The sequence below is a fragment of the Dermacentor variabilis genome, chromosome 6 (genome assembly GCF_050947875.1).
Source record: "Dermacentor variabilis isolate Ectoservices chromosome 6, ASM5094787v1, whole genome shotgun sequence".
Classification (NCBI taxonomy): domain Eukaryota; kingdom Metazoa; phylum Arthropoda; class Arachnida; order Ixodida; family Ixodidae; genus Dermacentor; species Dermacentor variabilis.
The window spans coordinates 84,348,725-84,492,903 of record NC_134573.1 but is presented as its reverse complement, the minus strand read 5'-3'; the positions used below and the strand labels follow the sequence as shown (position 1 = coordinate 84,492,903).

The following is a 144,179-nucleotide window of genomic DNA, read 5'->3' as shown; positions in this document are numbered from 1 at the left end:
AATTCTATTCTGCTTGGTGCACGGCTGGAAGCTCCAACACGAGACCCAGATATTCAACATCGTGATCATCAGCCTCCTTCACTTCGCTGCAAGACCTTTCTCACCTATCACCTGTCACGCCGTGATGGAAGAAGCACTCCGCGATTGTTGAGTGCCCGTTCTGCGCGCTATTTAAATAGTGCGCAGAATATAATCTTTTGTCGTGCTCGACTCCGGTTCTCTTGCCTTGTTACCGCCTCCATTCACGTAATAGACTGATGGTAGACTATATGACCCACATGACATGACTTACACAATTGCATTTATTTTTCTCTAAATGTTACCTATGGCACAGCCGCATGCATTTGCACTCGAATCCATACTAGCGACATGCCGTCTTGCAACCATACGCGTCTTCTTTCTTTTTCGCGGGTTAATTTTAAAGTGACACTTTCTTTGCGTCCAACATCAAACATGAAAATAAATTCGTCTCTTGTAAAGAGGGTGTTGTCTACGCCATTCCCTTGTCATGTGGTAGGCTTTATGTCGGTCAGACAATGAGATGCCTTAAAGGGACACTAAAGCGAAACAATAAATCAGTTTACACTAATGAAGCATTCTTTGAGAACCCTGCAGGCAGTCATTTCAAAAAAATAGTTTGATTATTAGACGAGAGAATGACGGCCAAAGTATCAGTATTTGAATTTCGCGCCGGAACACCAGCGCCGGTACGTCAGCGTGACGTCACAGATTCCAAAGTATGTTTTCGCATTTGGGCCGCGTTGGCTGAATAAAAGTTCCCGAAACTGGCCATGTTTAACACTTGGTTCCTTTAGAGCACAACGTAGTCAATCTGTTCCGGTATATATAATTAGTAGGCCCTAGAAAATGCCATCAAAATTCAAGACGTCACAGCCCCCAGGTGCGGGAACTTAAGTTAGCGTCGCCACCCGTATTTCGTTTTTGCGCTTTTTCTGGCTTACCAAAGTCTTATCGCTGTAAGAGTGGTGTTTTTGGTGTTGTAGAACGGTAATTTACTGATGCACAAGAGATCATTTTTTCACTTTAGTGTCCCTTTAATGAAAGCCTGAAGCAGCACAACAATGTGCATAATGCTGTAAAACGGCATCTAGGCATCCACTGTAGAGACTGCGACAGCAAAGCTTGCAACCCTGACTTCGCTCGAACACAGATTTTAAGTAAACACAGTAACCAACTGACGCGGGAAATCATCGAAGCAGCGCACATCGCCTGGTCAAAAGACGCATGCGTCAGTAGCTCCTCCTTATCGATTTCTTCCAAAGAACTGTAATTTTTAGAGGGGGGGATAGGATGATTATTGTTATCTCCTGTGTTCAGTGGGACATGTATGAGTGACTGTGAATCTATGTGCGTTTTTTTCTCGTTCTCCTGTTGTTTGGAGCTGTTACGTATTCCTCGTTCCAAGCAATAAACTTTGGTTGCAAGTCGGCGCATGTCAGTGTCGTGTCTCCTTCCTAGTCCATGTAAAAATACGCGCTGTTCTGTTAAAAAAAAAGTAATGAGAAGCAAACCTAGCACGAAATGCGGTATCGTAACATCAGTTACAAGTTTATTATGTCTACTACTAGGACATGTATGAAGGTCGATCATATAGAGTGTGCATTTTCACAGAAAGGAAACAGTTTTACTCGTAATACGGTTTCCAAGGGCCGAGTTGACCCGTAAAGCATTCAACAAATGGCACAGTATATTCTTACACCTCACATATGAAAACCACCACTCTCGGACAAGGAAACCAGATTTGCGCGTGCACCTTGGTACACAAGGTATTTTATATAAAAAATGAGACACAGTTGTTACACGCGCCACAATACGAAATCGATAGTAACTAGTGGAATTGAAGAGAGCATGAAGTATCTGTAGTTTCTATAGGTAATGAGGAATATATAGGTTCTTCTCTACTCAGAATACAGCAGCAAGCTGTTAGACGGAGCCATAAGATAACGGAACTTGTGTGTTTGCGGTAAAGATAGTTTACCTGATACAGCTTCGTAATCAGATATGAGAGATATTTTTTTTTCATGCACTGAGCGTAATGATACTAATGACGACTATTCCTTCCCAATGTTTGTTAATAAAACGGAGGCAGCCTCACCCTTTCCATTTTGCAATAATACCCCTCCCTTTCCACCGCAGCGTCTTCGGCGCGTTTTAATGTGGAATAAACGTGGTTTCATTCATTCACAACATTGAGCAGACGTATTGCTTGTCGACTCAGTATCTTTTCAAAGCAAACTAGCTAAATTTGTTGACCTGGCACACGTACTATTCGTCCTAAACATTTAAGCCCCTCTTGCTGCACAGAAAGGCTATCGCAGCGCTCGCGTATCAGGCACCATTTGCGTAACAATTCTCCTAGTAATTTCGACATTGTTTCGGGTTAATGGCAACAAGTGTAAGAACGGTGAAAGTCAAGCGCGTCGCTCACTCAGAAAGGGTCGTTCCCATGAGGCGCACTTTCTGCATTCATCCAAGACGAAACTTGAATGCACGTGACGGCACGCGATCACAGCGCAGGAATCGGCGGAAAATTAAAAATGTAAAAAAAACGAAGCCACTCTGGAGTTACAGCAAGCGGATACCCGAACTTAGGGCGATAAAACATTCATTGAGTTGGCCCGTAACCTTCAAAGTAAAGTTTAAAAATAAAGTATCCTTCATGCAGCGCTTTCCATACGTAGAACGCGCAGGGCATGTTCACGTTGAGAATGAGAGCAAAGGTCCAAAGAAATTTATTGCGATCGAAGCCCGCTTCCCCAGAACTCGCGATAGACGTATAAAGAAATCAGCAAAACGCTGGTTTACGACGGGCCATAAATGACTACGGCACAGAAGTAGAAAACACAACGCCGTGGATTTATGCTACTGTTTTACCCTTTTGACTGGGCGTGTCAAGACGGCAGCCCAGTTTCATTTTGCTGACACTGCTGCTTGAAGTACAGTATTGCCATGTACTTTCATACACATTGGCTAGGCCAATGCATGCTTCTATCCGTAATTTCTTTTTCTTTTCTTCTTTCTATGGAAGGGGCGGTGGACATGAAGGACTGCATAGCTGCTTCATTAATGTTTTTTTTTAATTTTTAGTACACTGTTCTTTGTATACAATTCGCGTTAAATATAAATACCGGGTGTTTCAACGAACACTTTCAATTTTTTTTTTAATGCCTGTGGCAGATATCACAACTGTAGTCCACGAGCTGGTCTACTCGGAGAGGCGGCCAACACTTGCAAAAAAAATTAAATGCATAATCAGCCAATTAAACAATCACTAATTAGGTTTCTAACTAAATAAGTTATGGCACATATTGCAATTGACAAATTCTAGCTGAGGAGTTTGCAAGACGGATCCATTTGGAACGAATTCTCAGGATGACACCAGTTTGGAGATGCTAATTCCCGAACTTTGTGGAGAAATGCATCGGCGCTGCAGTTATTTCTCTGCTTCAATGTAGAAGACGACATTTTCTTAAGAAAGCAAATCAAACGGCAGTGCATTTCTCACGGAAAGTTTGACGACGCATATCTCATAAATGTTATTATTCACACAATTATGTTCAAGTGGATATATATATATATATATATATATATATATATATATATATTCTCACGTGGTAGTGACGGTGAAGAAGGCAGCAAAAATTTGATTAACGAAACTTTTATTGGGCGAACTTGTGCCCTGAAAAGCAGGCTATACTCGAAGAACGGTAGCGGCGAATACACTCGGCGTTCATCGAAAATCTGACGAGCGTGTCAAGAGCGTCGGCTTTTATACAGCAGTCGTCGAATGCTCCAGAGTAATCGCTGGGACCGGCGTGCCTTCCACAAAGTTCTGCATTATTTGCGTCGCGCACACATGCAATCAGATTACACAAGGTTCGGTCACAGACAGCGGATGGAACCATCGATAACATTCCAGAAACGACTTATACATGCAGGCGCGTCCTGCGCTGTGCGAAATTTGCGAGGCGGTGAAACGTGTCGCCCGATAATGACAAGTACACGTGTCAATACCCCCCTCTTAAAAAGCATCGACCCGATGCTGCAAACAAACGAAAGCAATAAAGAAAAGCACTCGTAGCAAAGAAAGCAACAAAATAAGCAAGTTCGTCAGCGTCCGTCAAAGGGTTAAAGGTTGTGCACGGCGCCGCTGTGAATGCGAAATGCCGTCTGGCCCGACCTCATAGTCCGGTGAGCCAATACGTCGGATGACCTTGTAGGGTCCGAAATAGCGTCGCAATAGTTTCTCACTCAGTCCTCGTCGGCAGTTGTCCTCCTGTGCCTTTTCTGACTGTACTGCAGAATGGCTTGGGTGAGCTCCGCTGTAAAGTCCGTTCCTTTGTCGGTGTTGAGAACTTCTGGGGCGCCATGTCGCAGCAGGATGCTTTCGACGAAATACTTTGCCACTTCGGCTGCGCTACCTTTTGGCAGAGATTTAGTTTCAGCGAAGCGGGTTAGGTAGTCCGCCACCACGATGATCCCCTTATTCCCGGACGTTGACCTAGGAAACGGTCCCAATCCGATCCATCCCGATCTGGAAAAAGGTCGGCAAGGAGGCCTGATCGGCTGTAGTAATCCCGCTAGCCTTGTGGGTGGTGTCTTGCTCCGCTGACAGCCTCGACATGTCTTGACGTAATGGGCGACGTCGGCGGTTAGGCGCGGCCACTAATACCTTTCTTGTATCCTCGATAGCGTCCGGGAGAAACCTAGGTGCCCGGCGGTCGGACCGTCATGTAGGGCGCGCAGTACTTCAGGACGCAGCGCCGACGGAAAAGCAAGAAGGTAGTTGGCGCGGACTGGTGAGAAGTTCTTCACGAGTCGATTGTTTTGAAGCGTGAACGAAGATAACCCGCGCTTAAATACCCTATAGGGACAACGTCGGTGTGCCCTTCCAAATACTCGACGAGGCCTTTTAGCTCAGGGTCAGCCCGTTGCTGTTCAGCGAACTCGTCCGCGCTTATTATTCCAATGAAGGCGTCGTCGTCTTTGTCATCTTGTGGCGGTGGTTCAATGGGGGCGCGTGATAGGCAATCGGCATCAGTCTTTTCCTCCGGACTTGTATGTTACAGTGATGTCGTATTCTTGTAGTCTGAGGCTCCACCGCGCTAGTCGTCCTGAAGGATCCTTTAAATTCGCTAGCCAACACAACGCGTGATGGTCGCTGACGACTTTGAATGGCCTGCCATATAGATAAGGGCAAAATTTAGCTGTAGCCCAAACGATGGCTAGGCATTCCTTTTCGGTCGTAGAATAGTTGCCTTCCGCTTTTGACAGCGACCGGCTAGCGTAAGCTATCGCCTGTTCCGACTCCGTTTCTCCTCTGGACTAGAACGGCACCGAGGCCTAGGCTATACTGGCGTCAGTATGGATTTCTGTATCGGCGTACTCGTCGAAGTGCGCAAGTACCGGCGGCGACTGCATGCGTCGTTTGAGTTCTTCAAATGCGTCGGCCTGCGGCGTTTCCCACTTGAACTCGACGTCACATTTAGTTTGCTGTGTCAGCGGCTCAGCGATGCGTGAAAAGTCCTTGACAAAGCGCCTGTAGTAGGCACACATGCCAAGCAATCTGCGCACTGCCTTCTTGTTGATGGGTTGCGGGAACTGTGCGATAGCAGCTGTTTTTTGCGGGCCCCCCGCAAAAAAATGCTAGTTCTTTGGACGTAATGGATAAGAATGGGCTACTGACGCATGCGTCTTTTGACCAGGCGATGTGCGCTGCTTCGATGATTTCACGGAATAGTTGGCTACTATGAGTACTTAAAATTTGTGTTCTAGCGAAGTCAGGGTGGCAGGCCCTGGTGTCGCAGTCTCTAAGCGAGTTTTGCCCTCAAAAGCAGGCTACGCTCAAAAAACGATAGCGGCGAATACGCTCGGCGATCGTCGAAAATCTGACGAGCGGGTCAAGCGCGTCGGTTTTTATACATCAGTCGTCGAATCTTCCAGAGTAATCGCTGGGACCCGCGTGCTTTCCACAAAGTTCTACATTATTCGCGTCGCGCACACATGCAATCAGATTACGCTGTGCGACAACATTTGCCAGGCGGTGAAACGCGTCGCCAGAGAAAGACAAATACACGTGCGCGCGTGCGTGCGTGCGTGCGCGTGCGTTCATTAAGAGCAAGGAATAGAGGAATCTGACGAGCTGCTCTTTTTTTTTTCTATGCCACCATGCGAACATTCCCTGGTTTAATCTGACGCGTATACAAGTACCCAGGAAAATATAATAGGACAATGGCCGCCGCTGCAGCATAAGTACGCGTAATTAATGCGGATTGTGTGGATTCAGCTTGTAAATGTGGCAAGTTTTCTTACCGCGAGTTCTGCCGGATATTTCAGTTCTCAGGGCGTCAGTTTAGGCGCACAACTCCTTGGCTTCACGGCTTCACGAGAATAGCTCTCCTATCAGGGCTCCCACCGGCGTAGTGGCAGAAGGTGGCGTCGCCAATACTGAGATAGCGTATATAGAAACAGTAACTGAACAGTTATCGCAACAGACGGAAAATTGCATAGCGGACGAGTGTGCAGCAACCGTAAGGCTCTTCTAAGTGCAACAATTGAGGCACGCCAGGCATGTACACTTACTGTCACCTCTGCCAAAAATTTGCCAGTACCTACAGTGCTATCAAGAGATTATCCAAGAAGAGAAAGAGCGAGGCTCTTTAATGAATCCTGGGCAGGTATGCCTGGAGACGCGCCTGACGTTCCACTCCCCATGAGCATGACGAAAAATCAAATCACAAGACGAAGTACAATGCTAAGATGAACACAATACAGCACGTACCTTCTATGGGAAGCCAGCGCTGAAACTTCGCAGGCCAACAGCCTGCGAAGTAGAGAGCGGTGGAGACAGTTTTCAGTAGCACATGCCGTGATTTCGGGTCATGAATTTCACCGTTCGGCTTACGGCGCTACATGTATCCAGATTCTGGCTTACAATACAGAAACTGGCGTGCTACTAGATTGTATGAGCACGCGCGCATTTCCAACAATCATGGACATGGCCAGACCTTGGCTGGACACCCAAAGCTAAATCGAACGTTGATGGATGCGCTCGTCTGTTATCATCCAAAATGTCGTATCATTTTCGCAGACTCCCTATCGGATGGTGTCAGCGTATTTCAGCTGCTCACTCAAACTGCCATAGCATTCCTCCTGGCCAATGATGGTTCCCCTTAGCGAACATGAAGATAAGAAACTGAAAGGCGACAAAAAAAACAGTGACAGTCACATGTATCTTGTTTGAATTTCGTTTATCTTTTTGAGAAATGACAGACAACAACGGCGATACATAACATTGTACAACAGGACAAGTGCCACTGACTTCTTGTCCAGTCTCATGCGCGTTCTTTATCTGCCACTCACACACAAGATGAAACCTCACCGACTATAAGCAAACAAGAAGTCCTTTTCGAATGCCGTGGTTACAACCACAGTTCGTTTAATATTGTTTCGTAAGAAACGCGACGACCTGCGCGACGCCAGGCCATCACCATAAACGGCGCAAGTTGTCCTTTCTTTTTTTCACTGCAGCGATAAGAAAAAAAATGTCTGCAACAGCTTGCGCTGCAATTGGCGTTCCAAGTTTGTGCACACTCTTATATGTCGCCACGAAGCGCCGTAAAGTACAGCTGCCGCCGTGAGCGTTCAGAATATTAAGCCCAATTTCATTCGTCCTTATACGTGCCGTATGATGGCGTATGTGCAACTTGCCAAGGCAGGATGCATTTGTTGCGCCAGAATGGCCCAACGCAAAATGTGGCCTAAGGAGCAAATGGACGCACGCCGCGATCGATGTGTATAAAGAGGTATTTTGCAATACCTTTGCTTATATGGAGGGGGTGAATTTTTAAGCACACAGAGCTGTGTGCGTGATGCCATCAAAAAAAAAAAGACACGATCTGTCACCACGTCACGTAACTTTACAAGATTCTGCTCATGTTCACAGCACTTTGTTGTTGTTGTTTTTAACAAAAAGAAACAGCTTCCTTTATATGGAGCTGCTCAAATACTACTAATAAAACAGCAACCATTGCAATATCAAACTTGAACTCTTTGTTATTAAATGCAGTCAGACTCCTCGAAGTTCTCTGTGACCGCAATATGGCGCAAGGAACGCAAGATGCCTCAATTCGCTATTTTCTTTCCTTGGCATGCTTTCAACTCCAAGTTGCGAAATCTGTACATATTGCTCGCAACACAGACGGATGCAGTTTCACTCAGGGGAATAAATCTACTGATGGTGTGCACCGTATCCAGTTTCGTTCTTTGAAAGGAAACAGATAAGTTTTCTTGCCTCACTGCCAATGCTTATGCATTTTCGTTGGAGTGCTTGGTTTGCTAGCACTCAAATAGCACTGTAGACACGTCTCTCTCTGCAACCGAAGGTCTGTGCAATTAGGAAAATAGCTTTTTCGCGTTGTTATTTTCTTCACGATAAAACGTCAACAAAAGTTAAAACCACGAAAAGATCCAGTTCAAGCTCATTAGAAACTTGAGTGGAAATCAATCTTCGTGTTTACGCCCGGCAACGGGTGAATAATTAGTCTGACGTACTCTTCTTAACTGGCAAAGTAATATTGGCTCCCCGTCTAGCAACGGTCATCGCAAGAGTTAAAAACAGAGAAAGACTGCACACATCATATGACGCCAATATATTGCGAATTTCCTCTGCGAAAGCTTTATGCCGTGGTCTTGCGCTTGGAACCTTTTTAGCATTGCGCTGCAGGATTGTACATATGTATCAGGCATTGCAACGCAGAAAATGGTGCACTTATCGAACATTATAATCGTGAAATGTTGTGAAGATTCGTAAGCTCGCCTCATGATACATATAGTTCTAGGAAACACCTCACTCGAGGTAAGGACACAAACAGCCTCTTTAGCGGATGTTGACATTTCGCTGGGTTGACTTCCACTACACTGGCCGTGAACATGCGCATCCTTCGAATTAAGGCGAACCCTGTTTTTCTCCCGTTTTGTGGCTTTTCCCATGCGTGGCGGGCCACACGGCACCACAATCGTGGTGTTTACCGTGAACAGTTCCAACCATTAAGGCACGGGTTCTTTAGCGTCCACAGTCCATTGTCTTCTAAATTTCACTTTGCTTTCTTTTTTTTTTACTTTTCAATATACACTGCAGTAAGGACCCCCCCAATGCGAGGAGCGCCGACGATACGGCGCCCCGCATGCCCTTGGGCACAAATTTTATCGCACTTTGTAGTCAGGAACTACGCTAACTATATACAGACAAGGAGTCTACGACATATTTGCGGTTTACATGGACGAAGCGGCAAACATACACCATGCAACTAGGCGACAGCGTTTTTCATTAAACGCAGTGGATCAAAATATCTAACGGGTAGGTTGCCAGGACGAGGTGTCTCTTCCATTCACCCCAGCATATTATATAGATCCTGTACACAAGCGCAAAGTATTGAATATGGCAGAACATGACCGCGCTTTGTGCTAATAATCAGTGCTATTAATAGACAGCCCTAGTTTCATGTGTGTATATCATCTTCGGTCCCATAGCTCCCAATTGGGCACATTGTTTTATTCTTTTTCAGTATTATTAGTTCAGCTAAATTTACGTAAAATATCCAATCCCTATTTAAAGCGTGAAGGATGTGGAACTTTGTTAACGTTGTTTAGGCGCATTACTGCCTTAAGCTTTTGTGAAAATTCCCACAGATTCGGTCAAGGCCGCCCTGTCGTCAAAGACGACAAACGGCAACCATGAAGTACCTCTCGATTTCTAAGAGTTTACAAAAAATAATAGAGGGTGCAGCGTCAACCAGCCAACGTGCCACGTCATGTTAGACCCTTATCTGTGTTTTTTGGCCAATAAAAACGTTTTTTATGATAAGAACTATCAGGACACGGTTACTTTTTCCATTTACATAGAGGTGCTGCTTCCAACATCTAACCAGGTTACGAACAGTAAAACAGCGCTCAACAACAGGACGAGGAGAGGGACACAGACGCCAGCCCTGACTAACAACCAAGTGTCTTTATTCTCTCAGTCAGCATATATATACTCCGCCGCTATCCCAAAGCACAGAATCAACAGAATGGCTGAATTCTGTTGATTCTGTGCTTTGGGATAGCGGCGGAGTATATATATGCTGACTGAGAGAATAAAGATGCTTGGTTGTTAGTCAGCGCTGGTGTCTGTGTCCCTCTCCTCGTCCTGTTGTTGAGCGCTGTTTTACTGTTCGTAATCATGAACCAACCAATCCAAATGCGTAATCTAACCAGGTTATTTGCACAAAACAGAGTGTTTTCTCATGCATAATATAGCAGTCGGTAATAGCAACTGCAGGCTTGAAAAGTTATGCCCTCAGCGGGCTTCGGGTCTGAGGAGAATAAAGACTTTGCACACGCAAACGTGGGAATAGACGAAAACTCCTTTATCGCGTTTTGGCGAACCAAAAGTCCCAAGAGAAAACTCTGCAGCTTTTGGCTAGGACTCTTCTTAAATCTGCCTTTGTCTAGGTGCAATGGAGAACGACGCGCTTTGCTCCCTTTATCTGCCACTTAAACTTCCGCCCAGTCGGTACCATAGTGGCCAAAACAAAGCCCGTAATGGCGAAGCGGAAGATTTTCGTCGTAAGTGGATGGCTAGTGTGTCACTATGGCGCACGGGGGCGGCGGGAGATGGAAATTCAATACGATGAGCAAAACGAGAACAAGGTAAAAGCGGGAGCCAACGTTTCGACAAGTGGACTTGTCTTTTTCAAGGCGCCTTGACAAAGACAAGTCCACTTGTCCAAACGTTGGCTCCCGCTTTTACCTTGTTCTAGTTTTGTTAACTATGGCGCACGTAACAAAAGGTACCCTGCCTTGCGTAGCGCCCTCGGCGCTCTCACTATTTTGCCAGCGTCACTACGTCCAGTGCCAGGGTCATCGGCGACGGCCCAGCAATGAGCACGAAATTCGGCATAACCTCCAAATGGATATTGCAGAATGAAACGAATTCGCAGAAACGACGTGGCACTATACATTTGTCTGCGGCTGCTAAAGAGGCATCTACGTAAGCCCCCTTCCCCGCTTAGCGCTGTGTCGCGCGGCTCCTCTTGGCAGGAACCCTCCGTGCCAGGCCTGAAGGTAAAGCACAAGAAAAAATAACATGTAATGCAGGTGCCAAACAGGGAAAATAATATAATAATGCAGGTACCTTTTAAAAAGTTGCAGTTTCGCCCGAAAGGCGAAGCATCAATTGCGATTTCAAATTAGTACACATCTATACGAAGTAAGGATGGTAGCTTTATCGGCCGTGTAAATTTGGAAACATTCGCTTGCTAACTGAATTAACAAGCATGGTGTTACCGCGCACAAGCAAACCCGAACACAACACATTCGATCAGCACGTACACGCTGTCAAAACGCTAGTGCGAGTAAGCGCGGTAGCAACAGCGAGCGAAGTCACCTTCGTGCGGTCCATCGCTTCAAGAGTGGTGAGAACACAGCGCGCACAAAGGTATGAGCTGTCTGCAGATCTCTTTCTAGATACGGCGCGCGCGAACGCGAGCGGCCATGCAGAACATGCACATGTTGGCCGAGTTCAAGCCGCCGCCCCCCTCTCCCTCCCTCCCGCGCTGCCTCGCCCGCTTTCCTCCAAATGTGGCGCGCGAGATTGAGCCACGACTCTCAATTCCCCTAGCACCCGGTCGCGAAATGCGCAGTTGCTGCCGGAGCACAACAGCCCCTCTCCCTCCCTCCGTCCCTCTCATCCCCCCATGGGTCTTCGCGCGACTGAAGATGGCGCGTTTGCTCTTCGCTTTCTTCGTTGGCGCGCCAGATTGAGCCGCCATCGTTGGTTTCCCTCGCGTGTCTTCACTTGAACATACAGCATACGACGCGCGGCGGTGTTATTGCCGTTGGACTTTATACGGAGCATCACGGCGACAGTGACGGCGATGGCAGGAAGGCCCCCGGAGTGTCCATATAATTGCTAACGCATGAATACATAATAAGAAATTTCAGAGAACACATGTCACGATGACAGTCGACGGCAGAGACGAGTTATATATGAGGCATGTACTGCAGCGACACTCCTCTTTCGCGCCTTTCTAGGAACACTCTGCGCCATATAGCACCCCCCCCCCCCGCCCCGCTCCGAAGCCTGCACAAGGCCACCGAAATTCATGATGCGCCGGTGTATATGAAAGCACAGAAGCCCGTCATGCAGCAACCGGACTCCTCCCTCGCGCTTCTTTCTGGACACGCTGCTCCATCTAGTGGTGCTGCCGAGAAGTCCGTAGGTGGCATCCGAGACGAAAATCGAGGTGCGCTGACGTCTGCGAACGCTGAGAATTGTTGCCTCGCTTGTTGCACATGCAGTGGGACATATTGACTGAACCAAGAGGGATAAATAAAGTTTTTCATTCCTCGCTTGTTGCACATACAGTGGGACATACTCACTGAACCAAGTTGGCGAGAATTTCATGGCGTGGGTCGGTAAATCGTTGGCGTGAAAGGCGTTCATTGAAAATCGGCGCGTATGTTCACATTGCCACACACTGAGCAACTCAAGTTGGCCCGTCGGTTGGTTTCGAACCCTGCTTCCTCGCCACAGCACCCGCATGCGCTATCCATTTGACCATGGGCTATCCATCGATCAATGTAAGGGGGTAAACGGCTACATACATACATACATACATACATACATACATACATACATACATACATACATACATACATACATACATACATACATACATACATACATACATACATACATACATACATACATAGCCACCGGAAAGTGGCGCCTCATAACTCATTTCGACGGTGGCAATACATTGCGTCGCTACATAGACTCAATACTAAACGTATTACCGTCGATACTCACTGTACGATGGGCTCCGCCCACTTTTTATCCTCGGGCGCTTAGTGCAGCTCGTCTGTAGAAAAAAACGAAGAAAAGCGAGCTCTCCGTAGCACCTAGGGAAAGGCACTTAGGAAAGGCAGATGACCCCAGATGTCTGTCTCGCGACTCAGGCATGCACAGGACGGTCGGGAAAACGCGACAAAGAAGCTCTGGTTAGGAATACCACGTGAATTTACGAGCCGCGGATGTTCAAGAATTAAGCGGTAATTGTTTTCGCATACCCATTTGCGCCCTCTGTGGGCAAACGTAAATACTGCTGCAGCCAAGTTAATCCAAGACGAGAGGGAGTCAAAGCCTTACATTTCTTTAGTGCACGAACTATGCTCTTCTAATATATCTTATGGTGCAGTCACTGCATGCTTTGTAGTTGCGAAGTGCCTCGCAGCGCTCTTTGTGGGCGTGGTTGCCTATCAGTGCGCTTATCGGACGAAATTGAAGCCCTTGTGATGACGTAAGGTTGAGAGGCGGTTGCTCGCAAGAACCAAAGGTAGAACTCTTCATGTAACGTAGGATGCGCAATGCAAATGTATAGATTTGACTTACGTACGAGAGACGCAAGAAAGTTCTCTACGTTGTGTGTATGTCCACTTCGGTCACGCAAGATCTTTATGTATGCAGAGCTCACACGCGGCTGAAAAAGTGTCTAATAATGGTCTTGAAGCCGGTTGCCCATCGTATTTAGAAGTCTGCTACAGGTTCAATTAAGCCCAAGGTAATGTTTCAAATATTACTGCCAAGACGTCGTTCCGGTTCCTGTAATCACTTTCAGCACATGTAACCAGCAAGCTCGAAGTGAAATCTAAAAACCCTGGACATACGCATGCGCTCCCTCAACGCATGCGCTCCCTCCATCTGTCCAGGTTTGTGGCGCTTTAGTCGCAGTATAGCATAGCATAGCCTTCGAGAGAAGTTTTCGTTTTTGATAAGGAACCATCACTGAGCTGTGCATTTGCACACCACCTATTTCCCACTGCTTTTCCATCGTCCTCCCTTGTTTCATACGGCTGCAGCGCTCGGGGAATGGGGCGAGAACATGAACGTTGTAACAACTTGAACTGACACAGTTCATAGATAACCGCATTCACCAACGCCTACACTGTCTACTGAGCACAATATAGCATCGAAGTTAACATTCATCCAAATTGGGCAGCCATCCTCATAAATGAGACATGAGCATTCAATATAACTGCCGTTAGGGGTGATGGGAGCGATGCGGGGTGATGCGTACAATTTTCTTTACTTCCATCCTGTGCAATGTGTAATCTCCGGCAATTCTTTTTTTTGTACAGCACAACGCTCGCAGCTTTATTGTCACCCAATTTTTTACGCTTATGCACTGCATCGCTTCCGCACTGTCCCGCAAGTCCAACTCCAAATCAGATGGATGCTATAGTGTCAGAAGTATACGCAGTGGTGTCACAAGAACGAAGGCGATGCATGATGCGTGTAGAGGGAAGAATGTTCATGGCAGGTGCATCAACAGCAGAGCGCGACACGTATCAAGCAACATTTAGGCACTGTATACTTTTTTTATGTCACAGTGGGACACACGCAACCTGGAGAACTGGCCAAGTGTGGGCACACTCACAGTGCCACATACTTCCAAGCGTCTGGAACTCCTGCAGTGGCCGAGCTCCAGGCATGCAACGCCGTTTCTTTAGTTCAAATGGCCTCGGCAGGTGGTGCCCCTGTTGCATCAAGCATGTTGCAGTTAAATGTGGACACATATAGCCCAATAGGACAAAGCTGTCGCATTCATAATTACTACCACGTAATACCCACTGCCGAATGCCATGCATAAGCAACTTTCCATAGCGAGATATCGTGTTAGACCGGAAAAGCCTGGCTGTCTCAATGACGCGCCACGCCGCAGTACGTTGCATCCAATGTAGACGGGATGGAAGGTAATCGCGTTTTTGCTTTAATTTCATTTCTGACCCCGTGCAGTCAACGACTTGAAGTATTCGAAAACTATTCATGCTATATTCCAAAGTTTCAATAGGGACATTTCGATGGGAGGACCGAATCGAATAGGGCAATGTTCGTTATTCGAATGTTCAGAATATTCGCTCACCCCGGAGCGCAGACTGGTCTTCAGACCGCTCACGACCGAACACTGTGTGTCTCAGTATTCTGTCGTACAAAAAGGTTTTAAATGTCTGTTTTCTTTTCATACAGCTTGGCTAATGTATAACTGGAACATACGTTAGAAGGAATGGTGACTGACTTACCAGCGTTGTCCTGCCACAAGATATGGAAAATGTCAACATTCGCTATTATTATCATTAAATCATTTCAGTTGTACAGCCAAAACCACAACCTTTAATTCATGCTAAAGAGAGGCTGTCAGACTGAGTCACATTTGCGACTACCGAGAGCGCACGCACGCACAAACCTCGTGATATTTCTGTAATGGCTCTGAGCACTTTTCAGGGTCTTGGTTGCACGAACATCCAAGAAATGAGGATAACAGGCAGTTTTACTTTATAATTTCTGGCGTAACAACAGGCTTAGCAAAATAGTGGGATTGAAATGCGCATGCGCCAAGCGCTAAGCCACCCGCTGCGTTTAGCGTGCGCACGATATTTCTCAGATTTATCCTTACCGTTTTGCGTTTATGTATTTTACGTAAGATATAGCGGCGGACCCAGCCGCCCGCTTGCAACGTCGTCTTTATGGAAATAACTTCGTTCGTAGGAAGTAGCTGTATAAAATGTTCGCTTAGTCACAGGCCGGTTCTACGACAGAGTAATATGAGTAACCTTCTGGCACTTGCGAGTCCGCTTCTCATTTCGTACCCGTCGACACTATATAAGCAGAGAAATTTGCGGGACTACAGCGTCACCTATGGACCATGTCGAGAGCTGGGCGCGACGGTATATTGCCTCTGAGATCTGGCAATATCGGAGGCAACTGGAGTGGCAGTCCCTGCAGTCGCCCAAGGGAGCGAGTGAAGCCGCAGCGGCCATATTGCTAGAGGCAAAAGAGGGCTCGTCCCCACCATAGGCGGCCGCAGAATACGCGTCGCATTCAGTTGCATTTGTTGTTCCTCGATAAAAACGCCAGAAGAAACAACTTTAGAAAATATGTCAGTTCACCACTGTGTGTCGTAGAAAAAAAAATTCGGCGCCCAGCTTTTGCTGCAAGCTTCGACAAAAGCAGCCGGCGGGACGCTTCGCCAATCGAACTTCTTCGCTGTGTTAAATTACGAACCGTCTCTAGTGCAATGTGTCTGCGTAATATTAGCCACTGATTACCTGCTGGTTGGCGAGAAACATTTTCAGCAACCTTTTGTAGAGGTTCCACCAACAACTTCTGGTGATACTATGTGGACACCGTCTTCATTTATTTGTTTGTTGTATTTCTTATGAGTTCTATTACACGGTTGCGGACATGTAAAGAAACTGCATTTCGCATGTTTTGTCTGCTCCCGCTAATTAGAAAAAAGGCCTCACACTACTGGATATCTCATTTCATTCGCAATACTCTGCAAACTGCTTTTTAATTCTCGTACAGAACTGCCAAGCTAGTTTTCTCGAGAAAAATACCGCAAAGAAACACTCGATATATATTATTATGATATTATCGAGAGATGTCCAAAAGACGAGCCGCCACGAGAATGACGATGAAGTTGGTCTGTGCCCTGGCGCGAGCGAGTGTCGGCCTGGCGGCCTGGCTCCAGTGTAAGTAGCCTGTATATAGCCTCTTTCCCTTTTTCATCTGTGTCTTTCCACAGGTACCATTCTGGTGGAGGTGGAGAGGTGGAGGTGGATGTGGAGGTATTACGATATTAACGAGAGATGCTCAAGAGACCAGCCGTTCTTTAGCCCTATCGGAGCGCAACTATTCCATTACGGAACGAGAATGCCTTGCTGTTGTCTGGGCGATTGCAAAGTTCCGTCCTGACCTTTACGGTCGTCCTTTTTTCCGTAGTCACTGACCATCATGTTTTCTGCTGCCTCTCATCGCTAAAAGATCCTACAGGTCGGCTTAGTCGATGGGCTATGAGGCTACAAGAATTCTCATATTCGGTGGTGTACAAGTCTCGCCACCTGCACCAAGACGCTGACATCATGTCGCGTTACCCTGTTGACGATTTTGACTCCTCCAATATTGTCAATGCTGATTGCGTATTCTCTGTATCACAGCTGCTTCATTTCGCCAACGAGCCTACATCAGAGCACTCATCGACCGTTTTGAACACTCTCCGGCCGATACTACACTACGCCTCTTCTTCCTCCGCGACGGTACTCTGTACCGTCGTAACCTTCATCCGGATGGCTCTGAGTTCCTACTTATTCCTACTACCTAAACACCTCCGCTCAACCGTTCTAGAAAAGCTTCACGACGCACCAACGGCAGGACACCTCGGTGTAGCTAGAACCTATGACCTTGTACGTCGCCATTTTTTCTGGCCGGGCCTTGCCCGTTTCGTACGACGTTACGTTGCCGCTTGTGAACTTTGCCAACGACTCAAGAAGCCTTCCCAGCACTCCGCTGGTTACCTGCAGCCGCTCGACATCCCGGCCGAGCACTTCCATCGTGTCAGCTTAGACTTTCTCGGCCAATTTCCGGAATCTACATCAGCAAACAAGTGGGTTGCGGTCGTGGCGAACTACGCGACCCGCTACGACGTAACCCGCGCTCTTCCGACCAGTTGCGCTACTGATGTTGCGGACTTCCTCCTACATGATATCATTTTGATGCATGGTGCTCCGCGTCAATTTCTAACAGACCGTGGCCGTACGTTCTTAGCCAAAGCCATTGCCGATATCATGCGTGCCTGCTGAATACAGCACAAATTTACCACCTCCTACCATCCTCAAGCTAACGGCCTCACTGAGCGTTTGAACCGCACCCAGGCTTACAGACATGCTATCCAAATACGTTTCAGACGACCACCGTGACTGGGATCTGGCTCTACCTTACATCACCTTTGCGTACAACTCTTCCCGTCTCGAAACTGCTGGCTTGACCCCGTTCTACCTCTTGTATGGCCCAGAACCGACGATACCACTAGACACTGTGCTTCTGTCCGCCATAGCTTCACCTAGCGATTAGACCCGTGATGTAATCGCCCGTGCTTACCATGCGCGCCATCTTGCGCGCGCTCGTCTACAAACAGAAGCAACGCTACGACCTCCGTCACCGTGATGTCCATTTTGTGCCCGGCACCCCTGTGTTGCTTTGGTCACCATCCCGTAATGTTGGCCTTTGGGAAAAAACTGCTTTCCTGTTACACAGGCCCACATCGTGTGCTCCGCCAAGTAACCGATGTCACTTATGAAATCGTTCTAGCCACGCCCACTACGTGCTCCGCTGTGACAACACAATGACATTGGCCACCGTCCCCCGACTCAAGCCCTACAACTCTCCCCGCGCCTTGGATATTTACCAGCACCGTGATGGCGCTTTTGCCGCCGGAGGGGGGGGGGAGGAGGAAGGGGGAGTAGTATTACGATGTTATCGAGAGATGCTCACGAGACGAGCCGCCGCGAGAACTACAATCAAGTTGGCCTGTGCCTTGGCGCGAGTGAGTGTCGGCCTGGCTGTCTGGCTCCAGAGTAAATAGCCTGTAAATAGTTTATTTCGTGTGTGGCTTTATTATATATATATATATATATATATATATATATATATATATATATTGAATTTAGAGGTTGCGTGGTCGAACTTCACTGCAGACTCTCTCTCATAATTTATACGCACCTAAAGAAATCGATGCCACTCGTACATCTCATCGAAAAAGATATTAATCTGGCATACGGCTTGCACTGCCTCCGCGAAGTCTATAAATTATGGCTGACTGATTGCAGACGGCCTTTCTGTAGCTTAAGGAGGCACAACATTCCTGACTTGCTAGCCTCCGGGTTTGAAGCGTTCCCGGTAAGCTAAGGGGCCCGTTCCGCCCTTTCTTTCTTCTCATTAGCTCTGGTGTAAGCGCTATCCAAACCTGCAGAAAGGTCGAAGACACCTAGCCGCTGTCAAGGTCGCCTGTTTCACAAGCGGCTCAGAAACATATTGTTCTGGCGGCCAGTTTCGCCATTCTTAGTGTTTGCCCAGAAGTGAAAGTTTCGGTATATATGCAAACGGCGAAAAGAAAACGCCGAAAAAAGACGGCCAGATGCAGGCAGACGCGGCAATGAGCGGACGGGTATATCTCCGCGCATACGTGACTCGGGGCTTCCCGGTAAGCGCTGAAACCTTTCTCCTTTTTATTCGTTTTGTTTCACACACATGTTTCAAGTGCTGTTCAAATTCGCCGAAAATATATCGGGCACCTAGCCGCGTTCACGGCCGCGTGCGTACGTGAGACTCCAGAACCACGATGTTAGGACCATTGAGAAATGACGCTATATAGTGCTACCTATCACGATTAGCAAAACCCGCCAATGGAAGATAAATCAAGGGATCTTCTAGGCATGTAAGATTTACGCTAAGGGCTTAGACATACAACACTGACATACTTTGCCCATACTTTCTAATGACAACACTAGAAAATTAAACGTGGACAAATCCCTAACATCTATACATGCCGCCATGACACCTTAAAAAATTACGCAGTTTCCATTCTGTAAACCTGCATAAACAGAAGTTTGCTTATACATATCTCTCAAACGCATTCGGGGAACCTAATACATCAATAGAAGTTAGGATTGTACAATGGCGGTTAAAGCAAGGGAGCTTTTAATGCCGGGCTACATGGAGCGTTTTTCTCGACGAACTTCGCACAGCAGAAAACGTCACGGCGGCGTGACGCCCAACTTCCGCTGGCCGGGGATACATGGAGCGAAAAATGGCCAGGCTTAGCTTGGTAAAGCCAAGAATGCGTTGCATATTGCGCGAGTTGGGGCCCAGCTTTTCCTCCGGCTGTCGTGACGTCACGTCACGTGGTTGCGCTAAAGGTCAATGGTGGCTGCCCGGCCGCGCCCAAGGGCGGAACTCAGTGATTGCAATATGCAACGCATAAAAATAGAAGCAACTTAATAACAAACATAGCAAACTTAAACGAGAATAGACCCACATATGAGACGCGCAGCAATGAACAATGGCTCATACCCTCAATGCTGGCTGCCCTGCCGCGCCCAAGGGCTGAACTGAGTGATTGCAATATGCAACGCATAAAAGCGGCGAGTGCCGCCTCAGTGTGGCCAGACAAGGCAAAACTGCTTTAGTCAACGTGAAATGCAGAAATTAAGCTTATAGACCTTTGCTCTTTCCTTACAGCAACAAAATACAAAAGAAAAACCCTAAAGCTTTGTCTAAAGCTCCTTCAGTTGCTTTTAATAATGTATCAGTATATTTTGGGCCTAGTTACCGGAGAGATTGCGTTGGAAATAAGCGGTATGGCTGCGCTGTGCGTAATCGGAAAAGATTGACGTACAGACGTGTCTCCGTCTTTGTAATATTTATAGTCTTCATAATCGACCCTTCCACTATGCCACAATATAAGACGCTTCTGCACCGCGCAGATAACCTATCGTCAAATTACACGCGAGCTGCCTTTAAGTGATGACCATGTCGCTAACAAAGTGCCAAGACCGCGAACAGAGAAGCGCACGCGCGAGAAGCATGTGCCGACGAGGAAGGCGGAAGTGACGAAATGTCGGCCAGTGAGCCATGATTGGCTGCCCTTGCTGGCCCCTTTCGGCAGCGTCCGACGACGCGCGTCAAATATCTGGCGGGTCCTGATCTGCGGCGACGGGCGTTTTTCGCGACGCCGGGCGTCGAATGTGCGCGCCGTCGGGCGAAGATCGCAGACTTGCCGCCGTAAAAACGCTGCATGTATCCCGGCCTTTGGGCATGCAAGCCCCTCTTGGCAAGACTTCTCCGAGATAACGTAGCCTCACCTCCTACAGTATTATGTGACTTAGCTATGTTGGTTGCTCGGTTGCCACAGTCAGCAGTTTAATCCTCGTATGACATTTTCTTTTTTTAATCTCAGGATGGTAAGCTCGAATTTCGCCTCCTCTATTGCACTACATCTCGAGGCTTGGAGTGGCACCTGACACCAGCAAAAGATGATGAGAGCGAGTGGGGCTTACAAATACAGGTAAAACCTAATAAGGAAAGCCCACTAAGCTTCAACAAAGACACTCCCTCATCAGAACAGGAATCGGCCTCCCTGGTGAATTATTCGGCCACTGCTTCCCTGATGGTTCCTACAATTAACCCATCGCTCTCAGTCCCCGGCAGCTGCGCGGCACCAGATCAAGGCGGCGGTCAGACCTGTAACGCAGCATAGGGTGCTATGAATCTCTGAATCCGGACCGGCCACCGCTGGAAACTGAACCTGGCAACCTTTAAAATCCGAACTCTCTCGAGCGAGGCTAGCTTAGCAAGACTCTTTGAGGAACATTCACGCATTGTGTGGGATATTATCGGCCTTAGTGAGGTTGTAAATGGTGAGAGTTATACAGTGTTGACTGAAGGCCATCTCGTCTGCTACAGAGGTCTCCCAGATAAAAAGCAATATATGGTAGGATTGCTAACCCATAAAGACATAGCGGACAACATTGACAAATTCTACAGCATTAACGAGAACAGCAGTAGTCGTAATCAAACTTAATAAGAGGTACAGATTAAAGGTAGTACAAGCCTACGCTCCAACATCCGTTCATGATGATGATGAAGTAGATCAGTTTTATGAAGATGATGAATTAGCGATGAGAAAAGTGAAAATTCAGTATGCTGTAGTAATGGGCGATTTTAATGCAAAAGTGGGGAAGCAGCAGGCTAGTGAACAAGCAATTGGCAACTACGGCATCGATTCTAGGAACGCTAGAGGAGAGATCTTGGTAGATTTCGCGGAAAGGAACAAGCTACGAATAATGAACACCCTCTTCAGTAAGCGTAGCAACAGAAACTGGGCCTGTAAAAGTCCTAATGGCGAAACGAGAAATGAAATAGATTTCATACTTTCTGCCTATCCCAGCATAGTGAAGATGTTGAAATGTTAGAGTAAAGTGTAGTCATCATAGGTTGTTGAGGTCTAGGATTCACCTCAATTTGAGGAGAAAAAGAGTAAAATTGGCCAAGAAGAAACGGGCCAACCTCGACGCATTAAGCGCAAAAGCATACCAATTCAGGCTGCTACTTGCAAACAAATATGCAGCCTTAGAACAGAGAGATCAAGATGACATTGAGGTAATGAATGAAACCATAACTAGGCTGGCTTCAGAGGCAGCAATTGAAGTGGGAGTTAGGCACCAAAGCAACCAGTAGGCAAGATCTCCCACGTAACAAAAAGCCTAATAAAGAAACGACAAAGAATGAAAGCGTCCAGATCAACAGATAAGATAGCACTCGCGGAACTGTCAAAACTGATCAACAAGGAGAAAATAAGTAATATTCGCAATCTTAACGCGTGAAAGGCTAAGAAAGCTGTAAACATTGACCCAGCATGAAATCAGTTAGAATGAAACTTGGCATGCGACAAACCAATATGTATGCACTGAAAATTAAGCAGGGTAATATCATCGGTAATCTCGAGGGTACAGTAAAAGCAGCGGAAGAATTCTATACTGACCTGTACAGTACCCAGAGGAGCGACGATACCTCCATTCTGAGCAGTAATTAACAGGTTGCAGAGACTCCTTCTATAACTAACGATGAGGCTAGAAGGGCCTTCGAAGACCTGAAACAGGAAAAATGCGGCAGGAGAAGATGGAATAACAATCGGTTTAATAAAAGATGGAGGAGACATACTACTTGAAAAACTTGCGGCTCTCTACACGAAGTGTCTATAGACTTCAAGGGTTCCAGAGAACTGGAAGACTGCAAACATGACACTCATCCACAAAAAGAGAGACGTTAAAGAATTGAAAAATTATGTACCCATTAGCTTACTCCCAGTATTATATAAAATATTCACCAAGATAATTTCCAGTAGAACAAGGGCCACACTGGACTTTAGTCAACCAAGGTAACAGGCTGGCTTCAGCAAGAATACTCTACAATGTATCGTATCCATGTCATCAATCAGATAATCGAGAAATCCGCAGAGCAGAATCAGCCTCTCTATATGACTTTCATAGATTACGAAAAGGCATTTGATTAAGTAGAGATACGAGCAGTCATCAAGGCATTATGTAATAAAGGAGCACAGGCCGCTTACTTAAATATCTTGGAAAATATCTGCAGAGATTCCACAGCTGCCTTAATTCTCCACAAGCAAAGTAGGACGATACCTATAAAGAAAGGGGTCAGATAAGGAGACACAATCTCTCCAATGGTATTCACTGCATGCTTGGAAGAAGTATTCAAGCTATTAAACTGGGAAGGCTTAGGAGCAACGGTCAACGGAGAATATGCCAGCAACCTTCGGTTTGCAGATGACACTTCTGCTCAGTAATACTGGAGACGAGTTACAACAAATGATTGAGCACCTTAACAGAGACAGTGTAAGAGTGGGGTTGAAGATTAATATGCAGAAGACAAAGATAATGATGAATAGCCAGGTAAGAGAACGAGAGCTCAGGATCGCCAGTCAGCTTCTACAGTCTGTGAAGGAGTACGTTTACCTAGGTCAATTACTCACAGGGATGACTGATCAAGAGAAAGGAATTTACAGACGATTCATAATGGGTTAGAGTGCATACGGCAGGCATTGCCAGATCCTGACTAGGAGCTTACCACTGTCACTGAAACGAAAGGTGTACACTTACTGCATTCTACCGGTGCTAACATATGGGGCATAAACTTGCAAACTGACAAAGAAGCTCAAGAACAAGTTAACAACCGCGCAAAGGGCGGTGGAACGAAGAATGCTGCGCAAACCGTTAAGAGATAGAAAGAGAGCGGTTTGGATCAGAGAGCAAACGGGTATTGCCGACATTCTAATTTACCCTAAGAGAAAAAAATGGAGCTGGGTAGGTCATGTAATGCGTAGGTTAGATAACCGGTGGAGTATTAGAGTTACATAATGGGTGCCAAGAGAAGGAAAAGGCACTCTAGGATGGCAGAAGTCTAGGTGGAGCGATGAAATAATGAAATTCACGGGCGCTAGTTGGAATCGGTTAGCTCAGGACAGGGTGAATAGGAGATCGCAGGGAGATGCCTGCATCCTGCAGTGGACTTAAGATAGGCTGATGGTGATGATTATGGTGATACTTATCAGTCACTAATGCTACACAAACGTACGGGCAGCAGAAAACACTCTTCAGTGACACTTGGGTATTCCATACGTATTTTGGTTCACTACAGGCTGGAGCGGGAAATTAAATTTTGTATCTACTCATTTTTAAGTAATGCAGGTCTCGAAAGAAGTGCTACCGCTCTTCACAATGAGCTCCGTTAGATTTCTGGGTGGTGTGGTGCATCCGAAACATCATGTAGTAATGCGCAATGCTGTATAGGTAGTTGAGCATAACCGTTCTTGTGTTCGAGGGATAATACAACACAATGTTTTGCTGTGCGAGTTGGGACGTATTTGTGAATGAGCCAGTGAGACATGCACACGCGTATACAAGGGAAGAACTGCACTAAATTTCACTTTGAATTCACTAATTTACCAGACAGTTCTGGCTGGACGAGTGCTGCATCAGCAACCCTTTCATTGTTTGTGTGTTTGTTTGTTTGTTTGTTTGTTTGTTTGTTTGTTTGTTTGTTTGTTTGTTTGTTTGTTTGTTTGTTTGTTTGTTTGTTTGTTCCATAAATCGAGCGCTCGTCTTTTTCGGGCCAGCGCCTCACTGGTCTCTCTATTACAAACATAGGCATCTCAAAATATGTTCAAAACGAATTGGAAAAGGCCGTGGAAAATGCGCACCGCACGTCGCAACCAGAGCCAGCTGCGCAAGATAATATCACACGCAGTGACACGCCAGCCACTACTTTATCCGTAGATAGCATACATGCACGTACGAGCTCCTTCGTTACCGTTCCCAACTGACGCAAACGACCTCACAACATCCGGTCGTGAGGTAACGAGAGCTGATGTTAAAGCTGGAAATTTATGCCAGGGGTATCTACTTTACGTGATTGGTGCGGCGATGAGCTGCTGGCCTGCTGTAATACCCTCGGAGGGCATGCCACAACGAGTTAAACATTGTTCCTACTGCGTACAGTCGATAAGCACGACGAACGCAGTCCACACTCTTCTACGGCGGCTACACCAACTGTGGCTTTTTGCCTCTACCAAGATGGCGGTGATCGGCTTTACTTTCGGAGAGCCGCCTTCCGCCCTGAAGTCTACTTATATAACTCATTTGCTCGGAGGCCATGGACATTCTAGTACTGATCTTGTAGGAAAGTACACATACAATGCGCTCCCGGCTGTCATTGTGCTGCCTCTCCAACTTTTCCTGTCGCCCACGCAAAGGTTGGCGAATGGATAGGATCGCTTATGTGCACTATACATGTGAAATACAAAGCATAATTCAAAAGCGTCCTGCACGTAAACTACGCTTTCATGCCATACACTGTAAAAAAGTTTACACCGTTAACGGTGTTTTCTTGTCGCACTGGTAACACCCTTACTGTTAGGGCCTTACAAATATTTATGGAGGACGACAGCGGAGCGCTAACTGGACGTACGATGACCAAAGACGTGTTTGAAAACTATTTAATCATTCCTATAGCCTCGGGCGCACAAAAATATCCGACAGGAGACATATATCTCCCTGTGAAATTCTCTTGTCGAATATTTCTGTGCGCCCAAGGCTGTCCGAATGATTACATAGCTTTCAACTACGTCTTTGGTCATCGCACGTCGACTTAGAGTTCCGTTGTCGGCCTCTATAAATTTTTGTTACGCACTGACGTGACGAGTGCTACCAGTGCGACAAGAAAACACCCTTAAAGGTGTAAACATTTTTGCAGTGTACTAAAGCTCGCTTTCACAAGTTCGTTGGCCGAACGGCAACGTTATTTCCTTTAATCCCGCCATTACGTTAACTTTAAAATAAAACTGTCTTATGTTTCTTCGCGGAATTTGATGCGCATTTTATAGGTCCTACGCCATCTTCCTCCTTAACGCTGTGAAACTATACAAGGGTGCCGAAAGAAAAAAGGAAAACCAATGCTCAGCCAAACAAACGAACAAGCATTACACACTCATTCGCACCTCCACGCGCTCACACCGCGTGCATTAGTCGCATCGCGTGCACACTCTGAACCTCGACATCACACATCAGAAGGATGATGTGGTCAAGAAGCAATATATAAAGGAAAGCGCTAACGGGCACCATCCACATCGATCCTACGCTCGTGCACCCTCTCCTTGGGGTCCTAACCCCGCTTCGGGGATCCGGTCACGGCAAAAGAGAATGGATCATGCCGGAAAATATGGCTCGTCTCGTTGCGCGCATGCGCCTGATAAATGGTCCCGAACAGAACGTGAGGCAATAATGCCCGGAGGGTACTTTAACGGGCTCTCGAAGTTCCCATGAAGTCATTCCGTTGGTTTAGTTTGTGCTTTCTTCGGTTCTGGCATTCGTAACCTTCGATTTAGGGCACGACTAGTTTCGATGAGGAAGAACAAGGAAGCGTAAGCGAGAGAAACACCAATAGTTTTTGTGGTGATAGTAATTCTGATGTTATCGCTTGAATGGCATGTGCGTACATCCGGCTATGTGTAGGAAAGCATATGCGGCAACGAAGAAGACAAGTCCACTTGTCGAAACGTTGGCTCCTGCTGTGACCTCATTCTCTTTTTGCTCATCGTCTTCAATTTCCATCTGCCACCTTCCCTGTGTTTTCTCTGTATGTCTGACAAAAAAATTTGTGACTTGACAAGCATTCAAAATACATATAGTCACACTTGCGAAATGGCAGGCAATGTCTTGCTGAACATTAAGAAACGTCTTACGTTAATGGCCGTCGACATTCGTCCTGATATTGAAATTGCCTGGTTAATCACCAAAAAACATGGAATGTCATAGCACTTGTACATCAGGCTATATGGGTTAGCGAATAACAGCGATAATTAAGGAACGCTTTCACTGTTGTTGCTGTTGATTGCTCGCTTGCGTTTCAAGGCATAGCTATATTTTATCGCGATGACTCCGTTAATGACGCTATCACAGACGCAATTTTCTGAGTCGATACGAACTCAGTCCAACGAAAGCGTAAAGGCTTTATTCTTAGTTTGATTAAATATGGTCAACTTCTGTGCCGCGAAGTTGCGAGCGAAATATGTTTTTAGATAGAAAATGCTGTTCCCTCACTTTCTAGCCCACGAAACAAAATGTGTTCTTTATCTTTAAAGAAAGGCAGCTACGCAATTCTAGGCCTCTGTATTTCTGAAAGAAATTTATCAGCCCGGCGCAAGGCCACTCAAATTGTTGATCTGTGTTTGTATGAGGAAAATTTGATTATTTGCGGCTCGAATGCTGCCCAATCCTCGTAAAGGTCCCCAACCAGGCATAAAAAAGCTAGGTTGGAACACTGTAATCTATTTTCAACGTCACAACATCTATATTTAATAGCCGCCACTTGGTTGAACACAACAAGGACAGCATCAACATTTCTTCCGACTAAGGAAGCTGTCTAAGTTTGTAATGTGAAACTCTAGCATTTATTTGGTTGATTTGGTTATAAGCTCCCCTGCTTGCTTCTATATACTCACTTTATTTCACGTTTCTGTATGTTGTTCAGAGCCTGAAAATACGCATCGGCGTCGGCCTTCGCCATGGGATCAAGGTTAGATTCCACGTCGCCCAAGATCATAAGTACAACATCAAATAAAAAGCACCACAAAACAGTCGACAGAATCGGTAAGAGCACCTGCATAGATATGACGCTGGTTTGCGATTCTAGCTTTCACATCAGCTGCGGAGAGGCCAGGAAACCTAAATTTATCGATTACGGCTGATTGTGGTGTACACTCGCCGATACCTTCACAATATAGGACGGGAACAAGACTCTAGCGTCTGTTACACTAGGAAGGCAATATATACTTCGTGTGTGCCCTCAATATGCGGCCGAGCCAAGTACACCGAAATTTAGTGTTGACCGTGTCGTTTCCAATCCCTTTTCGAAAGAAACATCTTTATATCTTTGTAGACGAGTTGACTATGCCAAAAGTGCCGTAAAATCCCCCCGGTACTTTCTCTTTCGAGACTGGCTTGTACGCTCATCTCTAAGATCTCTGTGACGTGAAGACTGAGCGAAATGTGACTGCGCGAAGACGTTTTCTGTGGACACAATTACTCCTGCGTGTAGCGCCTCTAGCGTGAACATACGCATATGGGGAAACGTGCACATGTCGCTCACTGCAATATACCATAGTCACCTGCCATCACCCTCTACGTTTGTCTGTATCTCCCACTTTGTAACAGGCTAGAGACATGCTCTGCGCGCTGCTATCTCGTTTCTCTTCATGGAAATTTCCTTCTCCTTCTTTGTCCTTTAGAGTACATCAGTTCAGTCAACTCTGGTGGGCCCCCCGACAACGCTAGCAGACAATAACTGATTCTCTTGTCATGGCTTTAATACATTGCTATACCAGCATTCCATTCTTTTTTTTTTCTTTTATTAGTTGGTTTCCAGTGGGCATTTATCCCGCAATGAGAAATGCTTAGTGACAGCGGTACCAGTTCTATCTTCTCGTTTTCTACCTTTTCATTCTTTTTTTCTTTCCTTCTTATTTTCCTGAATGACTTAGAGTAACCTAACGATGCTCTTTTCAATGCGTGCCTCTGCGGACATTTCTTTTAAATGATGTCGTTTTTCTCTATTGGCGCTGCTCACAATGTTTCCTTCGCTCACGCGATGCACGTCATATTAGAAGTATGCGCCCTCTAGAGTGACGCTATGATCAACTTTATAATCGCTATTAAGCCTGCGCTCTGCATTCACCTTATAACAGTAATTTTCCTTTTTCATTCGTGCTTTAATGACAAGAACATTTGCTGAACTTTAACCTACTCATCAGACACAAGCTATTCACTTGAACTAACCTTCCAGTAAGATTTCTTGTACCAGGTATTATTGAAATATTCATTAGACGTACTCTCTTTCTTTCATTATTGTTCCCCCGGAAGCGTGATAGTCTGCTTCCTCGTCCACAAGCCAAATGAAGCATTCCCTGCAATCTACTATGGCGGCTCCGCAGCTTTACGTCTATGTCCATACAGACACATGTAAATCGTTTGTCTTGCCGGAGGCCGCATTCCGCTGGGTCATCGCGGTTACAAAGTAATCTCTAGACACAAGACGCACCTTTCTGTATCGAATCTCTCACGAAAGTTATCGCCAATTCTACTGCAAAATAATCTTTGCCTAATGAGATTTCACTTGCGATGCGAATAGCGTTGCACATTCTGCAACCAACGCGACCACCAACGATTGCGCTTGATTCTAGGACGAGTTATATATAAATGCCCACAGGCTTAACACGTAAATAAGTTTTCCGATGATCGATGACTGTGCTCGTCGCCATCGTTGTGCTTCAGTGCTACTTGGTCCTCTTGGGAGAAGTTCGCAGAATAAAGAGTTAGTACCTTGAGTCACATTTAAGGCCCTGCCTTGTTCTTCACCGTCACTACAACGTACCATATAGTCGAGATGCATTATTATGTACCTAGCGCCCCTTGCAAGCTGTGAAAACAACGTCAATGCCGCCACGAACCAGCGATCTGGCCGGTGGCTGCAAGGAGAGCGGCCAGAGCACGGTTTTCAACCTAAGATTACCAGAAAGATCAAGCCCAGCCAAGCCCTATAACTGCACCAGTGTCGCCTATCCTACTGCAGCAACCAAGCGAGCCACGGATTTCCCGCAGATAATTGGCTGAAGACCCGGAAACCTCACTTCTGACATGCGAAAGTGAAATGGAAGTGCGACGACAAGTTGCGCCATGCTATTTATGTTTGGATCACGCTGTTCAGACATAGTTTGAGGATGAAGAGTCAAGCCTGGCGACATGGGATCTGTTTCGCAGCTGCTTCCAACAGGCCTTTACAAGAGTCCTACGAGCGAAAAGCGTGGAGTAATGCCAGAAAGCCGAATGCACGTATTTAATTAGAACATCGGCATCATTACCAAAAAGATGGCCCTCCTTTTCTGCCACGCAGGCCCTGACATGTCTGAAAAGACAGTTGTTTTCATGATGCGCGACGTCAAGCAAAAACTCTTCGCCAGAATGATTCGGTAGACGCCGAAGACAGTATCGGAAATTCTGACAGTGTCGACGACGATTGAGAGGAAGATAGAAATGCGCGCCCGACTATACGGTCAGGCTCGATGCCAAACTGTGCACTAGACCATGCATTTGGCTCCGAGGAACTTTGAGAGACCGTCAGGGCCGTGGTACGGGAAGAACTACGAAAGGTGTTTTCAACGTTGCCGCTCCAGGTTGCTTATCTTTTTGACGTCGTCTAAGACCTTGAGCAGTCCCTAGGAGTACCAGAATTGCAGCCTAAACCACTACAACCTCAGCAAGAAATTATAAGCTACGCCACTGCCCCCGCAGTCACGTTTCACCTCCACGTCCGCCTGTCAGCCAGAGCAGTGCACCAAAGAACATCAAGAAATATAGACCTATGGCCATGCGCCCGACCAGCGCCCGCTTTCCTATCACTCGGAAGAGGGACCACGCTTACCGCTAATGCTCATGCCGCGAGATGGGACTGCGAGGGTTCGCCGTCAACGCGCCGCGTCCACAGCAAGGCGAACACCCTCGTGGCATCGTCGACTACCTTGCTGCAACACAGGACGAAGACCGTCCCATTTGCCGTCGTTTAGCCACTACTTGTCGCTGCAGGGCCGATCGTAGTTGAATGCCAGAGTTTACTACAAGCTCCCTTCTGTACGCGTTGAGCGCGCACCTAGTGACAGTGACGAGCACAGATTTCCACTACACTATGGCGCGATGTTACCAAATGGTAACAACTGGTTTAGTAAGAGCAATAAGCTAGCAATAATTTTTTTTTCAGTTATATTCTCAATATACGGCACCATGAGGGCTAAAACAAACATCAGAATTATTCACAATTTCTGTCTATCATGAACAGAAGAGACTAAGTGATCTACTGATAATAAAATTATCATAACAATCGAGTCATTCAAACAATATCCCGACAGAAATGAAAGGTACAAAACGTAAGCCCCAACACGTGCGTCAAAAAATAATTGCACTCAAATCGAAGAAAGCTTGTCTCGTCATGAACTGGCGCTAAAAGCGTAACTGATCAACTCATCAACTTTCGTAAAAGCATATTAACCTCCTAGACTATATGCAACAATGACACGGTATGCCTTCCAAGGCTACACCTCTCATCCCGTAAATATTCCACATAAAATCGCGCTTATAACTTGACCCGAAAAGGCTATCAATTCTTAAAGAATTCGTTATTCCTTACGCCTCTCAAACATTCAGAACGCATCCAAGATGAATGAAAAAAAATCTTGCAACACGTATTTACGACTTTTTTAATCGCGAGCCCCAAATGCACCTTCTTCCAGATGAGCTCGAGGGATTCGCGCACTCTGGTGTCTCCGCGAGGTGAGGTCGCGAAGAAGGCAAAAGTTAGTGATTCGCCTGAAGCACCTCGTAGCTTATACTTTCGACTAGAAACCTTCAAATATTAGGACAGTGCTCATATGAACCTTTTCATAACCGCGGACGTACTGTCCCATTGTTAGCTAGGTAGTCACCTTTCTTTACCGCAGCGAGTAATAAGCCATTGTAACAGCTTATCGGACGCTTCACCATGTCCCTCTACTTACAGTGCACGGTCTGCGATGCGGTCAGGCGGCATCACAGACATTCATAGGAATCACTACAAAATTATTTCGTTTCCGACGCGTGTCACGCCAGTTTCCAATCTCGTCAACCACATAATCATCGCATATTTCATGCTCAGATTTTCCACGACCTGAGCTCCATCTCTGAGCTTCGCGTTTTTCGTCTCGCCCGAGTGCATCTTTCTCGGTATGCGCCTGCATATTTTGTTTGACGAGCCTATTGATGTTCACAATGTGTCTGCCTTTACAACAGAACATGACCAGACTTGGCAGTTTTTCAGAAAGTACGCTTGTCGTGAAGTCTCCTTTCTGCTGGCCTAGCTTTATCACTGCCATCGACAGCACTCCAAGCTTCCAGCTGACCTTCACAGTCGGCCTCTACATCTAAACCGGGAGAAAGAGCGTTAACCTTCCTCTTTGTGTGCGTTACTAACACCACAGCTTCTTCAGTGCACTGTGGTCTAGCCATATCAATGTTAGCTTTATTCTCGAGAGGTTCGGCTTTGACACTGCCGTCTTGGCTTTCACAATCGGCAACTCATTATAACACGGGAATACTACCGCTCTCTTCAATAATTGCCTCCAGCTCGCTGTCGGTTACCCGCACGTTTGACTCATCTCTCTCGCACTTGCCTCGGGAATCTGTGCTTGGTTCTTTAACCATTGCTCATTAGGGCACAGACCTATCAGTTACTGAGTCACCTCACATGCTTTCGAATAGGTTAGCGTCTTGAAAACTAGCCCATGGGAAAAATACTCCCCTTACTCATTGAGCATCAGCGCTGACCTATTTGGAAATAAATGAGCATCTTTCTCCGCCAGCTGCCCGAAACTTCCCCTGGCGTACACACATATCAAGAGGGCCGCCTGTTTCTAGCGGAAAAGCCTCCGCTAGTGTGTGTCACTGCCATCGCATCTTTTACAACGCTCTCTGAGATAGCAACTTCAGTGCTAGCTTCCCCTTGGGCTGGCTCGGCCTTTTCTCTGTCATCCCGGCCTTCGCACTCGGCGTTACTTGTATCATCAAAGTGCCTCAACAAAGCCTTCTTGGCCTTCTTGGTCATAATATCGCGCTTCCCCATAGGACAAGCGCTTCAGAACACACGCCACATTAGACGGCAGCAGCACTACTATTCTTTTGTACAACTGGCGGCTGACATCCTCTTTCAGACAAACTTGTTCAAAATTGGCGAGCAAATTAAGGGCAAGCTCTCCTGTCCTAAATGTTTGGAGATGACGCAATGCCTAAGCAGCTGACTTTCCCGCTCAAGCTACCCTACAAGCTCGCGCTACGCTGCCCCGTACCTGCCCCTCACCCCCAAAGAGAAAGATAAAATAGACATACTTCTGCGGAAAGCATGCAATCAAGCGCTCGGCCTCCTACCAGGAGCCGCCACACTCCAGCTCAAAGCCCTAGGAGCCCACAACACAATAGGAGAAATAATAGACACCCACCTGACATGCAAATGAGAACGCCTCGCCTTCACGCAAGCAGGAACGACGGTTCTAGGACCCCTTGGCAAGCCCACACAGGGCAAAGGCCAAAAACAAGCAATCTGTCTGGCCCTGAACAACTCGCAGCACATCAAGGAGCATACACCCGGAACAGCATGCCGGCTGTTGCCAAGACCCTCCGGACTTATACGGCAGCCTATCAGCCACAATATGCGCAGACGCCGCGCAGTGCCCCCAAAAAACAACCATGACAATCATCGTTGTCGACCATAACCTTCGAGAGGTGGTCTCGAAGACTGTTCGCACTGCCAACGCCCTCGAAGTGGAGGAGACAGTCATCGCCTTGGCCATCACCTCTAGTCTAACGAACGTGCGCGTCACAATTATTGCTGACACCCAGACAGCTTGCCGTAGCTACGCGAGAGACAGAATATCTTCCATTTCCCACAGATTCCTCTAACAAGCTTCCGAATTGCCGGACGTTCTAATAGTATGGACTCCAGTACACGAGTCCCTCCATGGAAATCAGCGTGCGCACGCTGTAGCCCGAGCTCATGCCTCCCGGGCGCAGCAGGAGAGGGATTCGGCCGAATCTAAGGAGCCCGCACCTTTACAATACAACGCCGTTCTACAACGCCACACGTTGAACCGAGGACAATACCCAGCTCCACACAAGACTCCCACGTGAAGACGCCATAGCGTGGCGACAATTACAAACCAACACATACCTGCATTTAAGCAGACCACTCTGCATGCAATAGATACACCCTACTACACTATGATCGTACAAATGCTCCCTTTGTAACAACTATGTCTCCGTACATCAAACCACATTGCCCTGCCTCAACATACAGCAAGCCCCGCAAATGCCCAATCCGACACTCCAGCAATCGAGGTCGTGCTGACTAGCTCGTACTTTCGTGACCAGCAGCAACTGGCGCGGCAGGCCCGAGAGGCAGCAAGAGGCTGTTGCGTACTCCAGGGTAGCGTACCGTACTGCTGCCGAGAAGTAGCGGCGCCTGCCTATCGAAGCTCGGCCGACATTACTTATTGGGTAGCGTGGCGTTGTCGGCGGGCTGCAGGCATCCGGTAGATCATGGCGACCAAGCAGGGGCGTCAGATCATTCCTCGGCTTGGCGGGTTATTACCAAAGATATATCCCGCGGTATTCCGAGATTGCGAGTCCTTTAACGGATGCTCTCAGAAAAACAGAACCACAAACGGTAAAGTGGGATGACGCAAAAGAAAAGGCTTTTAGTATGCTGAAGAACGCACTGACGAGTCAGCTAGTGTTGAACGCGCCCGACTAGTCTAAGCCATTCATTCTTCAGTGTGATGCCAGTGACAGGGGTATGGGGGTGGTGCTCTGTCAAAAGAGAGATGACCAGAACGAACACCCTGTACAGTACGCCAGTACAAAGCTTTCAGTTCGTTAGGAACCATACAGTGCATCAGAAAAGGAATGCGCCTGCGTAGTTTGGGCGGTACAGAAGCTAGCTTGCTATATGGCTGGCTCAAGATTCACCATAGAGACTGATGACTGTCCCCTCACATGGCTGCAGTCCATGTCTACGAAAAACTGTCGTCTTTTGCGCTGGAGCTTGTTCTCTTCAACAGTACACCTTCGATATTCGCTACAAGAAGGGTAAGCTTAACAGCAATGCCGACGGTTTAAGTCGTTGCCCCTAGAGTATCGCAAACCCCATGCTCATCCGGGTTTCCGTGGCATTTTTTTCGTGCATTCATATGTTTTTCCGAAGTGAAGCCGATTGTTAGCTGATTTTAATAACCACGTCCTAACGCCTTCAAGAAATGGCTTGCTTTAGTGTTTAGGGGGGGAGGACGCGCATAGGGAATGGGAAAGGTGTAGCGGGTTTTCTTTTTTTGTTAAAAGCCAGGTGTGTCTTGGGGGAGAGTGGCCTTGTGCTCGCTGCTTTGTGGTTGTGGGTCCGGCACTGTTCTGGAGTGATTGCTTGCCCACGCAGGAGACGAAAAGTTGCGAGACCTGCTTGCAAAGACCAATTTCACCGGACCGGACCAAGGAGAAAAGTCACAAGAGCGCCACGAAGACGGATGACCACTCCCTGGAATCTACCTGCTACGAACGAAGGGTTCGTGACCTCTACGGGGAATCCTGATATCGAAACGCCGATCGCTCGTACAGCGGCTGCTGGCCCCTACACGTCGGGATCTTCCTCCCCCGCCGGAGATGCTGTTAGGGTTGGCGTCGGACACCACGGGCGAGACGTCATCCCCCTACCCTCTACTTCGTCGGAGCCCTCGGGCGACAGGTCATTCACCCTACCTACTACTAGGCCGGAGCCCACGGGCGACAGGCCATTCACCCGACCTTCTCCTGGATTCGTCGAAAAGAGAATCGACTTCTCCTACCCGTGCTCGGTAATGCAGGAGGAGGGGCCCTCTCTCTGTGCCTGTCACGTTTCATCGACGGAAGCAAGATCCCGCCCACACTTGTAGAGAGCCTATTTAAGGGGCTCCGAAATGTACTTTTGAGATACTTCATACTTCATACTTCATGCTTTTCTTATTTTCTTTCAACTACCTTTGAATAAACCGTGCAAGTTTCGCACTAGAAAATCGTCTCGCCCCTGCTTGGTCGCCATGATCTACCGGATGCCTGCAGCCCGCCGACACGCCACGCTACCCAATAAGTAATGTCGGTCGAGCTTCGATAGGCAGGCACCGCTACTTCTCGGCAGCAGTACGGTACGCTACCCTGGAGTACGCAACAAGGCGCAGGAGCCCTGCACTGAGGGCGCCTCCCCGCACAGGCAGAAAGATACCTGCTTGCTTTTCTTTTAATAAATGTTTTTTCCTCCTCCTCCTCCTCCCACTCAAGCGTCTATTACCTTAAGATTATGCTGTTGCGCTGCCTTCGCGGGCGCTAGTTGGAATCGGATGGCGCAGGACAGGTGTAATTAGAGATTGCAGGGAGAGGCATTAGTCCTCCATTGGACATAAAATAAGCTGATCGTGATGATGATGATGGTGCTTTTAGCTCTTGGTTGCGCCTCTCGAGCTTCTGTGCTGCTTCACGCTCGTGCTTCTCTTTATGCTGCACTAACTTCCCTAGATCGCGCCGCTCCGCGTCTCGATCCCATCTCATGCGCACTTCGACTTTTTGCTTCCTTTCCGCCATCGTCTCCCAAGCTTCGCAATCTTCATCGACCGTCAAAACTTCAGCCTGTATGAAGTCAAAAAGTGCGTTCCTTCTTTTTTCGAAGCCATCGAAAATGCCCTAGCTCCTCTCAAATTTGTAGGACATCCTTCACTTGAAATTTCTCCATGGCGATCTCACTTGCCTTCAATATTTATCCTGCCTCTAGAAATAAAGTATACGCGATTTAAAAAGTAATCCCTAAATCAGTGCCCCCCCCCCACCCCTCCAGAACACGATATTCTTTACAAGCATCTGTCTGTACTAAAGAGCTCTGGCAACATGAAGAGACAACGTCAGGCATCCACCAAGCCCCTTTTTATCACTTCCACCAGGAGAATGCAAAATTTCTCGCTCGTCATGCTCCTTCCATTTTAAATTGTTTTGCTTGCCTCACCAGCCTCCTCAAAACTTACTTTCTCATACTGCAAAGGCTCTTATAGTTGCCTTTTGTCTTTCGCACGGTCAACAAAAATGCCCATCTGCTCAATAATCTCGAGAAGTTATTGAATGTCAATCATATTCATGCTTGCCATGCATCCTGTGTTTTTGCCGTAGAAGTAATTCAGACCGCGATCTACCCAATTTCCGGTCCCCGCGACAATATTACAAGCAACACCAAACGCCACTACCGAATGCTTGCGATAATGAGCCTGTGGAAAAGAGAAACAAACACGTAGCATGCACTCACCACACCAATGTACCCAACGCCGATCGAGCCTACGGCATCCAGTCATATTGTGAAATCGCTGGTCTGAGCAGCCAAGAAAGTTTCGTGGCTTCTGCCCTGCCAGGTGCTGTGGGAAACAGAAGCCGAGAGGGACGTCTGAGCGAGAGACAATCAAATTTTATCGAAATTTCAATTTTCAGGCTTACAAGAAGAAAACTCCTGAGAGCGTCGTGCTGGTTGCCGTCCCTGGGTCCACAATTTTTGCCCCAAATGTACATCAGAATCAGAATCAGAATCAGTTTTATTTTCCTCAAGGAAAGGAAAAATGGACCCCAGACAAAAAGCTGCTCATTGAGCAGCTTGACGAGGCCTGAGGCCCTACAAGCAGTGGCAACAGCGGCAAAACAGCAGTGTATGTCGGACTAGAAGAGGAAAAAAAAAAGCAACTTGAGAAACAAAAAAAAAGAACTAAAAAGAAAAAAGAAAAAAGAAGCTGTTCGCACCAAGCTGTGAAGAACGACAACAAAAAAAAAAATATTTACACATACATACACCAATAACAAACTAATATTGTACACTGACATGTTATATTCACACGTACACACGCAAAAACCTGTAGAAGTGGCGCGCATACGCCCCTATATATATATACATATATGTACACCTACATATACATATACACGCGTACATGGTATATATACACACACACACCATTCAAGTGCACACATGCTTAACTTCAAGTTAAATATTTTATGAAGAATGAGCTGTTATAAAAAACGGGGACCGAGAAAAAGAAAGTGAAATTGGACAATGTGTGCAAAGTCATTCCACACTAGTCCACACAAAAGAACGCCAAATGCCCAATGTAAACTGCATGATATAAATCTGTTGCCGATTAAGCTATACTGTTTAAAAAGTATTCAATTAAAGCACGTTTATTTATTGCGGGGCCATCAATTAAGGTTGTATTATTGTTCAGGGTGTAAGGTATTATATACTTTAACATTTGTTGACCGTAATTCGTTCGAGTTTTGGGAAGACACCACTTTTCTAATTGTCGAGTGTTGGCTGCCGGTACACGTTCCTTGAGCATTGATATTCTGATAAGGAAGTTAGTACGAAACGTGGTTTTAGCGGTGAATAAAGATACAATAATGTGCGGTAGCATAACACTGATGGGCAGAATTTTTAACCGAATAAAAAGCGGTTTGGAATGTGCGCAGTACTCTTCGTCTGCAATGATACGAATGGCTTTCTTTTGCAGGCTCACAATTCTATTCATGTTAGTCGGTGATGCCGTGCCCCAAACAAGATGACAATATGCAATGTGTGATTGAAATAATGAAACATATATCTGTTTTTTAATGTGCACTGGAAGAATGCCACGACACCGGGAAAGTGCTCCAACAGCTTTAGATAAACTTAGGGATACGTAATTAGTGTGCTCAGTCCATCGAAGGCGCTCATCAAATACAACACCCAGTGTTTTATGGTGGCTAACGATCTCAATAATATTATTGCCTAGGTTAATGGTTAAGTTAGTCCCTATGTGACGATTTATAGCGCGGAAAATAACAGCTTTTGACTTAGTTGTATTTATTTTGAGATTGTTTAATTTAGACCAATTTAAAAGGCTGTTTAGGGCATTGTTTGCTTTTGAATTTATTTCTGTAACCGAAAGACCAGAGATAAATAGGGAAGCGTCGTCGGCATAAATTACAAAATCAGCTTCATTCGAAATTGTTATCACATCGTTTATATAGACATTGAAAAGAAAAGGTCCTAATATGCTGCCCTGAGGGACGCCACATTTCAGATAACGTTTGGATGAACAAAAACCATCTATGTTCACTATTTGTTCACGGTCTTTAAGATATGAACTGAAAATTTGAAGTGTCTTTCCCCTAACGCCGTACTTGTTTAACTTGTCTAAGAGAATATTATGGTCTAGACAATCGAAGGCCTTACTGAAATCCACAAAGATTCCTAGTGTTAAGAGTTTGTTTTCAATATTCTGTAAAATAATTTCTTTTTGGACTAATAAAGCTGATTCTGTAGAAAAACCTTTGCGGAAGCCGAATTGAGAGTCTGATATTAACTGATTAGCATCAAAGAAGTTCTGCAAACGTTTGAGCAGAATTTTTTCTAGCACTTTCGAAAAAAGAGGAAGAATAGAGATGGGGCGATAATTACTCATGGCGTTTTTCGAGCCTGACTTGAAAACGACTGTAACCTTAGCCAGTTTCATTCTTGCAGGGAAAACACACGATTCTAGTGAAAGGTTAATAATATGACACAAAGGAAGTGCAAGAAAGTCAGCGACAAACTTTACTGGTTTAATTGTGAGGCCTTCTACATCAGAGCTGGAATTATTTCTTAAGGACATGAGAACGGTAAATATTTCTGATGGATCTGTTGGGCTAAGAAATACTGGGCTGGTTGTTTCATTTGAAATAACAGAACACGCATCTGCGTTATATTTTGCTGTTGCTTGCTCGGTGAAGAAGTTGTTAAAGCAATCGGCTAATAGTACGCCTGATTTTGGTGACCCGTCGATAATCAATTCGCCAATGTCATTCGAGATATTTCTATGGTTAATTACCTCATTTATTGCACGCCAAATTAGCTTTGAATTATTCTTTCTTCCCGCGAAAATTACTGAGTAATAGTCACGCTTGGCTTTGCGCAAGTCATTATTTAATTTATTCCTAAACTGCTTATACACAACGTAATCATTAGGATTTCTGGTTACCAAGAAACTGTGGTACAGGCGATCTTTTCTTTTAATCATTTTGAAAAGGCTAGGTGAAACCCATGGTTTCTTAATTTTTTGGGGTAATTGTCTCGTTTTTAATGGGAAACTTGAGTCATAAAGCACTTTAAATTTATCAATAAACGCATTATAAGCCTCATCCACTGAACGATAGTTGAGACATTGTGTCCATGGTGTCTCACTTATCAGTCGCCTGAATGATTGTAGTTTGTTATCAGTAATTGCCCGAAAGGTTACCTGTCTGCTTCGAACAGGTGCTGGTTGATGCTTTTCTATTGTTATAAAAATTGGACAATGATCGCTTAGATCCCAAGACAGTGTGCCCGAAGATTTTACGATGATATCTATATTAACAATAAACAAGTCAATAATGCTTGACGAAGAGACCGTGATTCTCGTTGGAGATGTGATGGTGTTGGTGAACCCATTGGATTCAATGGCCGTAAGAAATTCTACTGAATCAGCGTTCACTTCGTTTAGATTAATATTAAAGTCATGAGACATTGCAGTCCTTGTTAGCAACAGGGACGGAGAAACTCTTTTGAGTCTTACTCCCGCGTCTGTGCACGCGTTTTTCTTGAAAACAAATGATGACGGGAACGTAGGTCTGCTACCGCCGTGCGTTGAGGTGTGGTGAATGTCGCTTCTAATCACGCGTCCACGTCGACCTTGGAACGCTTTGAAATTGGTGAAACAATATCAAGACACGAACGGTGGTGTAACAAGCGCAAGCGCTCCCAGACACACACACACACCCTCATGTGCTAGTTCCGTTATCAGCTCCCAGACGTCGAACCGACAGTCAAGCCACACGCAGGCGCTCTCAAGCATTTGGATCATGCGGCTGGTTTCGCTTGTCAGCTGCGGGTCATTGAACCGGCGATGAAGTGACATATAGGCGCTGTCAACTACCCTTAATTAGCGCTGGTTTTGTTTCCAGCTTTAGGGCGTCGAAAAGACGATGAACCGAGCATAGCGGTCCAAAAATGCATGCTCGCTGGTGAAGCACCTTTTGTCCAGAAGGAAATCCAGGCACAACAAGCGCAAGTCGCCGAATCAGCTGGCGTCGGCAGGACTTCTAGGAAGCTGAAACAGCCGCAACGCCCTCTGGCCAGTGTCAGATGACTATATAGCAGAAGATATGCAGGTGCTCCATGGTCACCTGATGCGTGGAGAAGATAGGTACGCTTCGCGCAAGTGTTCGCCACCCTTAAGGACCACTGGGCTGCAAAGCAGCACCTATCGCCTCGAGTTACTATGTTCCCCCTCAGAAAGATCAAGATAGTACATTTCGTGTTTAGGTGTCATTATGCCTGTGTGTCCTCTGAGCAGCGCGTCATCAAGTCATGAAATACATGTAAATTGAAAAATGTTTTGCGTTCGCTTCTCTCACAATGTTGTAATTTTTGTAGTTATCGCAATAGATGTCCCATACGCACACGCACTCAGCAGCAGCAGTGGAGCAGACAGTTGTACGGCGGCTAAAGACGCTTTTGACGAACGTTACAGGTTGGAACCGTGGCCTCAAACCAGTGCCTGAGACGACGAAAGCTGGAGCAGACGAGCAGGATCGATTAGATCAACCGGAGGCCACGCGGACCATCACGTGGGGTACACCAACCGATGCTGCCTACAAAAGCACATCGCCCCCTTGGACTATCGCACACGCACTCAGCAGCAGCAGCGGAGCAGACAGTTGTACGGCGGCTAAAGACGCTTTTGACGAACGTTACAGGTTGATCTGTTCTCTTAGCCTATCGACGGCACTTTTGTTCTGTTACGTTTCCTGCTGCTGCTGGGTGCACTCTGTGAGCGAACTTTACTAGTGTGTGTGTGCTGGGTGCTATGAATGACATATGTCCAGCATGCGATGGCAGGATTCACGAATCGGAGTTATGGTTGCTGTGTTCAGAATGCAAGTGTAGTTACCATATCGGCTCATGCTCTGCGGTAACTGACAATGCTTACAAAAAGAAGTCTGTTGCTGCAAAAAAATCTTGGATATGCATGACGTGCAAAGCGTCGACTCGAGGCGCCAATTCCGCGGAAATGCAGAATGAGACGTTAGAAAAGAAGTTCACCTCAGAGCTTGCGGCAATTCATCACAAGCTTACTGAGCTGCTGGACATCAAATCAAAGGTTGATGCTTTATCCCAAATTAAAACAACTGTTGATAGCATTGAAGAATCTATAAAAGTTATGTCCAGTAAATACGATGAAGTTCTTACTCAGATGACACGGCAGTCCGCAGACATCTCAGACCTCAGAAAGCGGGTTGCGAAGCTTGATGCCCACGCTAAAGAAACAGACGTGGAAAAGCTTTAGCATGAGTTGAACGAGCTAGATCAGTACAGCAGGCGCCTAAATCTTGAAGTGAATGGCTTGGCCTATCACGAAAATGAGAACCTTCTGGTAAAGCTCAACTAACTAGCAACTGATCTTGGGCTTCCACAGCTTTCTGAGTCTGACATTGAAGCCGCCAACAGACTAGCTTCTAGAAACGAGAGGAAGGGAGACAAGCCCAATACTGTGATGGTGAGGTTTTCATCTCGTCAAACTAAAGAAAAATGGTTTGCAAAGAAAGGGCAATTGAAGAAAACAAAGTCAGCTATATTCTTCAGTGAAAAGCTCGTGGCTTGCAATAAGAAGCTTTTCTGGGAAATGAAAAATAGGGCTATTGAAAATAAGTACGATTTCGCATGGCACAAGAATGGCAAACTTTTTGTGCGCCGCAGCCAGAGTGGAAGGGCGGTTAGAATTGCAACAATGCATGACCTAGAAAAAATACGATAAAATGAAAGATAGCTGATCGCAAGAAGTGATTACGTTCTCTTCACAAACACAACAAACTACTATGACGCTGAGGCCTTCCAGAAAATTGCTTCACGCCAGAAAAAACAGTTATCACTGATTCACCTTAATGCGCAAAGTCTTCAAAACAAAAAAGAATGTGTTGACTTCTTTTTGAACAACCTAAATCACCAGTTTGATTTCTTAGCTTTCACTGAAACGTGGCCTACTGATAACCATGATACCGTGCCATTTACGAACTACAGTTGTGCATCAATCTGCAGGGAAAACCAAAGGGGTGGTGGTGTATCGATTTATGTTCATGGCAGCGTTAAATACAATATTGTCAAAGAATATACTGTAATATCCTCTCACTTTGAATCTGTCATGATAAAATGTCGAAGCCTTTTAGTAGTTGCTATATATAGGCCCCCTTCTGGAACTGTGTCTGATTTCCTTAATTTCATGGATGAAGTGCTTGAGTATTGTGAACAGAATGGCGCACGCGTGATTGTTACAGGAGATTTCAACATAGATATGCTATCACCAAGCAACAACAAACAAAATTTTCTTGACAGAATGCTCTCTTTTAGCTACGAAAACACAATTCATGTACCTACAAGGATAACACAGTTGACTGAAACCGCCTTAGATTTACGTTTCACTAACTACAAAAATGAAATATGCACAGGGGTTCTAACACCTGGAGTCAGCGATCACCTGCCGATTTTTGCATTTTTGCCGTGGTGCGTAAAAGAACGAAATCCAGCAAATCCTACGCAGCGTAGACAAATCAACCAAGAAACAATTAAGCATTTTCCGAATGTTGTCGCTGACACTGATTGGAGCTGTATTTTCAATAATACTGACCCTGTGAATGCCTACGACATATTCATAACAAAGTTAACAGACCTTTATAATTTAGCTTTTCCGATTGTGGTGCATAAGATAAACAAGAGGGCAAGAAAACCATGGATAGACGTTTCACTTTTGAAAAGGATGAAAGCAAGAGATAAGCTGTTCACCTAATTCATAAAAACAAAGCGCTTAGGCTACTTGGTTGAATTTAAGCAGGTTAGAAATAAGATAGGATCTGACATTAAAAAGGCGCGATTTAGCTACTACGAAAGAAACTTTGCAAACATACTCAATGATCACAAAGAAATTTGGAACGCTGTGAACGATCTTTTGCAAAGGAAAAACACGAAGGCTATCTCTCAGCTTCAAATAGAGAGCAGATCTTGTTCAGGTACTTTACTTGCCGATATGTTCAATGAGCATTTTTTGAGTTCAGGAGCTTCTGATATTTCAAATGGTGCTGTCCAGTCTTACAAATCGTATATAAAAACACACGTCTCGGAATCTATTTTCCTAACTCCCACGAATGAATCGGGAGTATCCTCGCTGATATAGAATTTAAGTAGCAAATGTGCTGTGGGTTTTGACAATATAAAGGCAGAACCTCTAAAAGCAGTTTCAGAACACATAAGCGCACCATTCGCACATATTTGCAACCTTATTTTGAGCACTGGAACGTTCCCGGAGAAATTCAAAATTGCTAGAGTATCCGTGGTTCACAAAAGGGGTAATGAAAATGACATGAATAACTTCAGGCCCATTTCCGTTTTGCCCATTTTTTTCAAAAATTATAGAACGTGTCATATATGTACGAATTGCAAACTTTTGTAGCTTAAAAAAATTATAACTGAACATTAATACGGATTTCAGACGAACAAGTGTACTGAAAAGGCCTTATTATCGATTAAAGATCACATTATTAAACATTTTGTGCAAAAACATCACACAATTGGACTATTTCTCGACTATAAGAAAGCTTTTGACTCGATCAAGCATGAAATTCTTTTGCAAAAGCTGAATGAATATGGAATAAGAGGTACGCCTCTTGATTTAATAAGAAGCTACCTTACTAATCGGTTTCAGTATACAGATATGCAGCACTCGAAGTCAGAAATGGGCAAGATCAAGTACGGCGTCCCACAGGGTTCTATACTTGGGTCACTTCTATTCTTATTTTATATAAATGACATCGTAAACGTACCTCTAACACCAGATATTATATTATATGCCGATGACACTAACGTCTTTTTTTCGGGTCAGGATATGTCTACTCTAGTACAAGAAGCGAACCTTTGGCTTAGCAATTTGTCGCTATGGCTGAGAACAAATAAGCTGGAATGAAACATTAAGAAAACAAAGTACATCATTTTTAAACCTCGGAACCATTGTATTCTCCGCAATACGCAGCTCACATTCCAAGGAGCTTTGATTGAGCGCGTCCAGACTCAAAAATTTCTAGGCGTTATCTTTCACGAAACATTGAGTTGGTCCGATCACATAGATAATCTTCGCCCCCACATATTGCGATCCATTGGCATAATTGGCAAAATCAGATGTTTACTACCCCTCTGGGTGACAAAGCAGCTTTACTACACTTTAGTTTACTCGCGCATACATTACTGCCTATTAATCTGGGGCACAACAACAAAAACAAATAAAGATAGTATTCACAGCCTCCAAAAAAGAATCTTGCGTATAATCGAAAATTTTCCGCGCCGAACGCCTTCTGCTACACTTTTCCATCAACACAGCATATTAAAATTCGAAAATATATTTCATAAAAAACTAGCGACAGCCATCTACAATCAAATTAAATCGGACACAGATATATTTCAGGATACCTACTCGCGGAAAACACACACGTATAATCTTAGGAAAACCGCCTATTACAGTGAAAGGATTCGAACCAGCTACGGCAAGCAAAAACTAACGCACCTTATTCCTTCATTTTTAAACTCTAACATGACGGCCATGAGCATAGTGAATGAAAACCGATCAGTAGCAATTTTCAAAAAAAAGGTACCTGCTTATCTAATGGCGCTTCAAACATTACATTTTTTTTCTCTTTCTCTTCCGTGTAAGACTTCCTTATATTCTATACTTTCTTCCAGAACTGTATTGTGCCTCAAAATTCAGCCATGAAAATTTCTTCTCGATAAGCTGTTCACATCAATTATGTTCTAGTTCACTTATTAAAACCACGGCTTAGTTCTTTTTTTCTCCTCTGCATTTATGTATTACATAATGTATTAGTGTTACATTATGTGTCATTATGTAGTATTATATTTATGTATTATGTATTACAGGCTGAGTGTACTGCAATAATTTTGTTTTTCTTTTCTTTTTTTCCCCTTTTTGACTTCATTGATGTATTAGATAGTGACTCGCTGAGTGTTGTGCAGTATCGTGGTCTGGGCGGGGATTGGCGCATTGTCAGGCATTCAGTTGCCTTTTCACCACCTCTTCCCGCTGTACCACTGGATATGTATGCTGAACTGATGATGAAATAAACCTGCTTCGCACACATGTAAAAAAAATATAAGAGTTGTTACAAAATCTGTTCTCTTTCTGTTAACTTTTTGTTGTCTTCAATACCAGTTCTTGGGTGTTGCTTTAGTAGAGGACGCAGTATTTTTGTAAGGGATGCCACATGGCTACATTTTAGAAGTTCTACTTTGTTGGGCCAATGAAAAAGGGTTTGCCTTGATTAACAGAGTGCAGAAATCCTTTGAGGCACCCATCCTCTCAGCTCGCTCCAGGCGCCTCTGCCGACGACTTCCAGTGAAGCGTTTTCGCAGACAGCAAAATATATTTTTAGTATGGACCAGCAAGACAAGTAGATAAGGTATGATTGTCCATTGCAAGCTTTTGTTATATCATTGAATGATATAAATAAATAGACACGGCAAGAATTCAAAAGTCGCGAGAAACGTTCTATGCAATCTTTGTTATTCTTGCCTGAAATCTTAGAAATTATATATATATATTAACGCTGCATGCTCAGAGCGTCTAGTCCATTGCAGAAGCCTCGCTGATGCGTTCGCATCTCCAATACAACGTGAAGGATGTCGTGTCATACCGCCTTTTTTTCGACAATCTCGTGCTCCTTCTATTGCAGAGATAGCAGAGCAAGGCGCTTTATTAAACATTGATAAATGTATATTTTGTTACGACTTTTTGGTTCTAAGCTTTATTTCGGCGTATTTTCTCGTAATATAAGAAACACCAATTTATTGCAGGCTCACATTTGGTAAACATTGCAATAACTAAAAGTGCGTTAAGCTACGCGAGGCGCGAATAATAAGTTACGATGTTGGTTTCCTTTTCTTCGAAATGTAGTCATTGATGCAGAAGGAAAGCGCCTGAGGCGGCTGCTCTCTCTGCGCTGAAATATTCGAACATTAAAAACAACCACATACATCAATGTCGACTTTTGCACTGCTGGAATGTGCAATTTGCTACTACTGCATCGCGTTCATTTATTTAAACCTAACGAAATAATATTATGGTGTCATTTAGATCGGCATGCGTATGAATACTGATGACGTAAATTGTCCGCCGGATTTGATGGATTGCTAATGGGTCTCGAGGAATTCTATATGCCCGTATCATCCACTCAATAAATAATTCAAATAAATTTCCTAATCAAACGCTAATCCCCGCATTCAGAAATGCATCTTAACTTGAAGCTCACGCATGACTAGATTTAAATGACGCCTGTCGGGAACGGACGCACCAAAGGAAACGCATTGAGCGTCTTGGGTGCCTTCACCCCAGATGTCATTTATATCAAATCAAGCATGAGCTTATAATTAGGATGCATTTCTGAATACGACGGGTAAGTATAAATACTTGAGAGTCTCAGCCCACTAGCTGTCGCAGTAGCGTTGTCAGCAACACTCTACAAGAAGGTTTGTAATTTCGTTCTTTAATTCTCACATACTGAAGCTCTGCTTGCTTCAGGCGCACGTACCTTGTAGGCAAAATATGCAGGATGTCCCAGCTATCTTTAGTTAGAATTTAAAAATATGTGAATGCCACATAGCTGGACAGAACAAAGATAAGGCTGCTTTCCATCGCTTCGAGATATCCAAACTATATTTTTTCATTCCGCCTAATTAGATAATTAGTATTATTTATTTAATCGACTTCTAAAATATCGTTATGGGGATGTTGGGAGTATGGACAGACTGTATCTACAATATATATACAGGCTGAGTCAATGTGGTTAAGATGTCTCACCAGCAACAACACGCAACAGCCAGCGTGTCGCGATTTTTTTGCTTTCTCTTCTTTCATGCTTCCGTAACAGGACCCCCGGGTGCTCAAGCGCCTTCTCCGCGCATGTTTGACGAAGAACAACGAGCGAAGTATGGCTTCAGGCGCGAAACGAGCACGATGTCAACAGGCGTGAGATTTGCGGATGAGTCAATCTGTAACGGCTAGATCTCGTAATTGACGTCGTTAGCTTGACGTAGGACTTGATAAGACCCTCCGCAGCGAGAGAGAAGCTTCTGAAAGAGGCCGACCCGATGAAATTGTGACAAAAGGAGCACCCAAGCACCTGGGGCGAACACAACATCGCGATGGCACAGGTCGTAACGCTCTTTTTGTGTATGCTGCGAGGCTAATAAACGAGATCGACCACTTGACGGTCATGTGAGCGGGATCGATAACTACATGAGCGTACTCAGTTGCAACACCTGGCACAGTAGGTAGGATGATGTCAAACGCAATGTGGGGTCGTTGCCATACAAAATATGAAAGGGTGAATGCCCTGCGGTATTGTGTCGGCACGTAATATGTTATATATATTATGTTATATATTGGATAATATCTACAAATATTCCACAGCTACCCTAATTCTCCACAAGAAAAAGTAGGAGGATAGCTATAAAGAAAGTGGTCAGACAAGGAGACACGATTTCTCCAGAAGGGCAGCGGATTGGGCGAGTTCGTGTTGCATGGTAACAATAAAATTCAAACAGCGCTAAACGGCAGGACCAGAACGAGGAGGAGACAAACACGGCCCCGTGTTTGTCTCCTCCTTGTTCTGGTCCTGTCGTTTAGCGCTGTTTGAATTTTATGATTACGATTTCTCCAATTTTATTCGCTGCGTGCTTGGAAGAAGTATTCATGCTATTATATTGGGACGGCTTAGGGATAACGATCAACGGCGAACATTTCAGCAGCCTTCGGTTTGCAGATGACATTGGACTATTCAGGAGCATTGGTGACGAGTTACTATAAATTATTGAGGACCTTAAGAGAGAGACTGTAAGAGTAGGGTTGAAGATTATTATGCAGAAAACGAAGTTAATAATCAATATCCTTGCAAGAGAACAAGAATTCAGGATCGCCATTCAGGCTCTAGAGTATGCGAATGAATACCCTTACCTAGGACAATTACTCACAGGGGATTCTGATCATGACAAGAAAATTACCAGAAGAATAAAAATGGGTTGGAGCGCAAACGGCAGACATTGTCAGCTCCTGACTGGGAGCTTAACATTATCATTGAAAAGCAAGGTGTACAATCAGCGCATTCTACCGGTGCTGGCATATGGGGCAGAAACTTGGAGATGGACAAAGAAGCTTGAGAACAAGTTAAGGACCTTGCAAGGAGCGATGGAAGGAAGAATTATAGCCATAACGTTAAGAGACAGGAAGAGAACGGTGTGGATCAGAGAGCACACGGGCATACCGATATTCTAATCGACATTAGGAGAAAGAAATGGAGTGGGCAGGTCATGTAATGCGTAGTTTAGATAACCGGTGGACTGTTAGGGTTACTGAATGGGTTGCAAGAGAAGGTAAACACGGTCGAAGACGGCCGAATACTAGGTCGGATGATTAAATTAAGAAATTCGCAGGCGCGAGTTGGAATCGGTTGGCACAGCGCAGGTGTGATTGGAGATTGCAGGGAGAGGCCTTCGTCCTGCAGTGGACTTAAAATAGCTTTACGATGATACAAGCAGACTCAATGTGGTCAAGATGGCTGACCAGCAACAACATGCAGCGGCCAGCGTCTCGCGTTCTTCTACTTTCGTCTTCTTTTATTCTTCCGACACAATATTCTAATTCGATGAGAAGTGTCAATGAGAAAAGTGTAGTGCGACAACAAAAACTGCGGATGCAGCTTTCTGGTTGTCAATACGTACTACATAAAAGTGTTTTTCCGAGCGTGAAAGAAGCCCGCGAATACACGCAAAATCGCCGCGCGACTTGCCGCTCGAGGCACTCGGCGTGTATTTGCGGGCTTCTTTCACGCTCGGAAATACGGTATCTAGGGAGGGAAAGGGTGGCACATTAGATACGTCTGAACGTTCCATGAGTAAAACCGCAGGACATGATGCGTCCATGACGGAGTCCGTGGTCCTGTCCTTGTCCTTGTCCTTGTCCGTGGTCCTCTCCTTGTGGCGTGCAAAATCAGTGCTGACGATGAGCCATAATAAACAGGAGCATATATTTACTGAGCAGAAGGTCCCAGCTGTTGGTCATTCCTCGGCGGATAAATTACCTAGCCCTCGCGCCGGTCTCACGAGATCTGAGCCAGGTACCCGCTTCGTTTCCCAGGTAATGGCCTGCCCCTAGCCAGCCACCGTTCTCCTCGTCTTCCTCGACGTCTATCAAGCTAAAAAAAATTAAATTTGGGTTTTGCGTGCGAAAACCACGATCTGATTATGAGGCACACCGTAGTGGAGGACTCCAGAAATTTTGATCAAGTGGGGTTTTTTAACGTGCACCTAAATCTAAGTACAAGGGGACACTACCAAGCTTAAAGGGACACTAAAGCGAAACAATAAATCAGTTTTGACTAATGAAGGATTGTTTGACAACCCTTCAGGCAGTCATTTAAATATAGTTTGATTATTGGATGAGAAAATGAAGGTCCAAGTATCAGTATTTGACTTTCGCACCGAAACCCCAGCGCCAATACGTCATCGTGACGTCAGGGATTAGTATGCTTTCGCGTTCGGGCCGCGTTGGCTGAGTAAAGGTTCCCAAAGCTTGCCAGGTTTAATATTTGGTTCCTTTAGAACACAATGTAGTCAATCTGCACTGCTATATAAAATAAGTAGATCCTCGAAGAGGCCATCAAAATCGAAGACGTCACAGCCACGAGATGCGGGAGCTTAAGTAGGCGTCGCCACCCGTATTTCGTTCTTGCGCTTTTCTGGCTTACCAAACGTCTTATCGTTGTCAGAGTGGTGTTTATGGGGTTGTAGAAAGGTAATTTACTGGCGCCGAAGAAATCACTTTTCACTTTACAGTCCCTTCAAGATTTTATTGCACATAACATGCAACATATGGGCCCCAACCTAACGAAAATATAATCTATTGGAGCCATCTTTAGTTACCCCAGGTCATGGGCAAACAAAGAGCGGACTTGGTTAACTCCCCTATAAGAAAGGGAAACGGCAATTCTGTAATTATTTTCAAAGTGCGCGCATAGCCCAATATGAGGCCCACATTTGGTGAAAATGTAAAATATTTATCGGTCTTCCTTCTCCCAGGACAGTGAGGAAACTTTGTACGCGTTTAATTTAACGACTCAAAAGAGGAGGAACACGAGTGTTTAGCAAGTTTCTTTAAACCTCTTTTTACCCTATACACTGCGGAACTTGCAGGGCACACCACGCATGTCGTGCCCCCATTCCGTTTAAATATAAACTCGGGTGAATGGTCTCAATGTTCCAAGACACTAGGAAAGAATGCACCCAATGTGGTTGCGCGCGTTTGGTTGCACTAAGAGCGTTGCTGTAATATTTGCAAATTCATATGTTTCATGACCGTTTCCAACACGCGTACCGAGGAAGCAAGTGGTCGAGCCAGCTAACAGCGACAGCAGAGCCACATCTTCAGCGGAGACGGAGAGGGGCCGCATTCTCACCCGCAGCTGAGGCAGAGTTTGCACAATGAAGTTAATGTAGTAACGTTGGTTCAGCCATCCAAACTGGCCGAAGCTACTAAAGAAACCTATTACTTTCGAATATATTTATTCATTTCTATTTATTTAGGAATACCTTTAAGAATTTGTTCTTTTATTGCGCAAGATCCATGTATTACAAAATAGCACCAAGCTAGTGTTAACCAGTTTGCAATGTAGCGATTAAGTACGAGGTAGACATGATGCGGCTATATTGAGGCCCTAAAAACAGTCGAAAACAGCCTCCAGAAAGGCATTAAGTGAGGCCAGCATTGGGCGCAGTTCAACGCTTCGCGACGATTCTTACACAAACCCTCGGCAAGGTGAGAGAAACAATCACGCATTCTTCAAAAATGGCCATGCCAAACCACGAAAAAAAATCAAAACCACAAAACAGGAATAAAAAGCACTGGAAAAGAGAAGATTATCGCTACCGTTATTACTAAACAATATTGGTACATAGGAAGAAGCAGATAAAAAGCTATGTACAAGTATATTTACAAGGAAATACGCCGCACTTGGCCAAGAGGCAACAGCCCACGCTAGCCTCTAATCGTCGTCGTCGTCTTCACACTGCTCGCCTTTTCGTCATCACCAATACTGTTCCGTAGCAGTACCACCCGGCGGCAAAAGCGCCGTCCCGGAGCGACTAAAGGCCTGACTCGGAAACAGGGTAGTAGGCCTTGAGCCTACTGACGTGCACGAAAACACTAGATGCCAGAGTATAGGACGAGGTTGAGCTCACAGGAGCAATTTCGTACGTCACAGGCGTCACCTGGCGCAGCACGCGATAGGGCCCTGTGTATCGCGAAAGAAGCTTTTCTGAAAGTCCGACGTGACGAGTGGGCGACCACAGGAGCACGAGCGCACCAGGCGAACACTGTACGTCACGATGGCGGGCGTTGTACTGGCACTGCTGAGTGGTTTGTGAGGCCGTCAGTCGAGCACGGGCAAGCTGGCGTGCATGGTCGGCGAGGGCGATGGCGTCGCGCGCATACTCGCTTGTTGAGACCGCAGCAGGAGGAAGTGCCCTGTCTAGAGGCAAGGCAGGTTCGCGACCGTACAGTAGATAAAATGGAGCGAATCCGGCGGTGTCGTGCTGGCAAGAATTGTACGCAAATGTTACGTAAGGAACGGCAATGTCCCAGTGGTGGTGGTACTTGGAAACATACTTGGACAGCATATCGGTAAGAGTACGGTTTAACCGCTCTGTCAGGCCATTTGTTTGAGGATGGTATGAGGTAGTCAGCTTGCGTTGAATGTCGGCGATAACTTTGGAAAGGGAGTTACGACCACAGTCAGTAAGCAGCTGTCGCGGGGCGCCATGAAGCAAGATAATGTCACGCAAGAGAAAATCCGCGACGTCAGTGGCGGAACTGGTAAGGATAGCCCGCGTGATTGCGTATCGGGTGGCGCAATCAGTTGCGACGGCTACCCTTTTGTTCCCAGAGCATGACGTGGGAAAGCGACCGAGGAGGTCTAATCGAACATGAAACAACCATTCCACAGGGACGGTCATCGGCTGGAGATGACCGGCAGGTAGCACCTGAAGTGTTTTCCGACGCTGGCAGGGATCACAGGCAGCAACATAGCGTCAGGCGGAGCGAGCGAGACGAGGCCAATAGAAGCGGCGGCGGACGCGGTCGTACATGCGGGTTATACCAAGATGTCCTGCCTTGGGTGCGTCATGCATCTCAAAGAGCACAGTCTGTCGTAGATATTTTGGCACGACAAGGAGAAGATCAGAGCAATCAGGGAGGAAGTTCCTTTGATACAGAATGCCGCACTCGAGGACATATCGGCGAACGGATGCGTCGGTAGGTATAGAACGCAGACGCTCGATGAGTGCTCGCAGTGACAGGTTTCGGTACTGCTCATCGGCGATGTTAGCGAAGGCAGACACAGAGAAAATGCCGTTGGCGCTACTACTGTCGGCGTCGTCAGGCTCGTATATCGGGTAGCGAGACAGGCAGTCAGCGTCCTTGTGTGGTCGCCACATATATCGGCTACACTATACGAATATTCTTGGAGGCGTAGGGCCCAGCGACCAAGTCTTCCTGTAGGGTCTTTCAGTGAGCATAACCAGCAAAGCGCGTGATGGTCTGTGATAACGGAAAAGGGTCGGCCATATAAGTATGGGCAGAATTTCGCAACCGCCCAAACGTCGGCCAGACACTCACGCTAAGTAATGGAATAGTTGCGCTCCGCGGGTGAGAGGAGCCTGCTGGCGTAAGCGATAACCCGGTCGTGGCCACGCTGACGTTGTGCCAGTACCGCGCCAATTCCGTGACCGCTGGCATCAGTACGGACTTCGGTAGGCGCAGAAGGATGGAAATGAGTTAGAACGGGAGGCGTTGTGAGAAGGTCGATTAGATGCGAGGATGCAGAGGCCTCGTTATCGCCCCACTGGAAAGGGGTGTCTTTTTTCAAAAGCTCGGTTAGTGGTCGTGCTATGGCCGTGAAATTTTTCACGAAACGGTGGAAGTACGAACAAAGGCCAATGAAGCTGCGCACATCGTTGACACACTTCCGAACAGGGAAGTGCGCAACAGCATGGATCTTTCCTGGGTCCCATTGCACTCCGTTCGCGTCAACGAGATGTCCAAGGACAGTAATCTGGCGACAGCCGAATTGCCACCTCGATGCGTTTAGTTGCAGACCGGCTCAACGAAAAACGTCCAGGACTGCTGAGAGGCGCTCTAGGAGCGGAGCAAACGTTGGGGAGAATACTATAACGTCGTCCAAGTAGCACAGGCACGTGGACCATTTGAGACCGTGAAGAAGGGAGACCATCATGCATTCAAAAGTGGCAGGAGCGTTACATAGACCAAACGGCATCACTTTGAATTCATACAAACTGTCGGGTGTTACAAAAGCAGTCTTCTCGCGGTCGAGATCGTCATCGGCAATTTGCCAGTAGCCGGAGCGAACGTCAATAGAGGAGAAATGGTGAGCACCATGGAGGCAGTCAAGGATTCATTAATTCGAGGAAGGGGATACACGTCCTTTTTGGTAACCTTGTTAAGGTGCCAATATTCCACGCAAAACCACCATGAGCCATCCTTCTTTTTGACCAGTACAACAGGTGACGCCCATGGACTACATGATGGTTCAATAATATTTTCGGCAAGCATTTAGCTAACTTCTGCGTGAATAACTTGACGCTCAGGCGGTGACAATCGATACGGGCGGCGATGAATAGGAGGGGCATCGCCGGTATTAATGCGATGTTTAAAAGCTGTAGTTTGGGCCAAAGGACGATCGTTAACGTCAAAAATATCGTGGTAGGAAAACAGAACGCGGTAGAGATCACGAGCGTGCTTGGACGGCAAGTCGGGCGAAATCATTTTCTGTAAGTCGGCGATGGTACAAGTTCCGGACTGCGATGGTAGAGGAGGATCGGATGAATTGTCGTCTATTGCAATAGATGCACTGAGTGATCTTCGAATGAGCAAAGCTGGGCCAGAGACAACCCGCATGGCAGCACTTGTGTCGTCAAGCCAAAATTGACCACTGGCAGGCAGACGCAATTCGCCGTAGTAGATAAAACTGTATGAGGTGCTGTGATCCCGTGTATAAGGAGGACGTCTTCCATAGGAGCCCCGATGTAGTGACTGTCGGGGACTGGTGGGGATGACACAAAGTCAACCTAAGTCAGTGCTGAAGGTGGAAAGCGAACGAAGTCGACGGAACTGAGGTGACTGGGGTGTGGTTCAGCGGCATCCAGAAAAGGCAGGTCAAGGCGGAGAGTACTGGCGGAACAATCGATGAAAGCAAAATGTACAGAGAGGAAGTCTAAGCCGAGGATGATGTCGTGGGGACAGTGGGCGATGACTGTGAATAGCACGATAGTGGAGCGATCGGCGAAGCAGACGCGGGCGGTACACATACCAATTACGGGGGCTGTTCCACCATCGGCGACACGGACAACAGGCGTCGTGGCGGGCGTGATTATTTTCTTCAGTCGGTTACGAAGGTCAGCGCTCATTACCGACAAATGCGCCCCAGTGCCTATAAAAGAAAACACAGGAACACCGTTGACTTGCACGTAAAGAAGGTTCAGATGAGTAGGAAACGTCAGTAGAGGATTTGGCGGCGTATGGAGCAATGCAGCGCCACCTCGAGGCGCTGCATCGTCTGATTTTCCGGCTGGGAGCGGCGTCCGAAGGGAGTCAGCGAATAGAAGCGACGGGGCTGGGGAAAGCGAGATTGTCGTCATTGGGGCGAAGGCGAACGAGAATAGGGCCGGTTCGGCGCAAGATAATCAGTGGCGGTATTATTGGAGCGTGCAGCATAGGGACGAGAAGGGTTACCGTGGGGGCGAGAGTAGCCAGCATAAATTGACTGGGTCGGGGAACTCCAGCGACTGCGACAGTGCCGAGAAATGTGCCCGATTCAATGGCAGTGAAAACAAATGGGCTTATCGTCAGCAGTGTGCCATTCAGATGGGTTGCGGAAACGTGGTGGGTAAGAAGATGTGGGACGGGGCGGAATCGAAGAAGCTGGGTGGGTATCAGGGCGATTGGCCGAACAGATGGTATGAAGACCCATGTTTGCGAACTCCTGGCGGACAACTGCCTGGATCAGGGAAACTGTGACTGCAGGTGCGTTGGAGGGACTGGCGTCGAAGGCAGCTGGATAGGCGGCCTCGATCTCACGCCGGACGATCCTGGTAACATCGCCAGTGTTGTTGAGACGATGAGCGCCGGCACAGAAAGATGTCGTTGGGGTGTTGGGCAGACGGGCAAACTGCTGGTCGGTAAGTCGGCTTTTAGCGAGTTCCAGGCGGCGGCACTCTTTTACAACTGCATCCACCATCGCCACGTTGTTGAAAACGAGCAAGTTGAAGGCGTCATCGGCAATGCCTTTGAGAATGTGGGAAACCTTGTCTGACTCAGTCATGTTTGTGTGAACTTTGCGGCACAGAGCCAAGACGTCCTGAATGTACGTGACGGAGACCTCTGTTGACGACTGAAAACGGCCGGAAAGCGCCTTCTGCACGGCAAGTTGGTGACCGAAGGGGCTGCCGAACAAGTCTCGAAGCTGTGTCTTAAGTGAATCCCAACTGGTGAGCTCATCTTTGTGCGTGTGATACCAAACTCTAGGTGTGCCATCGAGGTAAAAGACTACGTTGGCGAGCATAATAGTAGCGTCCCACCGGTTATTGCGGCTGACGTGTTCATACAGGCTGATCCAGTCCTCGACGTCTTCCCCATTTTTCCCGAGCATGCGGCAGGATCCCGGGGAGCGGGCAGAGTGATATAGGTCATCGAAGTGGCAGCAGATGTCGGAGCCGGCAGAGTCGAGTTGTCGTCGCCGGGAGCCATGAAGGAAGGCTCGACGTACCGTGCACTGCGAAGCTCCGTGACGAGGTACAGGGAACGTCCACCTCCGCCAAATATGTTTCGTAGGAAGGCGCAGATGAAAAGCTATATACAAGTATATTTACAAGAGAATACGCCACACTTGGCCATGAGGCAACAGCGCGCGCTAGCCTCTAATCGTCGCCATCGTCTTCCCACTGCTCGCCTCTTCGTCATCGCAAATACTGTTCCGTAGCAATATTTAGGTATAGAGCTTGCTGTGTTCATTAAATAACAAAAACAATTATACTTGGAGACAAGGAAAACAAAGATGGCAATTGAAACAAAGCAATGACACACAACCGACATTATAAGAGTATGTATGCAAACAGTTCGCACAGTGATAAAAAAAATAGCAACAGAATTAGAAACACTGGAAAAGGTCCAAATGACGCGTCATTTGGAATTGCAAGCAAGTTCATCAAAAGAAAGAGAAAATAAGCTTTTTATTGTGAGCAGAAAAATAATTCCCCGGGTTATCGCGGAAGGCGTCATGATTCATAAGCAAAACAATATTACCTGGACGGCTATCTTAGAGACGGATAGCACGTAGCAGTGGTGAAGACCCAACTGCGTGTGTCACATCGTACATGCAGGAATAGCTGAAGTCGCTGCGCAGTCAACGCGATGGAAAGGCGTGGTGTTGCAAGCATGGTAGGAATTAGCAGTCACGGTGAATTATTGGATTAAATGATAGCGAGGCAATGTCACGATGCATGTTCAACGACTGTAACGATAGTTATATTTTCGTTTGAAATATGCTTTACTGAGCATTCTAACTAGAAGAAATCAAATTAATTCTCCATTCTAAAAGGTTTTCAACGCTTCAATAAGGAATTTTTGATGTTGCCACCATATTGTGGGAGGCGTGCTTCAACTGAGGACAAGCAAGCATTACGCAGACCAGTTGACTCAAGGCAGAAGGCGCATTGCGCAAGTTACTATTCAAAAATCGCAATGATTTGAATACGTAGGTACGGGCGACTTATGTGCTCAATCCTTAAGTTCGGTATAAGGTGCATAACTAGACACTTATGCTGAGTATTTGAAGATACAAGATGTTGTCAGTGGGGCAGCTTGCGATATGATAGTTTTATACGGGTGAACGATTTTTTTTGCATTTTGTTGCGTTTAGAGTCAACAGCCTCGTATTACGTATTCGTTCGCAAGTTCGTATTCTCATTGGAGCTCTGGATAGTAATCACTATTATTTATCGGATGATAGATTATGCAATCGTCGGCAAATATTCGTATGCATGGAGTTATGTTGGTCGGAAGATTGATGATATAAATTAATAAAAGCAAAGGCCCAAGCTTCCCAGTGGAGCACTAGAAATAAAGTCAAATGGGGAAGAATTACGGTCATTAATATAGGTAAATTGGTAACGAATATAGACAATGTTACGGAGTCATGAAAAATTACGGGACTCTAATTCTAGCGCCCGAAGTTCACATATGAGGCAGTCATATGCAACACGGTCGAGTGCTTTAGAAAGGCCAAGAAAGATTCCGTCAGTGCGTAAGTGCCTGTTCATATTACAGTAGACGTCTCTTGTAAATTCAAGTACTGTGTCTGGCGCGCAATACCATTTCTGAAATCGTTTTGCTTGTGGAGAAACAAGCTGTTAGATTTGAGATTATAATAAAAGTATGAAATGAGAATATGGTCTAGTACTTTGCCACCAATGCAAGTAAGCGAGATTGGCATGTAATATGCACACGAGTTTTTACTTCTACTTCTGTAAATCGGTACAACTTTTCTTATTTTCAAGTCGTAAGTCAACATACCAGACGATAAGGATTGCCAGAAGATATGAGAAAATTATGCGCGAAATTTAAGTAGGTGCTCTTTAATAAAGTTGATTTTATTGACGATACAAGGAGAAAATATTTTAAGGCAATTTATGAGCGAAGCTACCCCCTCGACCATCATGTTCATTGGCGCCATGTATTCATAGTCAAAATCTGGAACAGAGTATATGTCTGAGCTTCCTCCTTTTGTGACTGCGGATGTGAAAAAGTATTTGAAGGCAATTGAGCATTTCCTGTCAGAAAGATAGCCTTCCTTATTGTAGTGTAACAAAGCACGGTTGCTCTCTAGCCTAGAGCTTATTGTTTTCCAAAACTTTGCAAAATTGTTCTAGCCTAGCCTGTCGTAGATCGCATGAAAAGTACTTATCTTTTGCGGCACATAGAATAATGTAATACGATTTAAGGTAGGCTTTGTAGTTATGCCACGATGAAGGCGTGCTTACCTGCATAGTGTTCCTGCAAAGACATTTTTCTTCTTCATGAGCTGAAAAGTCTTTGTAAACTAAGAATCAGATTTTTTAATGCAAATTTTAATGCGGGAAGTGTGCTTATGCGGTAACGCAGACACTTACTGTTCGAATAGTACCCAGTACTGAATACTATTCAACTTCGACTGAGCGTTTGTAAACACCAGTAGCAGCTGATTCTCGGAGAAAGTTTCTAGTTCAGGGGTGATGACAATGTTTTTTACAGGTATTGTTTTTGAGTCACGAAATTGTTTCCGTGACACATCAGCAACAGGAGAAGGAGCACTAAAGGTGAGTTGAAGTAAATTATTATCACTAATTTCATCCAAATATTCATGTGAGGTACTGTTGCAGGGGCTGTTGCAACCATTATGTCTACTCTGTTGTAGTCAGCGGTTGGCTGCGATACACTGAAAGTGATTGTAGTCAAGGGTCAGGTTGATGAACACAGTTGATATCTTACGTGTATATGATAACTTGGCCCAAGTTAATAAAAAATTTAAGTTGCCAAATACATGTCAGCCTTGCCTATCCTAATGCGTGATCCATTAGTAAAAGAGCTAGCCAAATCTGGTAGATGGTATCAACAGCCGATCAATATCTTCATGAAAAATAGTTTGCAGGCAACCCAGACATTTTTATTATCAGCACCAGTGTCGACTGCGATTACCGTAAGACGTTCCTTAATTTTAAGCAAGCACCGCTTCCCCATTCGCAAGTGAGACTATATCTAATGTACATACTTCTGAAGTCATACATTTCGTTGTCAGACATAGCAGGATGTAGCCAAGTCTTAGCGAAAGCGATAACATCAGAATTACTATCACCAAGAAAACTTGAAATGTCATAGCGCTTGTACATAAAGCTATGTGTGTTACCGAATAACAGCTGTGATGGTGGAACGCTTTCACTGTTTTTGCTGTTACGTGATTGCTCGCACGTTTGTCAAGGCATAGATATAGTTTCATCGCGATGACTCCGTTAGCGACGCTATCATATACGCACGTTTCGGAGTTGATGCGAAGCCTGTCTACCAATAACGTAATAGTTTTATTCTAAGTTGGATTAAATTTGATGAAGTTCCTTCTGTCCTGCCAAGTTGCCAGCCAAATATGTTTTTAGATAGAAAATGATGTTTCCTAAAGTTCTGGCCCACGCAACAAGATGTGTTCTTTATCTTTAAATAAAGCCATCTTTGCAATTATAGGCCTCTATATTTTTGCAAGAAATTTGTCAAGCCGGTGCAAGGGCGCTGAAATTGTTGACCTGAGTTTGTAAGTAAAAAATGTTGGTTATTTTATGTCCTTACGCTGCCCAATCCTCCTAAAGGTCATCAACCAGGTATAAAAAATCTAGATTGGAACACTGTAAGCTATTTCCAACGTCACAACTTCTGTATGTAATAGCCGTCACTTGGTTTAACACAACACTGACAACTTCAACATTTGTTCCGACTAGGGAAGCTAAGTTTCTAATGCCATACTCTAGCATTTACTTGCTTGATTTGGTTACAAGCTACTGCTTGCTTTTCTATACTCATTGTATTTCAAATTTCTATATGGTTTTCAGAGGCAAAATTGTGAGCAAAAGATCGACTAAAAGGCAACACATAAAAGTCGAGCGAATCGGCAAGAGCACCTCCATATACTTGACGCTGCTTTAAATTCCAGCTTCCACTTCGACTGCGGAGAGGCCAGGGAACACTTCTACATCGACTACGGCTCATTGCGCCATACACTCGTGGATACCATCACAAATTTGGACAGGAACGGGATTGTAGCGTCGGGCACACTCCCAAGGCAGTAGGCCATATACTTCGCATATGCCCAAATATGCCGCCGAACCAAGAACACCTAAATTTAGTGTTGACCGTGTTGACTCCTGCCGCTTCTCGCAAGAAACGCTTTTTTTTTTCGTAAGAAACATTTTTATAGACGAGCTGGCTATGCCGAATGCGCCATAAAATCCCTCCGGTACTTGCTCTTTCTAGACTGGCTTAGACGTTCGTCTCTCAGATCTCTATGACGAGAACACTGAACGGAATGTGACTGGGCGATGATGTTTTCTGTGGACACAATTACTCCTGCGTGTAGTGCACCTAACGTGAACATACGCGTATGGGGAAACATGCACATGCCGCTCACTACACTATATCATAGTCACCTGCCATCGGCCTCTACCTTCGTCTATATCTCCCACTTTGCAACAAGCTAGAGACACGTTCTCCACGCTGCTCTCTCCTTTGTTTTCATGGAAGTTTCCTTCTCCTGCTTTGTCCTTTAGAGTACATTAGTTCAGTCAGTTCTGGTGGGCCCCACGACAACGCTAGCAGACAATAATTGATTCTCTTAACGTGGCTTTAGTAGATTTCTATACAAGCATTCCATTCTTCCTTTTTTTTAGTTCGTATTCGAATAAGCATTTATCCCACAATGAGAAATGCTTAGCGACAGTGGTTCTAGTTCCATCTTTTCGTTTTCTACCCTTTCGTGTTTTTCCTTTTCTTTTTATTTTTCTGAATGACTTATAGTAACCTAAGGATGCTCTTTTTAATGCGTGCCTCAGCGCACATTCTTTTGATTGATGTGGTTTTCCTCTCGTGGTGCTGCTCACAATGCTTCCTTCGCTCACACGATGCACATCGTCTTAAAGATATGTTCTTTCTAGATTGACCCAATGATAAACTTTCTAATCGCTATTAAGCCTGCACTCTGCGTGCACCTTATAATAGTAATTTGCCTTTTTTATTCGTCCTTTCATGGCCAGAATATTTGCTGAACCTTAACGTACTCATCTGAAACAAGCTAAGCACTTGAACTAAATTTCCCGAAACATTTCTTGTACCGCGTATTATTCAAATATTCTTTAGACCTACTCCCTTCTTTTTATTCCTCTTTCTCCCACCGGAAGTCTGATAATCTCCTTCTTCGTCCACAAGCCATATGACGCATTCCGTGCAATCTACAATTGCGGCTCTTGCAGCTTTACGTCTATGCCGATAGTGACACATGTAGATTGTTTGTGTTTTGCTGGAGGCAACATTCCGCTAGTTCACCGCTGTCAGAAAGTAATCGCTAGATACTAGACGCACCTTTCTATACCGAATCTTTCACGAAAGTTCTCCCCAATTCTACAGTGAAATAATATTTGCCTCATCAGATTTCATTAGCGACGCGAATAGCGTTGTACATTCTGCAACCAACGCGAGCACCAGCGATTGCGCTTGAATCTACGACGAGCTATATGCAAAGGCCGACACGACTAACACGTAAATCAGTTTTTCGACGATCGATTTCTATGCTCGCAGCCATCGTTGTGCTTCAGTGCTACTTGTTCCTCTTGGAAGAAGTTCACAGAATAAAGAGTTAGTTTCTTCAGTCACATTTATGCTACTGCCTTGTTCTTAAACGTCACTACAACGTAGCATGTGGTCGAGATGCATTATTATGTACTTGACGCGCCCTGCAAACCGTGAAAACAACGTCAAGGTCGCCACGAACCCGCGAGCTAGCCGGTTGCTGCAAACAGAGCGGCCAGAGCGCGGTTTTTAACCCGAGATTACCAGAAAGATCAAGCCCGGCCAAGCCTACAGACACTATAACAGCACCAGTGTCGCCTATCCGACTGCAGCAACTAAGCGAGCCACAGATTTCCCGCAGATAATTGGCTGAAGACCCGGAAACCTGGCTTCAGACACGCGAAAGTGGAATGCAACTGCGACGACAAGTTGCGCCATGCTATTTCTCTTTGGACCACGCTGCTCGGACTTAGTTTGAGGATCGAGAGCCAAGCCTGGCCACATGGGATCTGTTTCGCAGCAGCGTCCAACAGACCTTTACGAACGTCCTACGAGGGAAAAGGGTGGAGCCGTGCCAGCAAGCCGAATGTACGTACTTAATGAGAACATCGGCATCATTACCGAAAAGATGGCCCTTCTTTTCCGCCACGCACACCCTCACATGTCTGAGAAGACAATTGTTTTCCTCATGCGCGACGTCGAGCAAAAACTCTTCGCCAGACTTATGCGGAAGCCGCCGAAGACCCCTATCGGAAATTCTGACAAAGTCGACAACGATTGAGAGAAGGATAAAAATGCGTGCCCAACTATACAGTCGCGGCTCGATGCCAGACTGAGCACTAGTCCATGCATTTGGCTCCGAGGAGCTTTGCGAGACCGTCAGGGCCGTAGTGCGGGAAAACTACGAAAGGTGCGTGTTTTCAGCGTTGCCGCTCCAGGTTGCTTATCTTTTTGACATCGTCATCCAAGAGCTTGAGCAGTCCCTAGGAGTACCAGAACTGCAGCCTAAACCACTGCAACCTCTTCAAGAAATGATAAGCTACGCCACTGCCCCCCGCTGTCACGTTTCCTCTCCTCGTCCGCCTGTCGGTGCCCCAAGAAACATCAAGAAAGACCTATGGCCGTGCGCCCGACCAGCGCCCACTGTGCTATCATTCGGAGAAGGGGGCCATGCTTACCGCTTATGGCCATGCCGCGAAATGGGACTGCGAGGATTCTTCATATACGCGCCGCGTCCACAGCAAGCCGAACAGCCTCGTGGCAACGTCGACTACCTTGCTGCAAGAAAGGACGACGACCGTTCCATTTGCCATCGTTAAGCCACTACTCGTCGCTGCAGGGCCGATCATAGTTGAATGCCAGAGTTTACTACAACCTCCCTTCGTTACGCGTTCAGCGCACACCTAGTGACAGTGACGAGCATAGATTTCCACTAAACAATGGTGTAATGTTACTAAACCGTGACAACTGGTTTAGTAAGAGCAAAAGCCTAGGAATAATTTTTTTCAATTATTTTCTCAATATATTGCACCACGAGACCAAAAACAAACATCAGAATGATTCAAAATTTCTGTCTACCATAAACAGAAGAGACCAAGTGGTCTACTCATAACAAGAGGATCCTAACGATCGAGTCATTGAAAAAATAACCCGACAGAAATGAAAGGTAGAAAACGTAAGCCCCAACACTGATTCCAACGCGCGTCCAAAAATAATTGCACTGAAATCGAACAAAGCTTGTCTCGTTATGAACTGGCCCTAAAGCGGAACTGATCAACTCATCAACACTCGTAAAAACGCGCTAACCTCCCAGATTATATGCAACAATGACACAGCCTACGTTCCAAGACTACACCTCTCATCCCGTAAATATTCCACATGAAATAGCGCTTATAACTTGAGCTGAAAAGGCTATCAATCCTAAAGAAATGCGGTATTCCTTACGCCTCTCAAACGTTCAGAACGCATCCGAAATCAATGCAAAGAAATTACCTTGCAACACGTCTTTACGACTTCTTTATTCGCAAGACCCGAATGCACCTTCGTCTTCCAGATGAGCTCGAGGGATCCGTGCACTCTGGTGTCGCCGGGAGGTGAGGTCGCGAAGATGGCAAAAGTCATTAACTCGCTTGCAGCACCTCGTAACTGATACTTTCGACCAGAAACCTTCAAATATTGGGAGAGTGCTCATATGAACCTTTCCAGAACCGCGCACGTTTTGTCCCATTGTTTACTACGTAGTCACCTTTCTTTACCCCAGCGAGTAATCAGCCACTGTAACAGCTTATCGTACGCTTCACCGTGTTTCTCAACTTACAGTGCGCGGTCTGCGATGTGGTCAGGCGGCATCACAGACATTCATCGGGATTTCCTCAAAATTATTTCGTTTCCATCGCGTGTCACGCCGGTTTCAAATCTCGTCAACCACCAGATCATCGCATATTTCATGCTCGGATTTTCCACGCCCAGAGCTCCATCTCTGAGCTTGGCGTTTTTCGTCTCGCCCGAGTGCACCTTTCTTGGTATGCGCCTGCATCTTTTGTTTGACATGCTTCGCACAGCCTATTGGGGTTCACAATGTGTCTGTCTTTATAACAGAACATGACCAGATTTAACATTTTTTCAGGAAGTATGCTTGTCGTGATGTCTCCCTTCAGGTGACCCAGCTTTATCACTGATATCGACAGCACTCCAAACTTCCTGCTGACCTTCAAAGTTGGCCTATGTACCTCTAAAGCGGGAGAAACAACGTTAAATTTCCTCTCTGTTTGCGCTACTAACACCACAGCTTCTTCAGTGCGATGTGATATAGCCATACCAATGTTAGCTTTATTCTTGAGAGTTTCGGCTTTGTCACTATCGTCTTGGCTTTCGCAATCGGCAACTCATTCTAACGCGGGAATACTTCCGCTCTCTTCAATAATTGTCTCCAGCTCGCTGTCGGTTACCCGCGCGTTTGGCTCGTCTCTCTCGAAGCTACCTCGGAATCTGTACTTGATTCTTTAACCGTTGCTCATTAGGGCACAGACCTATCAGTTACTGAGTCACCTCACATGCTTTCGAATAGGTTAGCGTCCTGAAAACTAAACCATGGGAAAGATGCTCTCTTACTCCTTGAGCATCAGCGCTGACCTATTTGAAAATAAATAAGCAACTTTCTCCACCAGCTGGCCGAAACTGCCGCTGGCGTGCACACTTGTGTAGAGCGCCATATGTTTCTAGCGGAAAAGCCTCCGTTAGTGTGTGTCACTGCCATCGCATCTTTTACAACGATCTTTAAACTAGCCACCTAAATGCCAGCTTTACCTTCGGCAGGCTCGTCTTTTTCTCTGTCATCCCAGCCTTCGCATTCGGCCTTACCTGTAACATCAAAGTGCTTCAACAAAGCCTTGTTGACCCTGTCATAATATCGCGCTTTCCCATAGGACAAGCGCTTCAGAACACGCGTCACATTAGATGGCAGCAGCACTACTTATCTCTTGGGCAACTGCCGGCTCACATCCTCTTTCTAACACACTCGTTCAAAACTGACGAGGAAATTAAGGGCGAGCTCTCCTGCCCTAATTGTTTGGAGATGAAGCAATGCCTAAGCGCCTGACTTTCCCGTTCAAGCTACCCTACAAGCTCCCGCTACGTTGTACCATACCTGCCTCTTACTCCCAAAGAGAAAGATAAAGTAGACACACTTCTTCGGAAAGCATACAAGCAAGCGCTCGGCCTCCCACCGGGAACCGCCACACTCAAGCTCGAAGCCCTAGCAGTTCGTAACACAATAAGAGAAATAATAGACGCCCACCTGACAAACCAACGAGAACGCCTAGACTTCACACCAAAAGGAAGAACGGTCTTAGCACGCCTTGGCTACACCACGCAGAGCAAAAGCCAAGAGCAAGCAATCTCTCTGGCCCTGAACAACTCGAAGCACATCAAGGTAGTCCACATCCCCAGGAACATGCACCCGGAACAGCATGCCGGTGGTCCCCAAGCTCGCGCGAAGACACTCCGGACAGTGTACGGCAGCCTTTACTCTTCAATATACGCCATGCCACGCAGTGCGCCAAAAAAAATGCAGCCATGACGATCATCGTTGGCGGCGATAACCTTCGAGAGGTGGTCTCGATGACGGTCCGCGCGGCCAACGCCCTCGAAAGGTAGGAGACAATCATCGCCTTGGTCATCACCTCTAGTCTAACGAACGTGCACGTCACAATTATTACTGACTCCCAGACAGCTTGCCGTAGCTACGCGAGAGGCAGAATATCTTCCATTTCCCACAGATTCCTCTAACAAGCTTCCGAATTGCCGGACGTTCTAATAGTATGGACTCCAGTACACGAGTCCCTCCATGGAAATCAGCGTGCGCACGCTGTAGCCCGAGCTCATGCCTCCCGGGCGCAGCAGGAGAGGGATTCGGCCGAATCTAAAGAGCCCGTACCTTTACAATACAACGCCGTACTACAACGGCACACGTTGAACCGACGACAACACCCACCTCCACACAAGACGCTCTCACACCAAGACGCCATAGCATAGTGACAATTACAAACCAACACATACCTCCATTTAAGCAGACCGCTGTACATGCATATATAAACCTTACTACACTATGCTCGTACAAATGCCCCTGTTGTAACGACTATGCCTCCTTACATCAAACCACACTCGCGTCAAGCAAGTCGGCGATGGGGCGAAGCACATATTCACTGTCAGTAACCCGTGGCGCTGCGGTCAAAGCTACTTAAGTGACTGCCTCGGGTGACAGACGCACATCTTCAAGCGAACACAAGTGCGGTGGGGAGGGTGCCCGTAGCATCGGCGAGTTGAGGCAGTTCCAACTGAAGAACGCCGGTTGAGCAGTCGATGAGAGAAGAATGATTCGATAAAAAGTCCAATCCAAGGATAGCGTCGTGAGGGCAGTTGTCGATAACAGTGGGCGACAGTGTCGATGAGCGCTTGCACAGGTACGCCATCTATTTTAACATCAACGACACTTCTCTTTGTAGACACAGACACAGGATTTGCTACAATAGTAGGCAACGCAGCCCACCTCCGAGGGCTGCATTTCTTAGTTTTCCGAAAGGGTGTGGCCGAAAGCCACAGTGGACGCGAACGTGTCTGCCCCGAACGGGAAGATGGGCGACCTATCTGCGCTGAACGAGACTGGTGTCCGCGCGGCGAGAGTGAGCGACTGTGTTCCAAGAAGAGTTGTCGACACTGTTAGACTAGGGGGTGGGTGAAACATTGCGGGCATTTTCATCAAAATGGCTCAGGTTGGTCGGCGTGCGAGGTGTTGAGGGCCACGAGTTCCGGCAGTATGGGGCGACATGACCACTGCGGTGACAGGTGAAACATATTGGCTGGTCGTCCGCAGTTCTGCACTCAGTAGGGTTGCGATAACGCGGAGATAAGCGTCGGGGTGGAGCAAGAATGGTACAAGGGCGTTCATTGGCTCTGGGGTTGACGACAACACAGACAGATTGTAGACCAATGTATTCACGTTCCTGGCGAACGAAAGCTTGTACGAGGGGAACTGAAAAAGGGGTAGCATTGGGACTACGCGAACAGAAAGCTGCGGACACCATCGCGTCCAGTTCACGCCGAACGATTAGCACCACGTCCTCTGATGGCGATGCATGCTGCTGTGCGGATTTATCTTCACACGTCAACGTTGCGGCAGTGTTGGGAAGTCTCGCAAATGGTTGCAGGACGCGTCGGCATTTGACCTGCTTGAATTATCGGCGCTCTTTGATGATAGCGTCGACTGTAGAGCAGCTTTTGCACATGAGGACATTAAAAGCGTCGTCAGCAATTCCCTTCAGCACGCGCTCGACCTTCTCACCTTCTGTCATGTCGTCATGGGCTTTACGACAAAGCGCCAGCACGTCGTAGCAGAGACCTAGGACTCCGTGTGGAATTAGGCACGGGAGGCCAGTTCCTGCTTTGCGGCGATATTACGGCTGGCTGATTTGCCAAACAACTATGGTAACTTCTGTTTGCATTGGTCCCGGCTGGTTAGCTCCTCTTCGTGGTTTTTGAACCACGCCTTTGCCGTGCCTATTAGGTAGAACAACAGGCTAGCTTGCATAAGCTTAGCGTCCCATCTGTTGATTCCACTCACGCGTTCGTACATAGCCACCCACTCTTCAACGTCGGTGCCATCGGTCCGGCAGAAATTTCCGGGGTCCTTGGGCTGCACAACCACAACCAAAGGTGACAGCGACGTAGCTGGCGACGGTGACGTTGGAGGCGGCAACGACGTTGACCCCGCGTGCTCACCGTCATTCATGATGACGACGGTGATGTGACGTCTACTGTGGAGTTCCGTTTACACCTGTGGTATCCCACACCTACACCAATATATTACGGCGATGTTGGGAGTATAGAGATTGTATTCACAATATATATACAAGCAAGGCAACCGATTGGTAAGTTCTCCCAAGCAACGAATGACCTAATAAAGAAACGACAAAGAATGAAACAGTTTAACTCGAGAGATAATATAGAATTCGCGCAACTGTCAAAACTTATCAACAAGAAGAAAATAAAGATATCAGAAATTATAACGTAAGAAAGACTGAGGAAGCAGCATGAAATAAGTGAGAAGAAAACTTGACATAGGACAAGCCAAGATGTATGCACTCAAGGATAAGCAGGGCAATATCATCAGCAATTTCGAAGATATGGTGAAAGGAGTGGAAGACCCGTATACTGACCTGTACAATACAAACAGCAGCCACGACGCCTACTTTAAAAGTAGAAGACGATGAGCGAGAAGCGCTGGAGCGACGGACGCTGGAGCGGTCCGCGTCTCGTTCCGGTGCGCGGGAGATGTGCTGTTGTCGTGACGCGGGCGGTGAGCGGCGTCCCCTCACTTTGCAGCCTTTAGTACCGGTCATGTGGGCGCCTCCACAGAGTATGCAGGCTGGGGTGCATGTCGGGCTGTCCTCTCGGGGGCTCGGGATACCGCATCTTGAACAATTGTGCGTACGCTGAAGGGTACACACATCCGCGCGATGCCCTGGTTTTCTACAGTTTGTGCAAGCGTCCAGGTGTCCTCTGTATAAACTGCAAATATGGAGTCCGCCTCCGTAGGAGATGGTTCGGGGCACCAGACCCGTCTGGAAGGTGATAAGGATCGAACGAGTCCGTCCCATGCGGCGTGCATCAATGATGGGGACGCTATGGTTGCCACTGATGAGGTCGTCCAGAATCTGTGCTGGGGTTTCTTCCCAGTAGGCGTTAGTGATCACTCCTCTTACTCTACCATCCGGTGGGGGGGGGGGGGCGATGTAGGCGGTGACGGCGCAGACTTGAGTTCGAATTGATAGTTGTTGGATGGCGACCAGGCGTAGCGCGTCAGCTTTATGCGGGGTACTCGTCGTGCAGGTATTGTTGAGGGGGTGGATAATCAAGCTGGTGGCGTCTGGTGCTCCTTTATGTTGCACTAGCTTCTCTAGCTCGAGTCACTCAGCGTCTCGATCGCACCTCACGCGCAGTTCGATTTTTTTGCTTGCTTTCCGCCATCACCTGCCAAGCCTCACAAGCTTCCTCGACATTCCCCTCTTCGACCTGCATGACGTCAAAAACTGTTTTCCTTGTTTTTGCAATGCCAGTGAAAATGCCCGACTCTTCGCAAGTTTGAAGGAGATCCTTCACTTCAAATTTGGTCATGGAAATCTCATTTGCTTTTAAATATTACCCTGCCTTTAAAAATAAAGTACCCTAACTAAATATGATCGATTCCTAAAGTACCCTAAATTCCCTTCCAGTACACCGTATTCTTTACTAGCATCTGTCTGTGCTAGAGGGACCTGGCGATATGAATAGACAACCTCAGGATCTACCTAGCTCCTTTTTATCGCTTCCATCAGGAGAATGCAAAATTTCTCGCTGGTCGCACACATTCCTTTTTTAAGTTGTTTTGCTAGCCCCACCGAACTCCTCAAAACTGACTTTATCATAGTGCAAAACTTGTAATAGTTCTTTTTTTTTTACTTTCAACGGGTCAACAAAAATACCCCTCTGCTCAGAAATCTCGAGGGGTTCTTGAATGTCAATCTTATCTGTCTCTACCATGCGCACTGTGTTTCTTCCTTACAAGCAATTCAGAACGCGAAACTCGCTTTATTGGTCTCCGAGACAAAATCACAAGCAATGCTTAGCACCACTACCGAATTTCTGCGCTAATGAGCTTGTCGAATAAAGAAGCAGGCACGCAGCATGCACTCACCACACCACTGTAGCCAATGCCAGGCGATTCCGTGGGCTGCCAGTCACTATTGCGGAATTTCGGGTGCGAGCAGCCACGAAGGCCTCATGACTTGTGCTATAGCAGGTGTTGCGTGAAAGAAAAGTCCAGAGCGACGTCCGACCGACGAGAGAATCAGAATTTATGCAAATATACATTCAGATTTACATTTAGAGGCTCACAATAAAAAAGCTCCTCAGAGCGTGGTGCTGCCCGCTTAAATAAAATTATTTTCCTATGTTCCCCATACTGCCCCAATTATTAATTGTAATCTTGTTAGCAACAGGAACGGAGAAATTCTCTTGTGTCTAACTCCGGGGTCGATGCACACGTTTCCCTGAATGCCAATGGCGACAGGAATGTGAGCCTGCTACCACCGTGCGCTGAGATGTGGTGAACGTCCCTTCTAGTGACTCATTCATCGTGAAACTTGGAAAACTTCGGAATTGATTAAGCGATGTGAAAACACGAACGGGCTGTAATAAACACAAGCGCTCTCAGACACACACACACGTCCTCAGGTGCTGGTTCCGTTATAGGCTCCCAGGGGTTGAACCGACAACGAAGCGACATGCAGGCGCTCTCAAGCACCTTGATTATGCTGCTGATTTTGCTGGTTAGCTCTTGGTAGCTAAACAGGCATTAAGTGACATATAGGCGCTGTCAACTACCTAAGGCAGCACTGGTTTCATCCTCAGCTCTATGGCTTCGAAAAGACGAGCAACCGAGGATAAAAGTCTCAAGCTGCTTCCTCGTTGGTGAAGAACCTTTTCTCCGGAATGAAATACAGGCATAACAAGCGCAAGTCACCGAACCAACTGGTATCGGCAGGCCCTTTAGGAAGCTGAAATAACCGCAACGTAACCTGGCAAGTGCCAGGAGCCTATAGCGGATGATATGCAGGTGATCTGGTGACGTGATGCGTGGACAAGATAAGTATTGTTCGCGCATGTGTTCGACACCTTTAAATTGACACTACAGGCAAATATCAAGGCAAGTGATAGATTAGTACTCGAGAATCTCTAAGGCGTCAATATTATCTCGAACAGGGCCTTAGTATTCTAGAAATTGGGCTGAATACAGGATCCGATTAGAGACTACCCCGGCACATACAAGTACTTGTCCGATGACGAAGGCAGTCCTTATTTAAATTGTACCCCTAGTACTCAACCAGTCTTCATAAAACCATCGTAGTATTACATTATCAGACGAAAGCAAATGCTACTTGTCCAGTTGCATTTCATTAAAAAAAGAAATCGACTGCATTACCCTTGACAATGACGCAGGCTGTCGAAAGTATTCATTTTCCTTCGGCTCTGCGCCACCAACGTTTTCGCGTTTAAGTAGTTTCGTTATCGCGTAGTCTTGATCTGGTTCTGCTGGTCTGCGAAATTCGCATAAACTGCAAGTAGCAGATAATTTCACTTCCATGTGATGTCCCGGGATGTCCGAACGGTACACGCCACTGGACCACCACCCTCATCATCATCATCGTCATCATTAGCCTGGTTACGCCCACTGCAGGGCAAAGGCCTCTCGCATACTTCTCCAACTACCCCGGTCACGTACTAATTGTGGCCATGTTGTCCCTGCAAATTTCTCAATCTCATCCGCCCACCTAACTTTCTGCCGCCCTCTGCTACGCTTCGCTTCCCTTGGAATCCATTCCGTAACTCTTAATGACCATCGGTTATCTTCCCTCCTCATTACGTGTCCTGCCCATGCCCATTTATTTTCCTTGATTTCAACTAAGATATCATTAACTCGCGTTTGGTCCCTCACCCAATCTGCTCTTTTCTTATTCCTTAACGTTACAACAATCATTCTTCTTTCCATAGCTCATTGCGTCATCCTTAATTTAAGTAAAACCCTTTTCGTAAGCCTCCAGGTTTCTGCCCCGTAGGTGAGTACTCGTAAGACACAGCTATTATACACTTTTCTCTTGAGGGATAATGGCAACCTGCTGTTCATGATCTGAGAATGCCTGCCAAACGCACCCCAGCCCATTCTTCTGATTATTTCAGTCTCATGACCCGGATCCGCAGTCACTACACGTCCTAAGTAGATGTATTCCCTTACCACTTCCAGTGCCTCACTACCTATCGTAAACTGCTGTTCTCTTCCGAAACTGTTAAACATTAATTTAGTTTTCTGCAGATTAATTTTCAGACCCACCTTCCGGCTTTGCCTCTCCAGGTCAATGAGCATGCATTGCAGTTGGTCCCCTGAGTTACTAAGCAAGGCAATATCACCAGCGAATCGAAATTTACTAAGGTATTCTCCATTAACTCTTATCCCCAATTCTTCCCAATCCAGGTCTCTCAATACCTCCTGTAAACATGCTGTGAATAGCATTGGAGAGATCGTATCTCCCTGCCTGACGCCTTTCTTTATTGGGATTTTGTTGCTTTCTTTATGGAGGACTACGGTGGCTGTGGAGCCGCTATAGATATCTTTCAGTATTTTTACATACGGCTCGTCTGCATCCTGATTCCGCAATGCCTCCATGACTGCTGAGGTTTCGACTGAATCAAACGCTTTCTCGTAATGAATGAACGCTATTTATAAAGGTTAGCTATATTCCGCACATTTTTCTATCACCTGATTGATAGTGTGAATATGGTCTATTGTTGAGTAGCCTTTACGCAATCCTGCCTGCTCTTTGGTTGACGGAAGTCTAAGGTGTTCCCGATTCTATTTGCAATTACCTTAGTAAATACTTTGTAGGCAACGGACAGTAAGCTGATCGGTCTATAGTTTTTCAAGTCTTTGGCGTCCCCTTTCTTATGGATTAGGATTATGTGAGCGTTTTTCCAAGATTCCGGTACGCTCGAAGTAATGAGGCATTGCGTATAAAGGGTGGCCAGTTTCTTGAGAACAATCAGCCAATTATCCTTCAACAAATCTAATGTTACCTGATACTCCCCAGCTGCCTTCCCCCTTTGCATAGCTCCCAAGGCTTTCTTTACTCCTTTCGGCGTTACCTGTGGGATTCCGAATTCCTCTAGACTATTCTCTCTTCCATTATCGTCGTCGGTGCCACTGGCACTGTATAAATCTCTATAAAACTCCGCAGCCACTTGAACTATCTCATCCATATTAGTAACGATATTGCCGGCTTTGTCTCTTAATGCATACATGTGATTCTTGCCTATTCCTAGTTTCTTCTTCACTGCTTTTAGGCTTCCTCCGTTCCTGAGAGCATGTTCAATTCTATCGATATTATACTTCCTTATGTCAGCCATCTTACGCTTGTTGATTAACTTGGAAAGTTCTGCCAGTTCTATTGTAGCTGTAGGGTTAGAGGCTTTCATACATTGGCATTTCTTGATCAGATCTTTCGTCTCCTGCGATAGCTTACTGGTATCCTGTCTAACGGAGTTATTACCGAGTTCTGTTTCACACTCCTTAATGATGCCTACAAGATTGTCGTTCATTGCTTCGACACTAAGGTCCTCTTCCTGAGTTAAAGCCGAATACCTGTTTTGTAGCTTGATCTGGAATTCCTCCATTTTCCCTCTTACCGCTAACTCATAGATCGGCTTCTTATGTACCAGTTTCTTCCGTTCCCTCCGCACGTCTAGGCTAATTCGAGTTCTTACCATCCTATGGTCACTGCAGCGCACCTTGCTGAGCACGTCCACATCTTGTATGATGCCAGGGTTAGCGCAGAGTATGAGGTCTATTTCATTTTTAGCCTCGCCGTTCGGGCTCCTCCACGTCCACTTTCGGCTATCCCGCTTGCGGAAGAAGGTATTCATTATCCGCATATTATTCTGTTCCGCAAACTCTACTAATAACTCGCCCCTATGCCATATGCCATATGCCCTGGCTTGTTTCCAGCCTACTTCTTGCCTACCTTGGCATTGTAGTCGCCCACAAGTATAGTGTATTTTGTTTTGAATTTACCCATCGCCGATTCCACGTCTTCATAGAAGCGTTCGACTTCCTGGTCATCATGACTGGATGCAGGGGCATAGACCTGTACAACCTTCGTTTTGTACCTCTTAAGTTTCACAAGAAGACCTGACACCCTCTCCTTAATGCTATAGAATTCCTGTATGTTACCAGCTATATTCTTATTAATCAGGAATCCGACTCCTAGTTCTCTCCGCTAAGCCCCGGTAGCACACTTTTCAAGCCCCGTGCCCGCTTTTTAGCACTGTATATGCTTCTTTTGGCCTCCTAACTTCACTGAGCCCTATTATAACCCATTTACTGCTCTCTAATTCCTCCAATACTGCTGCTAGACTCGCCTCACTAGATAACGTTCTAGCGTTAAACGTTGCCAGGTTCATATTCCGATAGCGGCCTGTCCGGAGCCAGGGATTCTTAGCACCCTCTGCTGCGTCGCAGGTCTGACCGCCGCCTTGGCGGCGGTCAGACCTGCGACCCGGCCCTCAGTCCGGCCTGCGACCCGGCCTTAGACCTGCGACCCGGCCCTCAAACCCCGGCCCTCAGTCCCCAGCAGTTGCTTCGCAGCTGCTGGGGACTGAGGGCCGGGGTTTGATTGTTGTGCTCATATCGGAGGTTGTGGCCAAGTGCTGCACCAGGGTGGCCAATCCTGCTCTGGTGAAGGAGTGCGTTACCGGTTCTGGTTACCGGGATCAGGCCACACTCCAGGCCTGTTTATGCAATTTTATCAACACGCGGATTTTTTTTAATCCGGTGAAAAATTGCGCGGCACCGGGATTCGAACCACGGACCTCTTGCACGTGAGGCGGGTGTTCTACCTCTACGCCACCACTGCACCGCCCTATCTCGTGGCATTAGAAATGCCACGTGATAGTTTGCGTATCTGACTGGGTTTTTTTTCCACAATCTCCTGCGCTTTCTAACGCAGAGATCGCAGAGGAAGGCGCTTTCTTCAACATTTATGAGTCTATTGATTGTTTTACGCTTTCGCGGCTCTCGGTTTTCTTTCGGCGTATATTCTCGCAATATAAGAAACACCACTTTATTGCAGTATCGCATATTGCAGTGACTGAAGGTGCGTTAACGTACACGAGGCGTGACTGATAGCTTACGATGCCAGCTTCCTTTTTCTTGCAATGCACTCATCCGTGCCAAAGCTGGTCTCCCTGCGCTGCAATAATTGACTATTAAAAAGCAACCATATACATCCCTGTCCACTTTTTCACTGCTGGAATGTGCAATCTGTTATTATTGCGGGGCGTTCATTTATGCAAAGCTGACGAAAAAATATTATAGTGTCATTTAAATCGGTATGCGCATGAGTACTGATGACGTTAAATATCTGCGACATTTGATGCATTGCTAATGTGTCTCCAGAAATTCTATATGCCCGTGTCATCCACTCACTAAATAATTGAAATAAATTATTTTATTTCCTAATCAGACAACAAGTATAAATACATAAATATCTCAGCCCACTAGTTGTCGCAGTAGCCTCCTCAGTTACAAGAAGGTATGTCGTCTCGTTCTTTCACTGTAACATATGCACACTCTGCTTTAGGCGCGCGCACCTTTTAGGCCAAATATATATCAATTAACATCGTTTTAATTAATGGTATCGTCAGAATTAACAAAATGTTCTCAAAAAATTTATTCGGCTTGTGTTCTTGATTAGTTATATACATACGACTCAAATTATTGGTACATACACTGTCTTTAAAGGCTTATCCACGTGAATACTGCATGGTGGATATAAAAACTATCAATTTGTCTTTTCGCGGTGTGCATACATGCGTTTCTCCTTTGCGCAGGTCACTCTAGGGAAACTAAGAAGAATATACAAAATAAAACGTTTCCAACAACAGCTTATAGGAGTGCAGAGCCTAATATGTGGCACTCTAAAATTTAGATGTTTCATTGCTTCTTAATAGGAACCATGCTGTTGGCACGAGCGTCTGTCACCATGCTCACCACTGTAGCAATAAAAGCACTCGAAGAGCGTCCCGAACACTTGCTTCTGATCATCACTTAATTTCTGGTGCTAGAAGACGGCTGAATTTATTTTGATTCCACCCAACCTTCCCTTTTACATAAGTTCTTTTGAGGTTGTACGTTCTTCAAACAGTCAGAATGTATATCCAGGGATAAACCACAGAAAAGCTGCAAAAAAAAAGAGAGCGTGCCGTTCCCATGCCGGCCAACTTCCCAATATCCCGATATCCTTCCAAGCGTCTATTCTATAGAAGTTCAAGTTTATACAAGTTATATTCCGCGCGGCCCGGTTCGCTGTATCTTGGAAAGTCATCCACGACGGGTACAGAGTCCATCGCGTGCATTGTTCTCGCGGCTTAGTTCGCGTTGACGCGAGACATAGCACGAAGGTCAGTTATGCTCGCTGCTGCTGCCGCGCTTCCTCACTCGAGCATTTTGACAGCGAGTTTCCGCAGTCCTCGAGCGAGATTTATTTATTTGTGTTTATTTATTGGTACCTCAAACGCTCCATAACGGGATTTGACATAAGAGGTGGGTTGTTACATTTGTACGAGGTCTTCGATGAATGACTTGATGTAGCTAGGATTGGAGTGGTGCTCAGCATCGGTGGGCAGATTTTATTTATTTTTATTTGTTTAATACATACTGCGGACACGAAGTCCATGCAGGGTGGATAATACAATATTAGGTCACAAGCAGTAAAACAATGTCAATGCAACAAAATGCTGCGACACTGCGACAATAATGCTGATATAAAAAGTAAACAATCGTAATACAAGTTTCATAAAGATAAGCCATTCCAATCATTAATAGTGCGTGGAAAGAAAGAGTACTTAAACAGGTTAGTTTGGGCAAAATACGGGGTTAGTGCATTTTGGTGATGTTGGCGAGCAGGTCTAGTTACTAGTGGACTTACATACAATGCCTGGTCGAGTGCCAAATTGTTATTAAATAACTAAGAAAGTCGAGCCGTATTTTTTTTTTTTGACGCGATTCAAGTGTAGGAATATTACTACACCTCATTAGTTCAGTTGGCGAGTCGAATGTCGAAATTTGTTGTAAACAAACCGGATAGCCTTTCTTTGGATTCAAGTTTCTTTGTTACATTGAATGTAGGAATCCCAGATAATGCAGACGTACTCGAGATTCGGTCGAATTAAGTAGTATGATCCGAGTCGTTCGCTGTTCGAATTAAAAATGAGTTGAGGTGCGCTGTAGTGGGCGCAAGTGGCGGACATACAGCTTTATAATGACTGTTGCGGAGCGAAATGCGATGAGCAGGTATCATAATCTAGCAAGCAAGAGATGAATGATAAAAGTTATGGTAGAGGGAAAAGCGCGCTATTTTTTGCGCAACTCAAGACTTTTGGTTCAGTAACGCTGAAATAGCGAGAACAATCTGAGAAAACAAATCGAATAGCGCGCTTTTGGATGGACTCAAGAGCTTTGTGTAGGCTAATCTGATGTGGGTCCCGAACTGCGCAGGCGTATTCAAGCTTGGGACGAACAAACGTATCGTACGTTAGCAGTTTTACGTGAGAAGGGATAAACTTAAACTTAAGGTTGTGCCGGACATAGCCAAGGACACGGTTAGCTTCATTTGTTATACTTGCTATATGGTGCGACTAGCTGAGGCCATGAGACACTGATACCCAGATACTTATACGATGTGACTGAAGATAATTCGGAGCCAAAAACGACGTACCTACGCACTTCGTAGGAAGGTTGATGGTGTAAGGAGATCTGCGAAGCTTCCCTGATAATTAAAGACATTACCCAACTTCTACACCAGTTTTGAACTGTTAGTAAATCGTTTTGAAGGGAAATGTTACCATGAAAGCTATGAATAGGACGGTAAGGGACACAATCGTCTGCGAAAAGGTGAATACAGGAGATTTAGACGGTTGGTTAGTGATGAAAATTAGAAAATGTAAGAGTCCGAGGACGGTGCCTTGGGAAAGTGCTAACGAGAAAATATGCCATTAGTACAGACAAACTGTTTCCTGTTTGTGAGGAACTCACACAGCCAGTCGAAGGCAAAGAGGTTGAGGCTGAGGTATGAGAGCTTGAGGAATAGCCGTTTGTGTGGCAGCTTGCCAAAGGCTTTCTCGAAGTCGCGGGAGTCTATGGGAATATTGTCACTAATGCTTGAGCTGATGTCATGAATACATAATGCAAGCCGGGTATCAAATGGTAAACCTTTTTGAAAGCCAAGTTGTTGTTAAAAGCAGCCAACAGAGATTACAAACTTGGTTACATGCGAATAAATGAAGTGTTCCATTAATTTTCAGGGCACACTTATAAATGAAATGGGTCGATAGCTGTCACATGATGATGTAGTACTTTTCTTTGTGACTGGGATAATCTTGCCCACCTTCCAGTCCTGTCGCACCACTCCTAATGACAAGTACTGTTGGAAAATATGAGACAGGATGACGCTTGTAAGTTTGGTATTCTTTAACACCTTAGAGTTAATTCCATCGATGCCCCCAGAAGATGACAACTTAAGATTGACAATTAATTTGTTGATACCATAAGGGCTGAATAGTATGTCCGGCTCAGTAGGGTAATTAAATTATGGAAAATCGGGCAGTTCATCATTGGGTTCGCGGGTGAATCCAGAAGAAAACGTGTCATTGAGCACATTAGGAACCTCTGCTTAAGGAAGAGGATTACTGTGATGGTCGCATAACGAGACGGTTTTATGGTGGCCTGGTTTATTTGTTTTCCAGAATTGCTTTGGATTATCCCGCAACACTGTAGGTAATGTCGTAGACAGCAATTGTTGCTTAGCTTCCGCTGCAAAGCGCTGAAATGTTCTTTCTGTCGCGTTGTACCTTGCCTAAGCGCACGCGCTGTTTGAATGTTTGGCAGCTCGAAAATGTCTCTTCTTTTTGTTGTTCAGACGCCATGTTTTTTATTAAACCAAGGGGATGATATGGTATGTATTTATTATTAGGTAACATTTTGTTTTTAAACAACAGCCAATTTCAACTGGTCTATCGAGAAAGTCAACTAGGAACCAAGTGCAGAACTCAGCTGTCTCTATTCACGCTGGCATAGTCCCCCTTATCGGAAAGTGATTATAATCTCCTTTCATTTTTAGGGTGTAATAGCTTGCAATGCACGAAACCGTGAACTATTACGTGATCACTCAACCCAATTAAAATTGTTAGTGACGAGACGCTGTCAGGATGCGACATCAACAAAAGATCTAGTATATGATCGCTCTTATCAGTCAGTCTTGTTAGTTCCAAGATTAGCTGTGTAAGACCAAATGTGGGGCACGTGTTCAATAAGTTCGCATTCTTCGTTATTCCTTGAGGTAGATGATAGCACATCAAGCAAGTTCATGGAGGGAAAGTTAAAAGGCCGTATAAAATTATGGAAGCGTCCCAGTGTGCGGACGTTATATAACAAAATATTTCGTGTACCGAAACAACGAAGGAAGGTTCAGCGTCAGGAGAGTGAGAGCATACACCAGATATAACAGGCGGATACACACAACAAATAAGGCTTCAATTGCCGTAGCTATGTCGACTAATGAGCACCTAAGACAACGGTGCGTAGCCAGCATAACACCTACCATCTCGGTCCTGCCAAAAAATATCAAAATCGGGGGAAATGCAGAACACTTCAGAATATTCAACAAACTAATTTAGTCATGTTTCTGTAGGCGCAATTATTTTACATTCCGTTAACAAGTTTTGTTTCTGGGCTAGTTCGTTCATGCTTAACAACCGAATACTCGTAAGCGCAATCCCAAAACGGACAGAAGATAGACACAGAAGCACAGCAACATTTTGCGTAGCAAAGGAAAACAGTTTTTATAAAGGATGCTGTAATCTATACGCTTCTTGATATTAAACATTGCTTGGCTTGAAAGGCACTGCGCTTGCCCGTTCCTGGTCTGCCGTGTACTTAAGTAGGCGAAGTCTTTAGAATAAAATTTAATTGTGAGTTAGCGCTTGTTCTGTGCTTTTATGTCTATGTTCTGTCCCATCTTGGAATTGCGCTTACCAGTATTCAGTTGTTACATTCAGTTGTTTCGACGAAGTATTGAAGTGAATCACGTTTCGTAAAAATGCCTCTAATGTTTGTGTAAAGAAATGGAAAGTGTCACACGTGTTTCCGCAAGCATGGCGAGGTACCTGTTTTACATGGGATGACCCTATTCTTCAAGTGATCAGATACGTAGCTTCTGTTATCTATAATGAGCTTGTTGTGACGAAGCTTAAATATTTTTCTTTGAGATTGGCCATATCTACGAGGTTTTTGCAGGCAATACGGGTGTTGCGGGAGCAACCTTCAAATATTCTGAAGCCTGATACTCCTAGTTCTTTTTTTGCGTTTGATCGAATACGTCGTCTTGCTTTGAATTTGGCGAACATCACAATAATTGGTTTGTTTTTACTTTGTTCGAAATTTTCGAGCCGGTTGGAGCGCTCTATGTCATGTGACTCTATGTCAAGATTAAGGTTTGGACTGTAGTGCCGTATAATCAGAATTTTAGGTTTATCCCACGTTTCACACTCGGAATCTGACAAACCAAAAAAGACTAGGATGCTACGACGTGACCTATCTTCACCGTCGTCTATTCGTGTTGCCATACTCTTAATATCAGTGGCGTAAGGTACTGCAAGGTCGCGGGTGTTATCTAATATTGTTTTCATCGCAGTGATGGCTGAACAGTCCTCCTCGATCTTGCCCAGTCTTTATATATATATATATATATATATATATATATATATATATATATATATACACTTTCAAACACCTTGTCGTGTTGCGCCAGCTTTGTGTAAATCCATTTCATTTCATATACCGAAGAGGTCTCACCAAAGCAACTTTTGTCAAGAACTAAAATAATATGCCCTGAAGTTAGCGTAGTAGCGGAGCGAAGGCTAGGACTGTGATTTTCATCCGTGTCGCCGGAAGTAGAGGTAGCTTTAGAAGAACGGGGGGGGGGGGGGGGGGGGGGTGCGCATATACTGTTTCACAGTGAACAAGAAGCTGCGTGGGCCCGGCAGCACAACGAGAGCAGCGTAGCTAGTGCGCTTTGCAAATAAAGAGCATTGTTAATTACACGCAAGAAAAGCAGAGGCTGAATGTCACGGGACCCTGCTGTTGCCGTGCTGCCAGACCCAGTGATAGGGGGAGGTGGGGGTGTAAGGAATGGCGATCCTTTTATCGAGCAAAGCTGTTGCTTGTGTCGATCCGGTGGTTCCATGGGCATAGCAAGACGGCACCTGGATTAGCGTTGACTCCGGTATAGGGCGCCCCAGGACAAGTGCGCTGTCGGCTGCTTCTGCTTTGCACCTCAGGTGGTGATTCGAACACGGGGATGTGTTAATCCATGGGTTCGGTAGGGAGCCAATTCTTGGTTTGCTGAAGGGAGCAAGCGATCACGGAATTTTTGGTGACGCATACTAGCAGCAATGCAAGAGCCTGCCAAAAAAAAAGCAGAGGTTGACCTTAAGGTGACTGCGTTGCCATGCTGGCGGACCGACAGATGTGTTCATGTTTGCTTGTGCGTGCGTGATACCATACTTCTTAATTTAGTCAGTATACCTTCGTTTACAAGTTTATACGGCCAATAAAACTACTACTTCGTATAGCTAGCTGTCCGTTGCTTTGTTATCGCAATCGGTGCTTCGTCTTTCAGGCGAAACTGCTACTTTCTTTCTTGACTGAAAGTTAGGCGAGTCCTTTCAATGTGGCGTTAGGAAATGGCCTTCCCTTAAGGAAATTTTCAGCACTCACCTAAACCATCTAAGTGCATGATAGCAATACTCCTGCATTCCTGGTGGTAAGTCTGACTCGTGGTGGTATATCTGAGAACAAGTTAAGGACCGCGCAATGAGCGATGGAACGAAAAATGTTATACGTACCGTTAAGAGACAGGGAGAGAGCGATGTGGATCAGAGAAAAAAAACGGGGAAAACCGATATTTTGGTGCACAATAAGATAAATATATGGATCTACGAAATCCATGCTATGCGTAGGGCATATAAGTGGCGAACAATTGCAGTTGCAGAATAGGTGCCGATTGAAGGGAAGCGCACTTGAGGACAGCAGCAAATTAGGTGGGCTGATCAAATTAGGAAATTTACAGGCGCAAGTTGCAATCAGCTAGCGTAAGGCAGGTGTCTTTTGGACATCGCAAAGAGAGGCCTTCGTCCTGCAGTGGACATAAAAATTGGCTCATGATGATGATGATCTGACTCCTGATGATTGATCATTGATGATTGATCTGATCTGATGATTGACTGAAGGCTGTTACTGTTGCGTGCAGGTAGTACCTGTGTGATGGCTAATAGCGTATTGTTGGTTTTAAATCTACGAATTCCGTTTCTTATGTTGTACAATTGCTGTTGGAATGGTAAAATGATGTTGACCTTTTTAAAGTGTTCTTACGGTATTCAATTTTACCATCACTGTAACGGCGACATTAACAACGTTATTTTTACTTTATTTTATTTTAATTTACAATACTGCACGCAGCTAGGCTGTCTGAAGCCTGTTTCACATGTAACCGACAGAATGGCGGTGGCCGCGATGGCTGAGCGGCAGCGCGGCGCGCAGACGCAACTTCGTTGTACATGCTTCGTTTTGGCGCGGCTCGTGCCGCTGTGGGGCACAGTGTTGCTTGCGGGAAGCATCGGTGAGCCGCGGGTTTCAGCGCTCTTCAAGAGCTGCGCCTTGCTTCATACCTTCATGTTTGGGGGCACTTGAGGTGCGGGTTTGATCGATGTATTAAGTTGGTGCGCCACGTTCGTGCTTCTAAACATTGCAAAAAATATAAACACTGTGTATGGAACGAAGAATACAACTTCTTTTATTCACATTTATGTCTCTTTTAGCTCTCTATATAGGCGACAGCTTAAAGGTGTTGCTTAGTACAAACACACAGAACTAGCCACATGAAAGCAAATGAATTCATTCATTCATTCAAATAACTTTATTCAGTGCCCTGCGATTTGGTTGGGTGGGCCTGGACCCCGCCTAGGTTTCAGCCAAGGGTTGTTGGCCCTTGGCAGCTTCCTCGGCTCGCTGGACGGCCCAAAGTTGGTGCTGCAGGTCGGAGCTGAGCATCGCAGACTCCCAGCGCGCGCGGAGGCTGTCGCTGTTTGAGGCTGCATCCCCGTTACACTGTATTAAAGCCGTACATTCCCATAGGATATGCTCCAGAGTGGCTCTAGAGTTGCAATGCGTGCACTTGTCGGTTGGATATAAATTTGGGTGTATTAGGTGCATGATAGCTGGACTCGGATAGGATCTGGTCTGTAACTGCCGCCATTCTACAGACTGGTTTTTGCTTAATTTTGGGTGCGGCGGCGGGAATGTACGCCTCTGCAATCTATGGTGTTGTGTAATTTCGTGAAATTTGGTCATTCGATCTTCCCACTCCCACTCATTGGTAGTCGGTGAGGCGGAGCTAACCGAGGCTCGGTCCGTAAGTTCTCGAGCCATGCGGTGCGCCACCTCATTGCTACCGTCTGGTAGTGTGTGAGCGGGTGTCCAGATGAGATAGATGTTTTTGTCGCGGTTATTAGGCAATTTCAGGAGTCGTAGTGCCTCTGGGGATATCCGACCGTTCGCGAAGTTTCGTATGGCCGTCTGGGAATCACTGATAATTACGCCTGCTGGTGCTTGTGCTATGGCTAGCGCAATAGCGATTTCCTCTCCGGTTTCTGCATGTAGCGTGTTAACTGTAGCACTCGTCGTGCATTTTCCCTCGCAATTTCTCACCACTGCTGCGTAGGCGCGCTTGTGTCTGTATCTAGCTGCGTCTACAAATGTGGTGTCCTTGCTGTTACCGAATTTCTTCTGTATATTGCGTGCTCTGCTTTCGCGTCTACCCTGATGGTGGGTAGGATGCATATTCTTGAGTATTGGAGGGATGGTTATCATGTCTCTGATGCGTCTGGGCATATCTACTTTGACGCCATGTTGGGTATGATACCTTATACCTAGGCGATCTAATATTTGCCTGCCGGTTTCAGTTTTGGACAGGCGTTCATACTGTGCTATTCGTTGTGCCTCGATTAGCTCATCCAGTGTATTGTGGAGACCTAGCTGCAGTAGTCTATCGTTGCTGGTGGTGATGGAGAGTCCGATTGCTTGCTTGTAGATTTTTCTTATTAAGCAGTCTGATTTGCATTTTTCTGACGAGTATCATCGTAGGTACGGTGCCACGTATACTATTCTGCTTATTACGAACGCTTGGACTAGTTGAATCAGATTGCCTTCTTTCATTCCACTATGTTTGTTGGCTATTCGCTTAAGTAGCCGCATGATATGAGATGTTATATTGTCTAATTTGCGTATGGTCTCTCCATTGTAGCCGTTACTTTCAATGATGAGGCCCAATACTCGGATCTTGTCAACCTTGGGTATGGGCATACCTTCTGCCGTAGTTAGCTGAATTTCCGGATTGTTTCGTTCTTCGTAGTTGCGTGGTTTTCGGCCACGTCATGACGGTACATAAATGAGGAGCTCAGATTTCTCTGCCGAGCACGCCAGTCCGGTTCCTGCTAGGTATTGTTCAACTGCTTCTATGGCACGTTGTAATGTGTTTTCAACCTGTCCATCGTTGCCATCGCTCACCCAGAGGGTGATATCGTCGGCGTAGATGGTATGATTCAGGCCATCGATTTCCTGTAGCTTTCCTGGTAATCCAATAAGAGCCAGGTTAAACAGCATCGGTGATATTACTGAACCTTGGGGCGTACCTGTGCTGCCGATCTGTAGTTCTTCAGACTTAAGGTCCCCTATCTTAATGTGTGCCTTTCTGTTGGTAAGGAAGTCTCGTATATAAATGTATACTCGCTGGCCTAGGCCCAACTCATTTATTCTGTTCAGTATTGTTTCGTGGGTAACACTGTCAAAAGCTTTCTTTAAGTCCAATCCTAGGATAGCGTTGGTGTTCCGACTTGTGTTATCTATAATTTGATGCTTAAGTTGGAGCATTGCATCCTGTTTGGACAAATTTCTCCGGGAGCCCAACATTGTAGGGGGGAGAACGTCGTTATGAATAAAGAGAAAATCAGACGTCCACCCGTTCGTAGCAATTGCTACAAAGGAAACCCATACGGGTTCCTCGAAAGAAAAGCCTCATAGTTGAAGAAAAATTCGTCCTGGTCCGGGACTCGAACCCGGGACCACCGCCGTGGTCCCGGGTTCCACCTTGCGGGTTTCCGCAGAACTACTACGTCAAACACTTGCCTTTGCTTCGTGTTGTCAACAAATTCGACTTCGCCCTGCCATCTGCTAGCCGCCTGGTTAGCTCATATGGTAGAGCGGCTGCCCCGGAATGGCGGTGGTCCCGGGTTCGAGTCCCGGACCAGGACGAATTTTTTTCAACTATGAGGCTTTTCTTCCGAGGAACCCGTATGGGTTTCCTTTGTAGCAATTGCTACGAACGGGTGGATGTCTGATTTTCTCTTTATTCATTACTTCTCTCCACCTTGCGGGTTTCCGCAGAACTACTACGTCAAACACTTGCCTTTGCTTCGTGTTGTCGACAAATTCGACTTCGCCCTGCCATCTGCTAGCCGCCTGGTTAGCTCAGATGGTAGAGCGGCTGCCCCGGAAAGGCGGTGGTCCCGGGTTCGAGTCCCGGACCAGGACGAATTTTTCTTCAACCATGAGGCTTTTCTTTCGAGGAACCCGTATGGGTTTCCTTTGTAGCAATTGCTACGAACGGGTGGATGTCTGATTTTCTCTTTATTCATTACTTCTCTCCACCTTGCGGGTTTCCGCAGAACTACTACGTAGAACGTCGTTATCCTCGATATAGTTGGTCAGTCTCGTTAGGACAACGTGCTCCATGAGCTTGCCCACTCAGGACGTGAGTGAAATGGGTCTCAGGTTCTCCAACTGTAGCCGCTTGCCTGGTTTAGGTATTAGAATAATCTGGGCCGTTTTCGATTGTTGTGGTATTGTACCGGATTGCCAACATTCGTTCATATACTTAGTAAGTTCTTCCAGAGAGGCATCATCGAGATTTCGGATCGTCTTGTTTGTTATTCCGCCCAGTCCCGGCGCGGATGTAGTGTTAAGCTTTTGTAGAGCTGCTCTCAATTCCGCCTCGCTAATCTGTTCGTCTAATTGTCTGTTTTTGGTGCCTGTGTAATCTGGGTGAATTGTTGGCTTAGCCCGAGATAAATACCTTGCGGCTATCTCATCGACAAAAGCTGCTTCAGTTTTGTCATATGCATGTAAGATTTTGTTTATGCTTTGTCTGTACGTGGCTTTACTTTCCTCAGGTTCCAAAAGGTGCCTGAGGAAGTTCCACGTTCTGGACAATCCTAATTGATTATCCATATTGGTGCATGTTGCTTCCAATTGCTGGTTGCAGAGTTGTTGTGCGTATGCTTCTATATCTCTGTTAAGCCGGGCCTGTCTGCGTCGGAGCATCCTGTTGTGTCTCTGAGTTTTCCATCTCCTCAAGAGACCTTCTTTAGCTTCCCACATATGTAGGAGTTTACTGTCTACCTGTTCCATTTGCGCGTCTTGGGGGATTACTTGTGTGGCTGCGTTAGCATCCTGCTTAAGCTGCGTGCTCCAGTCCACGATGTCTGTGATAGTATTATCATTTTTCTTGCGAATTTGTCTGAGTTTGTTCCAGCCTACAATATTGAGTTGTTTGCCCTTAGATTTGCGTGGCCCTGCTTTAACAGTGATTTCGAGGATGTTATGATCGCTGCCTAGATCCTGTTGGGTGTTAATCCATTTCGCATCCTTAATGTTCTTTGTAAAGGTGAGATCTGGCGTAGTGTCCACACTAACGCTAGACCCCCGCCTCATAGGTGTTGACGGGTCTGTGATGAGGGTAAGGCCCTCTTGTTGTGCGTCTAGCCATAGGTGCCTACCTTTGGGGTTTTCATATTTCTATCGCCATGCCGCGTGTTGAGCATTGGAATCCCCCCCAATCACTAAGGCTCTGCCTTCTGTGATAGTGAGAGTCTTGCGGAGAAGTAATCGTAAATTCGGACGTTTGTTTCTTGGGTTACTATAAACATTAAGGAGAAATAGACTTTGATTGTTTTTTCTGGTAGGTATTAACTCAATTAATATATTGTCTACATCTGCAATGCCTGTATCATGCTGAACGACCGTGTAAGTACGTTTGACTAGAGTGCTGACAGCTCTCATCTCCCCGTCGGCACTACAGAATGATCTATACCCAGATAATTTGGCCTTACAGTGTGGCTCCTGTAGCATTATAACATCAGGATGTTCCTTATTGATTGGGTGTTGATGTAAGTGGGATCTTTTTCTACTGTATCCGCGACAATTCCATTGCCAGATAGTATAACGGTCGTGTCGAGCCATGGCGGCAGTTACAGTTTTCCGGTGCCCTCCACCGTAGGTGTCGAGGGTTTATTACACGGTTTACTGGTTGTTTTGATAGGGCCGCCTCCACTGGTTTGTGGTCCCCATGACTTCATACGCGATTCAATGTCGGTAAATTTTGCAGCGATTGTGTTAAATTGTTGTTGTATTTGCGTCATAATAGCCTGTGTAACTTGCTGGGTAATTTGCGCAATTGGTTGGTTTGTATTTCCGCGATGTGGGCTTGAAGCACGCGCACGTCTGCAAATGGCTCTTGTTTCGTGCGCCATCTCGGCCACCTGGATGCAAGAGGCCTATGGACGGTTTTCAAAGAAATTCGCGTCCCTTTTCACCTCTATGCATTCGAGCAAAAAGGCGGCGGCCCTTACAGAGCTCGGGGTACTTCACATTTTAACTGAAGAAACATGTCCGAACAAAACTATGAACACGCTAGCTCGGAGCTGTAAAGAAGAAAAAAAAGCACCTGCATGCGCTGCGAACAAAATGTATGAACTGCCGCTTCATCGCGTCTGTCCGGGCTCATATGTGGTCGCCATCGGGGGAAAAACGAATGAAGAATAAAACAGCCTGTGGGAACAATTTGGCTTCAAAGAATGGAACTCCAAAAGGACGGATGGAAACAAGCGGCCATTCTGAGGCGCCATCGGACTTGGCCGATTCGAGCGATGCCGACATTTTCACTTGCGACAAGTACCTTCGGTTTCAGTCCATAATTTCTTCCCAAAGAATCTTGCTCCTTGTTGCAAAAATCCTTCATTTTAGCATCCCAAACAAGTGGACACTGCACAACTCGAATGATGAACAGCTCGTTGAAAACCGTGCGAGGCATTGTAAACTGGTAGCGGACGTCGTCTTCTACAAATGCCGTCTACTCGAACCGTCTGCTCGCGCGGGCGAGTTCCCCTGTTCCCCGTGCCGCCCGCGCATCGGCCACGCCCCTGCCACGTGAGTGCGGGTCGACATACCCCAAGTTCATCAAGGAGGAGTGGGACTCGCTTCTGCGTAGCCCCGCTCTAGAAAAGCAAATCCTGGCTGTCCGGCGTGCCCGCGACCGCCGGTCCCGACGTGGGACTAGCCGGGCGCGCGACGAGTTCGCGTCCTCGCCGGACCTGCAATAAAGTTTCTTCACTCACTCACTCACTGCCACGTGACCGGAACGTCACTGCTCAAGGCGCTCCGGCAATGGTTGCCACTCTCGCCACTGGCAAATTTTTCCAAATGTTGGGATCGTGATCGCAGCGGCGGGCGCCACTCGGAAAACAGGTATTGGGAAACGAGGATTGCTCACGCGACGGGCGCCGCGCCGTTTCTGGCCCAAAGTCGCTTGCAGTGAAACAGCCAGAGTTTTTTCGTACGAAACAAAACATAGCGTCGTAAGGCGCCTCGCATTACCAGTCCTTTCATCGCCTATTATGTATGATGCGGTAAGGCTCTGAGTACAGCTTTTGCGGCACGATTGTGATTGCATTTGGAGGTGAGTTGCTGTGGAACAGAGCACTTAGCGTCTTGTAATATTTACGTGTCTTTTCAGTCATCTTAACCAACAAGGATTGAAGAATGACTTATTTTATACTGATCACACTTGTTGCAAGCAGCAGCCTGGTCATCTCAAGCCCAAATCGGAACGTAGGTAAGGTATTTTATCTCACATTCGAGTTCCTTCACTAAAAATCGTATGCTCCAGCACAAGATAAGAATTAAATCATTTAATCGCATGAACTAATAGCCCCGTCATATTTCAAATGAAAACATCTGGAAGAGCAATAAAAAGTTTTATTTGCGCATACTTCTCCTGAGATTCCTGCTAGAAATCGGCGAACACCCCGCCGTTGTTCGCCCAGCGTTCAATTAAAGCTATGTAAGTTTTTATGTGCCTTTCATACCAAAAAAATTGACTCGCCATCCCGGCCCTGCGAAAGTAGATGTTCATTAAAGCTGTTTAAAACCACCACTACTGCTCAGGAGAGTGTGCGATAATTCATTGTTTTAGAGAAATGGCAGTAGTGGGTCGCAAGCTGCTGTCGCTGCGGCTGCTTGCGCAGCACTAATCTTTGCCGCGAAATGTATGCTGGGAGCTTTACGTGCTTCGCATTATCAGGAGCGCCTTATCATAAACTATGTAGCCCGGATGCTTGTGTTGTGCTTGTTTTTTATTGAAACGACCGCTATGCTGTATATGTCGTATGCGTAATACCAAAGAATGTATGCATCTTTCGTTTCAATCGCTGCATTTTTTATTATTCGCTCAAGGTTCCTTTTTTTTCGTGAGGGCGCTCCGCAAAAATCCCGACCAACTAGAGGATAACAGATTCGCTGTAAATCAAATGGGAGGAGCCGAGCCTAAACGTATCTGATGTGACAGCTTGAAGGGTCCCTGTACCCTTACAGCAAATTGTTCGCATACAGTGCCTCGAGCTCTGAAAAAGCGAGGCGCACGTTGTAATCGTCACATCAGCCACCGTCGTGGCGTAGCCTAGCCGCTGCGGCCGCATTTCGACGGGGCGGAATGTGAAAGACGCCCATGTACAGTGCATTGGGTGCATGTTAGAGAAACCCAGGTGGTCGAAATCAATCCGAAGTCCAGCACTACGGCGTGCTTCATAATCGTGGTTATGGCGCGCAAAATCCCAGAATTTATTAAGCATCGAAGCGTAAAGACAGATTCGTACAAAAAAAAACAATATTGAGAAATAAATACCTTTTGGTTGCGCAGGGGCACCTACGACATAAAAATAACAAACGTATTGACAATAGCTCTGAAGGAAAAAAGCTACATTCATTACAAAAACAATATTGACGACAAATATCTTTACTGTTTCCCAAGAATTTCGTTTCTGGATAAAAAGGACACGATCTGTAAACCAGGGGTGGCCAAATAGCCATGTGCAAAAAGCCATAAAAAACGTATTTTTAGTCGACAGCCGCAGTAAAAAGGGTTGACAAGCTTTCTTTTTATTTCGTCCAGCAAAGCTGGTCGTCACAGTGAATATCACTCATTCTGCGATTGCACATTGTCCCTTTGCATTGGGCTTCCCCATTCGTGAACCAGACTGCCCGTGTGCGCCTCTCCTCTAGAGCATAACGAAAGTTGGTCTTTACAGGCAAAAATGGGGAAGGGGGGGGGGGAGGCGTAGACATGCGAGAGTCGAGAACCGTACTTGCACCCGCCGTATGTGGCTCCCGAGCCGCAAGTTTGTCAACCCTACCGTAAATAATACCCGATCTCTCAACTATGTAAATTAAATTAAAGTAAAAAATTACATCGTGCCTGACTCATACTGCACTGAGAAAACACATACCATTTCATTCAGTTTGCCCTAAAAAGTCGCAGTTTCGCCCCAAAGGCGAAGCACCGATTGTGATAGCAAATTAGTACATAGCTGTAAGAAGTAAGGATAGAAGTTTTATCAGCCGTGTACACTTATAAACATTCGCTTACTAACTAAATTAACAATGATATAATGTGTAAGCCCGATTGAACGATGACGCAGAAAGAAACAGACACACGCTGTCTCTGTGTGTCTGTTTCTTCTTACGTTCTCGTTCAGTCGTGCTTACACATTCTATCGTGGATTCAGAACAAGTAGCCCACCAAAGTGTTTTAACTAAATTAAAAAGCACGGTGTCACGCGCGCACAGGTACACATGAACACATCTCGCTCGATGACCGGGGAAACTGGCTGCCAAAACGCTGAAATGAGGAATCGCTGCAGCAGCAGCGATCGAATTGACCTTGTAGGGTCTCCAGGTCTCACAGGAGCACTGATCACCGTGGGTTCGAGCTTAGCGAGCCACAGGGCCGCGTCAGCCGCCAGCCTCTAGCGCAGCTGCGCGCCAGCTCAGGCCGCAAGGGGCTACCGAGTGACACACCTAAGAACGCAGTATTGCCCTGGGTTAAGGGAAACCATTTATTGTATCCGGCGGCACCCGACAGTGCACAAACGCCCGGTCCAGGGGCGGTGAGGAACCAAAGGGCGCAAAATACAGTCAGGGTCGCCTATACCACACGTCGCTGCAAGAGCACACGCTCAAACTGGGACACGCCGCTAGGAAAAGTCCCAGTGGCTAGGCTACTTGCTGTCGCGATAACCAGTGGACCAACTAGCGAGAGCTCGGGCAATCTCCTTCGGCAGTACTTTCTCCTTTCCTCTTTAATACCACCATGAGTGGCTTATCCCGACAGCTCAAAGAGATTCCTCATATCAGGCACGCCATCTACGCCGATGACGTAACGATCTGGACGTGCACTGGGTCGGATGGAGAAATTTCAGAATCACTGCAGGCAGCGGCTGACGCAGTGCAGAAACACGCTTGCAACAATGGCCTCAGCTCTTCGCCGAAAAAATCAGAATTTTTTGTAGTCCGGAACAAAAATCCGCAAATCCCCCTGCCCATATGCCCGCACACATTCAGGTGCAGGTAGCTGGACAACCGGTCCCACCCGTTCCTAAAATCAGAGTGTTAGGATTGTGGTTCCAGCAAAACACGCACAACCAAGAAGCCGTAGCACGGCTCCAGACTACAGCTGGGCAATTACAGAACCTTCTCAGGAGGGTCTCCAACCGACGGCACGGAGTTAAGGAGAAAGATGCCTGCAGGCTAATCCAGGCTTTTTTTCTGAGCCGAGTGGCCTATGTCTGCCCTTACCTGCATCTCAGGAAGAGGGATTTGGAACGGATTAAGGGTCTATCCGAACGTTATTCAAACAGGCTCTTGGGCTACCAAAATGGACTAATACGGAGGCACTCTTGATTCAAGGGGTGCATAATAACGTTGATGAAATCATAGAGGCCCACAAATGGGCTCAAACAGTTCAATTATCCGGCACACACGCGGGGACAGGGAATCCTCGACGCCTTAGGGTATCGCCCAGCCTTAGACATCCCGCAACGACAGCGGATACCTAACACTATCCGGACCAAGACCATTATCCCCCCGCTTCCGAAAAACATGAGCACAGAAAACAGCGGTAGACGCAAAGCTAGGGCGGCGGCACTCTGGCAATGCTACAAAAACCAACCCGCCGTATACGGGATGCTGCTCGCACCAGTGATGGCCAACACACCATAGCCGTCACTAATGGCGACGGACACACCATCAGCTGTGCGACGGTAAACACATCTTCCATTTCGGAGGCGGAAGAGGCCGCCATCGCTATGGGCACCTCCATTCCGGGCACCAAGATTATTATATTCGACTCGAAAACAGCGATTCGTAACTACACCTCAGGTTTCATTTCCCCTTGAGCATTCAGGATCATCAACAAAAACCTCAATCAATTGCAGTTGGTGTGGGTACCCGCTCGTGCGGGCAACCCTGGCAATGAGGCCGCCCACCTAGCCGCCCGAGCAGCTAGTAACCGGGAGGTGGGCTTGCCCGACGGGGTTGACCGACATGAAGGTATCCACACCTATAACGAAATGACCGTTTATTACCGCGAATCCAGGCGAGTATATCCATCCCCGCACGAGACACTGACAAGAATACAGGCCACTAACCTCAGGAGAGTACGGACTGGATCTGTACTTAGTCCAGAAAGGCTAGCTGCAATGACCGGTGGTGAATATCCACCAAACTGCAAACATAGTAGCTGTCCCCTGGCGGACCAAGATCACATCTTGTGGGGATGCCAAAAGAACCCCCCCCCCGAGAGAACTCTTTAGGCGAGCTCCCTCACATGACGAGTGGGAGATAAAGACGAAAACTTCCAACCGCAAGACCAGATACGGTTGGCAGAATGGGCTGATAGCATCGCGGCAAAGCAGACGCCCACGCGAGCCCACACCGCTGGGAAAGAAAACTCCACTCAAACTTGACAATAAAAGTTCTCTCTCTCTCTCTCTCTCTCTCTCTCTCTCTCTCTCTCTCTCTCTCTCTCTCTCTCCGATAAGTGCGGCTCGGCGTGGTACGACCTCGCTCGAGCACTGGGCACCCGTTCTTCAGCTTAGCGTCCGGGCAGGATCAACACAAGGCGCTCTCCGTACGGCCGAAGACACCGTGGGTGAGCACAAGTGTCACAAAGGTGTCGGCGGACAAGAAGAAGCATGCACGTACCCTACGCCATCCCAAGAAAAGAGACACGCTACCGCCACGAGAGTAGCCGCCAGGGGCCGCGTCGTGACGTCTTATCCCCGCCCTCGCCGCGAACCATCGCGAGTGGAGCGCCACCGCTGACAACAGGTTCGGAGCGAGGAGGGAGTGACGCGGAGGGATGGCAGAACAGGTGAATGCGCCCGCGCAATGGCACGGGAAATTCCTAAATCCCCACAACCTATGTGCATCTCTCGCTTCAACGCGAACGATACGTCGAAGGCACAGCGTATACGAAGCTACCCCGCGCACTTTGCAAACACCGCAGATCTCTTTGAAGATGACGCCCGTGCGGGCGCGCACATTGGTCACAACGCAGTTCCCTTTCAAGATACAGCGCCCGCAAGGACGCGCCGTAAGCAGCAGCCGCCTAAGGTCCCTGAACAAAACTAAAAGGTAGTGACGTACTTTTATCTTGCTTCTATATACTTTTATCTTGCTTTTATCAACCGCGTTTCCCTTGGTACCCATTCTGCAACTACAATGGTACAACCGTTATCTAACAGGCGCATTACATTACCTGCCCAGTTTCATTTCTTTCTCTTGATGTCAATTAGAATATCGTCTATACCCGTTTGCTCTCTGAACCAAACCACTCTATTTCAGTCTCTTAACGTAATGCCTAGTATTCTTCGTTCCATTGCTCTTTGCGTGGTCCTTAACTTGGGCTGAAGCTTCTTTGTCAGTCTCCAAGTCTCTGTCCCATATGTCAGCACTGGTAAAATGCACTGATTGTACACCTAGCTTTTGAATGATAATGGCAAGCTTCCATTCAGGAGCTGACAATGTATGCCGTATGCGATCCAACCCATTTTTATTCTTCTAGTGAGAAAGAGAGAAGTTTAATGATATGAAATGCAGAGAGGTCGGCCTGAGGTATATTCCTCCAGCCAGCTACTCGGCGTTGAGAGAGGGGGGAGAGGGAAAGAAAGAGGGAAGAAAGAGGCGCATGATGGGTGACGATGACCAGAGGAGGAGGATGTAAAAGATATGGCAAGCAATTTGGCATGCTCTACGCCTACAGTTCAGACCCGTACTTTTTAAAAAGTTCAGTAACGCCTGGATGACCTTCAAACTCTATTGAGCGTCTGGCCAAGGGCCTAAAATAACGTCTTCCGACAACGGTGGGCTGTCGAGACGCGTAAGGTCATTGTTCAACTTTTGACGCTCTTCCACGTACTTATGGCAGCCACAAAGCACATGACCTATAGTCTCATTCACATTGCACAACTCACAGTCTGAAGACTCAGTGAGTCCCATGGTCGCATGAGGTGCACGTATCCGCGCGTAAACGCTACCCCCAGCCTTAGTCTGTGGAGAAGACTGGCACAGGTGCGTTAAATTTTCGGTGGTAGCCTAAATTTTATGGTAGGGTCCAATCTCTGGAGTCGTGTGTGGCGATTATCCGGATTGTCCCAGTGCTTTTCTGTCGATTTTCGGATGACGCTGGAGAGGAGGCCGTTGGCGTCCGCTCTTGAAAAAGGAATTGTGAGCAGTGACTCTAGTTCTTCGAGTGTTTTCTTCGCTTCGGCATCGGCCACTTCGTTGCCGTGTATACCACAGTGACTGCGAACCACTGAAATGTTATGTAGTGGCCGTTTTCTTGCGCTAATGTGTAGAGTTCGGCAGTTTGAAGAGCCAACACGCTGTAAGCGCTTTCTTTCAACACCACTCCAAGTAGTTGCAGAGCCGATTTTGCGTCCCTGAAGACTGTCCATACTTGAGAAGGCTGTCGAGAGATATATTTAACGGCCTCTCTGATTGCCACTAGTTCTGTAGATGTTGTAGTCGTCTTGTTACACAGATGAAACCATCGAATGACTTGATGCGCAGGCACGACGAAAGCAGCACCAGACGCATACGACGTGACCGATCCGTCTGTATACACATTCACCGAGGCGTCATATTCTTTCGACATATATTCAAGTGTGAAATGGCTGAGGCCGACGGCGGGTATTCGCAATTTTTTTAGAAATTCCGGGAATAGATATACGTACCCGTATTTTGGACATTACCCATTGGGGCATACATGGAAGGTCAGCAGGGGCAAATTATGATGGTATGGCAGATTCTTGGCATTTAATGGCTCTTGAAAAAGTGGAGTCCAGCCGTGTGTCGGGAAGTGTCGATAAGGGGTGGCGTCCATGATTGCACAGCAGTGCAGGAGTACCCGAAGACGTTCGCATCGCATATAGACAGGTAAAAGGGTGACGCGAGCATCCTCAATTGTTCCGTAGGTTGAGGTGCAACGTGTAACACCGAGAAATATTTCCAGCATCTGTGCCTGCGCACTTTCCAGCGTACGCAAAAATGACCGGCTCATACATGATAAAACTGGCAGGCTATACCGAATGTAGCCGACGTAGAGAGCCTGGTACAGCCGGAGTAGTGAATGCTCAGATGGAACCCACTTCATACCAGCCAGAAAGCGAAAAACTTGAGCAAGCCCAGTTCATTTTTTCCTTTAACATTGCCACATGCTTCGACCATGAAACACCGCGGTCAATGACAACGCCGAGGTATCTGGGGTGGGTCACATATGGGATGACATTGCCATTGATCATAATTGGATATCAACACATAAGTTTCCGTGTGAACACTATCGCAGCGCACTTATCTGGGGCCAGTTGCAGTCCTTGGCACTGCAGGTACTGAGACGTTAAATAAACAGCTCGCTTCAATCTTGCAAGAATTTGCGGTCGCGTGACTTCGGACGCCCATATGCATATGTCGTCTGCATAGGTACTGATGCGTACTGTATCAGGAATTATTTCCGCAAGGCCAATAAGGGCAACGTTGAAAAGAGTCGGGCTGAGCACTCCTCCTTGAGGCACTCCACGGACCACAACGTGTCTTCTCGTTTCGCCATCATTTGTAGACATGAAGACTGTGCGATCCTCTAGGTAATTTTCCATCCACATGTAGAGACGGCCGCCGATGCCCAAATTACTGAGAGCATCAAGATTGGCTTCGTGCAGTACATTGTCATAGGCTCATTTTATATCTAAGAAAACTGCTTCTACAAGTTGGTGTCGCCTTTTTTCGTGTGCGATCGTGGTGGACACGAGATCAATGACCCCATCTATTGCAGACCGTCCTCGTCTAAATCCGGTCATCATTTAAGGATAAAGCTCATTCTTTTCCATGAACCATTCTAATATAGTGAGCACCATCCGTTCCATCACTTTACCGACACAGCTAAAGCTACTGGCCAGTAAGATGACATTTCGTAAGGCGATTTTCCTGGCTTTAGGAGGGCCACCAAACGGCTGGTTTTCCGCGGCTTCGGGACTTTACTGGATGCCCACGTGGCGTTATAGTACGAATGCAGAACTTTCCGGCCTTCCACACCAAGGTGGCACAGAGCAGTATATGAAATACCGTCAGGTGCAGGTGCAGAATATCGTCTCGAAGCAGCAAGTGCTGCTTCCGATTCCGGCATCGAGAAAGGAAGGTCAAGATGAGCACCTTTAGGAAGTGGCACCGGTCGATATAATGTTGGACATGTTGAAATATCGGTACGGGTGACTCTCTTACAGATGTCTTTGGCAACCTGCACTTCACGCCTTCACAGTAGATAATGAAGTTGGCGTTGCTAATCCGGAGAGCAATATACACATAGTGTTTACTAGCTGTTTAAGCATTACTATCATCCTTTCATTTGCAAGCCTTTCATTACCCCCCCCCCAGGCTCTTGGGGAGCGCCGAAGTAGTATGTCCACCTGAAGCCATTTGTGGTACCGAAGGCCACTCTACAGTCGAAGAGGTTGGACGCACGGTGGATGACGCTTCATTCCTTGATGGGCGCGGAGGTAGTGGGGGAGGCGCTCCTTGTGTGTGCCGGCCTTGCTCTCTCTGTGGCACGTTTTGCATCCAAGTACTCAAAGGAAGTGCCTCTTGCCCCCGGGACTTGCTCTGGGAGCGTCGACGCCTTTGCCGCAACCGGTGCCTTTTCTTGCGGACGGAAACGGCAGCCTCCTTGTGCGCGGAGTTCTCTCTCACCATTTTTTTTCAGAAGTTGTCTCTGCTCTGCCATTTTCGAGCAGTCCTTGGATGTCGCTTTAGGGGCTCTGGAGCAATTTTCACATTTCGTGGCGTCAGTTCCACAAGAGTATACCTGATGAACACCACCACATCTTCGGCAGGACGTAGGATTCTTACACACAGCACTCACGTGGCCCAGTTTGAAACAATTGTGGCAATGTAACGGTCGTAGCACATATGGACGCACTGAGTGCCTCACATAACCTACTTTGATCGATGCTGGCCAAGAGTCTGACTCGTAGACCAACTTGATGCACCGGGAGCGACCGAATCGGTGGATTTCGAGGATTCACACTGTCGACGATAGAAGAGATCGCAGGTTTTCATCCTTGGTGTTAATGTCCACATCTGATACAACACCAGTGCAGGTATCGTTGCCGAACGCTAGGAATGAGCGAACTGGGATGTTGCCAACTACTTGAATGGCTTTCAAAGCCTTCAATACTGCCTGAAAACTCACGTCCACCGTCCGAATGTTCTTCCGAGCATTATAGCGGATCTCTCTCACATGTCCTGAGGCTATTCGATCGAAGTATTCGGTCAGCGATTGTCTGTATCCCAAGGAGAAGACCCGTTCGTCACATCTGCTTTTATGAGTAGAATCATTGCCTGCTGACGTTTGCCGAACCTTGCGCTTCAAGTGGCGCGATTGGACTAACATGTAATAACTCTCCGATTCCCTGTCTGCCGCTGTTGAGCTGTCAGATGAATCGGGAAGCCTATAATCGCTGATGTCACGGTTTCCCACGGACAGGGCTACCGCCGCGGGACTCGCCTTGCCATGAGGGCGCGGAGGTCCTCCGTTCCCATTCCTTAGGACGATATCTTCGGGGAAGCTCCTGATATCCAGAAGTCGCACAACTTTGAAGAACCACAGAACAAGCACTTTCGTTCCGCACTTCCTCGTCTTCTTTCTTATTCTTCTATGAATTCACAGACTCTAGACGCTGACTCGCGATCTTGAACTCTTGTTCCCTTGCCCGGCTATTCATCATTAACTTTGTCTTCTGCATATTAATCTTCAACCCCACTCTTATGCTCTCTATGTTAAGGCCCTCAATCATTCGTTGTAACTCGTCTGCATTGTTGCTGAATAGAACAATGTTATCAGCAAACCTAAGGTTGCTGAGATATTCGCCGTCAATCCTTGCTCCTAAGCCTTCCCAGTTTAATAGCTTGAATACTTCTTCCAAGCACGCAGTGAATAGCATTGGAGAGATTGTGTATCTCTGTCTGACCCCTTTCTTTATAGGTATCTTCCAGCTTTTCTTGTGTAGAACAAAGGTAGCTGTGGAATCTCTGTAGGTATTTTCCAGGATATTTTCGTAAGCTATCTGTACTCCTTGATTACGTAATGCATCTATGACTGCTAGTATCGCTACTGAATCAAATGCCTTTCCGTAATCTATGAAAGCCATATACAGAAACTCATTGTAATCTGCGTATTTCTCGATTACTTGATTAATGACATGGATGCGATTCATTGTACAGTATCTCTTCCTGAAGCCAAAAAATGAAATTATGGGGCTTTACGCGCCAAAACCACTTTCTCATTATGAGGCACGCCGTAGTGGCGCACTCCTGAAATTTTGACCACCTGGGGTTCTTTAACTAACTTTACCTAAATCTAAGTACACGGGTGTTTTCGCATTTCGCCCCCGTCCAAATGCGGCCGCCGTGGCCGGGAATCGGTCCCGCGACCTCGTGCTCAGCAGCCCAACAACATAGCCACATAGCAACCACGGCGGGTATTCCTGAAGCCAGCCTTGGTTGACTAAAGTCATGTGTTACCCTTAATCTATTGGATATTATTTTGGTAACTATTTTATGTAATATTGGGAGTGAGCTAATGAGCCTATAATTTTTCAATTCTTTAACGTCTTCCTTTTGTAGATTAGTACAATATTTGCGTTCTTCCAGTTTTTTGTGGACCCTTGCAGTCGATAGACACTTCGTATAAGGAGCCGCCAGTTTTCCAAGCATTGTGTCTCCTCCATCCTTTAATAAATCGACTGTTATTCCAACTTCTCCTGCCGCTCTTCCTCATTTCACGTCTTGCAAGACCCTTCTGACCTCATCGCTAGTTATAGGAGGAATTTCTGTATCCTGTTCATTACTGTTTCTAATGGAGGTATCCTGACTCCTGTGGTACTGTACAGGTCAGTATATAATTCTTCTCCTTCTTTTACTATATAGTCGAGGTTGCTGTTGATATTACCCTGCTTATATTTCAGTGCGTACATCTTGGTTCGTCCTATGCCAAGTTTCTTTCTCACTGATTTCAGGCTGCGTCCATTTTGTTACGGCTTCTTTAGTCTTTCTGACGTGATAGTTTTGAATATCACTTATTTTCGCCTTGTTGATCAGTTTTGACAGTTCCGCGAATTCTATCTTATCTCTTCAGTTGGGCACTTTCATTTTTTGTCGTTTGTTTATTAGGTCCTTTGTTACTTGGGAGAGCTTGCCTACTACTTGCCTTGCTGCTTTGCCTCTCACTTCGATTGCAGCCTCTGAAGCCAGCATAGTTACGGTTTCATTCATTATCGCTATGTCATATTGTTCATTCTGTTCAAAGGCTGCATATTTGTTTGAAGTACCAGCCTGAATTTGTCTGCTTTTAACCTTACTGCTCTAGGTTGACCTGTTTCTTCTTGACCAATTTCACTCTTTCTCTTTTCAAATTGAGGTGAACGCCAGCCCTCACTAACCTATAATCACTGCACTTTACCCCACCTATCACTTCTACATGTACTATGCTGAGATCAGCAGAAAGTATGAAATGAATCTCATTTCTTGTTGCACCATTAGGGCTCTTCCAGGTCCACTTCCTGTTTCTACGCTTCCTGAAAAACGTGTTCATTATTCGAAGCTTATTCCTTTCTACGAATTCTATCAGCATCTCTCCTCTAGCATTCCTAGAATCGACGCCGTAGTTGCCAATTGCTTGTTCAGCAGCCTGCTTTTTCTTTCCCACTTTTGCATGGAAGTCGCCCATTACTACTGTATACTGAGTTTGCACTTTTCTCATCGCTAATTCAACTTCCCCATAAAACTGATCTACTTCATTATCATCGTGACTGGATGTTGGAGCGTAGGCTTGTACTAACTTTAATCTATACCTCTTATTAAGTTTGATTAAGACTACAGGTACCCTCTCATTAATGCTGTATAATTCGTCAATGTTGCTCGCTATATCCTTATGAATTAGGGATCCTACGCCGTATTGCTTCTTATCCTGGAGACCTCTGTGGCTGAGGACATGGCCCTTATTCAGCAATGCATAAGTCTCATCAGGTCTTCTAATCTCGCTAAGGCCGACGATATCCCAAACAATGTATGATAGTTCCTCAAAGAGTCCTGCTAAGCTAGTCTCACTCGACAGAGTTCGGCAATCAAAGGTTGACAGGGTCAGTTTCCATTGGCGGCCTGTCCGGGCCCAAAGATTAGCCCCTCTGCTCCGTTACAGGTCTTACCACCGCCTTGGTCAGGTGCTCCGCAGCTGCTGGGAACTGAGGGCCATGGGTTAATTGTACGAATCATTTGGTAGGCAGTGGCCGAATACTGCGCCAGGGAGGCCAATTCCTGTTCTGGTAAGGGAATGTCTGTGTTGAAGCTTGGTGGGCCTTCCTGATTTGTTTCTACCTGGATTCGTATACCCCCACTCGCTCTCGGCATCTTCTGCCGATGTCAGGCGTCACTCCAAGCCTTCAGATGTAGTGCACTGGAAGAGGTGAATTTCAAGCTCAACATCGTCAAATTAAAAAATAAACTTATAGAACGATTCCAACTTCTGACTATTGCAACTGAGGATTCGACATAGCTCAGTCAGATAATCCTGTAGGCGGCGAGGCTACCTAATCGCCGACAAGTACAGCCCAGAGGGCCCTACGTGCCTAAAAACTTATATGATTTATCTGCTATAGATCTTTTTTTCCTGATAGCGATGAGTAACTCAATATAGCCTCCTGAATGCCGAGGTGTATTAAGGTTCACAATTTTTGGGAGCTTTTCAGAAATTTATGTTTGCGTTGCAGAGACGAAAAGTGAATTTTAGTATTTCGCAATTATCGGCTGTTTTAGCACAGCATGATGTCTAATATGTTCGACACTGGAACTCTACCCGGTCATTCTTGGGGTAGTGGGTATGCAGTAGCAAAGGGCAAATTTAATGTTAAAAATGGCTTCAAAATTGCAAACTCTGTTTTTTAATCAAAATTTCATCACAGAAAAAGAACGAGCGATAAAGTATGAGAAATAGAACTTACTTTTCCGGCGGTCGCCGTAGCAAGCCGTGCTGCTGAATGCCGACATTGCAAACACCCCTGCTGGCAAACTACTAATGCATTTTCAACAAATCTTCACAGGTAGCACTAGTAGGCGTCTAAAATAATTGAACATTCCGTTTTACGGGCTAAAACATTCTGCGGCCTAAGTAGTGGCGGAGTATGTGATGTCCAATATATTGGACAAATGCCCCATAGCCGGAACTCAGGATAATAGAAAGATTTCTAAGCGGTTCTGGCGTTGTAGTTCCGTAATCTCAGGTGCCAGACGGCCGTGACCTCGGCTAGGCAAACCTAGAGGCGTACCGACAATCTTTCACAGTTTCGAATACATGCTTGTGATCTACAGGAGTACAAACGGAAACCCGCGAGAACGAATGTAAGTGCGAATGTACTAGAAATAAATGGACGCAAACTACGACTTTTCGTATCACAATCTGTATGTGAACTTTGCGACTGCTGTTGTTACGTTATTATTCTTTTTTTTTTTGCGTGATACAGCAAACCTTCTCATTACTTTTTCTCTTCCATTAGCGCTAGAATCTTCTTTCTTTCTGGGGGGGGGGGGAGGCTTTCTCTAAAAAGAGAGTGTGAGGCATGTCAGTAGAGTCAGTTTAAGTCCACTTAGTATATCTCAAATGCCTGAAAGCATGCTTGAGTTATTCGCGGTATACGTGTACTGATGATCGCGGCAGCTGGCACGGCACAGTATTTCTCAATGGTGCTAACATCGTGGTTTCGGAGTCACCCGTACGCAAGCGGCCATGAACGCGGCTATGTACACGATATATTTTAGGCGAAATTAAAGAACGCTTAAAGGTAGAGAGGAAAAAATAAAAGAAGAAAATAAAAAAACGTCCAGCGCTTACCGCGAATTCACTAGTCGCGTATGGAGGGAGGCACACCCAACAGTTCACGGTCTCAGCTGCTTGTCTCATGCGTCGGAGAAGTCTTTCCGAACGAGACGCAGCAGGTACTGAAGCGCCGCGCAAGGCTGGGACGTCGGATGTGAGGAGGGTGCATTGACAGAGACTTTCGCTCAAAGGCAAATGCTTAGTGGCAGGACGGGCTGCCAAAGAATAGTTCTGAGCCGCGCGTAAAATAGGCGACCTTGGAAGCGGCCTTGCTCTATGGTTGGAAAGCGCTTATACGACACCTCCCTTAAGCTACGGCGTAAGCGTAACAGCCAAGTGTGTACGGAGGCCACAATTTCGGCCAGCTTGCCGGAGCAAGTAAGCTATTGCTCTTAGAATGGGTCGGAGCAAACACTGACGGAATGAGTAGAATCCTTCTCCATTATGGGAGCTTTCAGGGCCATAACACGGGAGGAGATTCGGAGACTGCTAGGAGTATCTCCTATTGAGCAGCGGTCAAGGACCATGGAATTAATTATTCCCGAGGCATCTGCGTGCAGTGACGAGTCAAAAGTGTTAGTAGCCGGAAGCGAGGAGGAGGCCGTCGACAAAGAGAGCGGTGGTTTTCCCGCACAAGAAACGGAGGGCCCCTTATACCAAGTGTGTACGGTGGCGGCAAGTTCGGCGAGCCTGCCAGAAAAGGTCACCTGTGGCTGTTCGGATAGGACAGAACAGATGATGAAGAAAAGGCATCAGCATATATAAGAGGAGAAAGGCGGACGCGGTCGAGGCGTTTAGAATCGAACGTCTGAAATGAGATAGAGACAAATGCACGAAGGTCAGGATCCAGCCGGAGATTGCAAAAAAGCGAAGGATGATAAATTCCAAGCTTAGGCGTTTGCGGAAATCGGGGCTCGGCGTGACGCTCGTCGCGAAAAGGAGAGTTTCGCGAAGATTCAGGCGCAGTAACCGTCGCCTAACCGCATTGCGGACGTCTCGTTGTAAGCAGCGGGACAAAGGGAAGCGTCCTGTAGGTTGCTATAAGCGCCGTTAACTCGCACGAGTAAAGAAAGGCAACTGCCTAGCACCTAAGAAAAGGTTGTGCGCGCGGGCCTGTGAATGTATCACTCTCCTAGTACGCGGTGGCTGTTCTTCTAAAGTCGCAGCTAGGAGGTACGTCAGGCAAATTAGCGGCTTTTTCCTTCTTAGAGACCATGCCTTGCGAAAACACCGGAATGCGCGACCCTCTCGAGCTCGTCTGAAGGGATGCGTTTGAGGCCCAAGAATAAAGAAATCAGAAAGACGAGTTGCAAACTGTTTTGTTCTTTTGTATTCATTTTGTATTCAGCTTAGTCGCGGGTTAACGCTTGAGAAGCACAAGGAAAACCACAAAATTTTGTTAGGTCATTAGCATTTTTGGCTCAAGTTGGTTTGATGTTTACTTTCATGAAAGCGTGGCAGCTAAACGCTCGAGAAAGGAAAGCGTCAGCGTTTTCGCTTCTTTAGTTACACGAACATGCAAGCTGAATATAAAAAGCCTCAGTGTAATTTCGATTGCTACTTGTTCGGGATAGTTAGCACGATTTTTTTGAAGTTTTTATTATTATTATTCCGATTTGGTAATTTATTCTAATCACACTGCGTCATATTATGTAAAGGTATGTCACATAAATACGGTCACCTGCTCGGATGGAGCGTAGCCTGATTGTAGCACAATTTAGAACTGCGCTAGAAGAAAGGCGGAATAAGCCAGACCTACTCAGTCAATTTAGGAACGTGATAAAGGTGGTAGATGGTTTTCCCTTTAGTTTATTCCGCAATTTGGCATTATGCAATAATCGTGTAGCTATCTTGCGCTAAGTATTACGGACTGTGAATGAATGAAGGTCATTTCTCCTTTCACCTTCCTGATCTATAGAAGCTCTAATGCATGCTTATTTAGCTTGATAACGTAAACCAAGTTTGTGTTTACTTGCGAGGACACATAATTGGAAGTTTCTTCGTACTTGTCCGGGTCAACATGAGCCTTGGGTTTCACAGTTTTCCTTTAGATAGGGGGTTGCCGGATTTCTTTTTTTTTTTAATCTGTGCAGTCTGGAGATGAGGGTGGCTTGCATGTGGCGCTTGCGGCATTGTGTGCGGCGGACAGCGGTCGCTCCTTGGAACTTGTCACCTTGCATTTATCGAGTCCAGTCATAGCCCACGTATCAAGACGCCTTTGCTCAGAAGATTTTCCTTCTTGGAAGCTACGTCCCAATGGCTTTGAGCAATGCAGGCATCAAGCCAGCCGAGCTGCATCGAACACCTTGTCCTCCCTATGCACCCTCTGGCGGCGGGGGTGCTGTTGTGTCTGGCGATCCCTCAGAACAAAGGACCCTTCACCGGCAGACACGCAGCTGTAACGGGTGCTGATTACGCCCTGATTGTTCACTCAAGGCAGCTCACTTCAACACAACAACGTCGCCCCCTCCTCGCCTCACGAAGAGGCCACTGATTGATGATAGGATCACTGCCGAGAACTCTCGGGGAAAGTCGTCGACGGCCGGTTCACAGTAGGCCACGTGGTTGCCTCGTATTGCGCAAAAATGGAGAAAGGAGGCCCACCGAAGAGATGGAACGATGGGGAACGGGAGATGGTGAACGATTTGGCGTTTGTGATTGGCCAGTGAATTCTCTCGACTAAGGAAGGAGGGAAATAAACGGCATAAAAAGCGGATCATAACGGCTGTGAGAGAGGGACGCTCGGACATGCAAAAATTCTAGCAGGTAGTGTGCTCCGACATTGGGGCCGCGTTTGTAAAACTCAACCATGTTCATTTCCATATAAACCCTTTTTTCTCATCTCGTAAATATCGCTCGGACCCTTTCTTTCTCCCGGCACCTGGGACGGCACCATCCATGAAACCTTCGTGGCCGCACAGACACCGACTTCAGAACAATGCTCTCGTGGGCCCGATAGAGGCGATCTTTGGAGTGTAAAGCGTTCTGATCATCTTTTAGCTTGAGAGGCTGTTTTCTGGTTTTGGCAAGTAAAGCGTTTAATTGTGTGGGTCATGGAGGACCTAGTATTGCTCGAGATGCCACTCGATGAACTTTCTGCATCTGAACAATCAGTCAAAAAGAAACATTGACCAAAAGCAAAGCAAAGAGCGCTCTTGAGAGCCCTGGTGCCCGAAAAACTCACAGAGTGGTTGTTTTAATGCAGTCATTGCCTCGAATTGTCAGTGCTATCACACATTTTAGGAGCGCGAGAAAACAATCTCTAAAGCAGACTTGCCTGTTTACATTAGATGAGCATGATACTCAACGATTTTGTTATAAGGCTGCGACACCTAAGTTGCACCCCCTTAGTGTTATAAACGATGTTGCAAGAATTGCGGGCATACCCAAATAGGTCCCTACGCACTTAAATTTGTCATTGTAGCTCTAATGTAAGTGTCATTATTGGCCAAGAAGAATCAATGCCTATGTGATTTTATTGAACAAATTAGTACGGAACAATCTTGTTTTAAGGTCTGACGGGAAATTCAAAGTACTGCTCTTATAAGAGCGGCAGTTAACAGGTGCCCTTTCTTGTATAAGAAAATTCTTAACTCATGACGGTCATATCTAATTCGAACAAATGTATCGCTTCTCTGCATGATAGAGCGGATCATTTATGGCAACGCAATATGCGGAGTTAATTTCCTTTATTTATTATTATTAGTGAGCAGAATTGGCCTGAAATTGTTATTCCATAAAATATATTCTCCGTTGTCAGTTGAGTGGATCATTACATATAACCAAATGAAAAACAACGCACCGTTGATGCTGATTCATTAAAGCAGGAATTACATCATTAAGAGAGTTGCTCATAGTCTCGCACGTTCTAGGAATTCAAGCGACAACGAGGCACATATGCAACAACATTGTTGTGAAGAATTTGACGAGAGCTAGTCGTGTCAATGTAAATGAAAGTGAAAAATTATGAAAGTTATGAAAAAGTCGCTATAATCAAGCCATTTTTATTATTTTGCGTTTCAGAACCTATATGGCTTTCTTGCTAACAAGTCAGAGTACGAAACTATGTCCGCTACATTGTGAACAAGTTCGCATACGTATAAAGTTTCGAAAAGTCAAATAATAACTTTGACTTCGTCAGCGACTTCATTTTCTAACTTTCTGGAAAAAAATTAAATCATGGGGTTTTACGTGCCAAGACGACTTTCTGATTATGAGGCACGCCGTAGTGCAGGACTCCGGAAATTTAGACCACCTAAGGTTGTTTAACATACACCTAAATCTAAGTACACGGGTGTTTTCGCCCCCATCGAAATGCGGCCGCCGTGGCCGGGATTCGATCCCGCGACCACGTGCTCAGCAGCCCAGCGTTATAGCCACTGAGCAACCACGGCGCGTAACTTTCTGCAACAACATCGTTGACCAGTATAAGACATGACTCCGCCTCGCCATTACACCACTCGTTATTCGGTTTAAACAAAAATGCCTAAAATTGGCTGCGCCTGTCGAAGCATTACGTATTTTCTAGAAGTTAGCTAAACTAGCCTCATGGAGCAACTCCACCCGACTCAGAAAGTAGCCCCGTAAACACGCACAATCCAATTACACGAACTCCACGCATAACATGGAGAGCAACCCTCACTTAATCGATGTGAAGAGCGCTTTACAACGGCACAACAAATTTGACGTACTTACCAGTACTAAATTAAAAAATATATAGGCTGTTTCATCTTTTGTGTAATTTACAGAAAAGAATTCGACATTGATTTAAAGGCATATTCGCTTGTTGACCTAAGAAACAGGTGAATTTTTTTTTAAATTACTGGCTATCTGAGCGAACTTTAAATTGGTATTCTGATTTCCCCGCGCAAATTTCTTCTTTTTTTGCGCTTAAGTGTTTTAGTATTAATGCCCTGTCTCTGGAACAACATAGCCCAAGCCTTCTCGCGCCATCTAAATCCAAATAACTAGTATTTCATAGATGCGCTAGATATTTTTTTTTTTGCTTTAGGCCGCTATTGCGTAACCAAAGAGTTATAGTTTGTGCCACAAAATGTGGGAGGACGTGACCGCAGGTGAGCTAGCACTGGCGTTGTCTTTATATTAATTTTCCAAGCTACCCGAGATTCGTGGCGATGACTGTGACGCGTGATGATCATCGATGCCAATGATGATGACATTAGCTCCATTATTAACGCAACCGTCTTTTCTCGCCAGATAACGACCCTCACTGCAAACCGCCAGCGGGTGATCTGAAGCTGGAAAAGTGTAAGCAGCCAGTTAGAACAGGGATGCTGTGCCCGACCGATCGTAATCCCCAGTGTCGCACTCAGTGGTACTACGACAGCAGTTATGGGGAATGCTTTCAATTTTCCTATGCTGGCTGCAGTGGAAATCAAAACAATTTTGACAATCGTCAGCAATGTGAGCAGGAATGCAAGTCCAAAGGTAATGCAATAACTTACATCATGGTGTATCGTATATCATACGCATAGAACTTCTAGCATAATAGGGGCGCTATAATGTTAAACTATTCCAATTTATTCTTATTCCAATCTCCTTACTTTAAGTTTACGTAACAGTCAATGCATTCACCGGGAGGTGACCCACAGCGTTGTCTGAAAAGCCCAATCAAACGCTCTCCTCGTTTATAAGTCCCTTTTCTTTGCTTTCAAAGCGAATATCATTGCCTACATTGAGCCACTTCCCGTAGCCAATTGGCTGACAAGAGGCGAGCAGCACGTTCAAGTAAAGAGGGTTTCGGTGCGGCGGAGCCAGCGCAGTAAAAATAGCTGGATGAAGTGGGCTGTGCCAGCGTCTGCGATTGGTCCCGTTCCCGTTACTTAGCTTGCGGTGGCTGGTTGAAAACCGCGGCGGCGTTCAACGGAAGGTTAAGAATGCCTCTAAAACGGATCCTCAACAAAGAAGAGTTGGCTGAGCGATCTCCTAAGAGTGCTGAAAGGCATTAATAACGTTATATTGTCACGCAAAAAAGCTTTCTTATACGCAAATAAACCCATGCTCTCCGACAGGTGGGAGTAGCCAGTGCCTGAACGATCGGCGCGCACCCATCTTTTAATCCTTTCTGAACGAGTCAGTCTGTGGCTATTCAGAAAAAAAAATCAGTTTTTTTTTTCGGCATATTAATGCATCTTTGAGGCATGCACGTCACTTTGATGCGATGAATTTTCGAGGTTTTGTGACGTGGCGGTACAGACAGGCGAAGTGGGCGCAGCCCGAAAAATGTTGACCAATAGCAGAGGACTAATGGCGAAAAAGCGTAGAATCAGAAATAGTTATTTTTCTTTTGTACGGTCTAATCATGCAGTCTGCTCAAGCAGCATCCATACCAGCGCGTCGCAAATGGAACGTTCCCGCCCCGTGTTCGCGGTCGAGGCTTGCCTTGACGCGCTAGAGCACAATTACTCAAGCTGAGGGTGGGCTGTGTGAACGTGCACGAACGTTTATACAGACAACGACGTGTGGCGAGTCCCATCGTGTACGTCTTGTGGTCGCTACGAGACACTTCAGCATCTTTGAATGTCTCGCTCTCAGTGTGCAGCGCATGTCGCTAGTGAGAGACTATCATCTCCTTGGCCTGCGTTGTACGACACTCGACGAATGTTTGTACCCCAGTGGTTGTGCGTCTAAACGTGATCATGCTCATCGCGCTCTACTTACTTTTCTAGAGTTAACTAACTTATGTTCACGTTTGTAGCGTCGAAACTATTTTATTCAACATTCTGTAGTAGCGTGATATTCAGTTACCGGCCCTACTGTGTGTAATCTGTACTGTGTGTTCTACTTTGTTATTTAGATTTGTCCTGTTGCTCTTCCTTTCCTCTTTGCTCCCCTCCTTCCTATCTTCCATTTCTGTGTTGCTGCACCTCCCTTCTGAAGAGTAGGCAGGCGTTGTGCCCTTTCCGGTGGCAGTTGCCAGCCTGCTCCTCGCTTTCCCTTTCCTGTTAATTGTACATATGTGTTCAAAGCAAATATTAATATTAATAATAATAACAATAATAATAATAATAATGCGCAATCACTATTTATACGTCATATCAGATGGGAAGCTATCGCGGTTATTGTGATATCGCGTTACAGACAGACGATGTGTACCAAAAATCAAACTTTTTTCACAAATTGAGGAGGGCTGATTGCAGAATTTGAATAGAAAAGTTTGGAATAGCTTTACGTTATAGCGTCCTACAATCGATCACAAAGAAAATACTATATGTTCATCCGGAATATGTGTTTTCTCTAAAACGGAACTCCTGATGACTTGAGCACTGGATTTGGATTATTTTTCCTCAAAAAGTCGATGGCGATAGCTCATCACACATCGGGCAAGCACTTCGTAAATAAATAGGTTATTTCCAAAAATAGCACACTTGAAATCATCGCACAAGGATACCAGGGTATTTTCTTACTCTTATTATAGCCTACCATGATCTCTCAGTCGAGGTATACATTCGGGTGTATCTGTGAGGCAAGCAATATTTCTTGCATCATATATAATATCGCATGCACTAATGGGTTGTTTTGTGGAGGACAGTATAGAGATATCTTTCCTAGCGGAAAATTAATTTGGCGGCAGCGCTTATTGTTTACAAGAGTTATACTTTTCCTTGGAACCATTATTTTTGCAGAACAGGTCAGGAAATTAAAATGTCCGCAGTGTTTACGATGAATATTGCGTGGGACCTGCCATGCTCCGGATGCTAACAACAATAGAAGCAACAAATAACTCTTTGAAGAAGAGGAAGGTGGTTTTCTTTGGGTTCGCGTAAAACTATGTAACGAAAAACTATGTAACGCGAACATTAACATAAAAGCAAAGTCTAATAGTGATCCCCCATTGATACTTAAAGTATGAATGTGTGAAGCAACGATGAAATCTCCAAATTTTATTGAAACTTGTACTAACTGGAGCTGTGAGAAATAAGCTATATCTCTTAAAGCAATGTGTATAGTTTTCTTAATGATCCTGATATTCTTTGCAAGCTCTTTGCCATTCAAGCGCCTTTCTACATGGTCAAAAAATATGCCCATAGCTGAATTTTATATTATGTGATACACGAAATTTTTTGCTCATAAACTTTCAACTAAGCGTTTCTTTAGAAAAGTGAATTTAGGTGCCCGTTAAAGAACCCTAGGTGGTTGAAATTTCCTGAGTCTGTCGCTACGGCGTGCCTCATAATCAAAAAGTGGTTTTGGGACGTAAAATCCCATAATCTAATTTAATTTCTTTAAAAGTGATAAAAGTGATCTTGATTTAGGCGTATCTGGTCTAAGCAAAGGCTTGAATAATTTCTTCGTAAGGAAGTAAAAGCTCATGCAGTAACTGGTTAATTTTTAAAGCTCTTTTACCTTCGCTGGTGTTACTTTAATTTAGAACTTCTGTATTCGTAGACAGTATGTGAGAAAGGCTTAAAGAGGACGCCCAGCATGCACCATCAAGGTATCATAGGTTGTATTCGTAGACAGTAGAAATCTTAATTTTTAAATGTCAAACGCTGACGAATTGAGGTTAAAATAAATAGTGTCTCGAAGAGTGAATAAATACTATCCTTAATATATGCTGGCGTTGTAAGCCAGACGTGCCTCAAATTTGTCCCCAGATTCCTCTTCCCAAACACATATAAAAGAATGTGGTGGTCAGTGACATACATATGACCTGCCGCAGTACGGCGCAACGCAAGAGTGCCTGCTTTTTCTAAAAATAGACGGTCGCTTCGTTCAGCTCGTGCTTCGTGCTAGCTCACGAATTGTTCTGCTGAATTTACTTACATGCACTTTTTATTTGCAGGAACCACATTAACCTCTGAAGAGAAAGAAGCCAAGAAATGAGGCTTTCCTCCTTTATTTGTCAGTAGCGTTGAGATCTCGAAGTAAAGGTTTTCCGTCGGACTTTTAGTTGATTGATTGAACAGTTTTGCCATAAAAGCTGGCTGTTACAAGACAGCACAACATTTTGTAATGTTAATTGGAACCTTCATATCGTATTTTAGAAGGCAAAAGTTTTAAAACAACTATAAGAATTACATGCGCGTGCAGTACCTATGGAAGCAAAATCTTTAAGAATGCCCCACGTTGTTAACATAACGTTCACCGCTAATTCGTTATCATACTGGAGTCACCAAGACAGTGGTATTGCATAGACATAATATCTAGCTTAGAGGATGTCCTGCAACCGGAAGGTGGCTCGAAATGCTTGACGTTGCGACTGCTGCGAAGCTCAATCATAAAGGATATAGAAGCGCATCTCTACCAAGGAGAGAGAGAAAGAGATAAGTTTTTAATAAAACCTATAGACGGCGTACGGCACCTTCCTTTTGCTTCTAGCATCTGGAGGCACATGTAACTCGGACAAGAAAAAGAGAGAATCGAGAGGAGGGGGCACTAAACTATAGAATTATCTTGCTTTCTTTCTTATATTAAAAATGAGAACCCACGTGTCAAGGTACATCATTCGACGCTATCATGCTGCTGGTTTTTAGGTATACCAGAGAAATACCTAGACAACTAAAATAGGCACTGCTCTTTGACTCGTTACCTACCATGGGGAAAATAGGTGCTTTTGTAGATTACGCCAGATTCTTTTTTCTGGAGGAACTACTGCAATGCATATTTTATGTAATACATAAACAAAAGGCAGAATGAATGCACTTTTCACGCATGCGGTATTTATTAATGAGGTGCACGTCATAAAAATAATATAAATTGCCAGAATCAAACTCGTGGAATAACATAGAACAAAGCTTGTAAAGACACGCTTGTATCTAGAAAGAAAAATGTGTAACGAAAATTGTGAGATATGCAAAATGTGTTGCCTTCTAATAGGCACTATCTCCGAAAATAATGTAATGTTTCATTTAACAAGTATTCCACTACAAAACTATCTGCAAGCAATGCAGTTGGGCATGCCGGGCTGCGGCCGCCGATTTTCCAGGTTGGATTGTGTCGTCGTAGCTCTCAAAGTGCGGCGAAAATCCAGCCTCCTCAGACTCACTGCTACTACATCCATCATGAAATGAGCCACAGATGCACTGGAATCAAGAAATTTGCGAGCGCCGCTTCCGGAGGCAGCCATTTTGCTTCCTACTTTGACGATCGCGAAACTTCGGAGCGTTTTCAATGATTACTGCATCTTTGGAAAAAATTGAACGGCTTAGAAAAATAAAATATAGTTCTCGTCCTCCACGTCCGTAGGCGAACTGTCTGTATGAGCGGTGTGAAAGGGCCCGAAAGTGGCGTTTCAAACATTCATAGCGAGCGGCCATTTTCGCTTTCTACTTTGATGATCACGAAACTTCAAAGCGCGTACAAAAATCACTGCCGGGCGGAGAAAAGGCAACGTGCTTAGAAAATAAAAATATAGTTCTCCTCCTTCACTTCCGATAGTGCAGTGTGTCCGTGAGCGGCGCGGAAGGTCTCGAAAGCAGTGTTTCAAACCATCGTTAGTGGGCTAACGATGCACAATGGGCATGGTACGGAAAGAGTTGGGTGGGTGGGTGGTGACGCCGCCCTGAAGTTCCCGCACCGTCTTGCAGTGACGTCATCGATTCTGAAATTGTTCATTCAAGAGGAGTTGATTATTTATCAGTAAGGAATGACAGTGCTGCATCCTATAGGAACCAAGAGTTGAATCAGACCAGTTTTGATAACTTTTCTTTCATTAAAGATATGACCTGAACCCAAGAAAATGGTATAAAACTTGTGATATCACAATGGGACATCGGTGCGAAGGTTTCGGATGGAAATTACAAGAGATTTTTTTTGCTTTCTTCACTAGTAAGCAAGCCTTGTCCGCTAAGTATACGATAATTTCGACAAAACTTTTACCATTTTCCATAGATGTAGTGCTGATTTTTATGGTCCGTATAACAAGCAACGTCCAAATAAAATGAACTAGTTCCAAATAAGAATGAACGCCGTAGTAGCTTCGACAGGGTGGCCGGACGCGGCACCTACGACATGAGGCCAAACGGCCTGGCGCGAAGCGCCGCAAGAGAGCCGGACTGCTCGAGTCGGGGACCAGACAAAGAATGACCGACCTTGGAATGAATTTACTCCAGCGAGGGGAACTGCAGCAGGTATACTTACAGCGTTTGGCGCTGAATGGCGCCCTAACCTAACGATTCGAAACCGGAACAGGATATCACATCACCTATCCGTTGAGAAAAAAAAATGCGCCACCTGCAACAAACGCAAGAGTCATGAGTTACAGAACAACACAGAAATGTAAGCATTGCACAGTGAAGATTTTCCAGTGTGAGTTTGGGACATGTTATCATTTATCATTATACAATGAATAGGATTTTCTACTAGTATTAGTTATGAACAGGTATTATCTACACATTTTAGTTGCCGTCGGCCAAATGTAAAAATAACCGCAGTGGAAATGCTGCTCACTACATGCCTTGTTGTTTAACTTGAAATGAGTTAACTAGAGATCACATGTGATTGTTGTAAGACAAGTGTTTGGTGATGGAATTTTTTCACAATAGAAAATTGAGGTACATGTACCTATCAGACTCTTCTTTTTTTTCAGCAAACATCTTTGGCTTCCCAATTTTAGAGAAATAAACATAAAACTGAAAGACACTGAATATGAACACACGATCATGAACATATATTGCACTGCAGTTCTGAAGAGCACCCGTCTTGGGAGGACAACTATGAAGTGCACACTTGCACATACACGTCATACATGATAAAAGTAAAATGAATACAAGCAAATGCAAACATCCGTGTGCCCCCTTGGACAACACTGATGGATGGCTCATTTGCTCTGAGCCTGACTCGAGACAGCTCTGTGGCTGTCGTGGATTGAAGACTGTGCGTACAAAGCACATTACATTGCAATAATGTTCGGAAGTCCCCCCGTGAGGATACTATAAGACCTAAGTAATGTTCAAAAACATCTTGGCATAAAAAGATAAATTCGTATGACGGCCATTACCATGGTGAACTTGACGTTGTGCGTACTGCGCGTTTAAGCTACAAGAAATGTAACGTATGCCCTATACCTGCAGGAACTGGAAGAAAAGGTGGGAAACCATCATTAAGGGATGGGTAGTCACTAGAATGACTCATTTCAGTAAAGGTTTAAAGAAAATCCTGTCGTGCAGGACATTTCACAAGTTCGGACGCATTTCAACGTTTGCCATTTTCAAGCTTGAAAGTATTGCGACCTGTCCTATGGTAAATCTTGAATGGACCTGAGTATTAAGGACCAGGCTTTCTCCACATGCGTACTCGGAAAAGCTCTCCTGCACGAAATTGAGGGCATTTGATTGCGCGACGATGGTCCACGCACGTCTAACACTTTTGCGTAAGAGCCGAATTGGCATGCAACCACTTCCTTAATAATCTGGAAGCTGTATTCTGTATCCTGTTCCCAGACAAAGGGTTGTCCTTGCTTTAGAGTTTTCTAAGCGGTTCTACCAATTCAGCGTACTGCGGGATAAAATTTACATAATATCGCGTGAGGCTCATAAATGAACGCAGAGCGTTTTTTAGAGCGCAGCTCTTTGGCGTCCGTTCCTGGGTTTCGCGTCGTCGTCGGCGTTGTCGTCGGCCTCGTAACCAGCTCCGCCCCCCTTTCATCCCCCCAGCGCTAGCAGCGACCGACTGATACCGCTGGATGCCGCTGACGCCGCTAGAGAGTCAAGATAACGTGACTGCATAGAACACCGTCGCCGCCATGCAGAAAGAGGAGGAAAGGGTCCCCCCCCCCCTGTTCTTGTGTGGCGGATAGGGTGCTCTTCAGTTGCCGACGCGCCGGTTATTTCACGTAGGCCCCGGCACGTCGACGAATACGTGACCACCTTCCCACGGCTAGACCTGGTTCTTAGCGCTGCGGACGCGAGGGTATCATATTGTTTGTGTCGGCATCGGCGGCGTTGTCCCTGAAACCAACTCCGCAGCTGGGGTTGACTCACTATCGGCGTCAGCGGCATCAGTCAGTCGCTGCTATCTCTTCCCTCCTCCCTTTATCGTGTTGTCCGCTTGCTGCGCGCGCTTCTGCCCCCATCGTTTGCCGCTGGGTGTACACGCCGCCCCCCTCCCCCCTCTTCCTGCGAGTCTCCGGTTGTCAAAGCGCCGGCTCGAACTTAATTCCTTTCTTCGCTCCTCCTCCAATGCAACCCCTGTGCGGTGGCAATCAGAGAGCCAGATCGGTGGCGGCGGATCTGTATATGTGCACCGCCCGAGCCGAAATTGCCGCTGCCGTTCGCCCTGTGCGGTGGCAATCAGAGAGCCAGATCGGTGGCGGCGGATCTGTATATGTGCACCGCCCGAGCCGAAATTGCCGCTGCCGTTCGCCACTGCGAAATTATCTGCCAGTTCTTTCTGAGCCATGAGCGAGACGACCGATGGAAGTCCTCCGTCTGCTGCTGCTGCTGCTGCTGCTGCTGCTGCTGCTGCTGCTAAACGAGCTGCCAGAGCAGAGGCCCAGCGCCGTCGCCGTCAGAATCCAGAGGTGCGTGCCGCCGAAGCAGAAGCTTACCTAGTGGAGTCTTTGTTAAAGGAATACGTGTGAAAAATAAAAAAACATTCTGTGATAGCGCATACATGTGTTGCTCGATTTCTTTGCCTCAATCTATCGAAAAGGTGAAACAGCTTATTTGCTGCGCTCAAATTTCGCATTAGGAAGTAACGTAATCGTCGGTAATTTTTTTCATTTGGCTGTGGTGCTCAACAGTTGATTTGACTTTGATTTCCAGCGGCGAAAGGCCGTTTGCACTGACCCTATGTCCAAGAAAAGTGAGCTCTGGGACACTGTATACACACCTTGCATTTATTTATTTATTTATTTATTTATTTATTTATTTATTTATTTATTTATTTCAGAATACTGCAGGCCAACAGTTATGGCCCATGCAGTAGGGGCTATACAAGGCATGGAAATAAACTGTGACATAAAAAAAACGCCAGTTTAAGAGATTGCCGCTAATAAACACGCAGAAAAATATGTATACACATATACATATTTATACATGCATACACGTATACGCACATATACAACACTCATTCACTCAAACAAATGCTCTTCTAGAGATTTAACAAAATTAGGGGACTGGGAAATGGCCCCCGAAAGACAGTTTGAAAAAACTGTGTTTGAATATTTCACTTCTTCCAAAAATTGGTTCCAGTAAATGACTTCCTGTGTGGTGTGTTCGTCTAGATGATAGCTGTTTAAGTACTGGGGGGGGGGCGAAATGTTTAGTTTATGTGCTAAAAGGTTATGCATGAACAACAAACGGGTCATTTTCCTACGTACTTGAAGTAGTTGGATGTTATTTGTTTTCATTAGCGTCGTAGGTGAATCAAGCCTTCTGTATTTTTTATAAATAAACCTAGTCGTTTTCCTTTGCACCATCTCAAGCTGGTAAATGTCCTTCTTTATGAACAAGTCCCATAAGACCGACGCGTACTCTAATTTTTATCTAATAAATGTTATGTATGCAAGAAGTTTAAGCTTACTTGGAGCGCCTTTAAGCTTTGGAGCTCTAAGCTTCCGCCTCAGAAAGCACAGCTTGGAAAATGAAGAGGAACAAATGTCTGCAATATGCGCAGACCAGGTTAAATCGTTTGTTATTGTAACCCCTAAGTATTTATGATGTGTGACCTCCATAGTAGAATAATTTAGTAGGTTGTAAGAGAAAGGTGAAACCTCCTTCTTGCGCGAAATTCGCAAGAGGACAGTTTTATCTAGGTTAAGCTGCATATTCGATTTAAGACACCATTGATGAACGGCTAATAGCGAGTTTTGTAAGAGGTAATGATCATTACGCTCGTTTATGCTCTTGAAAAGAATGTAGTCATCTGCAAAAAGCCTGAAAGAGACATTTTCGGAAATAGCAGCCGGCAAATCATTAATATAAATTAAGAAGAGCAGCGGGCCTAAAACGCTTCCTTGGGGAACACCTGACGTAACTGGAAGCACTTCAGGTTCACAACCATTAATCTCTACGTACTGTGTCCTGTATTTTACATAAGCATTAATCCGATTAACAAGGTAAGTAGGGACGCCAATACTTTCCAGCTTATAAATAAGTTTACTGTAGGGAACTGTGTCAAATGCCTTGCGGAAATCTAAAATAAGTACATCAATCTGCTCTGATTTATCAAGCACAACAGAAAAATCATGAATTGTTGTAATTACCTGTGTTACAGTGGACATTTCTTTCCGAAAGCCTTGTTGTACAGGTGATAAATTATTATTTTCAGCAAGATAGGAGTTAACATAACCAGAAACTATGTGTTCAAGCAGCTTGCAACAAGAGGAAGTGATTGAGATTGGTCGATAATTGGAAATGGTTAGCTTGTCCCCTTTTTTTAGAATTGGCACAACGCGGGCCATCGTCCAGTCCTCCGGCAAATCTCCCGAAAGTAACGAAACTTGAAAGATCCTCGTTAGGTTCTGCGAGTTTAAGCAGCATAGACACAACACCTTTCACAGAGATAGTTCGTACGTCACCAGGATCTTCAGATGGAATTCTAGCTGTGGTTTTCCGTTCCATAAGGAACACGCTTTGAAAATACGAGTTAAAACCTTGAGCTATGATCGTGGAGTCGGTTACAACGCTGGTTTAACTCGAATTTTGGTCAAGTGGTCAGTCCTGCGACCTAGAGAATTCCAAAGTTTTGGGGGATCACTTCTGATAAATTCGGCGAGCGACGTGTCAAAATAACGAGACTTTGCTAATTTTAACTTATAGGCAAGTTCCTCTTTTAGAACCTGGAACTGTTGCGGACAAGGCATTTTTTTCTTCCTACAGCACCTGACTTTGCGTTTCATTTGAATAAATTCGCGACTTATCCAAGGATTGCGGCGATTAATACGAACCTTTCTAAGGGGAACAAAATGTTCAATAGTGTACTGTACTGCATTCTTAAAGTGCTGCCATAAACTATGAAGGTCATTGCTGCAAGGGTTATCTAACTGATTGTAAAGAGTCGATGATTGCGTTATCGTCAGCACGCGCGTAGTCCTTGAACATTTTCACCGGACGCACCCCGGAAGCAATTGGCGAAACACAACAGAAGAACAACAGACGATGGTCCGAGATTCCAGCTTCAACACTAAGCACTCGATCAAAAAAGGTTTGACTGACAAAGAAAAGGTATAACACAGATGTCTCTATGGCGTATGCATGAACGATTTGCTTAAGGTGTAAAGAAAACATCAGATCAAGAATGAGGCAGACAGGCCATAATACGGTTTATCCCAATCGATAGCAGGCAAATTAACATCACCGCTAGTAATTAAGTTCCGGTTTTGGTAAGGTAGTAAGCGGTCAAATAAACTATACATGAAAGAATCCGCTGCATCAGGTGCACGACACACAGCACAAAGAAAAAAAGTGAGACCATGCGCAGTAACGTGCAACAACAAACTTTCATGCTGATCAATTTGTTCAAGCAGCCTTACGTTTACTGCACGTTTCGCAATCACAGCAACGCCTCCACCACGTGAGCCGCGATCGCATCTGTATATGACGTAGTCCGGTGGCACAATTTCTTCATCAAGAATACCAATGTATAACCATGTCTCGGAAATCACCAGTAGGTGAGGATCGTAAGAAATGAGCAGAACTTCAAGGCTATCTGTTTTGTTTACAATGCTTCAAGCGTTCAGGGATATCACAGGTAACTGGCACGTATCTGGCGATGGGGTCATCTTGACGTCAAGAGAACTACCGGCGTTAATATTAACCGATGGTGGTTTATGCTTCGCTTGATTCGGAGAATAATAATCATAATTGGGGTTTTACGTGCCAAGACCACTTTCTGATTATGAGGCACGCCGTAGTGGAGGACTCCGGAAATTTTGACCACCTGGGGTTCTTTAACGTGCACCTAAATCTAAGCACACGGGTGTTTTCGCATTTTCGCCCCCATCGAAATGCGGCCGCCGTGGCCGGGATTTGATCCCGCGAGCTCGTGCTCAGCAAGCTAACACCATAGCCACTGAGCAACCACGGCGGGTGATTCGGAGAACCATGGGTGTAAAAAAAATAGTGATTCTGAACCTGTGGCTTGTCAAGTACTAGCAGCATTGGCGCGTTTCCTTCGCGGATGAACTGCATTTTTCCCCGGTTGCGAGGCTTTCGCTACACCACTCTCATAGTTGCGATCAATACCCCGTGAAGCGGCTTCAGGTACTTTAAACCTTTGATTTTAACGCGATAGCGTTAAGGAGCTCGTGTCGCAGAAAAGCCGGTGTCGTCGGCGTCGGTGTCGGCGTCGGCGTCCGCGGCGTTGGCCGTGAGCGATAAATCACGGCAGGCACTTAATAAATAAAAAGCAACTTCCAAGATGGGCTGGGTGGGAATCGAACCAGGGTCTCCGGAGTGTGAGACGGAGACGTTACCACTGAGCCACGAGTTCGACGCTTCAAAGCGGTACAAAAGCGCCTCTAGTGAACGCGGTGTTGCCTTAGAAACTAACTGTTTCTAAGGCTCAGGCGTGCGTCGCTTGCTCAGGCGCACATTTCGTTGTCGCGCCGAACGCTGCGTTGCTCGACGCTCACCGCGTCCGATGCGGAGCGCGTAGTCGCTCCGCCGTAGCCCATTGTCTTACACCCCTTGGCGGGTCGACGGGAACGCTGTCGCGTTCCACTCTTGAAGGCGAAGCTTAAGCGTCCTCCAATTTTTTTCCTTTCGTCCCACGCGTAGACCTCTTTGTTAATGACTAATTTGTCATACTTAAGGTACACCTCATCCTCAGGCTCCTTATCTTTAGCAGTAGCCCAGATCAGCTTTCTAATTTTTCTTAGCCTAGCTGAGAAGTCTTCCGAAATGTACGTTTCAGTTCCCTTCACCTTCGAAGCATTTCTGGAAAGTTCTGCCTTTTCAGTGAAGTAAAAAAACCTTATAATCACCGGACGCGCTTTCCCTACCGCTTTTCTTCCTAGGTGGTGTAAACTTTCTAGGCTCTCTACTTTTATTTCAAGTGTGCGTTCAAAAATTTCTGTTAGAATATGTTCCTTAAGACTATTTACCGTCTCTGCTTCAGACTCCTGAATACCATACACGAGCAGATTGTTTCGTCGAGACTAATTTTCACTGTTGTCCACATTTCTCCTTAGTGAAGCAATCTTTTCGTTTAGCTCCGCAAGCGATTGCCCGCATGTCTTCATCCGTTTAGCTGTCTGTGAAAGCACTTTCAGTTTACCTTCAATAGAAGACAGTCGCACGTTTGTCGCGGTAATGTGCGAGTCTAGCTTAACTCCGATAGTCTTTAGTTCAAATGAAGAAGCTTTTTGATTTTGGAGAATTTCTTCGAGTTGATCTGCTATCCATGGACCTGGATTAAGCTCAACGTCCCCGCTTAACAACAGTCCAAGTAGACAAAATGAGTCAAAACACTCAGTAAAACATTCAAGCAAGAGGCCTGGGCAAGGCAGCACAACCAAACAGAGGGAATCACTTTTAAATTCACAGGAATTGCGATATATCTACTAACCTGCATGGAAAAGACGAACAGGTTTAGCCGTGACTGCATCCTCAGGTGCTGCCCTGCCCACTGGCGAAAAAATCTGGAGGGGCGGTTTCTAAGAAATTTGATGATGTCGATGTTACATGGTATAGCCAACGCGAATCCCGATAACGTTCAGGGCAGCAGCCATAGGTGCCGCTGCGAAATCCAGCGTTGGCATGGAAGAGCATCGTCACTGGCACATGGTGATGTCGTTCATTCCACGGCGCAGCACACTGACCGTCGACGGGATGAAAAGAAGCAGTGTCGATGCACGAGGCAAAGATCTGCATGAAAAAGACGAAAAGGTTTAGCCGTGACTGCATCCTCGGGTGTTGCCTTGCCCACTGGCGAAGAAATCTTGAGGGGCGGTTTCCAAGAAATTTGATGATGTCGATGTTATATGGGATAGCCAACGCGAAAGCCGATAACGTTCAGGGCAGCAGCCATCGGTGTCGTTGCGAAATCCAGCGTTGGCATTTAGCTCTATGCCAGCAGCTGAGATTCTAGAAAGCACAGTTTGTAGATTTTTATCATGCTCAGCTTGTGAGCGGTCGCAAATCAAAACACTATCTAGATAGCACAAGGTACCTGGACAGTCGCTTAAAAGAGATGACATGATTTGCTGGAAAGCGGATGGCGCAGATGCCAAACCGAAACACACACGCTTGAAACGAAAGAGACCGTCATGAGTCATGAGTGTAGTAAGCTCACGGCTTTTCTCGGACAATAAAATTTGATGATAAGCGGACTGTAAGTCCAACTTACTGAAGACAGTAGCATCAGCGAGTCGATGCAACAGTTGGTCAGCCCTCGGTAGTGGAAAGGCGTCGATGACGATAGCCTCGTTGGGTTCTCTAAGATCGACGCAAAGTCGAATGGAATTGTCTTCCGAACCCCGACGAGCCGAGAAATCCACTCGAACGCTGAGACTCATTCGATTATACCAGCTGATTCCAGCCGTTGCAGTTCGGCGGAGACTTGATGACGGAGAACCAAGGGTAGAGGGCGCACTTTCGCTGAAACTGATTGCACTGTAGCACGAAGACGAACGTCGTGGATGAAGCCCTTTACAAGTCCCAATTCTCCTGAGACCAGAGTGAAAGAGTGAAGTAATTTTATTTCGGTCCAGAGAAGACGCAGGGGAGACCCGGCGCCACCCGGCTAGTGCCACGTAGGGACCGCCAAACCGAGCTTGACGGCCCGATCGCGGGAACTCTGGACGGCCAGGGTTTGGTCGTTGAGTTCGGGGCTGCCCAAGAGCGCAGCCCACCTATCCTCGCTGAAGGAGGAGCCGATGCCTTCACACTCCCACAACACATGGTCCAATGTTGCCCTTAGTCCACAGGCAGGGAGGGCAGTCCGCACTGGGATATCCTTCAGGGTGTATGGCATGATGAACCGTGAGGTTAGGGTACGCAAGGGCTTGTAAATGTCGAAGGGTAAACGCCCGCGCCCTGCATAAGGCGGGGTGCGGGAGGGGGAAAATCCGTCTTGACAGATAGTAGTGTGTGGTGATTTCATTAAACGTGAGCAAGGGTTCCCCACGGGGCAGGGGGACTGCTGAGGCGGCGCGGTCAGTGCGTCCTCGAGCGGCCTCGTGTGCGCCCTCGTTAGGATTAGAGGGAGAACTCTCAATCGACCCCAAGTGAGCGCGAACCAAATGAGAGAATGTGGAGATGGGCGAACTCCAATGGAGCGTTGTGCGGTAGAGACGAAAGCGGAACGCTTGGGTCAGCTGGAGCTTCTGGCACTTGTTGACATGTGAGCGAAGACCTTTGAATGTCAATGCCCAAAACTTGAATGGCGTCTAAGCCCAGAAGAGAAGTGCCTTGGTTCGTGAGGTGAAATTTCACTACTGCAGCCTTGTTGCGGTGCTTTACCAGCACGGAGAAATGTCCCGAATGTAAAATTTCTTGCTGAGAATAATTCTTGAGCTGAAGAGTCGAAACGGATAAGGGAAAAACCTTGAAATGTTTTTCGTACAAGGAGCTGTTCATCAGCGACACCATAGCTCCTGTATCCACGAGCAACTTGATTGTAGTATTCGCAATGAGGACTTCGGCGTATATTATTGCCGGACGGAAATTCGGTGCTTGAATTGTAAGCAGAGACGGGACTGTAGTGGCCGATTCTGTATCGGCGGTAGCGGAGACAAGCTGCGTTCGAACAAGCGACTGTCGATGCGTTCGGTTCCTCGAACGGCAAACCGAAGCGAAATGTCCCACTTTTCCGCACGCTCGGCAGGTAACGTGCTTGGCCGGACAGCCTGGATCAGATGCGATGTGGTGAGGCGAACCACATCAGTGGCAATGGACTGCAATGTCTCGACTTGCTTCGCGACGTTCGGGCCGGGCGCCATGTTGGCCGGCCTCTCCAGGTCGCAACTTTCAGACATGCCGTTGAGCGCCATCTTGAACACGCCGGGTCGAGGGAGAAGGGTGGCGGGGACCGCCATCTTGCGCGCCCGGGCGAGGAAGGTGATAGCTGTTGACGCCATCTTGGCGTTGCGTCGAGACGCGCTGGACAGACGAGCTGAAGACGAAGTTCCTTGTCAACTTGCTCCACGCTTCGTCCTATTTCCTCGGCTTTCATGAACGTGAGGGACAATCTTTCATAGAGTAACCTTTCCCGTATTCTTGCTGATGCGACGCCTTGCAATATTTGGTCGCGAAGGGACTCGTCATGCTAAGAGCCGGCGCTAACCTTTGTAACGTGGTGACGAAGTCCTGAAAGTTTCCCCGGGTTGTTGCTTTCTGTCCCTGAAGATAATACGATGCACCAGAGGGGGGGGGGGGGGGGGGGTATTGGTGCTTTCTTCGTAATGCCGGTCGAAGAGGCGAAGAATGTCGCCAGGTCGTAATAGAGACGCTTCCCCTTGAAGCCTTATGCCGAATTCCATTGGGAGAGCAGGAGCACTCAAAAGCAGGCTGAAAGTGCTCTTTCCAGGCGCGGCGTGTTTCAGTGCTCGAACAGGAGTGGGAGCGCCGTCATCCAATGGTACAACAAGAGCAGTTTCGCTGCGCCTAGAGCAGCCGGGATCACTCCGCACTGCTCTCGCCTGAAAAGCGGAGTGCGGAGAAAGTCACTTAATTCAAGCCGTCATATCCTCCTAATTTGTATTTATTTTGCTTCAGCGGACGAGCGCATTGGCAATGGCGGCAGCGAAGCGTAGTCGATGTTTTGGCCCCAGTTACTTTGACGTCGTTGATATGAACGAGCTTCGCAACAATTCAGCGAAAGATACTGGCATTTATAGTCCACACTGCTTCTCGTCGGATGCGCGGGGGAGAGCGGCAGCAAAGTGTCTTCGCCTTACTGAAGTGCTTGAGACGCTCGATTGCGACAGCAGCGAAAGCTGCTGGAGCTCAACTTCGGATTCGAGTTGCAGTTCGACGGACAACAGTAGTGGCAATGATGGCGACTACGAAATGTATGCAGCAATATCTCAACAGCTATTTTCGTTGCCGGAGCAACGACCGAAAGTGGGCTCATACATTGCGAAGACTGTCTCTTCCTACTCCGACGAGGAGCTGCGTTGTTCAGCTTCCGAGGGTGGTGAGATCGTTGAGGTGCCCGTTTTTTCTTTCTAGTTCAAAAGAAATTTCCGCATCCCGCAGCCAGTGGCGGACCACTTGGCAGCTGAATTACCCTGAAAGCAGGATGCGCTGAGCTTCAGAATCCATGATTTCAGATAATCTTCGCAGGCAGAAATGTGGCGGGATGCGTCGGCGTTGCACAAATCGATGTTGTATGTTGCCCCGAACCGGTGAACGACCGACGATCACAGCACGGTTCCACGTGTTTTGCCGCTCTCCCACAGAGAATGCTGGGACGTCGATTGCTTGTGTCACATGCTACATTTCTCCTCGCCAGTCTCCATCCAACCTGCTCTCCGGATGTACGCCGCATTCCAGTGGCGGGTCGAGTGTTCCGGCTCTCACTGCACTGCCACCCGACTCAGCACTGCGCCGTGCTCTATATTCCGGTTCTCTCAATGGAATTCGCCATAAGTCACTGAGTAAAATGGCTTCCTTCCTCTCGTCTTGTAGTGCCTCGCATCCGGTCGCCTGGAGAAACGTGCGAAAAGAGCATTTCCACATGAGCCACGGTACCGAATGAGTACCGGGTAATGCAAGGAAAGGCAGCACGGGGGGTGCGAGCGCCATGCTGGGCACCGAGAACAAAGGTGGGATGGGGTGTTGAGGTTGACGGAGAAGGAGACGTAGTGGCGGCGTTCCGCATGCCGGAAGCAGGAATAGAATGGCAGAGGCAAGTAGTAAGCAGAAGAATGGTTCACCTCGTCTCCAGTTTGTAGTAGCTTCGACGGGGCGGCCGGACGCGGAACCTACGGCATGAGGCCTAACGGCTTGGCGCGAAGCGCCGCAAGAGCCCGACTGCTGGAGTCGGGGATTGACTTTATTCCGGCGAGGGGAAACGCAGCAGGTATACTTACGGCGTTTTGGCGCTGAGTGGCGCCCTGTCGTAACGATATTAAACCGAAACAGGATATTACAAACGCCTTATCCCTTTGCGCGTATTTCAGGCACGTTGAACACAACTGCATGTATTTTTGTCTTTCATGTAGATCATTAAGACGAGAGAAAAGGTTTAATTTCCTAAGTTTCCCAATAAAGAAATGTGATAATTTCCTCCGACGTACCTCGTCCCAAGCGCACCCCCCGCCCCCTTGTAGCACTTCGTACCTCTCATAACCCCTCACACTGTTTCGAATGTTCAGCATGCTACATATCTTTTTTTTTGGAGGGGGGGGAATAGGTGCGTAGATTTTCAATTCCTGTATGTTTATGGTTTACGTATACGTTGTCGAACAGCTCTACTCGGTATATCTACCTCGCTGTAATCGCTACTGCGTATAATACCTACATGCGCTAACGAATACTGTCAACGAATAATTCCTGCATATTTCCTGATAGCTCACGGTATTCACCCTGTAGCAGAGCTGCCAGCAACACGGCATCGAGACCTGTGACGTCATGCCCCTGTTCCCATATATACCAGCGTCTCACCGGCAATAAACGCTGTTCCTCACCGACAACCGGCTTGCTTGCACGGTGGCAGCGGTCCCTAATCGGCATGTCGACGCCAGCGTCCCTTCATCCACCGCCGATGCCCTTGGACACATCAGGCAACGCTTGACTTGGATGGAAAACTTTGAAGAGTGCGTTTACCTTGTTTTCTACTGCAACTCAGCTGAACAAGCAGAGCAAAGATGTGCAGGCAGCCACGTTGCTAGTAATGATTGGTGAGGAGGCTAGAAAGGCGTACAGCACGTTCAAGTTTGGAGCAGGTCAGGACAAAAACGACGTCGACATTTTGTTACAGAAATTTAAGGATTTCTACAAGCCTGTAACGAATCTAACCTTTCAGGAATCCCGTTTCGGTCAAGAAACCAAAAAGAAGGCGAGAGCTTCAGTGAATGGTTGACCGAACTGCGCATACTAGTTAAAAACTGCGAATTTGGAGAGCTAGAAGATCGCATGCTGCGCAGCCGCATTATTCTGGGCATTCGAGACAAGAATTTGCAGCAACAGTTCATCGCTGAAAACCCTTCGCATCAGAAGACTGTCGATATCTGTCACGCCCATGAGCAAGGGAAAGAGCAGTTTCGCGAGATAAGCGAAGCAGCTGAACCCGCTCGGGAAACGAGAGTTCCTTAGCAAGTAACCGTAACGTCTGCAGTACATGCGGTTACCGGATGCATCGCAGCCCTGCGAATGGGAAGACTTGTAAGAAGTGTGGCAGGCAGAAACATTTTGCCCAAGTGTGCAAGACGACGCCGCCATCACGAGACGCCGTGCAGAGACTCAGAGATTGCGTGAGCTGCGTCTAGAAGCAGACAAGGACTATTTCTTGGAAACATTAACGGTTCATACCATAGCAACAGACAACTGGAATGCGACGGTTCATATTGAAGGCACACCAATGACGTGCATATTAAGCACAGGCGCAAAGTGCTGCGTTATTTAGAAACGAGGCATTGAAACGCTACCAGATACGCCAACAGAATCCTGCCACTTAGCATTTTTTGGACACAAAACTGCAAAAGTACGGATGTTACTTTCAGCGACCAACAAATCTCGCGAAGAAACATTTTTCATTGTAGAGCAGAGAATGCCGGTAAAACTGAGTGGCTCAACGGCGGAACGTTTGGGGTTCATGAGCCACTTGCAGAGCATTGAATACGAACATATTTACCCCCCAGCACAGCCTTTTGCAGAAGTCTTCAAAGGGCTCGGTCAGCTAAGGGACTTCGAGTACAAAATGAAGCTCAAGCCCGGTGCCGCGAGTATCGCCGTGCCAGCTAGAAGAGTCGCTGTGGCCCTTCAAGACAAGGTGAAGGCCGAACTACAGCACATGGAAGACCAAGGAGTCATAACAAAGGTAGCCGAACCTATGGAATGGTCCAGTCCCATAATCACAGTAGTAAAAAAGGACAAAGTGCGCATTTGCCTGGATCCAACAGAGCTAAACAAGTCACTGTTACGCGAGAACTATCCTATGCCAACAATAGAGGACATAGTTCCGCGACTTTCTGAGGCTGTTTTTTTTTTTCAACTTTAAATGCGGCATCTGGATTTTGGCAGATTCAGCTGCACGAGTCAAGCTCAAAACTGCACTATGAGCATGCCGTATGGTCGCTATCGGTTTCTTCGAATGCCGTTTGTCATCGCCTCGGCCCCAGAGATTTTCCAAGCAGCAACGCACCGCCTGTTAGAAGGGTTACCGTGTGTAGCCGTAGTCATGGACGACATACTGCTCTGGGGAAGGACTAAAGAAGAGCACGATTACCATTTGAAACTCTTGTTGACACGCTGTAAAGAACACATTCTTAGATTGAACCTCCAGAAATGTGCGTTCTTGCAGCCCCATGTGCGTTACCTGGACCGCATATTCAGTGCAGAGGGCCTGTGAGTGGACCCGCAACGAGTGCAAGACATGCTACAAATGCCGGCGCCCAACAACAGTAAGGAGCTACAAGTGTTTCTTGGTATGATTAATTTCGTACAGCTATTCATTCCAAGCATGTCTGACGTTACTGCCCCACTGCGAACCTTACTGCGCAAAGACATTACATGGGTATGGACCGAACAGCAAGAAAAAAGTTTCGGAAAGTTGCGGAAGTCCTTGGCGCAAGCACCTGTGCTGTCTTACTTCAACCCGAAAAAAAACGTTACCCTCTCAGTCAACGCGAGCCCATTCGGTGTTGGTGCGGTGCTTCTTCAAGAAGGCCGCCCTGTCGTTTTTTCGTCTCGGTCACTCACGGACGCGCAACAGCGCTATCCGCAAATTGAAAAAGAAACGCTCGCGATTGTGCACGGTTGCACGAAATTCCACGATTACATTTACGGTCAGCCTGAAGCAACGGTTGAAACCGATCATCGCCCTTTGGTGTCGATTTTCAAGAAGCAGCTGCACCAGTGCCTCCTTAGTCTGCAACGCATGAGGCTCCCCTTGCAGCGCTATCCCATCAATGTTATCTACAAACCGGGCAAGGCGCTCTTTCTTGCGGATGCTTTGTCAGGGTTTCCTAGCAAAGTGCGCATGGCTGAAGTTACCGAACAGTTTCAAGTAAATGTGCTCGATTTTGTTTCTGCTTCTAAAGCACGCATCGAAGACCTCCTTGAAGCAACCGATAGCGATCCAACCGTGCTCAAGCTATGAGGGTATGCAGAAACAAGCTGGCCGGACGATAAACGTGATATCCCGGAAGCCGTGCGCCCCTACTGGTCATACCGGGAGGACATACACAGCCAAGATGGCCTACTGTTCCGCAGCAATAAGGTAATCGTACCGCACTCGAAGAAAGCAGAAATATTGAGCCTCCTTCACGCCGCGCATTCGGGAGTAGACAAAATCAAAGAACGCGCGAGAGGCGTTATATTCTGACCCAGCATGTCCACGGATATTGAACAGTACCGTAGAGCTTGTAAGATCTGCCAAACGCATCAATCGCGGAACCCGAAGATGCCGCTTTTGTGTCACGAAGTGCATAGTTTACCCTGGGAAACTGTAGGAATGGACTTGTTCCCTTACGGCGGCCGACAGTTTGCCGTAATCGTAGACTTCTATTCCTTCTTTTTTGAGATACGTGAATTCCAAAACGTCCCTGAAAAACTGCTGAAATCATGGTGTGCGGATATTTTTGCTGTTCGTGGACTTCCCTTAAAGCTCTGCAGTGATAACGGCCCACCGTTCCACAGCGCGGAATTCAAAGAGTTTCTGAGCCCATTAAGTATCCCACACGTAACTTCGAGCCCGTATGACCCACGCTCTAACGGAATGGCTGAGAGGGCTGTCCATGAGGCTGAGAAACTACTAAAGTGCTCGTATAGGACACCCGACTTCCAAATGGCTTTGAATGGTGCAATACCCCCAAGGATGCGGTGCTTAAGTCCCCTGCGCAGAGACTCATGGGACCACTGACGAGAACCCTGCTCCCAGTACCCACAACGCACCTGGTACCAGAGACGGTGCCCTGCAAAGCCGTTCACCGCCGTCTGCAGGAAATACGTCAGCGTTAGAAAATCTACAACAACCGCGGCTCCAGACAGCTGCCGCCCCCCTATCGCAGGGTCAACAGGTAACAGCGTCCGACACTCTTCACCGGACCTGGGCACCTGCTGTCGTCTTAAGGCCAGTGGAAGCACCACGTTCAGCGAACCTAAAAACGGAAGACGGCCAGGAGATCAGGTGAACCCGGGAGCATCTACGCGACGTGGCCCCACAACCGCACATTCCTCTAGAGTCTGATGTCGCAGAGCTACGACAAAGCACGCGGCAACGTCGAAAGTCCTGTCTGTACCCATTGCCTGAGAGGCATTGAAGTAATTGTTCATTAAAAAAAAGGAAGATGTAGCAGAGCTGCCAGCAACGCGGCATCGTGACATGTGACGTCACGCTCCTGTTCCCATATATACAAGCGTCTCACCGGCAATAAACGGTGTTCTTCACCGACAACCGGCTTGCTTACACACCCCTCCCTCTACCTTGCAGGTGTTGAAAACGAAATCAAAAAGTTTTTCAGCAAGTGTGAATGGGTTATTGAGCTAAAGGTACCTCGTGTCTGTATGCACACTGTGTGTCTAAATAAGCATATGACTGATAACGGCCTGTGTAAAAAAAACTTGGCAGATAACGCTTACTTAGAGAAAATAAACGGGGTCACGTTGTTGACAATCACGGAACAGCCCTCGAGATTGACGCAGATAAGGACAGGCTAACGAGCTACAATGAAATAACTAAGGCTTTCTATCTGGCGCGACGAGGTTTTCCTCCATCTAATAACAAGTTATGCCAAGCTCAAACGACCACCTTGCGGCAGCTACAGACTTATCCAAACCCGCTAGCATATCATAAATTCTTCTCCGAGATCTATCGCGACAGCACCTGCAAGGTCTCTGGTTTAGAACCTGCTACGCAAAAACACATGCTCTGGGAATGTGAGACAAAGACTAAAGGCATTTATCTAGATGTTCTCTCGGTTAGGTCGGCCGCTGCCCTGCACAGCTCCACGCTCGCTGACCAAATCTGGGCCGTTCAGCAGGCCTGTGAAGCGGCTACTAGGCAAGGTCTGGACGTCCCGACGTGGGAGATCTGAGCCCGGGTCATCATTCTTCGTGACACTCAATAAAGGTTTTCACCAACGAAACATTGGCCCGTGGTAATTGCATTCAAGAACACATTTGTGTATGTCTGTATTATCCTTACTACTTTAATTATGAAACACTTGAAAAAAAACGAGATGTGTCACCCTATCCTTAGCAGACACACACCATTCTGGCAAAATTACACGTAATAGACCACCCCGATTCACATCTCCAGTTCGTTTCAACGCAGAAGATAGATATTATTTGATCTGAAATTAGTAAGTGGTTCCCGTTCTGGGTTAAATGCTATGACATCAACATAATTTATTGTTAGAATAATTACAAAGAACAACACACAGACCGCTAATTTTCAACTTTTGATTTGAATCCGGCATCTCTGCTCGTTTTCAAACAATGCGGTCTGAAGGATTTTGTAAGTAGACCCACCAGGCAGAAGTGCACTCTCTGCAGCGACCAGCACACACCTGGAAACTGATCAGATCTCTCCGGCAACACAGCACGCGGGACTACTGCACCAAAATACCTACTTGGCACTACTGTTGAGACAATCAAATCACGCCCACAAACTCCCATAGGGGCGTCTACGGTCTACAGATGCTCATCGCGTTCAGACACCGCCGACTAAGAACATGGCCGCAAGACCTATCTGCCCTTAGCCGTGCGCCACGCAAGGCTTAGCGCGTGGCGCACGGGTACGAGGAGAATGGGATCGTGGCAGTTGAACCGACTCAAAGTTCTTGGACCTTAAAAGCCAACTGCAAAGGAATTTCACTTAGACTAAATCTGCGATAAATGCATAGCATATCCATGGTAGAGTGGCACAGCGTCAGCATAGCACATACCGTCAAATTATTCTTGGGAAAACCTCAGAGCTTGTAATTGTATAATATTTTTCATTACCAGCCTTTAAATTGCGCCTGAACAGACGACGAGAGCACCTGGTGGTGAGCGGTAGTTCTGCGGATACGACAAAAGTCCCAGAACCGCACACGACTGCTGAGAGAGAGAGAAAGAGAGAGAGGGGAGGGAGAGAGAGAGAGAGAGACAACTTTATTTGACCAAGGGATTCGGGCACGTAGGTGCCAGGGTGGCCGTATGACCTCACTGTACTACACGTTTGTGGCGACTGCTGATCTCAGTTGCGCCTTGGTGCCCAGGTGAATCACTCGCTCAACATTTTCCGGTTCATGAGTGTCTCTATCGACGAGCTTTCTCCTTGCTCTGCACGTGATTTGACCTATTGCAAGCATGCGACACGTTCTGTGGCAATCGGGCGCTCCAACACGTCTGGAGCATGAGCGATGGCTGTGCAGTCCACGACGCCGCGCAGAAGAAGCGAGAACACACCTTTCCTGCCTAACTTTTCAAGGCACAAGTGCGCACCAAGCCGCTCTAGGAAAGTGGGACATAGACCAGCGAACGTACACAAAGCATGTAGACTGCAATTCACGAGGCTGCAGAGCCTGCATTTAGCGAGCAGCCACTTAAGCGACGCTTTTTCGAGATGACTATAAACACATTCAGCTTTGTCGAGCTGCACTGTTCGTTCCTAGATACCGCGCATTCGAGAAATCAGATCGCCAAACATGAAAATAAATTTTTTCATGCTGCCTTCATAGCGCACGTTCATTAGAGGGCCCATTTGCACTGCTCCTTTTCATTCGTCAAGAGTAAAATGGTGAAATAAAGAATAAGTCAGACTACGTTGGGCATCAGTTGGCACCTAGGTAACGCGAATCATTAATTGCATGAATAAATGCAGCACGAGATGCCGACGCGCCGAGCTGGCCTGGCCCGAACTGTCCGAGACGCTTTGTCGTTTTGTCATTGACTAGCGCTTTAAGACCAAGCGCGATGGCACACGAAAACAAAAGGATGTTCTATAAAGGGACATATCTTCCGGCGATCATTTCCAGTGATGCATTATCTTCGCGACATTTCGAGCGTCTTTAGATCCGACGCGTCGAAGGAAAAGCGAAAGCCTTAGCGGCACAGCGTCAGGAACGCTGTCACCATGAAGGAACCACATACTGCGTTAGTCACGGAGCTTAGGCAGTGGTGGCCCACCAACTATTTTTCATGTGGGGGGCTGGAGGGAAGCCAGGCTATCACCCCCTTTTGTAACTTTTTCTACACACACGCGCGCGCGCGCGCTTATATATATTTCTGTAACGATGAAGGCTGGGGAACGTTGGGAGAAAATATTCACGCAAAAACTCCTGTCAGTATGCGTAGGCATTGTACCACTTGCTTATATCCATGCAGCCCGGTGTCATTATCAATTAGTGTTATAAAACTTGATACGACCGGTATAAACGACAGCGCTGAGGCAACATGAGCTGCTGCGGACGGCGGCGCAAGCTGAATTGATGAAAGAGCAAACTACTGCAGGTGGAGGTGCCAGATGCGCCGATGACGTTCCGATCATTACAAGCTAGTATGGCTCTTTGGCGTTTTATGCGTCTGCGACGAACCATTATGCGCCGCGCGGACCACATCTTAAACGTGATCTGAGATGCAGAAAGAGTGCTGACTGCTGATAGCTTCGCGGGCAGTGTTCTCGCCGCTTCGCGTTGAAGAGAGACACACGGACCTACATCCTCCTACATCCTGAAAGCGATCTGCGAAAGTGGCAGGGTGCGGCGTGTGTCGAGAGATTTATGGGCGCTGAGTTCTCGCCGCTTCGTTCGCCTGAGAGGGACAGGGAGCACGAAGCTAAAGCCGCTCGCTGCTGTGGACTCAGTCTATATGTATGCGCGATTCTATACAAGACATGCACTTTTCACTTCACCTTGCTGAGTGCTTGAAGCCTGCTCCCCTCCGCCACGGGTCGGCCCGGTATTGCACTATCTCCGGGATTGACCCACATATTTGTCTTATGTGACTGACGGTTTTCTAGTTGGGTAAGCATAGAAATGCTTACGCTTATAAACGTTTCGGAGACGCTTAAGAGGAAGCTTTAGCTCGGGCCCAACTCCGACGCGGCCTATTCAAATACATGTAAAACGCAAAAACGTTTTTATGAGATAACCCCCGGACCGATTTTGATGAAATTTGTTGCATTTGAAAGAGAAAGTGAAATTCTAGTGACTGTTGGAAGCGGAATTTCAATTTAGGGCTTGAATTTTCTAAAAACGATTTTCAAATATTTGACCGTTTGAAAAAAAATAGAAGCACGAAGTTTACAAGTTGATAGCTATGCATCAAGAACTGATATCGCGGTTCTGTAAACGGCATCCATTAGATCATTCAAAGCGGACAAATTCAATATGTCATCTTACATCTTCCGTGAATTTGTTACGTTGGTTACAACGGTTTTGCAAAAGTTGTATTTCTCCATGATTAAATTTTTTTATATTCATGTGTAACATATCAATTTTGTCCGCTATGGATGTACTTTTAGATGCAATTCACAGAATTGTATTATCTTTCTTAGTGGTTGAGTTACAGGGTTGTAAACTTGATAGTTTCGTATTTTCAAAATGTTTGATTTTCGCCAATTTTTAATAAAAGATTGGCGACCTAACTCAAAAATTCGAAACAAACAGTCACTAGATTTTAAGTTTTTCTTTTAAATGCAACAAACTTCGACAAATTTGGTGCAGTGGTTGCCGAGAAAAACGAATTCTCCTTTTACATGTATTTAGATAGGAACACCCGAGCTAAAGCTTCCTCTTAAGCTTCGCCTTTAAGAATAGAACGCGATAGCTTTAGAGGGTCCCTGAATGCTCCGCAAGCTCTCGATCGTTTGTCACCACGACCCCGTCTGATATTCTCGACACAGACAACGACGTGTTTCTCATCAGGCATCAACTTCATTATATCACACATTCCCTTGCTTCTCACGGCAATGACAATGTTTATTTCCCACCGCCATTTCCTTCTCATTGCATGGCTGTTTACTTTAGAGGCTTTGAACAGACTTTTTCACTCCTACCATTTTTTTTTGCTTTGGTACATCATTGTCTTCGACATCCGACACTATAAAAGAATGACCAATCGCTATCGATCACTAATCACCAATTTAATATCAATCACTAATCACTAATTACGGCTACACTCCATGCTACACACGCTTCTATATATTCACAATCACATCAATTCACATTCAATGAAGTTTTAAACGCTCACATAACACCTTACCATACACACTCATTAGCGATACCAGATACTCGAACCACAACCTTCTCATCGATTCATCACACATAAACATGCCTCCAGTCCTTTAGGTTCAATGAACCACCACACGCCTTTTTTGATCTAATTATATCATTCCTCATTAGCATACTCACATATACCATGTACGCGTCAGTACGTTTTTCTTAGTCATTGAACCACCCCAACACTCGCATTAACTTCAGTTTAATTAGCCCATTCTTAATTACTGTACTCATGATTACCATGTACGCAAATGTACATTTCTATAACAGACTTTACTAAGTCAAAGACCACAAAGCATTCGTGACGACCCTCTCCAACACGCTTGCACCAACGAGTCTTCATGGCCGTTTCGTGTTTCGAAGGGGCTGGGTTTAATTTCCACCTAAACCCCTTTTTTCAGCTCAATTGTTTTCGTTCAATTACAAAAACCTTCATGAGAAATGTGGCGTCAATGTGAACATTCGTTGACCTGTGAGTGAGTTGTACTAATTCCTTGCTTCCATCGGGAGTTTTCACTCACGTCCAACACACGGCCATCGCACGAACAAAGAGGACGACGCCGGATTCTCTGCCTAATAGGACCCTTAAAGCTTTACGTCCTTGTTGTGATTACGTATTCGAGTTCATCAATTATGCCATGTACGTCTTGTCATATATAGTGGTCATTTTTATTAGCGCTCAACGAGATTATGGTACAGTACTTTTATATGCTTGTGATTTAGGCAAATTTGAATATTTACTCATGCTATTTCTGCTAAACTCCTGTAATTGCTAAAATCCTATATTCGCTGCAACTAGTGCAATCTGTGCATTATTATGTAATTATCCGGTAATCTCTCTAATCATCACAATAAAACCGATTCTGATTCTTAATGCAACAACTCTACCAAGGCGAGAGTGACGTTGCCTCACGCGTTCCTGTAGACGATCCGCGGTTTACAGTGTCGGGGAATTCTAGATCAACATGCTGTACATCTGCTTCGTCCCGCTGGACAGGCACTTCCGCATCAACAAAGTGACTGACCCGCCTCTGCGATACTACCACGCGCAGCAGGAGCTGCCAGATGAACTGGGTCCCAAGCTTATGGTGCCAACTCCCGATCCCGAATTCTACGAGGAGTTGCGGGCAGCCGTCCTTGCTTGACTATGCCTCTCTAGTGCTCAATCTCCTCCCGCTCCGTCACAACAGCTCTCGTCATCTGAACCGTCGCATCATTCCGCGTTTTGTCGTTGCACATCGCTTTCCTTCCATTGGCACCCATACTGTAACTCAGCAGTTTTCTGCCCTGCACATTACACGGCCTGGCTATCTCCAATATCAACTAGAATATTGGCTATCCCCGTTTGCTCGCCGGTTTACACCGCACTTTTCCTGTATCTTAAGTTGCGCCTAACATTTTTCGTTCCATCGCTCATTGCACTGTCCTTAATGTGCCCTCGAGCTTTCTTTTTTTTTCAACTTCCAAGTTTTTGCCTCATATGTTAGCACTGGTATAATCCAATGATGGTACACTTCTGTTTCTAACGCTCGTGGCAAGCTCCCAGTCAAGATTTGGTAATTCTTGTCATATGCACTCCAGCTCATTTTTATTCTTCTTTAAGTTTCCTTCTCATGATCAGGGTCCCCTATGAGTAATCGGCCTAGATAAACGTACTCCTGCAACAGCTTCAGAGGCTGACTGGCGATCACAAATTCTTGTTACATTTGTCTTCTGCAGGTGAATCTTCAACCCTACGCTTACACTTTCCTTGTTGAAGTCCTCAGTCATGTTTTGCAATTCATCCCCAGTTTGGCTGAAGAGAACAACGTAATCTGCAAACCGAAGGTTGTTGGGATATTCGGCGTTGATTCTCACTCTAATCCTTCCCAGTGTAACAGCTTGAATACTTGTAAGCATACAGTGAATGTCATTGGAGAGATTGTGCCTCCTTGCTGAAGCCTTTATTATAGCCAATTTTCTGCTTTTCTTGTGGAGAAACAACGCACCTGCGCAATCCTCGTAGACATTTCCCAAGATATTCACGTATTCTGTGGCGACGAGCGACCACGTAGACCGGTAAAGTCTCGGGTTCTCGCAGGAGAGGAAGAACCGACACTCGATCGCTTAGCGTAGCATTCTTTATTTTAATAATCTCCTTCGGAACGCTAGCCTGTGCCGGAGCGTGCCAGCCGCTCGTGCCTCGTGTAAACGCGAGCGTCTACGACATTTCTCGTGGGACGCCGATGCTGCTGCCGCTACGGAGGGCTCCCCCCCTAGAGAGGAGGAAAGTTCGACGAACGATGGAAAGTCCACGTGACGCGGCGTGTCTTGGCGTTGGTCTCGGCTGTCACGCGCGCAGGCGGCGGCGAAGGATGCAGCAGGGTCGCGTCGCATACTGGTGGAGCTGATGGCGCGGGTACTTCGATGTAGGCGGGTTTGAGACGTTCGAGGGCAATTGTGTCTGATCGGCCGTTGACATTCACAACAAACGTCGTCGGACGACGCTCTAGAACACAATATGGCCCGGAGTAGTGTGGTTGCAAAGGCTTCCGCACGGCACAGTTACGCACGAAAACGTGGGTAGCAGAGGTGAGTGCGGGAGAAACGTACGGGGACCTTGCTTCTTGTGAACGTGTAGGCACGGGACGTATCTGACTGAAGAAGGCGTGCAGTTCAGCAACGTATTCGGCAGGTGATGGCATAGGCGTTTTGGGGGTGGCGACAAAGAAATCGCACGGAAGGCGTAGGTGAGTGCCGTAAACTAGCTCAGCGCAGGAGCAACCTAGGTCGCTCTTGAGTGCGGCTCTGGTGCCAAGTAAGACGAGGGGCAAATGCAGGACCCACTTCTCCGGCGATTCATGTGCCATAAGGGAGGCCTTGAGATGCCGGTGAAAACGTTCAACTAGTCCATTGGACTGCGGGTGGTAAGCAGCTGTGCGAAAACGTGTCGTTCCGAGTAGTTTGAGCAGCTCGTTGAAAAGTGCTGAGTCAAACTGTCGACCGCGATCTGTGATTATTCTGGATGGGCAGCCGAACCTTGCGATCCACGTAGACACGAAAGCTGCTGCAACAGTGGGCGCTGAGATGTCAGATATAGGTGTAACTTCTGGCCACCGTGTATAACGGTCGATGCATGTCAGTATGTAGCGGTAACCTTTCGAAGGTGGGAGAGGGCCGACGAGGTGCAGGTGTACGGTGTCAAAACGAGCATCCGGTGGAAGAAAAGACTTGGCGGGCGGAATGGGGTGACGCTGGATCTTCGAACGTTGACACGACAAACAGCAGCGAACCCAATCGCGAACTTGCTCGTTTAGCCGAGGCCAAGCGAAACGACTGGAAAGAAGCTTCTGGAAAGACGCGAGCGTCTACGTCGTCTCTCGTGCGACGCCGATGCTGCTGCCGCTACAATTCCTCCGGTACTCCCTTATCACAAGATGCCTCCACGACTGCTGGTATCTCTACTGAGCCGACAGCTTTGAAGGTTCGTTCTTTAACTCGTACCACAGATTAGAAGACCGTAATGAGGATGAGAGTGAACTAGTGAAGGTTGATGACAAGGGGGGCTGTAACGTAAAGCTATTTCAAACATTTCCGTTCCGATTCTGCAATCAGCCCTCCCCGATTCGTCAAAAAGTTTTCCGTCCACCCCCACTTCGCCTGTCTGTCACGCGACGTCATGAAAACCGCGATAGCTCACCATCAGATATGGTGTGTATTCACTTATTATGCATGATTACAGCAAATGAAAGAAAAATAATTACTTCTGATTTGACGCCTTTTCGCCGTTAGCCATCTGCTATTGTTCTAAAGTTTTCCGACTGCGCCCACTTCACCTGTCTGTCACGCCACGTCATCAAGCCGCGAAAACTTACCGCTTCAAAGTGACCTGTATGCGTTAAAGATGCATTAATATGCCGAACGTAATTTTTTTTCTGAATAGCCTGAGAATTCCCCGTTCCGAAAGGAATAGAAGATGGCTGCCAGCCGATCGCTCAGGCACTGGTTACTCGGAGCTACCGCAGAGCATGGATTTATTTCCGTTTACTAAACATTTTTGCATGGCAGTATAACGTTATTGAACCCTTTCGACACATATGCAACATCACTCAACCAACTCTTCTTTGTTGAGGATCTGTTTTAGCGGCATTTTTAACCTTCCGTTGCACGCCGCCGCGATTTTCGACCAGCCACCGCAAGCTAAGTAAGGGGAATCGAGCCAATTGCGGACGCCGGCACCACCACCTTCATCAGGTTATTTATTTTCACTGCGATGGCTCGGCGCCTTCGAATCGCTCTCCACTTCAGCACGCTCTTCGTCTCTTGTCAGCCAGTTGAGTAAGAGAAACCGCTCACTGTAGGCAATCTTATTCGCTTTGAACGTAAACAGAAGAGACATCTTATAAAGCAGGAGAGCGTTTGATGGCGCTTTCCAAACAACGCTGCGGTTTACCGCCCGATGCTTGCGTCGGCGGTTACTTAAATTTGACATGAGGAGATTAGAATAAAAACAGATTGGAATAGTTTTACATTATAGGGGCCATGGACGTGATCTCTTGTAGAGTATCCCTTCACGAAGCCAGCCTTTTCTCATGGTTGATTGAAGTCAACTGCTGCCCGGATTCTTTCGAAAATTATCTTGGTCATTATTTTATATAATACGAAAATTAGACTAATGAGAATATATTTCATCAATTCTTTAATAGCCAAGGCTGCGAGAACCCTGGACTGAGGGTCCCTTCCCGGTGCGGGAGCCCGGCTCCCTGCATTTACTTTTTCGTTTTACATTAAGGTATTTCTCTCTCTCTCTCTCTCTCTTAGTGCCTCCCTTCTTATGTACTAGTACTATATATTGTTTCATTGTTTTGTGCACTTGAAGTCGTGAGCCATTGTGTATAAGGGGCCGCAAGCTTTTCAAGCATGATATATTTTTCTTAATTCTAGGAATTAATCGATTGTTCTTCCATCTTTTTCTGCCACTTTTCCCCAGGACACATCTTGCAAGGCCCTTCCAACTTCATCGCTAGTTAAAGAAGGAGCCTCTGTTTCCAGTTCATCCCTACTTCCAATGAAGGTTGCGTGGGTGCTCTGGGCACTGTACAGGTCAGTATAGGATTCTTGTTCCGCTTTTAATGTATCATCGAAATTGCTGATTACATTACCCTACTTATCTTTCACTGCATACATCTTGCCCAGTCCGAAGCCAAGTTTTATTCTCACTGATTTCATGCTCCGGCAATTTTTGCTGCTTCCTCAATCTTTCGAACGTTAGAAATGCGAATATCGTTTATTTTGTTCTGGTTTATCAACTTTGACAGTTCAACGAATTCAATCTGATTTCTTGAGGGAAGCACTTTCATGCTTTGTCATTTCTTTATTAGGTCATTTATTAATTAGGAGAGCTTACATATTGGTCGCCTTGATGCCATGCCTCCAACTTCATTCGCTGCTTCTGAAATCAAACTAGTTATGGTTACATTCAATACATCTCCACCTTCCTGCTGTAAACCTGCATATTCCTTTGCGAGCGCAAGCCCGAGTTTGTCTGCTTTTACGTTTACTGCGTCTAAGTTGGCCTGTTTCTTCCTAACTAATTTTGCTCTTATTTTCAAGCTGTTACTGCATTTATATAAGGTAAATGCAGTAACCCTATGGTCACTGCATTTTCCCTTACGTAACACTTCTACATCCTGCACTATGCTGGGATCGGCAGAGAGTAAGAAATCTATTTCATGCATTGTTACTCCATTAGGGCTTTTCCAGGTCCCCTTTCTGCTACTGCGCTTCTTGAAGAAGGTATTCATATTGGGAGTCAATTTCTTTCCACGAATTCTACGTACTTTGCTCCTCTACTATTTGTAGAGTGGGTACAGTAGTTGCCAGTTTGTTCCACAGCCAGCTTTTCCCCACTTTTGAACTGAAATCACCCATGACTACACTATGCTGAGTTTGAATCTTTTTAATTGCTAATTCAACATCATCATCGTGAGTGAAGGTGAGAGCGTAGGCTTGTAGTACCTTTTAGGTGGAGGGTTTTTTAGCTGGAAGGGATTTACCGCCATTATAACGACTGCTAGCCTCTAATTAGTGCTGCAGAATTCATCAATGTTGATTCCTATGTCCTTATGAATTAGAATCCTATACGTCCGTATTCTCACTTAGTTGAAACACCTCTGTAGCAGAGGGCGCAGGCCGTTAGTCATCACTGTATAAACTTCACTAGTTCTTATAACCTTACTATGGTCAATAATATCCCAGGAAATGCTTGATAATTTCTCAGAGAGCCCTGCTAAGCTAGCCTCACTGGAAAAGGCTCGCGTGTTTACCATTGCCATGTTCAGTTTTCAGTGGCGGCCTGTCTAGATACAGAAAATTTTAGCACCCTCTGAAGCGTCGCAGGTCTGAATTCCGCCTTGGCCAGGTGCTCCAGAGCTGCTGGGGACTGAGGAACACAGGTTAACTGTAAGAGTCATGAGGGAGGTAGTGGCCGAATACTACACCACGGAGGGCTATTCCCTTTACTGTTATTTCTTTTTAAGACGAAATCCTTTCAAGGCTCATGGAGAAGTTAGTGTCAGCAGACCTGACCGGCGAAGTGTCCGCCGAAGCGTCATCACGCCATATGAAGACAGATTAAAGAGAGATTAAAGAAGTAAAATTGATTGATAGTACAGTTAGTGAATCATAACGTTATAATAGAGAATGGTAGAGGTAAATAATGACTAGCAATGACTAATAATGACTGAAATGACTTGTAATGACAAGTAATGACCAATATGCCTAACGACAACTTGTAACGACTACAATTCATTACAAATGACTACAAATGCTTAGTAATGACCAGTAATGACTAATAATGACTGAAATGACTTGTAATGACTACTGATGACTATGATATCACCAACAAGTGTAACGACGGCTTGTAATGACCTCCATTGATTACAAAAGACTAAAAAAGCTTAATACTGACTAACAATGACTAATAGTGGCTGAAATGACTTGTGAGAGAAGAGGCAAAGAGAAAGAGGCGAATGATAACAGGAGAAAGAGTAGGCTTTCGCCGTTCACCTCTTAAGAGAAATATTAAGAGACCGTGTAATTTTTCCTTTTTCATATATTTATCGCCATCGTTTATCCATATATCAAGGTATTTATATCCTTTTACCCGAGGCATCTACTGGCCCTGTGTTACCACTGTCTGTACACTGTTTTCGTTGAGTACCATAACACTTCATTTTCTAACGCTAAATTTCATACCTAAATTATCGCCTTCCTGTTCACAGATATTAGCCAGATGTTGCAAATCGCTTTGCTTGTTAGCTGGCAAGACAATGTCGTCCGCATAAAATAAACCTGGAAGCTACTAATCTGCTACTGCACCCGCATGTTTGTAAGAGAAATTTAACCCGATATTGCTTCCTTCTAGCGCGCTCTCCGTCTTCACCATGTACATCATAAACAGCTGTGCGGATAAAGGGCACCCCTGCCTCAGTCCATTGTTGATATCAACTTTCTCCTCATTCCTCATCCTTCCCCATTCAACGCAAATGGTATATTATAGGTAAATCTCTCTCAAAAGCCATAGACAATCGTCGCCTAAGCCTTCCCCTTCCAGAATATTCTACAAAATGTTGCGTTCTACGTGGTCATACGCTCCTGTAATGTCTGAAAAGGCCCCATATAACAGTCTGCTTTCTACTCTTGATATTTATATACACTGAGTAATAACAAATAAGTTATTTAAACGCCTATGTTCTTAACCATTCCGAAGCTCTCCCAAAAAGCCATTATTCTCTGCCCATGTTCCCAGCTTTAATTTGATTGCCTGCATTGCTATAGCCTGTATATTACTGATGTAATGGTCAACGGTCTTTACAAGTGAATTCTGTCTTTCTCCCTCTTACCTTTATAAATTAAATTCATTGTATACTTTGTCGCCAAGTGTCCAGCATTCGTCTATCTTTTAAAGTATTTTTCCACTGCTCTTACCAAAGCTTCCTTACTTTCTTGTCCTAGTTCATTAATCAGCCGTACGGGAACCTTGTCTAGCCCTGTGCCTGTGCGCCTAGCAATTATCTCTTCGGCTTTCTTCCAGTTGAAATTTGTCAGCACCAGCTCCTTTTCCATCTGGTTCTCTTTCATGCTCTTTTTTCTTCAAATACGACTTCGTCATTTGCCTTGGAAAGATTCGGCTGTTATTTTTCGGATGTAATTTAATGTCGGTTTCCCCTTCCAGTCTGTTTCCATGCTCGTCTGAGATATCTTGTTGTGTTGTTGTTGACTTCCTGCCTAATAATTTTGTGCGGCTCCAACATATTGTGTAGGTGCGGCCTTCTTTTTCTCACGTATTTATGACAACCAGCGTTCACTTTCACTTTTATATTTGCTTGCACCAGTATTTGAACCGCAGGTTTTTTCTCCCGGTATATTTCCCATTTACTGGCCACTTCATCCTGCGGCAACTGTTCTTTTTTTCTTTTTCTTTTTTGTCTGCCTGTGCTCTCGGGATGCCTTTTGTCGTTCGGCGATCGCTTCTCGTATCTCCCTGTTCCACGAGCTTTTCGGTTTCTTTTCTCCTTTCCAACTAACAAGTTGTTCCCCTTTCCGTATTTCTGTCGTTATTACACTTTGAAGCTCGCTATATTGCTACGGGATAGTATTTCCAATGACGAAGAGCCGAGCAGTAAGAAGCCGACGACGACGATTAGAAGCTAGCGCGGGCTGTGGCCTCTTGGCCAAGCGCAGCGTGTTTTCTTGTAAATATACTTGTACATAGCTTTTCGTCTGCGTCTTCCTACGTAACATATCTGGTGGAGGTGGACATTCCCTGTACCTCGTCACGGAGCTTCGCAGTGGACGGTACGTCGAGCCTTTCTTCATGGCTCCCGGCTACGACAACCAGACTCCGCCGGCTCCGACACCTGCTGTCACCTCGACGACCTA

General features: G+C 46.2%; 1 protein-coding gene across 4 annotated transcripts; it reads left to right on the top strand.

Moving 5' to 3' along the window:
- The first annotated feature begins 47,096 nt into the window (after positions 1–47,096).
- On the top strand, positions 47,097–111,886 carry LOC142584913 (kunitz-type serine protease inhibitor bitisilin-1-like). 4 transcript variants are annotated; one of them, XM_075695262.1, is made up of 7 exons: positions 47,097–47,233; positions 56,179–56,320; positions 59,121–59,185; positions 60,102–60,168; positions 89,240–89,338; positions 108,197–108,427; positions 111,786–111,886. In XM_075695262.1, the coding sequence occupies exons 5-7, from the start codon at positions 89,266–89,268 to the stop codon at positions 111,824–111,826; spliced, it is 345 nt and encodes a 114-aa protein (XP_075551377.1). In that variant the 5' UTR covers positions 47,097–47,233; positions 56,179–56,320; positions 59,121–59,185; positions 60,102–60,168; positions 89,240–89,265; the 3' UTR covers positions 111,827–111,886. The 4 variants fall into 4 exon arrangements, with proteins under 4 accessions (XP_075551377.1, XP_075551375.1, XP_075551374.1 ...); XM_075695260.1 differs by lacking the exon at positions 60,102–60,168 and having other exon boundaries at positions 47,098–47,233; XM_075695261.1 differs by lacking the exon at positions 56,179–56,320 and having other exon boundaries at positions 47,149–47,233.
- Positions 111,887–144,179: the final 32,293 nt, after the last annotated feature.

Bases quoted from the DNA above. Each gene is read 5' to 3' on its own strand.
- LOC142584913 (XM_075695262.1), top strand. From the start codon at position 89,266: ATGACTTATTTTATACTGATCACACTTGTTGCAAGCAGCAGCCTGGTC. The intron at 89,339-108,196 runs GTAAGGTATTTT...TTTTCTCGCCAG, and splicing joins AAGCCCAAATCGGAACGTAG to ATAACGACCCTCACTGCAAA. The intron at 108,428-111,785 runs GTAATGCAATAA...TTTTATTTGCAG, and splicing joins GCAGGAATGCAAGTCCAAAG to GAACCACATTAACCTCTGAA.